This window comes from Giraffa tippelskirchi, chromosome 3 (genome assembly GCF_054371585.1).
Source record: "Giraffa tippelskirchi isolate mGirTip1 chromosome 3, T2T-mGirTip1v1.2.pri, whole genome shotgun sequence".
In the NCBI taxonomy this organism is placed as follows: domain Eukaryota; kingdom Metazoa; phylum Chordata; class Mammalia; order Artiodactyla; family Giraffidae; genus Giraffa; species Giraffa tippelskirchi.
Window position 1 is genome coordinate 175441551 of NC_137277.1, and position 144179 is coordinate 175585729.

General features: G+C 41.9%; 1 protein-coding gene and 1 non-coding gene across 4 annotated transcripts; both read left to right on the top strand.

Annotated features, from left to right (window-relative positions):
* Positions 1-22112: 22112 nt before the first annotated feature.
* On the top strand, positions 22113-120544 carry CAB39 (calcium binding protein 39). 3 transcript variants are annotated; one of them, XM_081585591.1, is made up of 9 exons: positions 22113-23125; positions 61442-61597; positions 91716-91880; positions 95670-95788; positions 101729-101897; positions 109613-109672; positions 113440-113505; positions 116974-117117; positions 117965-120544. In XM_081585591.1, the coding sequence occupies exons 2-9, from the start codon at positions 61484-61486 to the stop codon at positions 118151-118153; spliced, it is 1026 nt and encodes a 341-aa protein (XP_081441717.1). In that variant the 5' UTR covers positions 22113-23125; positions 61442-61483; the 3' UTR covers positions 118154-120544. The 3 variants fall into 3 exon arrangements, with proteins under 3 accessions (XP_081441717.1, XP_081441716.1, XP_081441715.1); XM_081585590.1 differs by having other exon boundaries at positions 22113-22497; XM_081585589.1 differs by having other exon boundaries at positions 22113-22493.
* Positions 94671-94743, top strand: TRNAE-UUC (transfer RNA glutamic acid (anticodon UUC)). The gene has a single exon. It is a non-coding gene; the product is annotated as a tRNA-Glu (tRNA).
* Positions 120545-144179: the final 23635 nt, after the last annotated feature.

Below are 144179 nucleotides of genomic sequence, written 5' to 3' on the forward strand. Positions count from 1 at the left end.
TTAATCAGAAGATAGAGACTATTGTTCGGTGCTAAGCTCCCTATTAATTTTTAAAGACATGAAGGAACACTTACATGCTTGGGAGTAGGTCTGGGAAGAATGTCTACACTTACCCCAGATGTAGGACCCAGCTCCTTCCCCCTCCCCCGCCACTCACACCCCACTCCCAAGCAGTTTGTTCAATTTGAATTGTATCGTTTTGTTAAATTTTTGTTAGTGTGTGAACATCTGGGTATTTCTACTTGAATTTAATACTTGATTGTATAGTGTACTTTTGGAAATATTTTTTATGAAAAGATTTCATTACTTAATGGAGCAGGGTAACGTTTAAAGTAAAATCAGGGTTTGATCTGTATTGATCTGGAGAAGTTCCACAGGATGTCAAATGTTTATGGTTTTGCAGGTCCCAATTGTAAGAATCAGGGAAAGACATTAAAACATCAAGATAAATAATGGTACCAAGAAATTTGTGTAAGGAGTGACTCAGGACATTCATTATTTTAGGAAAAGAGAATTATTAATGAATTACTTTAATGGTAGACTTGCTAATTGCTATGTTACCTTTATGGCTGAATAGAGCAAATGTGAAAATTCTCAGTTTCGCTTATAAGTTAGCATGTAATTGTGTGAGTGTGCCCAGTTCTGCTCAAAGAAAGTATAAAGTTGTAGAACAGATTTATGTTTAGAAAATACAGATTACACAAAAATGCAGAATTGAGTTTTGATCATAAGATAGCTTGGCAAAAAACATTATGGCAATTAAAATATGAGCGATGCTTATAAATACTTTCTATGATGTAATTTAACCTTTAACTTAATCAACATGACTTTTGAGATAATTTTTGTTAAAACAGTCAGTGATGGAACTTACATTTGAAATGGTGAGACAGAAATTGGGCTGTTTTCACGTAATTTTCATTAGACACATTCCATAGTGTTTATTTGCTTGGTAATTTTAATACAAGCATGCAATGATTATTGGTGAACTTGAAGGGATTTTATATTTTTTTAGCAACCCATAACCTGGCCTGCCCTCTGACGTGGTTTGTGGTATAATCATCACAAAAGAGGCCTGGACCATTAACACTTGGGATCAACTCAGATCTACAAAGAGATTACAAACACTTTCAATGACGATGTTACATTGTTGATACCTTATATGTTTTGAAAATAATTTTCATCTCTTTTCATTTGAAACTTGTGTACTGTATAGTGGGTCCCTAGCCCTGGTCTGATGTCCAGAAATTTACTTGCATGATCCTGGGAGTGGCTAGTAGCGTGTTCTGTGGAATTGGTATGGCTGGATGCACTGGGGTTTGCAGAAGCCACATCAGAGACACACAGATCCACAGCCTGGAAGAAACCAAGTTTCAGTTTGAAGAATTTGCTCTGGACCATCTCCAGCACACTTTATGTACTATTCCTTAGACACTGTGGCAATACAAATAACATCTTCTGTATCCACCCTAAAATAGCTGGAGATACTGCAGCTCCTTCTTGGGGACCCTGCTGGCAAGTGAAGGCCATGTGCCAAGACCATCAGCTGCAACCTAGGTGCCCTAGCTGGGCCTGTGCCCTGGGGTGCTGTCACCCAGACCATGCCTGGACAGGAGGGATCTTCTTCACACTTCTAGGTCTGAACAATCCTTTCTGGAAGGAGCGGGACTAAACCACAGTAGCTGGCAATTTCCCTGGTCTCTCTTCCACTGCAGCAGAGTCTTGGGGAGGTTGGATTCTAGCCCAGGCTACTGCTTCAATGAGGGCTTGGTGCCTCCCTTCCAGTCCCTGGAAGGCTTGACCCCTGGATTCTTCTGGCAGAGGTCATCGGTCACCCTTCACTATGAGGTCAGAGAAGAAAATGGCAACTCACTCTATAGTTCTTGCCTAGAAAATCCCATGAACAGAGGAGCCGGGCAAGCCACAGTCTATGGGGCCAGAAAGAGTCAGACATGACTGAGTGACTGAGCCCATGCCTGTACTGAGACTTGTCCTACCTGCCAAACTCAACCCATTTTTTTTTTTTTTGGTGGGGTTGGGGGAGGAATTACCTGGACAGAATACAACAGGTTGATAGAACTCTACATCTTTTTGCCTTTCTGACCAGCCCAGCATGCAGTGCCTGGGGTAGGTCAGTGGACTTCCTATGTAAGTGTTATAAGCCACCTCCTGCTATACCTCCCTGACATTTATACACAGTCATGTTCACTCTCACCTATACTCACTCACCTGTATACACTACACACACACACCAGGCAAATGGACAAACCACCCAAGGGAACCATGGCACTTTCCTCAGCTTAACAGATGCTTTTTTCCAGCTATCCCCTGTCAGCCCCCAAGACTGATGTCATTCACCAGGAATCAAGACCCAAATCTCCACCCTAAAACCCAGGACAGCCAGGATCCGGCTCCCTTTCACAGGGAACTGTGATCTTCGTCATGACAAATTACAGGGTGTCAAAAAGCCTCCTGAACCCTGGTCCACATAGCACCGTGGACCACATGGCACAGTATGGACACACAGCACAGGTGAGTCCCTATAGTGGGGTGCCCCATGGCCACTGAGACCATACCCACAAGCTCCTCAGCTGCTGTCTGTAAGCCATGCTGGAAGCCCCATAGCTCCTGGCCCCACCCAGGAGCAACTGGAATAGAATGCAACAGGTTAATTGAAGGGCACCGTTGGTCTCAGATTCACCTGGGTACTTGGACATGGAGCTCCCTCCAGTTCTTGCATCCAGCACTCTCCTAGGTGGGGGTCCTCCAACTGGACTATACCATAAACAGTTTAAACAGCAGTCCCCAACCTTTTTTGGCACCAGGGACCAGTTTTGTGGAAAGTAATTTTTCCACAGACTGGGGTGGGGGATGGTTTTGGGACGATTCAGGAGCATTACATTTACTGTGCACTTTATTTCTATTATTATTGCATCAGTTCCACCTCAGATCATCAGGCATTAGGTCCTGGAGGTTAGGGACCCCTGGTTTCAAGGGTATATTCATCTTTTGAAGGTCTGATCTTCCAACTAGGACAGTCTGGAAGAAACTTACCATGAGTAGTTAATAAATCCTTGACCACTCCCAGCAAGGGCTTGCTGTCTTTGTAAAAATTAAAAACTGGGAACTCTAGCTAAAACACGATATCCCAGAGTCAGGGATGGGGCCACCAAGATAGGGGACATCAGTCTAGAAGGGAAATTAGGATCTAACTAGGTTGCATATACATACAAATCCCACATAAGTACTTTTAGCCATCAAATTCCTACATCTCTTTTTTTCTCACCAGGCCCTCACATGGTATGATGGCCCTAATCAGGGCAGTCACAATAAAAGACTCGCTTCCAATCATTTTCAATTCATGAAGTCAATTTGGAGGAGCCCATCTGTTCATAAAGCTGGACATTCTGAGGATGAACAGTTCAGAGGTGCACCTGTGAGCGAGCAGAGAAGGCCTTCTGCATATGCTTGGACCAGACCCAGTATTTGGTGATACTCTGAGGCCTGAGCCACACCATGTGGATTCTGAGGACTCACACGTGTCGTCCTCCAAGGCCTCCGGTCAGGAGCGAAGCCCTATGTGACAGGTGTTCTGATGTACAGTTATTTCCTGGACCTGGTCTTTAACACCATGTGTGGGCCAGTGTCCCCTCCCCCAGTTTGATTCAAAATATTTAAGGTTGAGTTGACCAGGTTTCTATATTCAAGTAGCCAAACTCTTATACACCAGAAATAATACTCCTCTGGTTACCACAGCTATTAAAAAACTCATTTTTCCATTGCATCTTGTTAACAGAGCTCCTCAAAATAAAAGAAATATTCTCTGGACCCCAAAGTTAGCAAAGGCTCCTCCCAAAATCATAGACCTGACTTTTCCTGCCCTCATCCAAGCCCATCCTAACTCAGCCCACCCATGTCTGCCTGGCTTGGGAGCCTCCCAAACATGTACACAGGGCCGCCATGTTGCTAGGAAACTTTTGCTTTTGTGTCTATTTTCAAAGAATCTAATTCTGTGAGAAATCAACTCCCAGGACACAGATAGCATTAAAAAAGGCTTTAAGGCTTGACAAGATGAACTCAACAGAAACTTACATAGTGGGCCCCAAAGGCTAACCACTGTGGCTTGAAATAACTCAAAGAGACAAGAAAACTCAGTCTTGACTTTCAACGATTGGTGTTTTCAAACAGCTAGCCTAGGCAACCACACAGCTAGATCCTTATCAAAGGAGCCTGAATAACAGGAGCCAGCTGAGGCCACCCTAATTCAAGGAAGATCCTCCATTCTAAATGTCATAGCTGAGCACTCCTAGAGGGTTTCCCAGGTAGCTCAGTGGTAAAGAATCTGCCTGCCAATGCAGGAGATACAAGTTCGATCTCTGGATCAGTAAGATCCCTTCCTGGAGAAGGAAATAGCAATCCATTCCAGACTTCTTGCCCGGAAAATCCAATGGATAGAGGAGCCTGGCGGGCTACAATCCACAGAGTTGCAGAGTTGGACACAACTGAGCGCACGTGTGTGTGCAGGCGCACACACACACACACACACACACACACACACACACACACACACACACACACGTACTCCTAGAACCCCCAGCATGATCAAATACCAGCAACAGGCCAGTGTTGCATTCAGCAGCCCCTGGACAAGGTCCTTACCATTCTGTGGGGACTTCCAGAGTGCAGAGGACAGGAGAGGCTTGCTCTGCCATTATGATTTCTCCAGCATGTTCCCTGGGGAAGAGCCAGAAGACAGCTGTGTACTGCTGCCAGGATGCCAACCCAGAAACATGCAGATGTCTGGTTTCTGGCAGAACATGCTCAGGTCAAGGCAAGGCCCCAAAAGACCCTGAAGGCTCCTTTATTTCGGATGCCAGAGGCCCCTGAAAACTGGACTCTGTAATAGTTTTGGCCTCTTGATTGCTGGTGTTCTATATGAGTTCACCAAGACAACTCACAGGGCCTTCCAGACCAGAGCCCCGGGTCCAGCCATCACAGCCTTAGTGATCAAGGTTGGACTCTAATCCACTGACTAACCAAGTGGCCTCAGTTCGCACCCCAATTCTGGAAGCACAGTTCAGAGCCCCACTGAGTGCCCATCCACCCCTCTGTCCCCTGATTTTGTTAAAACATTAGGTGAGCCAGACGCCAGAGAGGTCCTACCATTGCTATACACAGAGATGATCTTTCAGCCAGAATCCATTCTGCTTTGTAGATACCTAAGACCAACCTAGATAGCATATTAAAAAGCAGAGACATTACTTTGCCAACAAAGGTCCATCTAGTCAAGGCTATGGTTTTTCCAGTAGTCATGTATGGATGTGAGAGTTGGACTGTGAAGAAAGTTGAGTGCCAAAGAATTGGTGCTTTTGAACTGTGGTGTTGGAGAAGACTCTTGAGAGTCCCTTGGATTGCAAGGAGATCCAACCAATCCATCCTAAAGGAGATCCATCATGGGTGTTCGTTGGAAGGACTGATGTTGAAGCTGAAACTCCAATACTTTGGCCACCTCATGCGAAGAGTTGACTCATTGGAAAAGACCCTAATGCTGGGAAGGATTGGGGGCAGGAGGAGAAGGGGACAATAGAGGATGAGATGGTTGGATGGCATCACCAACTCGATGGACATGAATTTGGGTAAACTCCGGGAGTTGGTGATGGACAGGGAGGCCTGGCATGCTGCGATTCATGGGGTCGCAAAGAGTCGGACATGACTGAGCAACTGAACTGATCTGAACTGAACTGAAGAAGTTCTAGTTACTAAACATGCTTAATATGACTTCTAGCTACCTGTCATAGAATCAGCATGACACATTCCCTCATCCTGCCTCTAATGAGCTTTATAGCTTTGTCAATTATGTATTTTTGGCTATTCTGGGTCTTCACTGCTGCACAGGCTTTGATTAGCTGTGGTGACCAGGGGCTACTCTCTAGTTGCTGGGAACAGGCTTCTCATTGCTATGGTTTCTCATGGAGCACAGGCTCTAGGGCGTGTGGGCTTCAGTAGTTGCAGTTCCTAGGCTCTAGAACACAGGCTCAGTAGTTGTGGTGCATGGACCCAGTTGCTTCACGGCATGTGGGATCTTCCCAAACCAGGGATTGAACCCATGTCTCCTACATTGGCAGGCAGATTCTTTGCCACTGGACCACCAGGGAAGCCCTGTCAAACTTTACGACCCAGGACACACTTTGTATGGTAAGGAAAGATTCTCAAGCTTCATAAACTCTCTCCTCAGTCCCAGGCACTGTGCTAGGCCTGGGGACAGCACAGAGACACCCAAGGGCCCTGAGAATTCTCAGAGTCTCCCTGGCTATCATTGGCCCCTGGACCCGGCCTCAGACATGCTTGCTTCAAACAGGGGAAATCATATCTGATATATTAAAAACAAACAGATGCCTCAGGCTGCAAGAGAGACAACTTCCGGATGGAGTTCAGGCTCTTCAGCCTTCTCAATCATGCCCTTTGAAATCCTGAAGGCCACTTTCTGATTCCTGTGCAGTGGCAGAGGTAGTGAATTCTGTCACTGCTGCCATCAAAGACCGCTGAGAATACACACTCTTCCCTGCGGAGCCTTTCCTGGCTGCCCCCACTCCCCACCCGGAAGAGGGATGCGATGGGGTGCGCACGTGCATGCTCAGTCATTCGGTCATGTGTGACTCTATGCTACCTTGTGGACTGTAGCCCAGCAGGCTCCTCTGTCCATGGGATTTTCCAGGTAAGAACACTGGAGTGGGTTGCCATTTCCTACTCTACGGGATCTTCCAAACCCAGGGATCGAACCCACGTCTCCTGCATTAGCAGGCAGAGTCTTTCTTTTTTTTAATATTTTAATTGAGGGATAATTGCTTCACAGAATTTTGTGGTTTTCTGGCATACATCAACAAGAATTAACCATAAGGACACCCATGTCCCCTCCCTCCCGAGCCTCCCTCCCATCTCCCATCCCACCCTTAGTCTGTCACAGAGCCCCTATTTGAGTTCCCTGAGTCATACAGCAGGTTCCCATTGGTGATCTGTTTTACACATGGTATTGCAAATTTCTAAGTACTCTCTCCATACATCTCTCCTTCTCCCTCCTCTCCTCCCACTGTGTCCATAGGTCTGTTCTCTATGTCTGTTTCTCCATTGCTGCCCTGAAAATAAATGCATCAGTGACATCTCTTCAGATTCCATATATATGTATCAGTATACAACATTTATATTTCTCTTTCTGACTTATTTCACTCTGTATAATAGGCTCTAGCTTTGTCCACCTCATTAGAACAGATTCAAAATGCATTCTTTTTCATGGCTGAGTAGTATTCCATTGTATATATGTACCACAGCTTCTTTATCCATTCATCTGTTGATGGATATCTAGGTTGCTTCCATGTTCTAGCTATTATAAATAGTGCTTCAATGAACATTGGGGTACATGTGCCTTTCAGTTTTGATTTACTCAGGGTATATGCCTAGGAGAGGGATTTCTAGGTCATATGGTGGTTTTATTCCTAGCTTTTTAAGGAGTCTGCAAACCATCTTCTATAGTGGCTGTTTCAGTTTACATTCCCACCAGCAATGCAAGAGGGTTCCCTTTTCTCCACACCCTCTCCAGCATTTATTGTTTGTAGACTTTTTGATGATGGCCATTCTGACTGGTGTAAGGTGGTATCTCATTGTAGTTTTGATTTGAATTTCTCTAATATCGAGTGATGTTGAGCATCTTTTCATGTGTTTGTTAGCCATCTGTATGTCTTCTTTGGAGAAATGTCTCTTCAGGTCCCTTTCCCATTTTTTGATTGCGTTGTTTGCTTTTCTGGTATTAAGTTGTATGAGCTGCTTGTACGTTTTGGAAAATAATTCTTTATCAGTTGTTTCCTTTGCTATTATTTTCTCCCATTCTGAGGATTGTCTTTTCACCCTGTTTGTAGTTTCCTTTGCTGTGCAAAAGCTTTTAAGTTTAATCAGGTCCCACTTGCTTACTTTTGTTTTTATTTCCGTTTCTCTAGGAGATAGGTCATAGAAGATCTTGCTTTGATTTATGTCATTGAGTGTTCTGCCTATGTTCTCCTCTAAGAGTTTAATAGTTTCTGGTTTTATATTTAGGTCTTTAATCCATTTTGAGTTTATCTTTGTGTATGGCGTTAGGTAGTGATCTAATTTCATCTTCTGCACGTAGCTCTCCAGTTTTCCCAGCACCACTTATTGAAGAGGCTGTCTTTGCCCCATTGTTTATTCTGGCAGGAAGATTCTTTACCACTGAGCCACCTGGGAAGCCTCACAGGGTTGGTCAGAGGCCTGTATATCTTTTACTTTCTGACCAGTCTTTCCCTGGACTTTTTCTCTTTGGGGCCTCCCTGCCCCTAGTTTTCAGGGAATGTTGTCCCCGGCATTTCTGACTTTTGGACTCACTCTTCCCTTCACACTGGTCACTCTCACAGCTCCCCAGTGAGCAGCACTTCCTGTGGTCCAGCACAGCCTCAGCCTATGCTCTACCCAGCTGAGACCCCAGCTGCCTTGACACTCATCTCCTCTTTCCTTCAAAGGCAATCCTGGGTGTGTTTGTTTCCCGCCAGTTCAGCTCAGAAGCATCTCAGACTGATTCCTTTCTATCCCGCTCGGCATAGGACGTGGGCATTCCCTTCCACAGCTCCACCACCACCTGAGGAATCCAGGGCCATGCCGTCGCTCTCTGTTTACACATGGCCTGAGTTGTCTGGGGGTGGTTGTCCACAGGGCAAAGTCACGGAAGAGGTAAATGGAATCTCAGGGCACAGATGGTTGTCATCCCAGGGGGACAGTCAGGGCTGCCATCAAAGAGAGGTCCTCTCTGGAGCTATGACAAAATTCACCTGAGAATTAAGGAGATGATTTATTCGGGCTACTGTATTAAGGAGAACATTCATTAATGAGAAAAATCTCAAAGAAAAGGAAAGGAACCTGGGGTTTTATAGAGGCAGGTAAACAAGGGAGTCATCTTGGAGTCTTGTGGGAGAAAGGATGGAGTTGAGACTTCCCTTGGAAATTCTGAGAGCAGCGTGGTCCTTCGTGGTTAACTGGTTTGTCATTTCTGAGGCACAAAGCGTAGGAGGAGTTTCTTAACCATCGCTGCTGAAATGGCACAGGGTGCAGATAAAGATCGATACTGTCAGTCCCGCCTTACCTTTCAAGATGACTATCACTTATCACTGAACAACTCAGAGGCAAGCACAAACCTCCTGAGTGGCATGAGGCAGGGCCTAAGAAGGAGTCTCTCCAGGATTCAGGCTGGTGTAGTTCTTATATAACTGGTAGCTCATCTGTTGACTGCTGGGGCAGAGGTCAGTTGTTTTATGGTCCTGGAGATCAGATAGCTTAAAAGAGGGATGCCTAAAATAGAGAAATAATACTTTAAAAGTTGTGTTAAAGAGCCAGGAGTTGAACCTTGAGAATTAACCAGTGGCTCCACAGAGTCAACCTTAGTTCCTTAAAGGTGACAAGTCATTTTTGATTAAATGAACATCTTTCTCAACTATGATATTCCAGGCAAAGCCTTGGGTTCATAACCAGAGTTTCCAATTATGCCTTGTTAATAAGGAAGACAGATTCTTATTGAAGTATGAAAATAATTATACTGCCATGAAATTAAGAATACTCACCAGAGTTTCTCAATTTTGGAACCATTGAGGACGGAGAATATGGTATTTACACAAGGTTTGTTTCTGGTTAGTGAAGTATAGTCTACTGAATTGTTACAAGTTATACATCACTTTGCAGCTTCCCATGTGGCACTAGTGGTAAAGAACCTTCTGCCAATGCAGGAAGATGTAAGAGATGTGGGTTCGATCCCTGGGTTAGGAAGATCCCCTAGAGAAGGAAATGATAACCACTCCCGATTCTTGCCCAGAGAATCTCATGAACAGAGGAGCCTGACGTGTTAGTCATAGTCCATAGGGTCGCAAACAGTTGGACACAACTGAAGTGACTTATTGTAAAGTGACACACATACATGGCCTTAGAGAAAAGAGGATGGAGTTCCTTATATACCCAGAAATCAGAACGTTAAAACAACATCAACAATATTCTAAACAAAACCCACCATCACCCCTCATCCATTCATTCAGTCCCAGGTAACTAACTCACGTTCCACTGAATTTTGGGTTTGTTGTAGTGGTGGTTGTTGTTCAGTCGCCAAGTCGTGTCCAACTCTTTGCGACCCCATGGACTGCAGTACACCAGACTTCCCTGCCCCTCACCATCTCCCAGAGTTTGCCCAAGTTAATGTCCATGGAGTCAGTGATGCCGTTCAACCATCTCATCCTCTGAATTCATCTGTGTCTCAGCTAAAAATTTAGAAATCTTGAATCATCCCAGTAGTATGGTCTCATAGTTGTCTAAATAAGGCCATCAGAAGACTATACCCCAAAATGTCTAGCCCAGTCCTTTTCTACAGGTCTCTAAGACAGCCCTTCTTTGTCAAAGACAAGCGCTGTAGTCTGTAGCTGACTGAAAGTTCTTTCAGGGGAAGCATAAGAGAAATCCCAAAACTATCTTTAGATGACAAAACAAGATGGCTGTGGTTAACCTATTACTGACACAATTCAAAAGTGAAAGATCTACTGGAAGTTCCTAACAGGAATAGTACAGCTGACAAGGAAATTTAGTGATTTCCACGGCATACAAACCAAAACGACAAAGTCAATCCAGAAAACATTGTAGACAAAATACCTGTTAATGTAATGAGTAGCTCTGTTTTCAAAGAAGAGTGAATATTATATCTAATTTATAAAAATGGAGTAACATAATCTTCAAAGGAAAAAATCTTCAGATGTAACATATGGTAATCCTCACATAACAATATTCTGTGAATTTACTGAACACACAGCTATAATACACTAAGAATATATAAACAATATCAAATAGACTCGGTAAATCTGGAATTGGTCCTAAATATCTGCATATTAATATAATTCCATAGTTAAGTGATATGAGTTTCCAGCTGAAAACCACTACTCAAGTAGATGCTAGATTCAAATTAAAGCTATGACCAAGTTACCATTTTAAGAAATAGCTGGAATTACGACTGACAACACCTACTGTGGCGGTCAACAGTCTGCCCTGTATCCATGGATTCTACATCTGTGGATTCCAACAACTGAAAATAGAAAATAGTCTGGAAAAAATATTCCAGAAATTTCCATAAAGCAGAACTTGAACCCACAGCACATTAGCAACTGTTCAAATAGCATTTACTTTGTGTTTGCATAACATTTACAGTATATTAGACAAAGCAATCTAAGGAATACAGTAGGAGGCACATATTTTATATGCAAATACTTTGCCATTTTCTGTGAAAGACTTGAGCATCCACAGATTTGTTATCTGTAGGAGATCCTAAAACCAAGTCCCTGTGAATACAGTCATCCCTGGGATGACTGTACAGCAGCACCAAGAAACAACAGGGCCAGTGAGAGCGTTGACAGTGCTCTAGGAATTTTCCCTAGAGCATATAGTTCCTGAAATCCAAATTTAATTACATTCTACCATATGATTTACCCTGGGACATGCTAAGGAGCATCTCTTCTGATTTAACAACTTTTCCCATGCAATTCATCAGTAGTAACCATCAAATAAACTCATTATTTCTGCCATTTCTCTTTTTACAATGAAAGATCAAATCCTTTGTGTTTTTTCCTTTGGGAAATCTTAAAGACAGTCTAAGATGCAAAAGGAATCATCCTTAGGGTCAATTTGGGGAAAGGCAAAATATCAAACATTGTCAGGAAATTTGAACACCCGAATAAGGTAGGATCATGAGTTTCTGAGAAAGAATGCTTGGCTACTCACTTAAAGTGACAAGAAGGGATTTTAAAAATAAACATAGGCGGTAACGTGATTGTAAAGAATCTTAGCTCTTTCCAAAGTAAGAAAACTTTGTTCTCTTAAATAACCAAGGACATAATAAAGTCAGCAGAAGCCATAGAAGGTTATTCTGGCAAAACACAGAATCTGTTACCTTGGCAAACTACACAGAAGGTAAAGAATAACCTTTTACAACCTCATATTCATGTCCGATAACTGCTCTAACAAATTTAGGAGCTTGAAACAACATAGATATATTATCTTATAGTTCTAGAGATCAGTAGTCCAAAACCCAGTCTCATTGGGTTGAAGTTAAGGTGTCAGCAAAGCTACTTCTTTTTGGAGGCATTGGGAGAGCATTCATTTCCTTTTCCAGAAGCTACAGTCTCTTTTCATTCCTGACTCATGGCCCCTTCCTCCATCTTCAAAGGCAGCCGTGAACTAGCTTTCTATCTCTTTCAGCTTCTGTTGTCGTATCATCTTTTTCTGATTCTGACCTCCTTCCTTCCTCCTATAAGGACACTTTTGATTACATTGAGCCCACTAGATGTCCAGAATAATCTCTCCATCACAAGTCTGAACTCAGATATTCACAGGTTCCAGAGACTGGGCCATGGCCATGTTTAAGGGGTCATTAGTCTGCCAAACCTCTCACGAAGAGAGACTGATCTTTTTCTCATCTTAACAGAGAGAAAACCAAATTTTCATTTTATGTCAGGGTATCTGATACTAAAACTCTTTTTGAAAATCTTATAAGTAAATCCATCAAAACTTAGCCAGCTTTGACAAGTATAATTTCATTTTCTAGAACTTTCTATTACTTTCTATATTCATCAGGTTGTGACCTACTCTTTCCTTTTTCTCATTCTGGAACAACCAGTCCTTTTACTTTAGGACAAAACGACTTTTTTTTTCCTTAGCAAAAGACATCCTGCATACCTCAGCTCCCGGAAACGTTCTCCTGGTTTCACAGAGCCAGGTTCTTCATGGATCTCCATCCTCTTTTCTTTGCTCTTACAAAGAGGGAAATTTCTTCTTTTTCTTCTGCTCCCATGAAGCTTCCTCCATCCTTAGGACCTCCGGACATCTGTGACGCCCTTCTTTTCCTTGTATCTTCAACTTGTTTAACCATTTCTTCCCACAAGCATTTAAACACCTCCAAGTCTCTGCTGGTCTTCCAGAGTTCATCTTGACCAGGCATTCCTCTCCACTTTCCTGTCTTAAAAGTACACTCTGCTTGTATTTTCCCTTTCCAGAGGTGCCATTCACAACTTCAGTACACTGCCATACAAGCACCTCCTCAGCCATCTCTCTGCTGGTATGGCTCTCTCCAAGGTCACCCAGATCCTCCTATTGCCCCAGCCAACCACAACTTCCAAACTTGTATCACTTGGTCTGGCTGTAATGCTAGACTGCTGACTATTCTCTTGTGGCAGTCCCAGAGCCGGTTGGAAAAGAATTTCCAGAGACAGAATATTTCAGAAAGGAGTGAGTTTATTAAGAACAAACAGCAGAGACGAGGTGGGAGCAGTGGGCATGGCGGGCTGATCTCCTGATAGACCAGGGAGAGCTGACGGGATGCTGTTAGGACAGTGGGCCAGCTCAAGGGAGAGCTGACACTGGAGTAGCCGATTTTTGTAGCCTCGAGACAAAGAAAATTCCTGCAGGAAGGACAGCATATGGTGACTGGTTAGGGCGCTATAGGGTAAGTATTCAGGTGGGCGTTTTTGCCTAATTTGGAGTCTGGAAGCTCACCAGTAAGGATCAGGAAGGCTTTTGGCAATGGTCAGCTCTGGAGGTGACCTTGGTTCTGGGTTCCGCATCTGTGGCCTTAGTACAAGGCCTCGCAACTGTGACCTTGGTGTGGAACTCCACATACTCTTTCTCTGGAAGTGTGTCTGCAGGATATATGCTTTCCTGTCATGTGATGGTTAGATGGTGTCCATCTAACTAGATAGCAACTGGTTATCCAACCAGTTGCCTGGTTTTCATCCTGTATTCTTGATTCTCTCCTACCATCTATGTTCTTCAAATCACCAATTACTGCCTTCTAGATACTTTTTATTCTAACTGATTCACTTTTCTCCATGCCGCCTAGATCAGGCCCCATTATCTCTTGCCAGAATGAGAATAATCTCCTACTAGTCTCACTACCTCTAATCTGGCCTTCTCCCCACACACAGTACCAGTAGGCTCAGAGTGATGTCTGTAAACCTAAAGAACGATGTGAATTGGTCACTCCACAGCTTAAAGTTTCAATACTCCCTCTATCCAACCTACCCCCTTTGCCTTCATATTGAAACCAAGTCTCCTTAACACAGATGGTGTGGGTCTTCATTACTGGGACTTTGCTTATTCTCCAATGTTATCTGGTGCCAGTTTGCCTCCACAAGTCCTGGACAACATGAGGGACCTTGAGGATATTCAGGTATTCTACTAAGTGAAATAAGTCAGAGAAAGACAAATGCTATATGTTCTCATTTATATACACAGAATCTGAAAAAGATGAACTCACAGAAATAGATAGTAGAATGATGGCTGCTAGGGGCTGCAGCTGGGGAAAATGAAGAAATGTCCATACCATGTCTAATGTAAATATAATATGTATAATGTGCATATACTATACATATGTCACATGTATAATACACACAGAGATGTACATATCTAATGTACAGCATGGTGGCTATAATTAGCATTACTCTATTATAATGGAAGTTATTAGGAGAGTAGATCTTAAATGTCATCACTGCACAGTTCAGTTCAGTTCAGTCACCAAGTCGTGTCCAACTCTTTGCAACCCCATGGGCTGCAGCACGCCAGGCTTCCCTGTCCATTACCAACTCCTGGAGTTTGCTCAAACTCATGTCCATCAAGTCGGTGGTGCCATCCAACCATCTCATCCTCTGTCATCCCCTTCTCCTCCTGCCTTCAATCTTTTCCAGCATCAGGGTCTTTTCCAATGAATCCACACAAAATCATGTAAGGATTATGTGAGGGGATGAAGATTTGAACTAAACTTATTATGGTAATCCTTCTGCAATGCATATATGGACCTAATCATCATACTGCACACCTAAAACTTACATATGTTGCAAGTCAATAATATTTCAATAAAGCTGGGGAAAAAAGAAATAACAAATAAAAAAAAATTAAATTCCCCTCCCCAAGCACTAAGCTCTATATAGTGAACTACTGGTATGCACTTCCCCAAATTAATCATTCGTTCCTGTGTTGGGCGCTATTCACAAGATCTTCCTTGAGCATTTACCGCCATTTTCAGCTGGCTAAATCTTATTCATGCGTCATGTCTCACTCTCTGTAATTGCTGTTTCTTTGTGTGCCTTTCCTGGACTGCAGGCTGGCTGAAAGCGGGGACCATGCATTGGCCCAATGTCTCCTTCCCACTGTTTGTGCCCAGTAATTATGTGCTCTCAATATGTATTTGTTGAATAAACAAAGTTTCAGTGAGATTCAGAGCAGGTTGGGTGGGTATGAGGGTGTGGGAAAGGTGAATGGGTAGGAGGAGCAGTTCAACAGGAGAGTTACAGAGTTCAAGCTTCAAAGGTAGAAGCTTGGTAACTGCAGAGACCAGGGTGGGGCTAACCAAGTGGTTGCTGAGTGGAGTGAAAGTGAAGGTCACTGGGGCAGAGAACACGAGGAAATCATGACCTAATATATTGGATGAGTGGCACTTACATTGCCCTGGAGAAGTTAGGTACAGGGTGGGGCGGTCGGGAAGCTGTGAGTCAGGCTTCAAAGTCCTTCACTAATGGTGTGATTAAGGTGGGGAGGTGCCTTTATCCGATGGCCCGGCTTCACCAGAGGAGAGGAAGAGAAATGAAAATGATGGAGGAATTACACAGGACCAACACCGACTCCAGCAGAATGTGACCTTGCTGTATGACCCTGAGGTCTGTGGACATGGCTTGAGAGAGTGAGGGGCCTCTGTTGAGATGGCCTCGACGTGAAGAGGTCGAGGAATTTCCCAGAAAGAGATCATGCTTCATATATCATAATTACAGAATATATCATAAAGTGCATATGTAATATATTAAAAGAAAGGGCTTGGAGTCCAGTAGAAGGATTGAGAAGGAATCTTCCCAACTGCAAATTCAAGTGGTCAGATGGTCAACTGGTCAGATGCTGCTGCTCCTTCCACTTTGGCTTCAGAATTTGTTACAAACCCCCTCTCCAAAAATTTCTGCCATCTTGCTGCTACAATTCTTGGCTGTAATGGACTTATCCCACTTTAAGAGATTAATCTGGAATCCTGCTCTGACCCTTAAATCAAAGGAATCAAAACCTTGCATGTGGGATTATCCGCCCCCATGCATTCTTTTATTCTGTGGGAAATTGGGCCCCAATTTGTTTTTGTGGTATGTCAGCACAATAAAGGCCGCCCTTTGGGGGACAGTTAAAAAGAATTCTCTTCTTTTAAAAAAAAAAAGAGCTGTGGGGGTAAAGACCTCATTCAACAAAGTTGCAAAATTAGATAAAACTTGCATTCTGCTCACTGCAGAGGGCCAGGCGCCTCCCATCCACGGCAACTGGAGAGAAGCAGAGACAGCTCCGGGCATCTGCTTGCTCAGGGCTTTTCATCAGCCGATTTCTCCCTGAGCCTAGACAGCTATAGTTTTTCTAATGGTTTCTGATATGTTTGAGATCAATTGCCCTTGGTTGGAATGAACTTTACTTTTAGTGTGCTATTATTTTACTTGCATTCCATACTTTTTATTTCTGTTTTTCATATATACATTCAGTTCAGTTCAGTTCAGTCGCTCAGTTGTGTCCGACTCTTTGCGATCCCATGAACCGCAGCATGCCAGGCCTCCCTGTCCATCACCAACTCCCGGAGTCTACCCAAACCCATGTCCATCGAGTCGGTGATGCTATCCAACCATCTCATCCTCTGTCGACCCCTTCTCCTCCTGCCCCCATCCTTCCAGCATCAGGGTCTTTTCCAATGAGTCAACTCTTCGCGTGAGGTGGCCAAAGTATTGAAGTTTCAGCTTCAACATCAGTCCTTCCAATGAACACCCAGGACTGATCTCCTTTAGGATGGACTGGTTGGATCTTCTTGCAGTCCAAGGGACACTCCATGCTAAATCACTTCAGTTGTGTCTGACTCTCTGCGACTCTCTGGACTGTGTAGCCGGCCAGGCTCCCACATCCATGGGACTCTCCAGGTAGGAATATTGAAATGGGTTGCCATTTCCTCCTCCAGGGGATCTTCCCAACCCCGGGATCAAACCCTAGTCTCTAATGTTTCCTGCATTGGCAGGCAGGTTCTTTACCACTAGCACCATCTGGGAAGCCATATATGTATACACACTAGAAAGATTAGTCTGGGTTTCCTTGTGTGTATGCTGTGTTTACTAAAGTTTTGGTATCAAGATCATAACCAGAATAAGAAGAGTCCTCCCCTACTCCAGGCACAACTGTTAGAAATGCAGAATTCCAGGCCCCACTCTAGACCAATAGAATCAATATCTGCATTTTAACAAGACCCTCTGGTAACTAACATACGTGGACATGAGTGTGAGAAGCTGCCCCAGGCCTTGTCATTTACCGGAAACTGCTGCTTCCATGGGGGCTTCCCAGGTGGCAAAGTGGTAAAGAATCTGCCTGCCAATGCAAGAGACCCAAGAGACATGGGTTCGATCCCTGGGTCGGGAAGATCCCCTGGAGGAGGAAATGGCAACCCATTCTAGTCTTGCCTGGAGAATCCCATAGACAGAGGAGCCTGGCGGGCTACCGTGCAAAGGGTTGCAAAGAGTCGGACATGACTGAGCAACTGAGCACAGCATGGCTTCTTCCATACACTAGTGTAAGCAGCCTGGCTCTCCGCTTTTGCAGTTCACCTGGCCTGCTGTGCTGACCACTCTGTCCTTTCACTCATCACTCCTTAGTTCCTGCCACCACCTTCGCAGGGTCTCTGTCCTTGCATTGCCCCCACCTCCTTCCCCATTTCCTCCCTCCCTCCTATCCAGCCTGGAGGCAGAAGTTAGGCATTATTATCACTTCCTTGCATACACCCTTCCCTTTCTTGCCCCTTTTTCTCCTCATGGAGTCATGCAGCAAAAAAAAAAAAAAAACACCGGAAAGTGAAAGTCGGTCAGTCGTGTCTGGCTCTTTGAGACCCCGTGAACTGTACAGTCCATGGAATTCTCCAGGCCAGAATACAGGAGTGGGTAGCCTTTCTCTTTTCCAGGGTACCTTTCCATTCTTCCCAGGGATCAAACCCAGGTCTCCTGCATTGCAGGGGGATTCTTTACCCGCTGAGCCACATGGGAAGCCCAAAGTAAGCCTGGTTGAATTCAGGTCTCCACCATCCTGTCCTTGCACCTTCCCAGCAAATTGTGGCCCCTGAGAAACAGACTGATCCCACTGACTGGCCCTTTTGTATACGGTCCCTTCTCCCCTCAAATGTCCAACTCCTCCTCCCCCTGCACACTCTGAGGCTCTGAGCTGATGCCCTTGCTGCCTGTTGCCCTGAGAAAACAGAAACCCTCAAGAGAACGTCCACGCATTCTGGCTCCTCTTCTCCCGGGCTGCCTGCCCTCTGTTACTGTGAGTGAACTCTTGCCTTGCCGGTCTTCAAGGTCCGCCCGCTCCCCGCCAGCCCCAGCTGTGTGCTGTAATCTTCTCTTCTTGCTCACTCCTGGACAACTCTCCAGGAAATGCCGCCCCACCCCAGGCATCATCAAATTTTCCCTCGTTATTGAATCATTCCTATCAGCACATAAGCTCTCTCTAACAGTTCCTATCCTCAAAACAAAACAAAATGAAATAAAGCAAATGAACAAAAAAGTCTGTCTCAACTCCACATTCCCTTCTGGTTACCACCTCATTTTTCTGCCCTCCTTTAGAGCGAAGCTTCTTGAAAAAATTGTCTGCACCCATAGGCTCTCATCCTAGAGCCCAATTCTTTCTAGGGATCTTTCCGGGTCTCATTCTTTCTAGAGAATGGGGCTTTCCCACAAACCTCTGCTGAAGCAGCTCTTCCCAAGGCCACTAGTTGCCCCTATGGCTCTGACACTAATGGCCAATCACCAGGACTAACAGTACTTGAACGGCTAGCTACATTCGGAGGCATTCCTCCTCTATCCCAGCATGCAAAGCTCTCCTTGGGCTCTTCCTCCTGTCATGCTGGCTCCTCTCAGCCTCCTTTGCTGGTTCTTGACCTCTGGGGGCCTCGGCTCATCCTTGGCCTTGTCTTTTATTAACACTCTCTGCTTAAATGATCTCATTGAATGCTGAGATTTTACTTACTCTGTTAGTCACTCACTCGTGTCTGACTCTTTGTGACCCCATGGACTGTAGCCCACCAGGCTCCTCTGTCCATGGACTTCTCCAGGCAAGAATACTGGAGTGGGTTGCCATTTCCTTCTCCATACTTTTCTGCTGCTGCTAAGTTGAGGACTCCCTAAATTCTATCTCCAGCTCAGACCTCTCCCCCAAACCCCAGACTTCCACACTGAGCTTCCTACTTGGGTGTCTAACTGACACCTCAAATATGTTGCTGTTCAGTCGCTCAGTCATGTTTGACTCTTTGCAACCCCATGGACTGCAGCATACCAGGTTCCCCTGTCCTTCACTATCTCCCAGAGTTTTCTCAAACTCATGTCCACTGAGTCGATGATGTCATCCAACCATCTCATCCTCAGTCGTCCGTTTCTCCTCCTGCCCTCAGTCTTTCCCAGCATCAGGGTCTTTCCCAGTGAGTCAGCTCTTTGCATCAGGTGGCCAAAGTATTGGAGCTTCAGCATCGGTCCTTCCAATGAATATTCAGGGTTGATTTCCTTTAGGATGGACTGGTTTGATCTCCTTGCTGACCAAGGGACTCTCAAGAGACTTCTCCAGCACCACAGTTCCAAAGCATCAATTCTTTGGCCCTTAGCCTTCTGTATGGTCTAAATGTATTTCCGAGTTCCTCCCTTCATATCTGTTTTGGTTTGAGTCTTGCCAATTTCACCAAATTGTATCTTCCAGTTGCTTGAGAAAACAAAAAGCAAACAAAACTTAGAAATCAGCAAAATCATGTCAGCTCCACCTTTTAAATGTGTCTAGAACAGGACCACTTCATTAGTCTTCCACTGGGCTGAGTCTGTCTTCTTGTCACTCAATTATTGCAAAAGCCTTCCCACTTGTCTCTTGGGTGAAACGCTCAGGCCCTTCAGGCTAGTCTTCACACCACAACCAGAGTAATTCTTTTGAAATGTCAGACCATGTCCTCTCTCTGCTCAAAACACTCCAAATAGCTCCCGCTCTCATTCAGTGTAAAAACCAAAGTCCTCACTTTGACCTATATGGCCTCCTCCTCTTCTCAACTCTCCCCTCTATGCTCAGGGCTCTTGCTTTGGTGGGCTCCAAGGCATCTCCCCCTCAGGGCGTTGGTTTTTGCTGTTCATTTTGCCATTCCATATACATAGCTCATAGCAGGCTCTTTCTTCAAATAGCTACCCTGGGCTTCCCAGGGGGCATCGCGGTAAAGAATCTGCCTGCCAATGCAGGAGGTGCAAGAGACCTGGGTTCTGATCCCTTGGTTGGGAAGAGCCCCTGGAGTAGGAAATGACAACCCACTTCAGTATTCTTGCCTGAAAAATTCCATGAACGGAATTCTCATCCTCTGTCGTTCCCTTCTCCTCCTGCCTTCAATCTTTCGGAGCAGGGAATGTTTTGTTCACTACCCCACCACCTAGAATAGTGCCTGCCACACAGTAGATGCCCCCAAATATCTGCCCGATTACAAATTAAAAGCAAAGCAACAGAAAGAAATGAAGATACACGTGTATGGCTACAGATACAGAGTCTGTTGTCGGAGCTTTGCAATGCATTATCTCGTTAATCCTCATTAGCCTATTATATATTATACTTTTGTGTGACTGTGTGTGAAGATGGAATTTCACTGGCTACAGCCCATGGAGGTTGCAAAGAGTCAGACACGACTGAGCAGGCAGGCATGCACCCTTTGTGGGAGCACTGTAAATAACAATACCCTGCACTCTCTCCCCTCCTTAGCCTGTGTGGTTTTCTCCACAGCACTGAAAGCTATCTGAAGTAATATATTCAATAAATCAATCAATCACATGCACGCTTTACAGGACACCCTATATTCTCTATGGGTGGTGGGTGGTTTAGTCACTAAGTCGGGTCAGACTCTTTGCCACCCCATGGACTGTAGCCGGCCAGCCTCCTCTGTCCGTGGGATTTTCCAGGCAAGAATACTGGAGAGGGTAACCATTTCCTTCTACAGGGGATCTTCCCGACCCAAGGATCTAATCCGGGTCTCCTGCACTGCAGGCAGATTCTTTACCGATTGACCTATCAGGGAGATCCGAAGTCATATATATGTTGGTTTATTTATTGTTTGTCTTCAGTTCAATTCAGTCACTCACTCGTGTCTGACTCTTTGCGACCCCCATAGACTGCAGCACGCCAGCCCTCCCTGTCCATCACCAACTCCGGGAGTTTACTCAAACTCATGTCTATTGAGTCAGTGATGCCATCCAACCATCTCATCCTCTGTCATTCCCTTCTCCTCCCGCCTTCAATCTTTCGGAGCAGGGAATGTTTTGTTCACTACCCCACCACCTAGAATAGTGCCTGCCACACAGTAGATGCCCCCAAATATCTGCTCGATTACAAATTAAAAGCAAAGCAACAGAAAGAAATGAAGATACACGTGTATGGCTACAGATACAGAGTCTGTTGTCGGAGCTTTGCAATGCATTATCTCGTTAATCCTCATTAGCCTATTATATATTTATTATACTTTTGTGTGACTGTGTGTGAAGGAACGTAGAAATAAGGACAGGAAATAGCCCATAAGGACTAAATGGTGGAGTGGAGGCTGAAATCCAGGCTGTTCGATCACTTTCTACGGTCTTTCTCGGAGGATGCTGAAAATGAGGGTTCTCTCTCCCTCGGAAGTATAAAGGAGTCTACACAAGTGGGCGCCCGACCTTTTAACAGAAATAAAGCTCTGTTAAGAGTTCGGGAAGTGGTCGGAGAAAGTGGACGTAGGATTCCTCCGGGAAGAAGTGGTTGCACAGAAGAGATGGGGTTGAGCACCAACGACTAAGTGGCAGGTGAAAGGGGAGGAACCCTGGTCCTCGGCTTCCGCTTTTGTCTGCGCCCCTTCCCGCTTCGGCTCTGCGAGGACTCCTACACGCCCCGGCCCTGAGTCCTCCCGTCCGCCTGGGGGCGCCCGAGGCCAAAGGCGTGGGGCGTGGAGCGGGGGGCGGGGCGTTGCGGCGCCGCCCGACGTCGTGCCCTCCGCGGCTGCGCAGTTCGCACGTCAAAGCCGGGCTCGGGCCGGGAACGGGGGTTTCGGGGAGCGGCGCGGCCTGGGGAGCGTCTGAAGCTCCGGGAGTCGGGCGAAGGCGAAGGCAGCAGCGGGCCCCGCCGCAAAGTCGCAGCCCGAACGAGTGAGCGAGAGCAGCAGCAGCAGTGCGGCGGCCGCCGCGGGAGCCTCTGGGCCGCCGTCCTCCCGCGCAGCCGCCGCCGCCGCAGGATCCTGTCGCCGGGAGCAGGAGCGGGCGGAAGACAACGGAGGGGCCGAGCGCCCGAGCCGCGCCGCGGGGACCGAGCGAGCAGCCCGAGGCGGCGGTGGCCGCCGAAGACGGGGACGGCGACGACGCGGAGGCGGAGAGGGAGCCGCCCGGCCCAGCCCCGTGAGTGACCCGCCGGTCCGACCCCGCTTGCGGCGCGGACGCCAAGCCTGGCTTCCGCCTCCCTGTGGCCCCGGCCCCGAGGTTGCCTCCATTTTCTCCGGTTGGCGGTGGCGGGTCCTGGCCCCCCACCCCCAACCCGGCCCAGTAGTCGGCGGGAGCGGCCCGGCCTGCCCGCTCTCCGCCCGGCCCGGGCCTCTCGCGGGAGCCTTCCCCGTTCACCGTCCCTCCCCTCAGCCTCGTCCTAGCCGGCGCGGCGCCCAGGGGCTTGCGGCCCGGGGCTCCGGGCACCCCGTGCGCCCCTGCCCGCCCTCCGCGGTTCTCTGGCGGGGCTGTAGGCGCCCGGGGTTGGGGGGGAGGGCGTCCGGGACCCGGGCCGAGCCAACTGTCACTCCCACCGCACCAGGGCTCGGGGCCGCCGCGTTCCTCGTCCCCTGGTAAACTTCCCTGTGACTCGGAGGCGGGCGAGCATCTCTACAGTCTTCCTGTCGGGAACACCGCCTAACCGATTTCTGGTTAGGGAATGGTGCGGCCGCAGCGTTCCCCCGGGTTCGGTTGGACCAACCTGCGCGCTGACCCTGCTTGCAGGCGCCACCCTCGCCCTCCGGTCGGTCGGCGCCGGAGGGATTCAAAAGGTGAACCCGGGCCCCGGGGTCCCTCTCCTCCCCACCCTCCCCCCGACCCCCGAGGAGGGACCTTAGACGCTCTTGGTGCGGGAGATAAGTCGCGATACCGGGAAGGAGGCGATAAGTCCTGTGAAGGACCTACAAAATGCTAAAAAAGGTACCCGGGAAAGACCGGGACCGATCGATCACACCCTTCCGCCCAGTAGAAATCTGGAAGGCTTCCTGGGCGAGGCGGTACACAGCCGATCTTGAAGGCCCTGTGGGGATTTGGGAGAGAGGAGGGTTTGCAGAAGAGAACAGTGTGTGGAGGGACAGCAAAGCTAGAGGAGGACAAAGGTAAAAATGTACAGTTTAGGAATAGTAGATAATGCAGTTGGTTGCGTAAGGCCACTGTGAGGAGTGGCGGTGGGGGTTGGGGGTCGCCACAGTCGTTTGGGGTCCACATCCTGGAATACTGTAGAGGAGCTGTTTGAGTGGCATTCTAAGGAAAACTTAGAGCTCCTTTCTCTGTGACTCATGGGCCTAGAAATGGAAGCTGGGGAATATTAAAGCCGTTCCTGTGAAAGAAAGGAGAGAAGGAGGCCCGGTAAAGAGTTGACATTCTGTGCCTTGCATATAATGCACTTTGAGATAGATTTTGACAGCTTTCTGGATGTTCAGATAAATCCATGTCCAGGCTAGGCCAAAGTACCTTTTGCAAAAAACTTCATTAGATGTCAGACTTATGAGAAGTAATGGAAAGGTGTGTATAAAATGAGATGTTTCTGTTGGTGCGGTTCACTAAAATACATCAGAACTTCTCGCACTGTGTATTAGATGCCTACATTTTGGGACTGCTGAGCTGAACGTAACTCAGTTCTTTGAGATGGTGTTTGCGTAAGGCGATATAAATGGATGTTTTAAAAAATCAGATTGTTACTAATAAAAAGTTGGACATAGAAACTTTTTGTAGAAAGGTAAACATTTCTTTATTAGTTTTTTAGTTATGAAAATATTTATAGGAGAACTAGAAGTGAAAGTCTTTGGCTTTATTTTGTTCCCTTTTTCCAGATAACTAGCAAATAAAGCCCCTGTATTTGAAGTCTAAGAAGTCTATGGAAGCAGCTTAGAACCGGTGTTGGTTTTGTGAGCACTTATTTGTTGTTTGCTTATATGACAAGTGAATGTCAATTTTTTTCAGTTAAAAAGACAGACTTGTAAAATGCAGGAAATATAAAATTTTAAAAAACTATCTTCTGTAGCTTAGATTTTGTTCTTGTTAACATTTTTGCATGTTTCCTTTTTATTCTTTTTTCTATTTTTTTTTTACATAATGAAATAAACTATATATATATACAGATATATATATGTGTAGTTTTTATTAGGCTTTTCCTTTTTGTCATTGAATATCTTCATATAAAAATATTTTTACCCAGATGTAATGGAAATCTTAAGTGTATTAGTTTTTTCTGTCAGGATTGCCTTATTTACTTCAGATAAAATGCAATAGTCATGCTTAGTAATTATTGCTGAGACAGAACTTTTTGCAAAGCCTTCTTATTTGAAGACTTTGTTAACTTTTCTGTAAGATTTGGATCCTATTGCTTATTGAATAAAGAAAGGTTTTATCATTTGGAATGTGTGCTGTCATCAGGTACAGAAGAGATCACATATTTCTGTTTTATGAGTGGATGTAATTTTAAAAAGGCACTATAAAAAGAGTACTTTCATAGCTGGTATAATATTTCCCATACACTGTGATGTTCCTCCCCCACCCACCACATCCCACCTACCCCTACCCCTGAAAAAGTCTTTATACTAAGGCCATCCATATAGGTTAACTACCTTTTGATCATGACATCACAAAGATTCAGGCTAGACGTATTTCATTTTTCTGCTGGTATTTCTTTGTGAAATACAGAATTTGTCGTGAAATAATTTGCTGCTGTAACAAAAGGGACTTTTTAAAATTTCATGGCAGATCACTGTAGTTCATTGGCAGGTTGTTATTTAAACTCATTTTTCCCTTGTGCTTTACAATCTCTATTAGTAAGGTTTCTGTTTCTCATGGCATTTAAAGTGGGATATTGAGTTAGATTGTGTAAGTTTTCATAAGGTTAATATAAAAGAATAGCTGAGAAAGCCCAGTTTAACTATGGGGCTTTGTTTTATAATATGGTTTTACTTGTTTTATGTATGTATGCATTTATTTATTTTTTGGCACACTCTATGGCATGTGGGATCTTAGTTCCCAGGCCAGGGATCGAACCTGTGTCCCCTGGCACAGTCTTAATCACTGGACCGTCAGGGAAGTCTGAATGTGGTTTTATTTGAATCTTTATGTTGTAAATGTGTATACCACATGGCATCCTTTATTACTTTTGAATATTTATTAAAGTATTTTTCTTCAGATAAACTTCTTTAGGGGTGTGTGTGTGTGTGTGTGTGTGTGTGTGTGTGCGCGCGTGTGTTAGTCGCTCAGTCATACCCGACTCTGTGACCCCACAGACTGAGCCCACCAGGCTCCTCTGTCCATGGGATTCTCCAGGCAAGAATACTATAGTGGGTTGCCATTCCCTTCTCCATCTTTGGGTTATAGATTTCCATAGTAACTGCCATAGTATACCAGGAGCCTTTCATCCAGGAGAAGTTGATCATTCACAGTTGTACCATCTGCCATAAAAATACAGACACAAACCCAAATCCCCCCACTTTGCCAAGGAAAATTAAAATCCAGTATAGGGCAGGACTTCACATCAGGTAGTGTCTTCTGGTTACCTTTCCAGTGGTATCTCTCTCTTAAAAATCAGTTTCCCTCCTTTCCATGGCTCCTTCTACTTAGAAATTTGATTATATGGGTGTTGTCTGGTGTTAATAGAAATAGGCATCTTATAGGTGGATTAGTACAGATAATGGCAAAATGTTGGTAAAACTTTATGTGATGAAATTGTGGGAAAGATGATCAAATCTTTGAACCTCTGGATTAGATTGCTCGTGATTTCTTTTGTTATTATTGAGGTTATAAAGATCTTGTATTTGTGTGAATGCACATCAAAGCAGGTAGCCTAAATATTGCATAACAATTTAGTCATCAGTCTATATTTTTTATTGAAAAGAAGACTGGTTTTGGAGCCATCCTTAATTTAAAAAGGAATTTAAATTCCTTTTTCATTCGTATTTGAGTTCTTACTTTGTGTGTCTCACCACTCAAATGACTATCCAACTGGACCCTAATCACTACCTTTATCAGTCCATAGTATGAGGGCAGAGCAAAGTGAGGCAAATGTCTATCCCACCAGTATTTATAGAGTAGATCTGTCTGGAAGTAAACGCTAAATATTCTTCTGTTTCTCAGGCCTTCCAAAGATTCTGAAAAGTTATTGTAAGGCTGGGCGGCAGATGATAGATTGTGGTGATGAAAACGGCTTATTGCAGTCAGCATTTTGGGGAGGAGGGGGTGTGTGTGCATGCACATGTGTGCATATGTAAGTGTGTGTGTGTTGTCCTTCGATGTACCATTTCTACTCTGTTGAGCTTCCTGGCCCTACTGTGCTTTTAATTTTTCTCTTGAGATAGGGTGAGGGGATGGCAGAATTGCGGTTTTTAGCAACTGTGATGTCAGGTTGGCAGAGGAAGGAAGAGTGGCATACAGAGAATTGCAGGAAACCAGTCAGGTGTGAAGTAGCTCCAAAGGAGAGAGGTCAAGCCTGCCCTGGTCATTTATGTTGGGCAGTGGCCGGCACATACCTGTTTTCATAACCCTTCGTACATTGTGTCTAATTTGAGATTTTGATGCTCTGAATACAGCATTTACGTTGTAGGTTGTATGTGCTTCTTTTTATGTATATGTGCATTTTCCTGTGTGCAGTCACAAAGGCAGAAAAATCTGGTTAACCAATATTTAGTGGCAGTCTGGTTTTATGCGATAATTATTCCTTAGGAGCATTATCCAGCAGATAAATTTTTGATGACCAAGGAAGTATGATAATGTTAAAGCAGCATCCCAACATTGATTATTTTGATAAAATGTTTGTCTGAGAAACAAAATACACATTTTGTAGCTTGATCTTAATTAAGTTGCTGCTTATTACTTTGTTTAATGATCTGTAGCTTGTCTTTTACAGGGTACTGGTAACGTGTTAGTCACTGTTCTCTCCCTCCACAGTAGATTATTTATCAGCTGTATTTAGGCACAAGGAGGAAATAGCATGAACAGATTTCCATTTACATGTCTATAGTTTAAGACCCACTCTGGGATTTATAGGATTCTGAGAGCCAGTATTACTAGTAGTTAAAAGCACTGATGCAGCCAGACTCCTGCATTGTTGAACCCTCACTCCCTCCTATGGGCTCTGTAAGTTTTGGCGAATTCCTTCACTTTTCTGTAGTTTAGAGTCCTTGGATAGGTATAGACATGGAGTCCTCAACCTCCAGGTTATGGGCCAGTACTTCTGTCGGGTCAGGAGTGGCATTAGATTAGAAATAAAGTGCACAATAAATGTAATGCACTTGGATCATCTCGAAACTGACCCCCTGCTTCCCAGTCCCTGGAAAAATTGTCTTCCCTGAAACTGGTCCCTGTTGCCAACAAGGTTGGGACCGCTGCTATAGACCATCTGAGAAGACTGTAGTGGGGGGTTAAATGAGTTACTCTGTCTAGAGTGCTTAGAACAGGGCCTGGCACACACCAAGTTTTGAGCTAGTGTTTGAACCCAGATCCCCCTCACTTCAAAATGTGGGCACCCAGAAACAGAGTGACTCTCTCCTATGAAATAGTTTTGTTTCCTCCTTAGGGTCTTGGCTTCTTGCTGATTGTTTTTGATTTAGTACTTGAGAATGAAGGTTTGTATGTGTACCCTAATGTGGTGATGGTGCTGACGCTAGGCTGTTCCTAGTAGAAGAAACGTGAGAGCTTTAGGAACCCTGTAGTCGGAATGGTTCTTTCCACACCATGGCTGGAGCAGCAGGTGGCTGACTTTGAGCTGTAACTGGCAGAGCTTTCTCAAAGTAGAGTCACTTGCTCAGCGTTGTGCTGCTTGTTAGTTGCAGGGCTGATGTAGAACCTGATTCTCTGCTCTTTATCCAGTTTGCTTGAAAGTTAGTTTTATACTTTATGTAGTAGTGTCTCTTTGAACTTTTTCACCAACATCTGCAAAGATTGTATTCATATGTTAAATGCTTTATGGCACATAGTCCTTCTTTTAAAGGTGTTTAATATACTAATGTTTATGATGTAGCTAGCAAGTTTTTTCTTAGGGGGAGCTAGTTGTTAAGAATATGAAGTTGAAATAGAATCAAGTAGTATTATGTATTATCTCCCAGCTTCATTATAGACGGCAGCCAAAGTGAGGGTATGTCCAAGCTCACACAGACATTGCACAGTTGAGCTAGGATTTGCACCCAGATCTGCCTCACTTCGAAGTGTGTGCTCCCCAAAACACAGCATTTGTTGTTGTTAGGTTGCTAAGTCGTGTCCAACTCTTTTGCAACCCTGTTGTGGACTGTAGCCTGCCAGGCTCCTCTGTCCATGAGACACACTGTGACTCTCTCATATGAAATAGTTTTATTTCCCTCCATAAGGTCTTAGTTTCTTGCTGACTTTTTTGATTTAGTACTTTTTTTTAAAATTAGTTTATTTATCTATTTTTTAACTTTACAATATTGTATTTGTTTTGCCATACATTGACATGAATCCACCATGGGTGTACATGTGTTCCCCTTCTAGAACTCCCCTCCCACCTCCCTCCCCATCCCATCCCTCTGGGTCATCCCGGTGCACCAGCCCCGAGCGCCCTATATCATGCATCGAACCTGGACTGGCAATTTGTTTCACATATGATAATTTGTATGCGTCAGTGCCATTCTCCCATATCATCCCGCCCTTGCCCTCTCCCATAAAGTCCATAATACTGTTCTATTTATCTGTGTCTCTTTTGATGTCTCGCATACAGGGTTATCTTTACCGATTGACTAAATACCATATATATGTGTTTGTATACTGTATTGGTGTTTTTCTTTCTGGCTTACTTCACTCTGTATAAAAGGCTCCAGTTTCATCCACCTCATTAGAACTGATTCATATGTATTCTTTTTAATGGCTGAGTAATATTCCACTGTGTATATGTACCACAGCTTCCTTATCCATTCGTCTGCTGATGGGCATCTAGGCTGCTTCCATGTCCTGGCTATTATAAACAGTGCTGTCATGAACATTGGGGTACACGTGTCTCTTTCAAGTCTGGTTTCCTCGGTGTGTATGCCCAGCAGAAAGTTTGTAAATAGACCCTAATGGGGGCATTAATAGATTTCTAGGCAGCAACCATATATTGTAACACAGAATGAGATGTTGTATTCTAAATGCTTTAGTTTATATAACTAAAGCATTTAGAATAAGTCATAATTTGATGAATGGTTTATAGGTTTATTTGGCCAGTAAGTAGTGTTTATTTTCCATGTTAGTCTTACGGAGAAGATGGGAGACCTTGTGTTATAGTGGGCAAAGTAGAAACCTGGCAGATTGAGAGGTTTCTGGGCTGGGTCCTGACTTGTTCGCTAATCATGTCACTCTGGGTGAGTCTTTCCACCTCTCCAGGCTTCAGTCATCCCATTATTATACTCGGGACCAGACTGAAAAGCCCTTTCAGTCTCTTTTGCTCTTATTTGCAGTGCTCCTGTGTGTAAGCCTTCTGTAGGCTTTTTCCCCCTCTCCTGGGCACCTCCCCTTTTGCCTGTGGTCTTGAAGTCGAGTTTCTTTACATGAGCTCTGAGGCCATGCTTTTCTTCTGCTGGTTGCGTTCTGATGCTTCATGTTGTTTCACAGTACAGTAGTTCTCTGCTTCAGGTAGTAGTGTATCAAAATCTTATTTTTTCCCCAGATTTTCTTTTTTTGTACTTATGAATAAATGGTTGGGAACTAATATTTGTTACTAAGCTTAGTAAGTTAATGATAAACAAATCTTCAAGCCTCATATCTAGTTTCATTTGTCAGCTCTTAAGCACTGTATGTTGTAAAGTTCTGTGAGCTGTTTATTTTGGGGATAGGGAAACTATTAACTGAAGGCAGTGTGAGTGGAAAAGAAAGGGCCAATAATGTAGAAACCAATTGGAAGATGTGAAGAACATGCCTAAGATATGAATCGTGTTCTTTGATTGTGTTGGTACTAATCCTCCACCTGTGAAAGGGTGGTAGGCTGGCTTAGATAAGATTGTTTCCAGCCCAGAGTTCTGTCACTGATAAGAGATGAGAGCAGTATTCACCACCCCTGAACATTTTTAGCTCCTCAGACATCTTCATGATGAATGCGTTTGTTCCTCAAGCAGTGTTTACTGCCCATGATGCTGGTCCTGTTCTGTATGCCAGTCTCAGAGTTTCCATGTAAATAGCTCTTCCCCTCTTTGATGGCATATTAAGAGCTGGTTTATGACTCTGGATTCTCCAACAGGGAGACAGAAACTCAGGTCACAGAAATGATCCTTGCAGATCATTTGCGTGCGTGCTTGCCAAGTTGCTTCAGTCGTATTGGACTCTTTGCAACCCTATGGACCATATCCCGCCAGGCTCCTTTGTCCATGGGATTCCCCAGGCAAGAATACTGGAGTGGGTTGCCGTGCCCTCCTCCAGAGGATCTTCCCAACCCAGGGACCAAACCCGTGTCTCTTACATCCCCTGCACTGGCAGGCAGATTCTTTACCACTAGTGCCACCTGGGAAGCCCTACAGATTGTTTGGCTGTTTCTTTGCAGTATGGTTTTATTCTCTATTCTGCCTGTGTGTGTGTGAGACACACATTTCTCCTGAGTATGTAGGTTTTTGTATCAATAGATTTCCTATGTAAATTTTGTACCGTAGATTGTAATATAGTTAAGTTGCTGGTTTTCTTTTAACCTTTTTGCATATCTCTTTTTCCCTCTTCCCCCATATCCTGTTTTCAGGGTATGATACATTGTTTCTGTTAAGTATTTATTAAATGATTCAGTTATATAGTATTCTGATAAAACTACTCAGCAGATATGAAATACTTAACCAAAGCACATTTTTCTGTGTATTTTATTTCTCTCTGCTATCTTTATACTTATTTGAATGAATTTTCTTGCTGTAAAGCTGAAGCTTATTAGGATCTCCTTTGTCCTGATAAGTTCACATAAAGCAGTATTTCCTAAATTGTGTTTTGCAGAACACTAGTCTTAGGAGAGATTAGTAGTTGATGGGAGAGATTCCAGAGAAATTTTAAGTTTAGGAAAACACTGGATTAAAAACAGTTAATCAGTTTTTATTTTTTGATGATGGTTGTGTTACTGTGTTTCTGCAGAGCTTTTCAGAGTTTTAATAATGTGCATTATGACTGTCCAGGAGGGGCTGCAGTGTGCAATATTTCACCATTTATCAAGTGCATTTGGTCACAGGAACATCTCCTTTCCCCAGGAAGTGACCACAGACACCTTGAAGGAGGGGTCTATTAGAGCATGATATGGAGAACTCTCTTATTTTCATACTTATTAGTATGGAATTCAAAGCATTTGCTTTTTAATTGAAATGATTACTTACAGCAAGTTGGAATTCAACTAAGATTGGAATAATTTATTTTCAATTTTGTTTGAAAGAATGAACACCTTAGATCTGAGTGACTTTTCAAGTCTTTTTTTTCTTTTTTTTAACTTCAGCCCATAGTGAGAAATTACATTTTTGATCAGTGACCCAGCACATATATAAACACAGTCAAAACTGAAAAAGAAGTTTCATGAAATAATACTTAGGCCTTCCTATGTACAATGAGTGCATTCTGATACTTTTTATTCTGTTCTGTTTTTAAATGTATGTTAATTAGGTCCTAAAATAATTCTCCATTCAGTTTGAGAAACACTGTGAGATTACATGAATTTATAAACTCTTAAGATGTTAGGGTGAGAAGATACTGTCAAGATTGTTTTGTGAGTGGGAAAACTCACAGAGAGGAAGGGCTCTGGCCTTAGAATTCCTTGATTTAGATTCTGGTTGTTTTCTTGGGCAGGGTGTTCAGTGCCCATTCTGCCTCAGCTCTCTCATCGGTAAAATAGCGAGAGTAGAACCTATGCATGGAGTAATCCTGAGGATTCGGTAAGAAATGCTTTGCATAACGTGTCTTATAGACTCTAGGTGCCCCAAACCTCGTAGTTTTTATGATAACTGAAGTTCTAAAACTCCTTCCGCTGCACTGTACACACTTTCGAAAATATTTTAGGACTTTGAAAGTGTTAAAGTGGCCTTCAAGTGAACCTGAACTCTTTTTTGATGTGTAGCTGGATATATCATTTGTTCTGATGTTAGCCCTTTGGAATACTAAGCTTTAAAATAGCCATAAAGTGAAAGTTGCTTAGTTATGCCCCAACTCTTGGCAGCCCAACTCTTGGTAGCCCACCAGGCTCCTCTGTCCATGGAATTCTCCAGGCAAGAATACTGGAGTTGGTAGCCATTCCCTTCTCCATGGATCTTCCTGACCCAAGGATTGAACCAAGATCTCCTGCATTGCAGGTGGATTCTTTACCATCTGAGCCACCAGAGAAGCTATTAGGACCCACTTAAAGTTGATTTGCCGCATAATTGCTTCATGCCATATTCTTGTATTTTTTAAACTATTTGTAACAATATCTTAAGTTTAGAATGATCTTTCTTTATAGCATGTAATTAAATACAAATAAGTACATATCTATATCAGTGATTAATATTCTTATAGTTGTAGTTCACTGAAAGAAGGACAAGGTAAAGTTTGCTGTTTCTTGTTATATCTTTTTTTCTGCAGTTTTTAAAATCCCCCTCTCAACATTTTATAATGCTATTGGGGGTTTAATTTTTGTGTCCTAACCTAAGAAAAGGAATATTTAGAGGGTATTAACAGTGGCAGAGGCCAAATCAGTTGTAGACTACTCTCCATTGTCCTGAACTTAGCTGGCTACTGCAGACATTTTTGTCACTTACTGAGGCATTTTCATTGTCTGTCCCTGATTATATCTTCTCTTTTTGTTTCTTTAATTGTCCATTTGTCCTCAGTTTGACCTGAAGTTGCTGAAATGAGAGGTTCTAATGAACATCATTGAGGCAGACCAATTCAATATTAAAGAGGCATTGTGTGCTTACGTAAGCAAAAGGAGTGAGGTAAAAAGAATAAATAAATATACTAACATGGCTCATGTATGTTACCTGCTGGTATAAAGTTTAAGACCTCTTTATATATCTACCTCATTTAATCCAATAATCTATTTTCATTCTCTTGTTTTCAGTTGAGAAAGAGAAGCTAAGTAATTGGCCTGAAATCATACACCAAGAAGGCGGCCCTAGATGTGAAACCCTGGTTGCAGAGGGCACGCTCATGTCCCACCATACTCTGTTGTTTTCACCACAAGGTGTTGAAATGTTGACTCATCCTGGAACATAGGGAATTTCTGTTTCAGAGACAGATGACATCAAGGTTTTTCGGTCAGCACATGTGATCTCCTAGGATGCTGAGAGGACTTTCACATTATCGAGTAGCTCTTGGTGGTCTTTGAGGAGCTGTGAAGAGAGGGAGCTGTGTAGGAAGAGGAGGGGAAGCTCACGTACTGTTCTTCCAAAAAAGGAAGAGGTGGAATCCACCACTCATAGGCACTAAACTCAGTGTTGATTGCTGGACAGATTCCAGAAAGGGGTGCAGCCTAACAAAGTGCTGATTTCCAGAGGCTACTGTCCATTTATTAACTGTTTCTTTTCCTCCTAGGATTCTGTTAAGTTCTTGGATAATAAGCATGTAGCCAAAGTACGGATCTGCAATGGTTCATAGTTTCATTCATATTTGAGATTGACTGAAAAAATGTTAAATCATACAATTTAAGTTGAAATATCTTTTAGGACTTAGAAATCATTTTGATGTCTTTACAAGATCATTTTACTTATATTCATTGTATTAGAATATAGCTTTATAATAATATGCTTTTCCTAAGCTGCATCTGACAAGTCAACTCAGAAACAGAAGCCCTGTGCCTTGCCTTCTCAAGTAGGCGAGAAGGAACTAGAACTTGTCCCATCTTCCTGTATGTGCACACAGCAAAGTAAATATTGGTACTTCCTAGTTTCATGTTGTTAAAATCATTCATCCCTGTTCCCTGAGATTGGTTGTAACCATTTGTTTACTCAAGAGTTAGTTGTCTTGCTCCTGAAGATGGTCTAGTGCGTGAGTGGAATTAGGTTAATGGGAAGAGGACTGGGCAATAGCAGAGTGCACTCTACCCTCGTGAAAGCTAAAAACTTACTGGGAGGGAGGTGAAGGTGACAAATGTTAGCTTTTTTCTCTTTTATCTTAATGAAAGCTCCCACACTTTTAAAATGAAATATAGTGAGGAATGAGTATGCTTATCCTAGGATATCATAGGTGTTGGAAAGGGCACAAGTATCTTTTGCAGATGCTTCTTAAGAAGAGGAAGGAATAAGGAATAGGGAAGAGGAACAAGACATAGCAGTACATCCAGAAGGAAGTGACCAGAGAGAGAGTCAGTGGCTCTAAATTTGTATGTCATGTGCAACTTTGAAAGAGCTGATGATGAAAGTGGAACTGGTTGGTCTTGGGGATTGTTTTGAGCTGGAACACTTGAATAGTGTGTTAATTATAAAGTAGTAAATGTATATTAAAGGCCATGGCCTCCCAACCAAAAAAGGGAGGGGAGCTTCAGACCTCTATGATATAGAAATCATAAGTTCTTTAAAAAATCTTGAAATACTTATCAATAATCTATCTTGATTATTCTAGATCTAGAAAAATACCAGAAGATGTAAAATTCATTTTTAAAAGACAGCATGAACTCTTAAAAACATAATAAAAGAACAACAACCTGATAAGACATCACAAAAGAAGAAAACTGTTTCAATTTCACATATCAAAATAGCCATGAAAATTCTCAATAAAACACCAGCAAATTTAATTAAGCAGGAAATTCTCTTAATTAAAGAAGACAAAGGACATGTAATGCTTGGTATTTACTGTATGCCCTTGTTCTAATATATTATCTCAGTTCACAGTCCTCAAAACTACCAATGGCATTTTTCACAGAACTAGAAAAAAATTTCACAATTCACATGGAAACACAAAAGACCCCAAATAGCCAAAGCAGTCTTGAGAAAGAAGAGTGGAGCTGGAGGAATCAACCTTCCTGACTTCAGATTATACTACAAAGCTACAGTCATCAAGACAGTATGGTACTGGGACAAAAACAGAAATATAGACCAATGGAACAAGATAGAAAGCCCAGAAGTAAACCCATGCATCTATGAGTACCTTATTTTTGACAAAGGAGGCAAGAATATACAATGGGGCAAAAACAACCTCTTCAATAAATGGTGCTGGGAAAACTGGACAGCTACAAGTAAGAGAATGAAATTAGAACACTTACTGGCACCATACACAATGATAAACTCAAAATGGATTAAAGACCTAAATGTAAGACCAGAAACTATAAAACTCTTAGAGGGAAACATAGGCAGAACACTCAATGACATAAATCAAAGCAAGATCCTCTATGACCCACCTCCTAGAGTAATAGAAATAAAAACAAAAGTAAACAAGTGGGACCTGATTAAACTTAAAAGATTTTGCACAGCAAAGGAAGCTATATGCAAGGTGAAAAGGCAACCCTCAGAATAGGAGAAAATAATAGCAAATGAAAAACTGATAAAGGATTAATTTCCAAAATATACAGGCAACTCATACAACTCAATACCAGAAAAACAAACAACCCAATCAAAAAGTGGGAAAAAGACCTAAACAGACGTTTCTCCAAAGAAGACATACAGATGGCTAACAAACACATGAAAAGATGTTCAACATCACTCATTATTAGAGAAATGCAAATCAAAACTACAGTGAGGTAACACCTTATACCAATCAGAATGGCCATCATCAAAAAGTCTACAAACAATAAATGCTGGAGAGGGTGTGGAGCAAAGGGAACACTCGTGCACTGTTGGTGGGAATGTAAATTGATACAGCTACTGTGGAAGAAGGTATGGAGAGTCCTTAAAAAACGAGGAATAAAACTACCATATGACCCAGCAATTCCACTCCTAGGCATATACCTTGAGGAAATCAAAACTGAAAAAGACACATGTATCCCATTGTTCTTTGCAGCACACTGTTTACAATAGCTAGAACGTGGAAGCAACCTAGATGTCCATCAGTAGATGAATGGATAAAGAAGTTGTGGCACATAGACATAATGGAATATTACTCAGCCATAGAAAGGAACACATTTGAGTCAGTTCTAATGAGGTGGATGAACTAGAGCCTATTATACAAAGTGAAGTAAGTCAGAAAGAGAAAGATAACTATCATAGTCTAACACATATATGTGGAATCTAGAAAAATGGTACTGAAGAATTTATTTACAGGGCAGCAGGGGAGAAACAGACATAGAGAATAGACTTATGGACATGGAGAGAAGGGAGGAGAGGGTGAGATATATGGAATGAGTAACATGGAAACTACACACACAAAAAAGACAAAGGACATGTAATGCTTGGTATTTACTGTATGCCCTTGTTCTAATATATTATCTCAGTTCACAGTCCTCAAAACAACTCAAAAATGAGGTTGTTATTATTATCCTCATTTTACAAGGGACAGAATTTAGGCCAAGAAGTTAAATAATCTGTCCCTGGATAAATTGCCAATAAGTCACAGAGCCTAGTTTTTGAACCCTTGCAGTCTGGTACTAGCATACATTGAACATGCTGTATCATATTAATATAGCCAAGATAACAATGTTAATTCAACAGTTCTTGTTGATTATGAACTCTTTAAAAGCTGGTAGGAGATAAAAGAATATCTTAAACCAACAGCAAACAACCTACTAACTGGAAAACACTAGTAGAATTCCCCTTGAAATCAGAAAATGAAACAAGCCTGCCCTACACCTTTAGCATTATCCTGGCCAATGCAAGATACATCAAATAAAAGGTACAACAGTTTGAAAAAAATGGTGCAGCTGTATTTGTAGATGTTGCAGTCTTAAACCTAGGAAAACCAACAGAATCAATTGAAAGACTAAAACTAAGAGTTCAATAAGGTAGCCGTATACCACATAAAAACACTTAAAAGTTGGTAGCATTTTTCTTGCTAGCAATATCCAGTTCTAAAAATACTGGGAGAACAATCTCATTATAGCAACCAAAAATCAGATTTGTAAGTTGAGGGGATTGCTAAGAAACGTTTGGGATCTCTGAAGAAAACTAGTATAAATTTGAGTGAAAAAAAGTCTTAAAGGTGGAGAGTTACCATGTTCTTGAATGTGAATACTGAATGTTATGAAGAAAGAAATCTCCCAAATTAAGTTAGTGTATCTTGGCCAGAGAGTATAGCCAGATTTTTAAGAAGTCATCTTAGGGAGTTTAGTGAAAGATATAAATAAATGTACCTGCTACATAAGTGAAATCATACATCAGTGGGAAGGAGGAAGGATTATTTAGCAAAAGAGTTTTAGATAATTGGTTATCTGTTATTTGGGAAAATCAATTTTAATAACTAAGCTACCCCTTTATGAAAATAAACCTGATGGGAGAATGAATTAAAAAACATAAATTAGGAAGGACATTTATATGAGTATTTATCAGACCTTTGAATGAGAAGCAGGCTTATTTCCATTGCTATCAAGTGATCGAAAGGGGAAAAAAAACTAAGGTTAAATATGTGAAAAAACATTGCATGATGATAGAAGGTTAATCTTTACTTCAGTATAGTAAAAGCTCATGCAGACTGATAACTGCCATTTATTAGTAAGCCCTCCCTATGTTTTAAATGCAACCCTGGGTGTTTTATTCATGTTAAAAATTTAATAGTCATCCTAGCATTTGTAAATAATCAAGACTCAGTAGGTAAATGTTTTGCCCAAGAGTTTTTGTGTATACTTCTACTAAATGGTGGAACTTGGATTTGAACTTGGGTCTGATAAGAGCTTATGCTGTCAACTCTTAAAAGATGTTGTTTTTTTCAAACAGGTTGCTAGGCCTTGCTCTCAGTGGAGAGTGCTTTACCCTTGCTAGATCAGGGTAAATGTTGTCTGGTCATAGGGGAGGCAGGTTAGTAGGGGTAACCAAATAACCTGGTTTGCCAGGAAAAGTCCAGGTTTGTGACTGTTGTCCTCACATTCATTGTGTCACCATTTATTCCCCGCAACTTCCTGGTTTAGATGATAAATTATGTCATCTAACATTCAGCAGCTACAAAACTAGCTGTTCTTTGACCACCACCTCCCCTTCCTCCCCATCCCCTACCCCCATTTTTGACGCTTAAGGAGCAAGGTTGTCTCTCAGATCTCAAGATGTCTCCTCCTAAAGTAGCTTGATTTTTGAGGCATTAATTGTGGAGTCATGGCGGCTGTCTGATCCTTCTTTGGAACTGAAAGGGTTTTCTGTACATTGGAACCAAAAGACTTTTTTGTCTGGGAACTATGATGTTCTAACTCTAAAATGTTCTGCTTTTCCTCAAGTCAGACACTTGAAAGGAGAGGTTCTAAATGTAAACATCTTATTTTTGCCCACATTCCCTCTTTGACTCCTTGTTCACTCACATATGCAGCTTCTCAGGAACTATTGAAGAAAGAAGTTGTGGAGTTCCAGTTTTTAAATGGTTGTTGTTTGATGCCAGGCAGCTTTGAAAGAGACTTAAAAAATATTTTTTTTTAAGTTACAGTTGATTTACAGTGTTGTGTTAGTTTCTGATATACAGTAAAGTGATTACTTTTTCAGTTTCTTTTCCCATATAGGTTATTACAGGATGTTGAGTTGAGTTTCTTGTGCTAAACAGTAGGTCTGTTTTGATTATCTGTTTTATATGTAGAAGTGTGTATATATTAATCCCAAACTCCTGATTTATCCCCCCTCCACCTTTCTTCTTTAGCAACCGTAAGTTCGTTTTCTATGTCTGTGAGTCTGTTTCTGTTTCGTAAGTAAGTTCATTTGTGTCGTATTTTAGATTCCACATGGAAGTGATGTCATGATATTTGTCTTTCTCTTTCTGACTTACTTCATTTAGTATAATAATATCTGTAAAGCCTCATAGATAATAGGGGCTTGAAAAATCCGTTGAATAAACTTGGAAGTATTTTTTAATTTATCCTTACTGAATGACCAGGACTGAATAGGAGTTGCATGCTGGCGTCAGGGCTCTTTGAGAGATGGAGGAGCTGGGACAACCATCTCTCACTTTAGAGAGGAGGCCTGGGCCATGGGTTATTCACAGAAATTATTTGACTCTGAAGAAAAATGATCAGTTCAGTTCAATCGCTCAGTTGTGTCCGACTCTGCGACCCCATGGACTGCAGCACACCAGGCATCCCTGTCCATCACCAGCGCCCGGAGCTTGCTCAAACTCACGTCCATCGAGTTGGTGATGCCATCCAACCATCTCATCCTCTGTCATCTCCTTGTCCTCCTGTCGTCAGTCTTTCCCAGCACTGGGGTCTTTTCCAGTGAGTCAGTTCTTTGTGTCAGGTAGCCAAACTATTGGAGTTTCAGCTTCAGCATTAGTTCTTCCAGTGAACACTCAGGACTGATATTCTGAAAATCAATGAAAAATGATGGAAGCACTTTATTTCGTTGTACACTGTGCATGTTAATTGCTTCGGCACACTTTCCCTGTTTGACTTAATCTAGTCATCTCTCCCTAGATGGGATGTTCCCTCAGCAGTGTTACCTGTTTCTACCTGAGCAAGAAAACTGACACAGTAGATCTTGCGGTTTTTAACAAATTTATCATGGTGGTAAGGTTAAAAGCCACACCCTTATGTTAAAACTAGCTAGTTATGTTTTTTCTTGTTCCTTGCCTTCCATTTTAGGGAAATGGAAAAAAAAAAAAGAATATGTTTCCTTCTCTTCTCCTTTCTGTCCCATGCTCTTCCTCACTCCAAAGAATTAGATAAGGAAAGGAAAAATAAGGAAAGACAAAATGATTCTTGGGGCAACCTTAGGACACAAATAAATATATGCCTTTTACACTAGCTGGTTGGGGACCACACATTTGGCTTTGAGTTAAGAAGCCAGAACACAGAAGAAAAGATCAGTTGCAAGGCTGTGTTCATGAGATAAAAGATATCAGCCACTTAGGAGAAGCATAATTTTTCCAGGAATTGAGACCCTGTGGTTGCTGTATTAATGCAGGCACTGGGTCCTTGGTACACTTCTCTCTGTTCTCTACAGTGTCTATAAAAGTACCCTGTTCAAGTTTAAGGCATCTTAGTACAAGACATAGGAATAATGTTAGAATGGAGTGCAGTTTAATTAAACCACCACTTTTCTGATGCTCTTTAGCTATGGAAATGACCCTCTACAGTCACTCATGCCATTGAACTTTTTATGAAAATCGAGTGCCAGAGAGTCCAAGGTTATAGTTTTCTGCTTTAACAATGAGCTGAGGGGACCAGCAGCACTAGTCATCTGCCTTGGTAAATTGAAGACCTTAACCAGGACTTGATTTCGAATCTACTTGTTTAAGTTGACTTGGAAGCCAGGTGATTATTTTCCTCAGAAAATAGTTCTGTGTCCACCATACAGATATGTTTAATGAACAATGTTTTATGTCGTGAATTTTTAAAAAATTTGTCGTGAATTTTTAAAAAATTTGTCAGATTTCTGACACAGAAGCCCAACATTAAAAAAAAAAAAACGATAAGAGTGAGGTATTTGGGTTAGAGAGGAGATGGACCCTCACCTGCTGTAGACCTTAGGGCAAGGTTTAAAAGTCACTGTCAGATTTATGGTGAACAGCATTTTAGTTTGGAAAAACTTCAAAGCCTGGATCGCCAGACTCCCACTTTTATGGAACAAACTCACCCAGTGTGCCGCCTATCCCTAGAATACCTGTAAAAAGCCTGATTTAACATTAACTCATTCACTTCCTGTTTAAACCACTGTGATTCTGATAGGTTGACAATATGGTTAGCAATAACCCAGGCATTTGGGAAATCAAGTTAAAAACCATGAAGGTAGATTTTTGAGGCCTAGTAATCATATTCACTTTAGTTGGTAGCATTGTTCTGCTGAGAATCCCATGTTCAAAATTGTTGTAGAGGGAAGTAAGTTTTTAATATAAGTAAGTACATGTATCCATTGTAGCTTTTCCGGAATGTTTGAGGCCTCTACCTAAAACTCAACTTTCATACTCCCTTGGATATAAAATGTCTCTGTTGCACATTTTCAGTATAGCTTTCAGATTAAAAAGCAAGTTTTCCATTGTGACTACACTGTGATGTCAACACTCACCTGAAAAGAACCACTCCATAAAGTGTGGAATGTTCTTTGAGCAATAAAAGGAACCATGTGGTTATTCTGTAAACAGCACTTAAGTTTACAGTGAGTTCTGTAAACACACTGCCTTCTGCCTTCCTTTTCATTTGACAGAATGAACTTGATGAAATTACAAAAAGTAATTTTTGTTTCCTTATTGGAGCTCAGATTGTTTCATAAAGCTCTCTGATCAATTGTAATACATTTTCTTTTATCCAAATTTATTATGTCTACAAAATGCAGCTCAAGAAGCATCTCCTCTGTTGAGGTGTGAGACCTTCAGCACACAACGCCCTGTCCATCCTCTGCACTTGCCTCTCATCTCCTCTGTTATTTGGGTTTTGCCATGCAGGGTCTGGTGGCATGAATTAGTCTTCCATAGATTGCACTCTTCCTGTGTGTGCCTCGTCTCCCTAGCTGTATTCTAAGTCCTGAAAGAACTCCTAGTGAGTGTGTACCACCAGATGTGGCATGACCACATCTTTTGGTCCACGAGTTTTGGCTATAGGATTGGGAACTTTTTCCCTCCAAAAACACGAGCAAGAGTTTTTATATACGATCATGCCAGTCAGTTGAGAAGTGAATTCAGTCACTTCCTCAGAAATAAAATGTTTTCAGCCTCATTATTTCATCTAGAGTTTTTCTTTCAATCTGAGATCAAACCTCCATATACCAGTTAGTGTGTTGATTTGGAAAGGTAGAAGAATTCTCAGAGAAATCACCTTTGGGTAATGTGTTCTAAATGATCCTCTAAAGGGCCGTGCAGTTCTGTGACTCTAAATATTTCTGCTGGAAAAAGTCTTATTTACACTGAATACCACCATACGGTGGCCTTTGAGCCATTTAAAAAGGAAACAAACCGAATCTCCAACTATGGTGCTTCAGCTCAGGCTGGTTTTGTGGCATGTTTGTGCTTTTGTGGGCATTTAGCCAGAACAGAAATAGCAATGCTGGACCTTGAAGGAGAGTGATTTTCCAGGTTTACATCTGATCTTCTAGAAATAATTTTTAAGGTTATAAACTTTAAAAAGGATTTTTTTCCCCCAAATACAGTCCTTCATTGGAATAACTGAAAGGGGGAAAAAAATCATTTCAACACTCTCAGGTGTAACATTTTAGAACCACAGTATTTGCTTACTTTTTCTATCTAAATTCCTGACTGAAAAAAATAATTTTCTAAAAGGATTTTATTTTTCATATTTGAATCTTGTTTCAAATTTTCCTCACTTATTTACTGTTTGAGTTTTGAAATACACATTCTTTTTAAGGAATTACCATCTTTTTAAAAGAGCAGGATTGGCTGTTTGCTTTTCTTATTTACCAAGCATGGGCCAGACCGCGATGTTTGCTCATGATCATATGGACGATGCTTCCACAACCTTGTGGCAAAGTGAGTAGTAAATTTAACCAGAGGAAAAATGGATTTATAATTTTATCTTTGAAGATTGATGGCTTCATATTTTTAAATGTGGACACTGATTAACCTTTCATATTATTAAGTTCAGGGCTGGTTTGTCAAGAAATAGTTGAAGTTCATGTTTTCTGAAACTAATTCTTAAACTGATAATGTGACTTAATTCCTTAGAATATCTGTGAATGAATCAGTGTTGTTTTACTGTTCAGTCGCTAAGTTGTGTCCCACTGTTTGAGACCCCATGATGAATTCAGCATTGTGGATACAATAGCTTCCATTAATAAGTGAGCTACTCAGGTTGATTATAAATCTGTTTTACAAACTGCAGGTCCCATTCTATCAGTTGGTTATGAAATCAACTTAATGGGCTATGACTAGCATTTTCAAAGAGAAGGGAGCAGGGGACTAGGATAGAATAAAACAGAATGGAGAAGGTTACTGTAGCGTACATAGTGAGCGTAAGTGCTTTTCAGTGATACTTTGTGTGTGTGTGTATGTGATGAAGTGAAAGTCACTCAGTTGTGTCCGACTCTTTATGACCCCATGGACTCTACAGTCCATGGAATTCTCCAGGACAGAATACTGGAGTGGGTACTGGAGTGGCCTTTCCCTTCTCCAGGGGATCTTCCCAACCCAGCGATCGAACCCAGGTCTCCCACATTGCAGACGGATTCTTTATCAGCTGAGCCAACAAGGGAAGCCCAAGAATACTGGGAGTCAGTAGCCTATTCCTTCTGCACCCAGGAGAAATCGTCTCGACCTAGGAATCGAACCGGGGTCTCCTGCATTGCAGGTGGATTCTTTACCAACTGAGCTATCAAGGAAGCCCCGTGTATGTGATACTTATTTTTTAATGTATGAGCACATGTTGTTGTTGCGCAGTTGCTAAGTCGTGTCCGACTCTTTGTGGCCACACAGACTACAGCATGCCATGCTTCACTGTCTCCTGGAGTTTGCTCAGATTCATTTCCTTTGAGTTTTGGTGATGCTGGGGAAACAGTGGCTGACTTTATTTTTTTGACCTCCAAAATCACTGCAGATGGTGATTTCGGCCATGAAATTAAAAGACGCTTACTCCTTGGAAGGAAACTTATGACCAACCTAGACAGCATATTAAAAAGCAGAGACATGACTTTGTCAACAAAGGCCCGACTGGTCAAGGCTATGGCTTTTCCATTGGTCATATATGGATGTGAGAGTTAGATGGTGAAGAAAGCTGAGCGCCGAAGAATTGATGCTTTTGAAGTGTGGTGTTGGAGAACACTCTTGCGAGTCCCTTGGACTGCAAGGAGATCCAACCAGTCCATCCTAAAGGAGATCAGTCCTTGGTGTTCATTGGAAGGACTGATGTTGAAGCTCAAACTCCAATACTTTGGCCACCTCATGCGAAGAGCTGACTCACTTGAAAAGACCCTGATGCTGGGAAAGATTGAGGGTGGGAGGAGAAGGGAACGACAGAGGATGGGATGGTTGGATGGCATCACCGACTCAATGGACATGGGTTTGGGTGGACTCAAGGAGTTGGTGATGGACAGGGAGGCCTGGCGTGCTGCGGTTCATTGAGTCACAAAGCGACTGAGCGACTGAGCTGAACTGGTTACCAACAATACTAAAGGTAATGCAGACTGAATGTGAATATTATGGCCCCCCCCTTTTTTTTTGATTGGACTAAGTGGCTTTTTTAGCGAGAGCCAAGATTACAGAGGATTTAAGAGTTGGCATTGGGGTCTTCCTTCTTACCAAAGGTGGGTTTGACATTGACTAAGCACCAGTTGTACATCATATGCCTCTTGGCCCAGTCTTTTTTTTTCTCTTGTTTGGCCACCTTGGAAGTCTGACCTCGTACTTTCCTAGCATGGGCCAGGGAACAGTTCACAGGCTAGCATGGTGATGACAATTTATATATTGTTAATAATATTTCTGATTAGACTTTTCAAAGTACTTTGTGTTCTTTCTACATGACATCAGAAAATATTCTCAAGTCATGGAACTATACTTTTGAAAATATATCATATTTAAATGTTTATTTAACATCATCCTTATTTAACATGGGGCTTCCCTGGTGGCTCAGAGGGTAAAAGCGTCTGCCTGCAATGCGGGAGACCCGGGTTCGATCCCTGGGTCAGGAAGATCCCCTGGAGAAGGAAATGGCAACCCACTCCAGTACTCGCCTGGAAAACCCCATGGACGGAGAAGCCTGATAGGCTACAGTCCATGGGGTTGCAAAGAGTTGGTCACGACTGAGCGACTTAACTTCTTCACTTATTTAACTTGGGCTCCCCAGGTGGCTCTGTGGTAAAGAATCTGCCTGCCAAGCAGAAGACCTGGGTTGGGAAGATCCCCTGGAGAAGGGACCGACTAGCCATTCCAGTATTTTGGCTTGGAGAATTCCATGGATTGTATAGTCCATGGGGTCGCAAAGAGTCGGACAGGACTGAGCAACTTTCACTTCTTTATTTTACATATATTTTAGTATAATCACCATTTATAAAGAATACATTCTGCACACACACACCCCATAATGTAAATAGGTGGCTAGTGGAGAAAGGTCATGAGTTCATGTTATAGTGGATTTCTTGGTTAATTTTTCCCCTCAATTCAGCAGTGCTAGTGTGCAAGTTGCCTCACTGTCAAACTGATTAAAATAGTGAGGTTTGTTAAGTTAGATTCTGCTAGAATTTCAAAGAAGGATGCTGCTGTTTAATTGTAAATAGTGTCTGCATCATATTCAATATGCAGTTTCAAGCCTGATAGGATATCCAGAATTTGTAAAGAAAAAGATTATAGATAAAGCTATAAGAAAGTGAAAACTTTGTACGTTGACAAAAAGTCGAAATGCAAACAGCAAATTAGGAGGATGTATTTGTAAAAAAGATACAGCCAAAGGGATAATGGGATTCCCTTGTGGCTCAGATGGTAAAGAGTCTGCCTGCAATGTGGGAACCGGGGTTCAATCCCTGGGTGGGGGAAGATCCCCTGGAGAGGGAAATGGCAACCCACTCCAGTATTCTTGCCTGGAAAATCCTATGGATGGAGGAGCCTGGCAGGCTACAGTCCATGGGGTCGCAAAGAGTCAGACACGACTGAGTGACTTCACCTACACAGGTATCCTTTAAATCAGGAAGAAAAAGACTCCAAATCCAGTATAATAATAAGCATTAGAGATGTACAGTTTTGCTAAGGAAGTCCAGATGGATAATAGATATGAAAATGTGTTTATTGTCATCAGTGATCAGGAATTTAAATCAAAGGAGTCAAATTGGTGGTTGGGTGGGTAGAGAAGGAGGTCAAGAAAATAGTGTTTTTATTCTGACAGATTGGCAAAAATCACAAGGATTAGTAGAGCTGGTGTTGGTTGGCTGGTGAGGAAATCACTGCCTTCATGCACTGTTGATGACAGTGTAAACTGGCATAAGCTTTTGGTACAGGTTATAATCTTGGTGTTTTGACCCCCCAAGCACTCAGAATCTCCTTGGCTTCTTTTATTCTGGTATCTGGTATACAGAACATTGTGTGGTCTTTCTGCAGCCAGAACAGCCTTTTACTTAGTCATTCTTTATAGAAAATTGCTTCTTAAGGTGGGAAGGTCAGGAGTCATTTCTTTGGTTTTTATAAAGCTGAACTGACATACACACGGTGACTCTCCTGAGTGAGATAGATCTGGCTAGCAGAGAGAAAGACAAGGAGTTTCTTTACTCTCACTCATTTTATATGACTTGCAGGAAAGAATAAAGCTGGGCACGCCAGTTGGGCACAGAAGAGAAATACAGTAACACATTAGAAATAAGACCCAAAGCCTATGACCTAGTATTTTTGCTGAAATAGTTACAAAACAGCCTGTCCTTTGGAGAAATACTGCAATGACCCCTGCTGACTCAGAAGAGAGCTGTTTTGGTCCAACAGTTTCAGCTCTGAAGAAAGTATATGTTTACTTTTATAATGAATTTAAAAGACATTGTTAAAGGTATATTTTGTGTGGAATTATTGATATAAAATATTATAAGTTTTGCGAAGCTGTGCTCATACAGAACTTAGAAAATATAAGGACGCAGATCGAACATGTATAAGTGCAGTCTCATTCATGGCACTTATTTTAGTGAGCAAACTACCTTTCATTTATCAACAAAAGATGTTTGAAAACTGTTATCGGGCCAGTATTCAACTGAAGCAAAAAGCAGATATATAAAGAGCAAACTTTTCTGCAGAAGTAAGATTCAAGTTAGGTGTGTATGCATGTATGTGTATTTTTAATGTAATTTAAAGTTACAAGAAAGAAGTCAGAGAGCTCTGAAACATGATATGGTCTTAGCTCTTAAGAATTATTTAGCTAATTACAGTTTGGCTAAAATACTTCCAACCATATGTTTAAGTGAATTCTAGAACTGTTTAAGTGATTGTTCATCCATGCCCCACCTTATTCCAGAGAGGATTTAAGGCAGCTTGAACTATTCTGTTGTACTTAATTATCATAATTTTAGTCTTGAAAATCCATAGTGACTGTGTGGTACACTGAGATTACCACAGTAAAACTTGACGCTAGTCATATGGTTCTCTCAAAAAGTGTTTGAGGTTTAACTATGAGGTTCCTGTTGTAAAATTAATACACGGGTTTTTTTTTTTTTGGTGGTGCTTTAAAAAACCCTTGTAAAATTACTTTTCTCTGAAAATTGCTTTGTTTGAAGCAAAGCTCTCTCCTATAAGATGTCTCTTGATTTGTTGTTCAAATAATGAATGTTATCATTAGAGCATATTTCATAAACATTCATAATTTGACACTCCTATTTAGTGTGAGTATAAGAAACTTTCAAGGATTAACAAAAAGCCTATCTTAGAACACAAAAGTGAAATTATTTCTGAATAGCACATTTACTAAGTCTATTTCATTAAGTTCTTGATCTGTAATTCATTCATAACAAAAGCCGTGAATTTGAAATAGGAATTTTTTCTAGAAACTTAAACTTGTAGGAATACTATTAAAGATTGATTTAGCTGTAGTGATTATTTGCTACTTTTGATTACCCCCCCAAAAAATTGAATTAATGGTTCATATGACGTATACAGTTGAGGTCATGGAGAATGTTCCACCAAGAATAGTCTACCCTAACCTATACCTCTAAATTCTAAAAATGTGAAAGAGATTGAAAGTCCCCAACAATCTCTCTTTTAAAAAATATTAAATGTATGCCTAACAGAGTTTTGTTTTAGTTAGTCTGAACTTAATCAACTCATCACTGCGACATTATGTCATGATTTGTATTCTCTAAATCCAAGGTCTGTGAATACTTTCTATCCATGAAACTACCCCTTCCTGCTTTCCCCAATTCCTGTGGTAAATACTTCCTATACTTCCACAAGCTGGAGAAACTCCTGGTCACTCAGACCTATACCCATATTTGGAACTAGACTTGATTAGAACTAAAAAGTAGTTCCCTATGCAATGCATTCCTGATATTTAATAGAAAAGAAGTTTGGGTTGTCAATGATGAGCAATAAAAATCCTTTCTAAAGCATATGGAACAGAGGTATGGGCCAATTTTTGTTTTTTTGATATTTTGCTGGATTTTTTTGAGGGAGGGAGGGGACAGTCAAAGGTATCTTTTTCACATTTAACTCATAATAGTTTTAGAAATTGATTTTTGTTTATTTGATCAGAATTTAAAAATCAGTATTTTTTTGAAAGGCATTATTAGTGAACGCTTATTTCTGGTTACTTTTTCATGATTAAGTCATACTTCTATGTTGTACATTTTTGTAATAGTTGATCTGTGTATAAGATGACAGAACAAATAAATACAAGAGAATTTGAAGGTAAGAGACTTACCTTGAATTCTGATGGACATACTCACCATGGGATCTCAGGGCTGGTCTTTTATATGAGATGTACTCGTTGGGAAAGACCCTCATGCTGGGAAAGATTGAAGGCAAGGGAGAAAAGCTCAGCAGACGATGAGATGGTTGAGTAGCAAGCGTCACTGACTCAATGGACATCAATTTGAGCAAACTCCAGGAGATCCTGAAGGACAGGGAAGTCTTGACATGCTGCAGTCCATGGGGTCGCAAAGAGTTGGGCACTTTGGTGACTGAACGACCACAACGATGTACAGGATGTATTTACCATAGGAACTGGGAAAAGTGGGAAGGGGTAGTTTCATGGATAGAAGGTGTTCATAGACCTTGAATTTAGAGAATACACATCACAATATAATGTCCAAGTGGTCAGTTGGTTAAGTTCATTCTAATTTAACATTAATAAAAAAAAATCAAGGCAAAAAAGTTGTGAAGATCCCAAGCAGGATGGTTCTACAAATCATGCCTCAATCTTGGGAACCCAGATCCACCTTTTCAGTATTCCATCTTGGTTAATTACATGTGTACATTACACTTTAGTCAGAATTGTGCCATGTTGCTCTTCATGGCACAAACAACATATAAGTGGCAGCACATACAAATTAGAAAAGGTAAGCAAGCAGGTGTGGGTCCGACTTTGTACATAGCAACATCTAGATTATAAGGTGCTTTCCTGGATTTTGTGCTCACCCTCCAAGAATCTCCACAACCAGCCAGGTGTTGACCCCCGGCCCTGTTCTGCCTGGGTTTCAGATTAAAACTTTCTAGGTAACTCCTGCTTGCTTATATATCAGTCCTTTCTATGGCCTTTTATTTTCAGAACTGGTTTTTTGATTCCAGTCAAATGTGTATCTGGAGTCTTATGCAAAGCAGCATGCCAAATGTCACTAGCGTGCAACAGGCTGGCTAGTATTCAGTCCTGCCACATTCATTTTGGGGCTTCCTGACTTGTTGAGGGTGATACATATGTTAATTTTAAAAGCACACTATAATTAACATTTTGAAACCTCAGGAGTGTGAGGAGGAAGATTACTTTTACTGTGGGGGCCTTCGTGGAGGAGCTGTTATTTAAAAGTGAAGTTAGAGATGGGCAGGATTTGGGACAAGTGGAGACGGGGGAGCATTCCCAAAGAGGGGCTACTCATGCTGGCATTGCTGCAATTGTCTTATGAATTTCAGGGAGAGGCACCGTAAGTCAGCTGTTGAAGGCATTGCCTGCGCACCTATCTTTGGTAGATTTTTTTTTTCTTTTCATGTGCCATCAACAGGTACATTTATTTATTGAATTGTAGTGGACAGAATGACAACACATATACATTGGAACTGTTAAGTAAGAGCTGTGAGTCCATAGAGGAGAAGGGGTTGTTTTTATGGCAGAAACATGGTTGAAGGTGATCATTTTGCATTTGCATATAAATGTAACTTCGACAATTTAGGCAAATAAAGGGGAAAAAAGCAAAGCACAATAGACATATCAATTATAGGAAACATCACAATTCTTCAGAATAAAAAATTTTCCCAATTTCTAATTTTTAAAAATTACGAAATGTTCAAGTATATATAGATACTCTAGTGTAGTGAAGTTCTAGCCCCAACAGCAGTTGTTAATATTTTGCTAGCCTTGTTTCATTTATTCCCTCCACCTTACTCTTAAGGAAGAGTGTACTGTAGTATTTTAAATCAAATCCCAAATCACCCATATTTCAGTACATATGTCTAATTGATAAGGATATTTTTATATACTATATTATAATACATGACAAAATTAGCAGTAATTTGTTAATTATCCTACCTAGTATATAATTTTCCTGATTTGCCCATATATCTTTTGTATAGTTGGTTTATTTGAATCAGGTGCCACAGAAGATCCATGCATTTGACCGTGTCTAGTGAGTTTCTTGAAACATTTGCCACTGCCTTTCCTGTCTCCCATCTGCTAATGCTTTTTGATTTGCTGCAGAAACCCAAATTTGTCTTGTTGAGTGACCCTTGTTCTGAGTTTGACTTAGTGCTTCCTTATTATGTGGTTTCGGAGAAGGCAATGGCACCCCACTCCAGTACTCTTGCCTGGAAAATCCCATGGACGGAGGAGCCTGGTAGGCTACAGTCCATGGGGTCGCTAAGAGTCGGACACGACTGAGCGACTTCACTTTCACTTTTCCCTTTCATGCACTGGAGAAAGAAATGGCAACCCACTCCAGTATTCTTGCCTGGAGAATCCTAGGGACGGCGGAGCCTGGTGAGCTGCCGTCTATGGGGTCGCACAGAGTCGGACACGACTGAAGCGACTTAGCATAGCATAGCATAGCATTATGTGGTTTAACTTCTTCCTTCATCCCCTGTGTTTCCTGTAGACTGATAGTTCTAGGAACTTGCTTAGATTCAGTTGATTTTTTAAGTGAGGAAAAGGAGGTAAATATTTTTATAGATAGAGCTTTGTACTTCTTGTTCATCCTACCATGAGTCACGTTGATGTTTGATTTTCCTAGTCACATTGATGTCTGATTTTCTTATTTTAAAAACACTGATAGATCATTGTTCCAAGTTATCAGCTCCAGTGTATCTGCTATGAAGTTCTCCATCATCCTTTCACCTATGATTTTAATGGCCATTGATAATTGTTTCCTATATCCCATATTTCATCAGAATTGCACAATGTTAATTTTCTATTTTTCTTTCTACATTTATTAACTATGTGAATCTTCCATAAAGAAGATTCTTGCCCTTTCAACTATTTGGTTACCCTCAAATGCACGCTATACAGAAAAGACAGGATAAAAGTGCCATTCTCTTTCTTTTATTTACCAATTTTGGTAAAATTGGGGGTGTTGAGTTGTTCTCACAGACTTTAATGTGACCAATGAATTTTCTTTTTTGGTATTATAATTTTCATGAGTTTTAATGTTTTATATTAACTATGGTATAGTTTACTTATACTACTGTCAAATACATAATTTATATATTATATATGCAAATTTTAATTTTCACGTCAGTTTCATTGCAGTAATTTTTCTTTTTTATGCCCAAATTGTATTATCTTAGGCTTGTGGGAGGGCTTCTCAGCTGGTGCAGTGGTAAAGAATCTGCCTGCCACTGCAGGAGATGCAAGAGATGCAGGTTCAGTATCTAGGTTGGGAAGATCCCCTGGAATAGGAAATGGCAACCCACTCCAGTCTTCTTGTTTGGAAAATCCCATGGACAGAGGAACCTGGCAGGCTACAGTCCATGCAGTTACAGAGTCAGACACAACTGAGTGCACGTGCATGCACACGCACACACACACATGCACACGTGTGCCTGTGGGAGCCTTTCACATTGGCTCCTGTGTCTTTTTTGGCATGACATCATCCATCTTTGCTTTCTGAGGTAACATGTCCCATTCTCGTCTTATATATTTTCCAGCTCCTTCATGGGGCCCTGGTTTCTTTACCTGGGAATGAGCTTATACTAATTTTTTAAATAGCACTTCTATAATCAGGGAAAAAAACAGTATCACATGTACATTATAAATATTTGTCCTTAAGAAAAACTTAACATACAGTACACATTCTCAGTGCCCATTGTTAACCTTTTTTTCCTCTTAGTCAACATATGTGTTTGCATATATAGAACACACAGGTTTATTTTATATACATATATATGTACATATGGTACATATAAATATGTGTATGCACTTTGCTATCTAAAGTGTTTTCAGTTAAAAGGGATTGTGGGCATTTTTTTCAGGTCAGTAGAAATCTTCAGAGCGTTGATTTTTTTTTTTTTAATTGTATTTATTTATGGCTATGCTGGGTCTTTATTGCTTTTCTCTTAATTGTGGCGAGCAGCGGGGCCCCTCTCTAGTTGCGGTGCATGGGCTTCTCATGGTGGCTTCTCTTGTTGCGGAGCACGGGCTTTAGGGCGTATGGGCTTCAGTAGTCATGCAGCTTTGGGGCTCTGAGCACAGACTCAGTAGTTGTGGTGCATGGGCTCAGTTGCTCTGCAGCACGTGGGATCCCCCCGGATCAAGGATCTAACCTGTGTCTCCTATATCGGCAGTTGGATTCTTTACCACTGAGCCCACAAGCCCCAGAGCATTGATTTTTAAATAACTTCACGGTGCTTAGTTACATTTCCTGGGACTTTTTCTCTTTTTCAACTGTCTTAAGTAATGATTCATCTGCCATCTTGGTACATAAATCTTAGAGAAACAGGTTTACCAGAGAACCATTTTTAAGCCTACTGATACACAATGGACATATTCATTATCATACGAAAGACACTGGATAAGCTGGTAGATGGTGCATTCAGAGTTGGAGTCCTTAGAAGTCTTACCTCTTTCACTTTACTAAGTATTAATAGCTTCATGGTGTTTGAACAAATTATTCAATATTTTTGTGCCTTAGTTTACTCATCTTATTTAGAACAGGAAAAAAAAATAACTTCTCTTAGGACTGAAGCATCAAAAAGTGTTTCTGCTCTTTCCTTGAGAATCAAAAGAAATAGTTTGGTCCTTCTACATATTTTCTACAGGTATGTTCCAGGGTTCAGGTATAAAACAGTGAATGAGTGGAATCAGCAGAGCACTTTTTCTGGGACTTATTTTTATCTGCTCTTGCTGCTCCCATATCTATTAATATATCTCAGGTAATGGTGACAAGTACTGGAAGAGCAATGAAGCAGGGTAAGGAGATGAGATTAGGAGAGAGGTCCTCTGCTGGAAGCCTTGGTTAGGCCCTGTGGGGTAAAGGCACTGTGGGCAAAATGAGGGAGAGAGCCATGGTGATCTGCATGAAGAGCTCTCCGTGAACAATATGGAACATGTTCTTGGGCCTGGCCAGGAGTGCCAAGCCAGACATTGTGGCTGAAGCCTAGAGTGTAAGAGATGAGAGAGAAGAGTAAATCACAAAGGAGCCTCGCAGGCTGCAGTCAGGAGTGTGGATTTTATTCTCAGTGAAATGGGAGGTTATTCTGGGAAGGATTAAACAGAGACGTGACAGGCCTTTGTGGACTGTGAAGTGTTGTACTATAGGAGAGAATCCTATATTATTTTAAATACTGCTACTGTTACCACCATGATAACCACCTGGTTTACTCTCTAAGCTGTAAAAAAATGTGAGTTTGATTCCTGCATAGTATCCAGTGTTGCACGTCATTGGCCCCTGAAAGTCTGATCAAGATATTAGGTTGGCTAAAAAGTTCGTTCAGGTTTCCCTGTCGCTGTTATTTAAAAACCCTAACAACGTTATTGGCCAATGCAATGTATTAATTGCAAAGAACACTTCACAAGTCTTCTTGTGTGCTCTTGAACACTTAATGTTGGTTTTACACATCTGATGATGAGCTATGTGTATGGCAGCTTTTTTAATTAACCAGAGGTTCAGCTGCTTCTTTAAGCTACTCATGGCTTATTTTAATGAAGCTGCTGAGTCATTGCATCTTACTTGCAGCTTAGAAGAGCATATAGCCTATCCTTTCAAAAACGAAATCAGAACTTTTAGATGCAGTTTTAAAAAGGAGAAGATCACTCATTTTGCATTGCTGTATAGTCTGTGTGGATACCTTTTTTTTTAACCCATTTTGGCTCTGGAAATTGTAGCCATGAATCAGATGTTAGAAGGAAAAAAACCCCACAGAACTATCTTTTTCTACTATTTATTCAAATTTTACCACGTGCGGATGCTCTTCTAAGAACTTGTCATTTAGTTGCTCAGTTGTGTCCTGCTTTTTGCAACCTATGGACTGAAGCATGCCAGGCTTCCCTGTCCTTCACCATCTCCCAGAGTTTGCTCAAACTCGTGTCCATTAAGTCAGTGACGCTATCCAACCATCTAGTCCTCTGTCGTCCCCTTCTCCTCCCACCTTCAATCTTGCCAGCATCAGGATCTTTTCCAGTGAGTCAGTTCTTCACATCATGTGGCCAAAGTATTGGAGTTTCAGCTTCAGCATCAATCCTTCCAATGAATATTCAAGGTTGGTTTCCTTTAGGATTGACTGGTTTGATCTTGCAGCCCAAGGGACTTCCAAGAGTCTTCTCCAGCACCACAGTGTGAAAGCATCCATTCTTCGGCGCTCAACCTTCTTTATGGTCCACCTCTCACACCCATCCATGACTACTGAAAAAACCATAGCTTTGACTATACAGACCTTTGTCAGCAAAGTGATGACTTTGCTTTCTAATATGCTGTCTAGGTTTGTCATAGCTTCTCTTCCAAGGAGCAAGCATCTTTGAATTTCATGGCAGGAGTCACACAATCCATAGTGTTCTTGGAGCCTAAGAAAATAAAGTCTGTCACTGTTTCCATTGTTTCCCGATCTATTTGCCATGAAGTGATGGGACCAGATGCCATGATCTGCGTTTTTTGAATATTGAGTTTTAAGCCAGCCTTTTCACTCTCCTCTTTCACCTTCATCAAGAGACTCTTTAGTTACTCTTTGCTTTCTGCCATTAGGTTGGTGTCATCTGTGTATCTGAGGTTATTGACATTTCTCCCAGCAGTCTTGATTCTAGCTTGTGATTCATCCAGCCCAGCATTTCTCATGATGTATGTACTCTGCATATAAGTTAAATAAGCAGGGTGTCAGTATACAGCCTTGACATACTCTTTTCCCAGTTTTCAACCAGTCCATTGTTCCACATCTGGTTCTAACTGTTGCTTCTTGACCTGCATACAGGTTTCTCAGGAGGCAGGTAAGGTGGTCTGGTATTCCCATGTCTTTGAGAATTTTCCAGTTTGTTGTGATCCATATAGTCAAAGGCTTTAGCGTAGTCAATGAAGCAGAAGTAGGTGTTTTTCTAGAATTTTCTTGCTTTTTCTATGATCCAACAGATGTTGGCAGTTTGATCCCTGTGCCTTTTCTAAATCCAGCTTAAACATCTGGAAGTTCTTGGTTCACATGCTGTTGAAGCCTAGCTTGGAGAATTTTGAGCATTACTTTGCTAGCGTGTAAAATGAATGCAATTGTGTGGTCGTTTGAACATTCTTTGGCATTGCCTTTCTTTGGGATTGGAATGAAACTGACCTTTTCCAGTCCTGTGGCCACTGCTAAATTTTCCAAATCTGCTGGCATATTGAGTGCAGCACTTTTAACAGCATAGTTTTTTAAAGCTAGACATTTTAACAGTCAGTGGTAGACATAGGTGTCGACTTCATTTATTCTGACTCCCAGTCTAGCCCTCTTCTCCCTACTTCACGGATATAATCCGAAGCTGGCTGAGGGCTATGCTTTTGTGAACAGTGGCACAAAAAGGAATCCCCTCCTCCTTTTTAAAGTGATTTCAGTGGATCAGTAAGTGTCCCAATCATCCTGACAACGAGATTTTCCAGGACATCTCCTAGGGGTGATATTGGCCCCTTTGACAACTACATCCCTTTGTGGAGAGTAGTGAGAGTCTCCACTTGGTGTCTGTAGGGGTAGAGAGATTTAGAAAATTGAATTTACTTAAGTTGTGAACTTTAATAACTTCCTGATTATATGAAAGAGTTAACAAATGAAAAGAGTCTGCTCTGACAACCAAAGTTTTGTGATTGGGTGAACAATGGATCCATTCACTGTGAAGGGGAATTGAGAAGAATAAGAAGAACTTGGGGGTGAGATTTGAGTTGCCTGGAGGGCGTCTGTAGCGAGCAGCAGTTAGAAATGTAGGCTGATTGGTTGGAGCTGGAGATAGATTTCAGGTTGTTGAAAACGGTGGGTAGATGAGATCACTCAGAGAATATAGGGTAAGAAGACACCAAGATAGAACCTTGAAGGACATCAACATTGGAATAAATATGAGTCATTGAATTAAAGGTGGAAAGAAAGGGCATTTGGTAAGACAGGAAGACAAACGTGTGCAAGCTAAGAGGTGTGAAGTGCTAAATGTTCATGCAAATTCCTTTCTTGCGGATTTAGCGTGTTATTTTATAAATATTAATTTTAGTATAAAGGCATGCTAAATTATTCCCCACCCCTGTCCTCCCAGTTTTCATGTTAAATTTCCCCTCTGAGTTGTCTTTGGGATTTAGGCATGTCCCGCTAATTAACCATCAGGAACAAGCTTACCTTCAGTTTGAGAGACGCAGGGATGGGTCTCCACAGCCCTCTGTAATGCTGACAGTGGCTGGCTTTCTCCCAGTGGCATTAGTAATTTTGACTTAGCCCAAGGAATCCTATTGAGATTTATTAGGAACCAGTTTGTGGTGTTTTTTTTTTGAAGAGACAGGGGAAAGAGTATTTGAAAACTAAATGAATTTTTTCAACTACAGTATGTATTTTTGTCCATTTCCTTCATGAACTCCAGTTATGTCTAAAACATAGCTTAGGCAAAACATAGTTTAAGAAAAACTTTGAACATATGCAATAGTTGAGAAACAGTGAAAACACATAAATCCATCTAGATATTAAAGTTTTTTTGTTTTTTTTTTTACCATATTTGCAAGTGTGGTACTCTGGCTTAGAGGTAGTTGACATATTTAGGGAACCGAAAGGACCTCAGTGTGGCTGGACCCCTGTAATGAGAGGCTAGAGGGCTGTGTGAGCTGGAGGTGGGTAAAGCCATGGTAGACAGTTTGGATTTTACCAAAAAGGCAATGAAAAGTTATTGAAGGGCCTTACTCAGGGAACTCTTGCTGTTATTGTTCCCTAGAATTTTCTCAAATCCTTATGGTAAAAGAAGAAAGGGGGAAGTGAGAGCCAGACAGGTGAGGGATGTCTTATAACCATCTTGAAGTGAAGTGAAGTAAAAGTAGCTCAGTTGTGTCTGACTCTTTGTGACCCCATGGACTATACAGTTCAGGAATTCTCCAGGCCAGAATATTGGAGTGGGTAGCCATTCCCTTCTCCAGGGGATCTTCCCAACCCAGGGATCAAATCTGGGTCTCCTGCATTGCAGGCAGATTCTTTACTAGCTGAGCCACAAGGGAAGCCCTTTAACCATTGCTACTGCAATACTTCCAGCCTGGGTTTCTCCATACTCTTGGAGACATGTGCCTGGGTGTTGCACATCCTTCACGGACACAGAAGCCTGTGAATAGTTCAGCTTAATGGTGGACCAGGCCCCTTTGAAAGCACCATCTCCACTCCTGGGAGGAAGCAGAGTGGGCTGGAGAGTTGATTCTCAGTGCTGCATTTGCTATCATTTGGGCATTGTTGGAAGGTCATGAGTTCTGTGAAGGAATTAACCTCTGTTGCTTGTAAGGACTGGGCTTCCCTGGTGGCTTAGAAGGTAAAGAATCTGCCTGCAGTGTGGGAGACCTGGGTTCGATCCCTGGGTTGGAAAGATCCCCTGGAGAAGGAACTGGCAACCCACTCCAGTATTTCTGCCTTGAGAATCCTATAGACAGGGGAGCCTGGAGGGCTAAAGTCCATGGGGTTGCAGAGTCAGACACGACTGAGCGAACAGCGCAGACACATACACCACAGACACACAAGCAAACTGAAGCCTCGTGTTCAACTCAAACTCAGTTTGTATTTGGTTCCAAATCTTCAGGTGGATTTCAGATAGTTGTTTACTGCTAAAATGAATTAAAGTGATTCATGAAGTCTAGTTTAGTCATCTGTATTTCTTTTAGCTGTGTGTGTGTGCATGCACATGTGTGTACTATTAAATATTTTAGAAACATTAGTTTTCTTATGTACAGATCATGGTCAAAGTTTGCTGGTTCTGTTGGTTCTATCTGACTTGGTGGATTAGTAAGATTAATAAATTGGCAGCCTTACTTTTCTGTCATTCAGCCTTCCATGGAAATGTATTATTAGTAGTACTTTTTTTATATTAAGGATAGTTTTATATATCCACTGATTTCTTTAAATTTAGTTTTATGTTTACCAGAATTAAACGTGTCAAACTGAAAGAGGCAAATAGTTATAGAAAGGGTTTGTAAGAAAAATAACAATCCCCCACACTTTTCCTGCTCTGTAGCAGTACAGCCTCTTTTGATCAATTGTTTTGGAATCTTTCTCCACATCTTTAATGAACATACTAATACTTACATGACACATCCATGATTTCACCATATTACTTACAATGTTGCCTCAATAGCTGCTTTTATTCTCTTCACTCATTGTAAAGTCAGTAACACAATAAATATGTACTTAGTAACTATTCATGTTAAGCTAACATGTTTATTAAGACTTTTTATTTCTCAAAGTATTTCTCTTAGCCTTTTAGCAATGTTCTAGGCACATGTATTGTCTGCCTGCTCAGTCATGACTTAGAAGCCATTCACGAATTTTAAACTTCTTTACATTTTCAATTAATTGTTTAAAAAGTTGGATCACGAGTGACATACAGTAGTATAAGGATAATTAAGCTTAATACAAAGCAAATTTAGCCATAAGAAATAGATTCTAATGCAGAAGTTTTAAGGGGTACTTTCCTTGTTTTTGATCTCCCAAATCTTGGTTGTATTAAATAAGAATTGGTTAATTTGAGGGTGTAAATGAAAGAAATAAAAAGATTTTTATTATTTCACTTAGGCTTTAAATAACTGATAAAGTTTTTATTTATAAATTTTATAATGTTATTTAAATAGTTCTTATTTATTCTTTTACTTAATAATTATACTTAACTGTATTTTTAAAACAATAAATCAAAAGACTATTTAAAGTGTGTGTATGAGAGATGGGGAGGAAGGGCAGAGAGAAAATATAAGCATGTCCTGAAGAGCTTCAGCACTGGGACTGGATTAGAGCCTGCTGAGGAATGTCCGCCACTTGTTACTGACTGTATTCCTCTAAGTATGGTTTATTAGTTTATATGTTCGGCAGAATCTTGGCTGCCTGGTGTGTTACATGCTTCCCCCACAAAAGCAATTTGTATATGTATTCTCTTCTGCAGCTGTGTTTTTTGCTCTGAGACCAGTATTTTGTGTGTAGTAGCTGGAAAGTCACTTCTTCCACCACTGAGCCAGAGCTGAAAATAATCTCTGTTGCATAGCATCGTAGTATTTCCTGCAAAATAACCATTAAACATTCCCAGCCTTTACCCAGCATAGAGTTGTATTATTGCTGCTATTATTTGTGGAATACAAATAGGAAGGTTATATATTCATAGGATTTATTGTGAGTGTGAATTCACTATTCATAGAGAAGCAGTCTGCATTGCTCTCTACCCTTCTTCAAAATAAATAAAAGAAAAAAGCAATGGAAAGGAATGATCCAGAATTTGGGTCCCATCTTGCCAGGTAATCAAAGAGAAAATGTAACAGCCACCTGGGAGTAACTCACCTGTAGTTGATCCAAACTTCTTGTTGTAGAAAAGATATTTATAAGTAAATTTATGCATCTTTGAATTTTGAGAACCTGTGTTTGAGGGCATTTCCCTTTGATTAATGAAGATGTGGTTTTAATGTGATCGAAAGAAAATTTACAAGCTGACAGAGGTGAACTATGTAGGTGATTGATTCGGGTACAGAGATTGATCAAAACGGATCATATCAAACCATGTCAAGAAATAACATACCTGTTCATGATTTGTCGGCTTCTTGTTAGAATTCATTTACATGTTCTTTCCCCCTAAATGTTTATTTGTAAACAGACATGGAGCTCTCTGTATCTCAAACTTTAGAGACGAAACATTCCAACACTTTTCCAGTGAAGTCTTAGGTGAAGATCAAAGGAAGTGTTACGATGCTGTGCAGCAGAGAGATTTTATGTTGGTGGGAAAAAATAGAGTAGGGTTGGGGTGTCTGAGACCCACCTCTACCCGGGCAGTGGGTGCCAGGGGCAGTTAACTGTAAGAGTTTGGAACTCCCAGACTGAAAGTCACTGATCTAAGTGATCTTTAAGGTTCTTCTCAAAAGTGTTAATCTTTTGGTATCTTATATGAGGTTGTTTAAGGAGGGTGGGTGTAACTTCTTTTAGTTTATTTAGTGAGAGAAATTGTAACTTACGACATGTTCCCAAGTTACTTCCATCCTTTATCTTGTTAACTGTGTTTCTTCTTGGTGACCTCTTTGAGTAGTGATGGCCCCCTTTTGCCTGATATCATGCAAACGTTGTCTTCTGCTTCCCACAAAAAATTAAGAACTTCCAGAAGTTCATTGTCCCTAGAATCTATCGAGTGAGTTCTTTCATACAGAATAGCCACATCCAGGCAGAAAGAGTACACTTTGAAACCGTCACTTAAAAGAATTTGCGGATCTGACGAGGAGATGTGCCCAAGGCTCTCTCCAAGGTTCCCTCCAGCCCTGAGCTGTCAGGCCTGACTGAGGAGGATGGGTGTGCCTGCAGGACGCTTAGCAGCAAGCAGCATGAACTTGGAAAAAGCGCATCTGGTGAGACGTAGAGAGTGGGCCTGTTGCCAGTGTTTTTTCGCTAAGCCCCTTACTAACTTTTTACCTCAGTTTCCTCAACTGTAAGATAGAGGTGTCTATTAATTGGAGGTATCGTGTGGTGATTAAGGACGCTTTGGATCAACCTCAGCCTGAGCTGGTTTTACCTTTTAGTACCTTGAGCCAGTTTCTTTAAGTCATTCAGCTTTACCTGTAAATGGAAGTAATATAATGTCCTCGGAGAATTCTTTGAAGAGATCCCATAGATGATGGATTCCGTTGCTTAGTAGGGGCCCTGGCAGCACTAGCAGGCCACCAGCATCAGCACCATCGTGTTCCTCTTCAGATGGGTGGTTAGGAGAGCAGGGGATTCAAAAGGTGTTTTGAAAAGTACAAAGTGGTTTGTAATTCTACGGTCATTTCTAATATATTTGTGGATTTCCTAGGACTGATTTTGAAACTGATGTGAAATAACTTGCTCAAGCGCTGGATTTCTTCTCAGGTTAGGATTTGGAAGCTGTGTCCTCTGTCCGCCTCCCTTTTCCTCACCGGTACCCTGTGCTGTGTCCCCAGGTAGAGCAGGCGGAGCGCAGTGAGGCGCCTGTCGCTGCCGCCATGCCGTTCCCGTTCGGGAAGTCTCACAAGTCCCCTGCAGACATCGTGAAGAACCTGAAGGAGAGCATGGCTGTGCTGGAGAAGCAAGACATTTCTGACAAAAAGGCAGAAAAGGTATGTCTTTGGCTTCATTTCATATTTTTAATCTTTGGATTAGGAGCAAATGTAAAACAAATTATGAGGTGATTTCTAAAAAGCAGTAAATTCAGTTTGCGTTTATTTAGGGTTTTTAAAATATAATCCAATTAAGTAGCGCTTGCTGGTGCTATTTAAATTCCACATGTCTTCTCCTGTTGTGCCGTCTAACACATATCTAACTTTTTTCTCAAGTTTTTCATTTGAGGTTTCCAATTTTATTTTAACTTTTGGGGTTTTTGTTGTTGATGTGGTTTATCTGATTTCTAAAATCAGTGTTTCCACCGGTAGTCTGCCATGGGAGTTACCTCTCCTGATTTTGTGTTTCCTGTATCCCTGACAAGTATCTTCTATCCAGTCATCACAGTCCAAAACATGACTTTCATCCCAGTCTGTCCCCCAACCCCCCCAACCCCCGAGAAGCATCATCTTTCAAGAAATAGCATGAACCTCTACTGCTTCCTGAGAGGGTTAGGAATTGATCCCAACTTCCATTCCTACTTGACAAAAATTCTCATGACCTTATGGATCCTAGCAGTAGCCTCCTTAGGGCTCTCTCTGAAATATCTCCCCTCCTTTAACCCTTCAGTTCAGCCTTCTCGCATAGTACATGATGAAACCCTTTGTGACCTGGCCTCTACGGCTCTAGGTGAATTTTAACTCCTTTCTTCCTTACTCTGTGTGCTCTACCAATCTCAGCTTCTCTCTGTTTATGGAAAGCAGTTAATAGCAAACAGTCAGCTGTACTGTCTTTGTCTTGTTTCACTGCCCCCGGACTGGTTTCCCTTAACCCTCATTCATTTTTCAGAACCAACCTCTTCATCTGGTTTTCCCAAATGGCTTTCCAGAATACTCCCTCTCCTGATCCTTACCTCCTAAAACAAATATCCATCATTTGGCCACCTCCTTTGGAAATAGCCGGACTGCTGCTATCTTCAACATGGTTTTATTTGCGTCATATTTTTGTCTTCCTTACTAGACTTTGAGCTTTTTGACCCATGTGTCATTTCTGGCCCACCTTTGCCCTCCGTGGTACCTGTCTCCCCATGGGCTGAACGCCTGATGATTCATTGCATGAGTGCTTGAGTGGAACATTTTCCATCCTATCTTTTATTTTAGGAAGTTGTTTTCTGTTTTGAGTTGACAGTTAAAATTGCATCATTTCTACCATCTCTTTAAGTTTGAGATTCTGGGTTTACCTGTATTCTTATAAAGAAAAGAATATCACAGTCATGGGATTAAGTTTGTAATTATAGGCTATTTAGTTATATAACTTCCTATCATTGGAAGCAGTGTACAGTTAGTGAAGTTTGGTATAATTCAGCTTTTCTTTAGATCTTCCATAGAAAGTCTGTAGACAATTTCTTGTATACCTTAGTAAGATACGTAGATAACTGTTAATAATATGATGAAGTGAACTTCTTTTAAAGATGGCTGTTATGTTATTTTGGTTGAAGTATATAAAGAAAATCTGGCCTCATACAGATACATAATTGGGAAAGAGGAGTATTGTAATAGCCTTTCAGATTTTTGAAGTTTCTGATATCACACCAATATTCACCAGTTGATAGTTTCTTGGTTGTAATAGACTCAGAATGTATAAATGAACTTCTCATACTCTCTACCTTGAAGAGGTCCTGTTTGTTGGTTGTTTCTCTTAAGGTGACAGGTTCACTTTATTTTTGAAAAAATATCTGCCAAGGATACAAGCCTGAATAATTTGTCAGTTTTTCTTTCAAGGAAAAGTGATGTTGCATGAAGAAAACTGCTTGTTCAGCTCATAGCCCAAGCATTATCATTCAAATACTTTTCTTCAAGACAAGCAGCCATACTTCTGGAAGGGGCAGAAGGTGCTTTGTGTGTACTTCCCATTCAGTTCAGTTCAGTTCAGTCTCTCAGTCATGTCCGACTCCTCTGAACTGCAGCACGCCAGGCCTCCCTGTCCAGCACCAACTCCCGGAGTCCACCCAAACTCATGTCCATTGAGTTGGTGATGCCATCCAACCATCTCATCCTCTGTCATCCCCTTCTCTTGCCCTCAATCTTTCCCAGCATCATGGTCTTTTCCAGTGAGTCAGTTCTTCACATCAGGTGGCCAGAGTATTGGAGTTTCAGCTTCAGCATCATTCCTTCCAATGAACACCAAGGACTGATCTCCTTTAGGATGGACTGGTTGGATCTCCTTGCAGTCCAAGGGACTCTCGAGTCTTCTCCAACACCACAGTTCAAAGCACTCAGCTTTCTTTAGAGTCCAACTCTCACATCCATACATGACTACTGGAAAAACCATAGCCTTGACTAGACAGACTTTTGTTGGCAAAGTAATGTCTCTGCTTTTTAATATGCTGTCTAGGTTGGTCATAAGTTTCCTTTCAAGGAGTAAGTGTCTTTTAATTTCATGGCTGCAATCACCATCTGCAGTGATTTTGGAGCCCAAAAAATAAAGTCAGCCACTATTTCCACTGTTTCCCCATCTATTTGCCATGAAGTGATGGGACCGGATGCCATGATCTTAGTTTTCTGAATGTCGAGCTTTAAGCCAATCACATCAAATGTTCCCTCTTGCGCATACTCAGAGGTCAAAATTTAATGAATTATTTTTCTGCTTCCTCATGCTACTCTTAAGTGAAACAGTTTTTTAAACTGAGTGCGTGAGAATGAAAAAACTACAATGATAGCTTTCATAACTTGGGCAAGAGGTCAGCACCATCAGTGCAAATGGCAGCACTGGAAAAAGGCAAATTATGTATTTACATTGATATGAAAACAGTTTTGACCTCATTGACCCCTTGAAAGGGTCTCAGGGAACCTTTTTCGGTAACACAAAGGTTGAAAATTCCTGCTCTAAACCTAAGCAAGAATAGACCTCCTGCTATTAGGATAAACAAAGCAAAGAGAATTAGTTGAACTTTTGAAAAATAAGTTTTGTTTCAAAGAAAGGGGACAACTCTGAAGACCAGTTGATACAAATTATTCTGGAGTAGATTGGGAATAGAGAGGAAGACCCTGAACTTTGTGATTTCACTTTCTTGTCAAGATTCAGGAGACAGCGCTAATACAAGTGGTAAAAATGGAACTGAGACCTGAAAACAATGGAAAGATAAAATATTACCACTAAATTAAACACCCTGAAAAATGACTTTGATATCATATTTAAAACTGAGAACTTGAAGGTTAGGGTGCTTTGTATGGTTTAGAAATTAAAAATACATCTATTTCAAATAAAGAAGGGAAATTACAGTGTTGACATATTTGTATATCTTTACAAAACACAGGGGAATCAGTGTGAAAATGAGAGCTCACTAGGGCAGCTAAATACAAAATTCATAGCTTCGCTAAGTATCAGTCAAAATGATCTAGAAATTATAATTTTTTAAAAAGTATTTTATTTGTAGTAACAACAAATAAATAGGGAATCTGGGAATACTTTTATCAGGAGGTATGCAGAACCTGTCCATGTCATTGGACGGAATATAGTTAAGATATCTTAACAATTTTTAAGCTTAAAGCAGTTCCACTCAGATCACAGCAGGATCTTTTTGTACCTTGACAAAAAATGATTATGAAGTTCTGGAAGAATAAATAGCTGTAAAGTTGTGCTGGAATTTAGGGAATATGAATTCTACTTTGTTTTGAAGCAAAGCACACATTTCATACATCCACTCTCAGGCATCCCGATCATGGTTAATGAGACACCATCCTTCTTGTTGTTCAGGCCAAAAGACTTGAGTCATCCATGACTCCTTTCATACTTCCTAAATCCAATTCATGAGCAAATTCATCCACTTTATTGGGGCGGGGAGTGTTAAAAAGCCAAAATCTAATGACCCCTTCACCCCATTTCTCTGGTTCCCACTAAGTTCCCGGTCTAAGCTGTTGTAATCTTTGCTCTGCATTGCTGCAGTGTTCTTCTAACTGGTCCCCCACAACCATAATGATTCTTTCAAAGCATGCGTCAAATAATATTTCCCTTAGAGTAAAAGTCAAAATCCTTACTCGAGCTGAACTAAGTTCTACAGGTCAAATCCTGCCTAGGCCTGTTTTTGTAAGGCCATGAGATAAGAATGGTTTTTACATTTCTAAAGGATTGGTTTTAAAAGCAAAGAAGAATATGCAACAGAGACTTTATGTGGCCTGTAAAGCTTAAGATATTTCCTGTTTGGTGTTTTTACCTAAAAATAAATGCCCATCCTTGCCCTGGTCAGTCAGGCCCGTCCCTTCTCCTAGTACTCCCCCCAACGCTGGCTTGCTTTTCCTCATGCATTCCAGTCCACCCCTGCCTCGTGGCTTTTGCATTGGGCTGTTCCCTTTGCCTGGAATGTTCTTCCCCCAACTCTCTGCTTGGTTTGCTCCCTTGTTGCCTTCTAGTCTTTGCTTAAATATTGTTTTCGCCCAACCCCCTATTTAAAGTGCAGCCTAGTCCCCAGCATTCCTGTTTACCCCATCTTGCTGTTTTCTGTGTATCACTTAACATCTTTAATATACTTGATGATTTTTTTAAAATTAGTTCTTCCCTCTGTTAGAACATAAGCCTTCCAAAGACAGCTCCATAATTATTTTTTATTTATTGAAAATGGAATTCAGAGTTAACATGAAACACTGTCAGCTTGTATCTCTTCTAAACTCTTAGTGTCTGCTGAATAGGATAAAACATGTATTACTGAGAATGTTGTAATAATTTGTATGTTGAGTTTATGACCAATAAGAGAGTATCCCAACCAGGTATCTTCTGAATTTTATGATGGTGGCCAAGTATCACATTCCTTACTGTACTGCCCCCCACACAAATAGTGAGATAAATGACCCTTCTCAAGAGGTCTACCTGTTAGTGCTAGTATCTTCTATATTGTTTTGTGTTTATTAATTATCTTCCTGTGTAGTTCAGGATTCTCAATGGACACTTTCCATGAGTGGATGAATAATTATACCCAGTGGATCTAATTAATGGATAACCAAGCACCTAGGCAGGGTTTTGGTGACCTGTTGCAGGATCCTGTCCCCAACTGTAAACTTTTGATAACATTTATTATCACTGAGGAAGGGCTTAATTAACAGAGCTTGTGAATGACAGAAATTGGAGGAGGATAGAAGACTCTGTAGGTGAGTAAATCAGGCACCAAAGAAGGGTTAATCAGCTGGGAGAAGGCGGCAGGAGGAAGGATGTGATTGTGACTGAAGAAGCGCAGCACAGCACAGGTGTCACCGTGTCAGCGTCTGCCAGGCAGATGGGACCGAAGCAGAGGGTGAAATACGATCGCTACAGCTGTTTGACTAAACCGAGAGAAGGCAGAAAAAGAGGAAAGAACGGCATTGAAGAACGGGTAGAACAAATGGAAAACAAATAGCAAGATACTAGACTCAAAGGTGCCGTATCAATAATCACATTTAATATAAACGTCTGAATACTCCAGTTACAAGGCAGTGCTTGTCAGATTGGATATGAAAGTCCTAACTGGATAAATTTAGAGATTATCATATTAAGGGAAGTATGTCAAAAAGAGAAAGAGAAATACCATATGACATCACTTCTATGTGGAATTTTTTAAAAATTATATAAATGAACTTATTTACAAAATAGGAATAGACTCACAGACGTAGAAAACAAACTTGTGGTCTCTAGAGAGTATAGCAGGGATAAATTGGGAGTTTGGGATTAACATACACATTACTATATATAAAATAGATAAACAACAAAGACCTGCTGTACAGCATAGGAAACTATATTCAATATCTTGTAATAACCTAAAATGGAAAACAATCTGAAAAAGAATGTTACATATATAACTGAAATCACTTTATTCTATAACTGAAATCACTTTGCTTTACACCTGAAACTAGCATAACCATTATAAACTAACTATACTTCAGTTTTTAAAAATGGTTATAAAGAGGAAAAGTCCTAACTGTATGTGCCTATGAGAAATGCACTTTGAGGACAAGTAAAAGGATGGAGAAAGATATACCATGTTAACACTTGTCAAAAGAAAACTGAAATAGCTTTATTAATATCAGACAAAAGTAGATTTCAGAGAAAAGAATAGTATCAGGGATAGTTATTTCATGATAAAATAGGGGTCAGTTAATCCAAGGGACGTTACAACCTTAAATGTTTATGCACCTAATAACAGCTTTAAAAAAAGCAAAAACTGATAAAACTATGAGGTGAAACAGTTAAATCCACAATTAAAATTGGAGATTTTGATATCCCAATCTCAGTGATTGATAAAAGAAGTCTTTTAGGCACACCACTAGATCAGCGGGACAGAATAGAGAATCCAGAAATAAAACCTACATGTGTGTGGAAATTTTTTGCCAAAGATGAAAATGTAGTTCTGTGGAGCAAGGATAGTAGTTTTAATAATTGGTGCTGAAACAATCTGATAGCCACATGTGCAAAAAATATGTTGGACTCATGCCTCATGTCATATACAAAAATTAATTCAAAATGGATCACACAACTGAATGTAAAACCTAAAATTTTAAAGCACCTGGGAAACAGGAGAAAAATTTTCATAACCTTTGGATAGGCAAAGAATTCTTAGATGTGATACTAAAAGCATAGTCTATAAAAGAAAAAAATAATAAATTGGAATTCTTCAGCGCTAGAACCTTCGAGTCTTATAAAGACACTGTTAAAAGAATGAAAAGACAAACCACAGACTGAGAAAATCTTTGCAAAGCATATATTTGATGAAAGATTGCATCAAGAATACTTAAAGAACTCTCAAAACTTTATAAGAAAACAATAAAAAAAAAAATGGATTCCGTATACACTTCACCAAAGATGATATACAGATTCCAGATAAACACTTGCAAAGATGTTCATCATAGGAAATTGCAAAGTAAAGCTATGATTAGATAACCACTACACACCTATCACAATGGCAGGTATTGAAAATACCAGCTATATCAAATGTTAGTGGTTATGGCGAGCAATTAAAACTGCTGGTAGGAATGTAAGATAATATAGCTACTTTGGAAAACAGTTTGTCAGTTTCTGGAAAAGCTGAACTTAGATCTAGCGATTTCACTCCCATGTATTTACCTGGGAGAGTGAGAAACGTATGTCCATACAAAGACTCATACATAAATGTTCATAGCAACTTTATTTGGAAGAGTCCAAAACAGGAAGTGGCCCAGGTGTGTGAATAAACCGGTTGTGACACATCCATAGAATGGAATACTAGTCAGCAATAAAAAGGAACAAACTCCTGCTGTATGCAGCAGGATGAATGAATCTCAAAATAATGTGTTGAGTGAAGGAAGTCAGGCTATAAAGAATACATAGTGTATGATTTTGTTTATATTACAGAACTGTGAATAGCCGCAATGACAGAAGGTAGATGAGTGGTGGGCGGGTTAGAGTGGGGTTGGTGGAATGAGGGGATTGTAGCAGGATCATGGTAGTGATGGATATGTTCGCTTGTCTTAGAGGTGTGTACCTAAGTCCAGAGTTATCAGCTTGTACACTTTAAATATGTGTGTTTTGTTGTGTGTTGACTGTAACTCAATTAGAAGGGAAAAGGACTCTCCATGTAGCAACTGAGGTATAGGTGACTTAGAACCATAGATGTTTACCCTTAGAAGGAATAGACCATGTAATAAAACACCCAGAGAGACTATTGAAAGCCTAGGTTGCAATAATAGAGAAACACCAGCCTCAGAGCGACCATCTTCTGCTCTGTGTAGACAAGTCCATACTGAGTTTGTGGAGAAGCTCGAGTGTTGAGAGGGGACTGACCAGGTTAGCACCGAAATTCAGAGTCCTGCCATGAGAAACAGTTGAAGGAACTGGAGATGTAGAGAGAGAATCAAATTTGAGTCCTAGTGCTCTTAGTAAAGTGTTTTTAGGGGATCATTTTATGTTAGAGAAGCTTCCAGACTGACAAAAGATAGACTTAAGACCCGTGAGTGGAGATAAAACAAGGAGTCCAGTTTCATCTCGATATTCGGGAAAATAAGTGGAAGTTAGCTTCCACGGGAGATAGCAAGTTTCCTGTCTCAGGGTTTGTGTTGGTGTGGGTTCGGTGATAACTTAGGTCTTGTAGAAGGAATTCAAGCTTTGTATGATTGACACATCATTACATTGATACAACACCATTACTTTGCAAGGTGCCTTTGTAGAAAATAGGCCTCCATTTTATTTTGAGGTAAAATAGTATCCTCCATCTTATTTCAAGGTAAAATAGTTATTATTCTCATGATCCATGTGAAGAAAGCTTGTTTCCAAGGACATTCATTATAGTAGAATCAGAGGTGGTATTCACTCCTAGCTCTGCTAAACCTGTGGTAAAATTTTGTCTTTATCTCCTTTGTTCTTGATATCCATGGGCATTTTCTCATTCATTTCTTGTGACCTTATAAACAAAATGATAAATACAACATTTGAGTGTTTCTTTCTTTATAGTATGTTGATATTTTTCCTTATTCTGTATGGTACACAGTTGCCATATTAAGAATTGTCTGTAATAGAAATCGGAGAAGGCAATGGCACCCCACTCCAGTACTCTTGCCTGGAAAATCCCATGGACGGAGGAGCCTGGTGGGCTGCCGTCTGTGGGGTCGCACAGAGTCGGACACGACTGACGCGACTTAGCAGCAGCAGCAGCAGTAATAGAAATAGATTACTCCCTTAGGAAGTGGGTCATACCTCTTAAAGAGAATTTGAAAACTACTTTCCTTTAGAAAAAAGTGGTTTATCTTACCATCTTTATTTTTAGGTAACGGGAGCATGGGAGTCGGGTGGAATGGAATTTGTTCTCTCATTGCTCACAGCCACATAGATCTGGTATACATAGTGACTGTTTACACACTCTTTGCCACTGCATGCTATATAAAGAAGGTATAGCTGCCTTGCTCAGCTTATACTTGGTTCCCTTCATCACTGTGAATGCATGTGTTCACAGAATTGAATAGCTATATTCACTCATTTCATGAGAGGACTAAGTTTGCTGGCATATTTAAGAGGGGGGAAGGGAGTAGTCTTTTCATAGCATAGCCATTTAACAGTGACTCATGGTTACTAAACTTGTTTAGAGTAATCTTTGACACCAGAAGTTTATTAATAGGCTTTTCTTAGCCCATGATCTTTCAGTTTACTATAGGCAGATATTTTCTTTAGGAGAGGGCACATATATGTATAGGATTTTTTTTTTCATTTAGAAATTAATATGGTAATAAAATTGGTCTTATTTTTGAGTATTTAGTGCCAGCAATGTTCCTCAGTTAACTTTTGGATTCCATCTCCTATCTTTTATCTTAATTTACTTTAAGAACTTCCATTCTTAAATGAGGTCATCTGATATCGCTTTTTGAGAATGAGTTGATATATGAGGCAATAAATATAGGCTGTAAATATTTAGAGGACTCTTGTTTAAAATTACTCTTTTGCATAAGAGTAGGTATAAAGAAACACAAAAAATGTATAATACAAAATAATAAATGATATGAGCCCCCTCCTCCTCAAAAAAATCTGGTTTCTTGAGGAATTTCTCAATAATGACAATTAGTTGCATGTAAATTAGAATAAACTTGATTGTATAAACCAGTAGTGAACAGAAGAATGGAAAATTCTGCTTAATCAGTTCAGTTCAGTGGCTCAGTCGTGTCCGACTCTTTGCGACCCCATGAATCGCAGCACACCAGGCCTCCCTGTCCATCACCATTTCCCGGAGTTTACCCAAACTCATGTCCATCAAGTTGGTGATGCCATCCAGCCATCTCATCCTCTGTTGTCCCCTTCTCCTGCCCCCAATCCTTCCCAGCATCAGGGTCTTTTCCAGTGAGTCAACTCTTTGCATGAGGTGGCCAAAGTATTGGAATTTCAGCTTCAACGTCAGTATCTCCAATGAACACCCAGGACGGATCTCCTTTAGGATGGACTGATTGGATCTCCTTGCAGTCCAAGGGACTCTCAAGAGTCTTCTCCAACCACAGTTCAAAAGCATCAATTCTTTGGCGCTCAGCTTTCTTTATAGTCCAACTCTCACATCCATACATGATTTTTGGAAAAACCATAGCCTTGACTAGACGGACTTTGTTGGCAAAGTAATGTCTCTGCTTATTAATATGCGGTCTAGGTTGCTCATAAGTTTCCTTCCAAGGAGTAAGCGTCTTTTAATTTCATGGCTGCAGTCACCATCTGAAGTGATTTTGAAGGCCCAAAAAATAAAGTCAGCCACTGTTTCCACTGTTTCCCCATCTATTTGCCATGAAGTGATGGGACCAGATGCCATGATCTTACTTTTCTGAATGTTGAGCTTTAAGCCAACTTTTTCACTTTCCTCTCTTTCATCGAGAGGCTTTTTAGTTCTTCTTCACTTTCTGCCATAAAAGTGGTGTCATCTGCATATCTGAGGTTATTGATATTTCTCCCGGCAATCTTGATTCCAGCTTGTGTTTCTTCCAGCCCACCGTTTCTCATGATGTACTCCGCATATAAGTTAAATAAGCAGGGTGACAGTATACAGCCTTGACGTACTCCTTTTCCTATTTGGAACCAGTCTGTTGTTCCATGTCCAGTTCTAACTGTTGCTTCCTGATCTGCATACAGGTTTCTCAAGAGGCAGGTCAGGTAGTCTGGTATTCCCATCTCTTTCAGAATTTTCCACAGTTTATTGTGATCCACACAGTCAAAGGCTTTGGCATAGTCAATAAAGCAGAAATAGATGTTTTTCTGGAACTCTCTTGCTTTTTCGATGATCCAGCAAATATTGGCAATTTGATCTCTGGTTCCTCTGCCTTTCCTAAAACCAGCTTGAATATCTGGAAGTTCACGGTTCACGTATTACTGATGCCTGGCTTGGAGAATTTTGAGCATTACTTTACTAGCGTGTGAGATGAGTGCAATTGTGCGGTAGTTTGAGCATTCTTTGGCATTGCCTTTCTTTGGGATTGGAATGAAAACTGACCTTTTCCAGTCCTGTGGCCACTGCTGAGTTTTCCAGATTTGCTGGCATATTGAGTGCAGCACTTTCACAGCATCATCTTTCAGGATTTGAAATAGCTCAACTGGAATTCCATCACCTCCACTAGCTTTGTTCGTAGTGATGCTTTCTAAGGCCCACTTGACTTCACATTCCAGGATGTCTGGCTCTAGGTGAGTGATCACACCATCGTGATTATCTGGGTCGTGAAGATCTTTTTTGTACAATTCTTCTGTGTATTCTTGCCACCTCTTCTTAATATCTTCTGCTTCTGTTAGGTCCATACCATTTCTGTCCTTTATCGAGCCCATCTTTGCATGACATGTTCCCTTAGTAGCTCTAATTTTCTTGAAGAGATCGCTAGTCTTTCCCATTCTGTTGTTTTCCTCTATTTCTTTGCATTGATTGCTGAGGAAGGCTTTCTTATCTCTCCTTGCTATTCTTTGGAACTTTGCATTCAGATGGGAATTTTTCCTTTTCTCCTTCGCTTTTGGCTTCTCTTCGTTTCACAGCTATTTGTAAGACCTCCTGAGACAGCCATTTTGCTTTTTTGCATTTCTTTTTCTTGGGGATGGTCTTGATCCCTTTCTCCTGTACAATGTCACGAACCTCCGTCCATAATTCATCAGGCACTCTATCAGATCTAGTCCCTTAAATCTATTTCTCACTTCCACTGTATAATCATAAGGGATTTGATTTAGGTCATACCTGAATGGTGTAGTGGTTTACCCTACTTGCTTCAATTTAAGTCTGAATTTGGCAATAAGGAGTTCATAATCTGATCCATAGTCGGCTCCTGGTCTTGTTTTTGCTGACTGTATAGAGCTTCTCCATCTTTGGCTGCAAAGAATATAATCAGTCTGATTTTGGTGTTGACCATCTGGTGATGTCCATGTGTAGAGTCTTCTCTTGTGTTGTTGGAAGAGGGTGTTTGCTATGACCAGTGCGTTCTCTTGGCAAAACTCTGTTAGCCTTTGCCCTGCTTCATTCTGTACTCCAAGGCCAAATTTGCCTGTTACTCCAGGTGTTTCTTGACTTCCTACTTTTGCATTCCAGTCCTCTGTGACGAAAAGGACATCTCTTTTGGCTGTTAGTTCTAAAAGGTCTTGTAGGTTTTCATAGAACAGTTCAGCTTCTTCAGCGTTACTGGTTGGGGCATAGGTTTGGATTACCGTGATATTGAATGGTTTGCGTTGGAAACGAACAGAGATCATTCTGTCGTTTTGAGATTGCATCCAAGTACTGCATTTCAGACTCTTTTGTTGACCATGATGGCTACTCCATTTCTTCTAAGGGATTCTTGCCCACAGTAGTAGATATAATGGTCATCTGAGTCAAATTCACCCATTCTAGTCCATCTTAGTTCGCTGATTCCTAGAATGTCGATGTTCACTCTTGCCATCTCCTGTTTGACCACTTCCAATTTACCTTGATTCATGGACCTAACATTCCAGGTTCCTATGCAATATTGCTCTTTACAGCATCGGACCTTGCTTCTATCATCAGTCACATCCACAACTGGGTATTGTTTTTGCTTTGGCTCCATCCCTTCCTATTTTCTGTAGTTATTTCTCCACTGATCTCCAGTAGCATATTGGGCACCTGCCGACCTGGGAAGCTCCTCTTTCAATATCCTATTATTTTGCCTTTTCATACTGTTCATGGTGTTCTCAAGGCAAGAATATTGAAGTGGTTTGCCATTCTCTTCTCCAGCGGACCACATTCTGTCAGACCTCTCCACCCTGACCTCTCAGTCTTGGGTTGCACCACACGGCATGGCTTAGTTTCATTGAGTTAGACAAGGCTGTGGTCCGTGTGATCAGATTGGCTCGTTTTCTGTGATTATGGTCTCAGTGTGTCTGCCCTCTGATACCCTCTCACAACACCTACCGTCTTACTTGGATTTCTCTTACCTTGGACGTGGGGTAGTAGATCACTTCAAAATTTTTTCTAAAAAGGCGACTTTATTAATGCCGATTCCCATCTGATTATGTTACCTTGTGTGGAATTCTGTGCTCACAGTAATTATCAGGACAGGTTTTTTTTTGTTGTTTGCTTTCCAAAGATGAGAATAGAAGTAATTACTGTCATCACTTCCATTGTCACCTTTTGCAAAAGATTCCCAACTTGATTGAATCCATAGACATTTTAGTGCCCTTCCATATATGGGCACATGGATCAAATTTTGTCTTTGTTCTTAAGGAATTTATAATCTAGTAGAAGGGCTTCCCTGATTGCTCAGATGGTAAAGAGTCTACCTGCAGTGCAGGAGACCTGGGTTTGATCCCTGGGCCCGGAAGATGCCCTGGAGAAGGGAATGGCACCCACTGTAGTATTCTTGCCTGGAGAATCCCATGGACAGAGGAGCGTGGTGGGCTACAGTCCACAGGGTCACAAAGAGTCGGACACGACTGAGTGACTAACACACATGTGGAGGAAATCAGTTCAGTTCAGTTCAGTCCCTCAGTCGTGTCCAACTCTTTGCGACCCCGTGAATCGCAGCACGCCAGGCCTCCCTGTCCATCACCAACTCCCAGAGTTTACCCAAACTCATGTCCATAGAGTCAGTGATGCCATCCAGCCATCTCATCCTCTGTTGTCCCCTTCTCCTCCTGCCCCCAATCCTTCCCAACATCAGGTTTTTTTCCAGTGAGTCAACTCTTCACATGAGATGGCCAAAGTATTGGAGTTTCAGCTTCAACATCAGTCCTTCCAGTGAACACCCAGGGCTGATCTCCTTTAGGATGGACTGGTTGGATCTCCTTGCAGTCCAAGGGACTCTCAGGAGTCTTCTCCAGCACCACAGTTCAAAAGCATAAATTCTTCGGTGCTCAGCTTTCTTTATAGTCCAACTCTCACATCCATACATGATTGCTGGAAAAACCGTAGCCTTGAATAGACGGACCTTTGTTGACAAAGTAATGTCTCTGCTTTTTAATATGCTATCTAGATTGGTCATAAGTTTCCTTCCAAGGAGTAAGCGTCTTTTAATTTCATGGCTGCAATCACCATCTGCAGTGATTTTGGAGCCCCAAAAAATAAAGTCTGACACTGTTTCCACTGTTTCCCTGTCTATTTCCCATGAAATGATGGGACCAGATGCCATGATCTTACTTTTCTGAATGTTGAGCTTTAAGCCAACTTTTTCACTCTCCTCTTTCACTTTCATCAAGAGGCTTTTTAGTTCTTCTTCACTTCCTGCCATAAGGGTGGTGTCATCTGCGTATCTGAGGTTATTGATATTTCTCCCTTCTATCTTGATTCCACCTTGTGCTTCTTCCAGCCCAACATTTCTCATGATGTACTCCACATATAAGTTAAATAAGCGGGGTGACAATACACAGCCTTGATGTACTCCTTTCCCTATTTGGGATCAGTCTGTTGTTCCATGTCCAGTAGACATGTCAAATAATATAATACAGTATAGAAATACTTGGAGGTATGAGTAAAATTCTGTGGGAACCCAGAGAATAAAGCAGTTACTGCCTCTGTCAGAGACAGGTACCGAGATAGCGTGCAGTGACATTTGAACTGGTTTAAAGGTGTTTGGCAAGTTGAGAGTGAAAGGGAACGGAATGTGAAACATTTTAAAGTATGGTATGTCCAGAAAACAGTGACAAGTTTAGAGTGATTTTGTGGGAGTGATTAGAGGAGAATGTGGTAGATTGAAAAGGGCCTTATGTACAACCTAAAGATAGACTGAGGGAGCTGAAGAATCTATTGTTGTTTTTCTGCTTTGTTTTAAATCTAAATAATTTTTAATTCACAGAAATTTGCCAAAAAGTATACAGGAAGATTCCATGTACCTTATACTCAGTTTCCCCCAGTGATAAAGTCTTACTTAACTATATACAAAGTCAAGACAAGGAAATTGACATCAATACAGTCCACAGGCCTCATTCACCTTTTCCCAGTTTTATAATTTTGTGAGTGTATGTGTCTCTGCAGTTTCATCACATGTGTAACCACTACCACAACCAAGGTACCGAACTTCTCAATTACCACAAGCCCCCTCTTGCTATTCCTTTATAGCCATCTCCTCTCCCCTATCCATAACCCTTGCTGGCAATCACTGATCTGTTCTTGCAGCCTATAATTTTGTTATTTCAAGAATGCCTTATAAATAGAATCATATAGTATGTAACCTTTTGAGACTGGCTTTTTTTCTCCCCACCCAGCTTTATTTCCCATGAGATCTGTGCAAGTGGTTATTAATATCACTAACTCCTTTTGATTGCTGAGTGGTATTTCGTTCCATGAATATACCATAGTGTGTACATAGAGTGAATGTTTAAGTAGAATGTTTCCAGCTGGGGCTCTTACAAATAAAGCTACTGTGAATATTTTCATAAACAGATTTTGTGTGAACATAAATTTTCTTTCCTCTAGAATAGATGTCCACGAGTACAGTTCTTGGCTCATATGGTAAGAGCAGGTTTAATTTTATAAGAAACCACCAGCCTCTTTCCCACTACATTCCACTGGTAATGTTTCACAGTCATAGATGGGATGACATTGGAAGTGTTGGACTGCTGGACTTAATGGCAGAAGATTAACTTGGTAAGAGGACTCTGATGACAAGGAAGTCTTAAGAGTAAAGAGGAGAGGTAAGATGTAAGACTAAATTTCTGAGGGAGAATTGAAAGGATTTGATGAGTATCCAGAAGGGAATGACAGAGGATGAGATGGTTGGATGGCATCACCAACTCACTGGACATGAGTTTGAGCAAAGTTGGGGAGATAGTGAAGGACAGGGAAGCCTGGTGTGCTGAGGTCATGGAGTTGCAAAGAATTGGACACAACTGAACGACAACAACAATGTAATTAACTATATAGATTCACATATCCTTTGGCCTATCCTTCTACCCACCAGATATTTTTCAGAGCGTGAGTCATTAAACTGTGTCCCAGGTTAGCCCAGTACTGGTTTTGTAAATAAAGTTTTATTGGAACTCAGCCATACCCATTCGTTGACACATGGTCTATGGCTGCTTTCCTGCTGCAAGGGCAGAGTTGAACAGTTGTGACAAAGACCATGTGACCCACAGAAAGACAGCTACATCCTTATCGAAAGAAACTTGATAAGATACTTTTGATGAGGTAGATTATAACAAGGTGCTTATTTTAGTTAGAAATTGGAGGTAGGGGTGAGGTACAGGAAAAGTGTGTTTGTTTTGCTTTTTTTAAAGGTTTTTATTTAACCATTAAAAAATTGAGGTATAGTTAATTTACGATGTTATGTTAGTTTCAGGTGTATAGCAAAGTGATTCAGTTACGTATATATGTGTGTGTGTGTATATATATTCATATGTATTTTTTCAGATTCTTTTCCTTTATAGGTTATTACAAGATCTTGAATATAGTTACCTGTGGTATACAGTAGGTCCTTGTTGTTCACTTTATATATAGTGGTGTATATATGTTCATCTCAACTCCTGCTAATTTATCCCTCCCCGCTCCTTTCCCTGGAGAAGACAATCGCAACCCACTCCAGTACTCTTGCCTGGAAAATCCCACGGATGGAGGAGCCTGGTGGGCTGCAGTCCATGGGGTCACTAGGAGTCAGACACAACTGATTGACTTCACTTTCACTTTTCACTTTCATCCATTGGAGAAGGAAATGGCAACCCACTCCAGTATTCTCGCCTGGAGAATCCCAGGGATGGGGGAGCCTGGTGGGCTGCTGTCTCTGGGGTCGCACAGAGTCGGACACAACTGAAGCGACTTAGCAGCAGCAGCTCCTTTCCCATTTGGTAACCGTAAGTTTGTGTTCTATGTCTGTAAGTCTATTTCTGTTTTGTAAATAAGTTGATTTATATTATTTTTTCGTATTCCCCATTGAAGTGATATCATGTATTTGTCTTTCTTTGTCTGACTGACTTTACTTAGTGTGATCATCTGTAGGCCCATCCATGTTGCTGCAGATGGCATCATTTCATTCTTTTTTTTATGGCTGAGTAATAATAATATTTTTGTTTTGCTTGTTAACTTAAATGTTCCACAAACATGCAAAGGGTGCTCTGAAGAAGCCAGTTGGCCATGGTTTCCTATGCTCTTTCTACCTTTATCCACTTTTTCAGTTTCACCCTATCCTTATTTGTCTTTTGGGTCTCTATACAAGATCTTTATTTTGAGAAATGATGGCAGCAGGATTAGGAAGTATGTTATCAGTGCCCCGAAAAACATTTAAAAACCACGGGTTTGATGACCTCTGACATCTCTTTCAACATTTAAGATATTGTGATTCCATACTGAGGCATCCCTTCGAACTTAACATATTCAACTCAGAATTCATCTTCTCTGTTCCAGAATTGGTCTCTCTTCCTGACTGCCTAGCTTAAGAAATGTTGTCTTTCTGGCTCAAAACCTTAGAGCATCAGATTCTTTTCTTTACTTCAGTATGTGCCCAAGTTCTGTTCATTTGAAATCATTTGGTGAGGAGAGAAGAGGCTGAAATTTGTAACCTCTCCCTCTTTGCCTTTTTGTAAGCACTCTGTAGGTAATGTGGGAGTGGGGGTGTTTGGGTACATATGTGTGTGCAAGAGGTCTGTGCTTCCTTCATTAAGCCTAATAGTTTTATTAATTGATTTCTGCATCTATATGAAATACTATATTCTAGTATGTGTTCATTCCAAAAATTAAGGAAGTTCACCAGAGCATAAAAGGAAAACTAAAGCTCATCCTCAGTCCACTCCTGCATGCAGTGACTGTTAACGTAGTAGGGCAGCCTCTTGGATTCTCATTCACATTCTCAGTCTCTCTCTCTTTTGGGGCAGGTGAGTTACTCAACACGACATCATGTTATTTTAGGTCCTGGATTGTTCATTTTAAATCTTTGCATGTCAATATACATCTACTTAATTGTTTTCAAAGCTTGCCATAATCGTCCATTTTATGGCTACATCACTATTTAACTAGTTCAGTTCAGGGTTTTTGTTTTTTTTGCTGCATCTTGCAGCACACGTGGGATCTAAGTTCCCTGATGGAACTCATGTGCCCTGCAGGGAAGTACAGAATCGTGACCCCTGGGCCGCCAGGGAATTCCCAGAGATAACTTTTACTTCTGATCTTTCACTGTAGTAAATGACCCTGCTTGTGCTTACATTTCTGTGTAATTATCTGTTTCCCCAGGGTAAATTCCCTAGATGTATAATGAGTGACTCAAAGGGATTGCACCTTTTAAAGCTTTTTGTTTTTTTGTTATATTTCACTAAATTGCCCTCCAATAAAGTTGTACCAGTTTATTTTTCCACTACCAATATATCTTCCAGAAGTCTTTGTTTCTGATAGGAAGGGGAAAATATTTTATCATTTTCAATTCAGTCCAGTCGCTCCGTCGTGTCTGACTCTTTGCAACCCCATGGACTGCAGCACGCCAGGCTTCCCTGTCCATCACCAACTCCCGGAGTTTACTCAAACTCATGTCCATTGAGTCAGTGATGCCATCCAACCATCTTATTCTTTGTCATCCCCTTCTCCTCCTGCCTTCAATCTTTCCCAGCATCAAGGTCTTTTCAAATGAGTCAGTTCTTTGCAGTTTATCATTTTAAGCTAATATTATATTAGCTTATATTATAAAGTAGTATATCTTCTTTAAGATATCTATTTGTCAAGAATATCTTCTTGGCTTTTAATTTCTGAATTAGCTATATCTGTACTTCAACATTTTACTCTTGCTGTGCTTAAGTGTGCTATGAATTAGTAAGTTAGGCTTAACAAGTAACTTTTATCTGTTAAAACTTGGGGCAAAGGGGAGAGCATACCTAGTCTTGTACTCCACCACATAAACCCTGTATCTCCATCTGTGAGTAGACACCTTGTCACCTTTCACCTCCTACCATGCATGAGGCCACTTTGGAGTCTTCTGAATAGTTGGGCTTTGTTGGGACCAGAAGAGGTGTGGGTGATAAGGACTATGAGCACTGCAGGGACGTGGTCTGCAAGCACTAGTGGGAGAGTGAGGAATACCTCTGATGTGAAAATGTTTCTTGCATCACAGCTTTGTATCTGAGTGGTTGCCACTGATCATAGTAAAATGGTACAGGGATAGGTACTGTGGGAGCATGGGGTTCAGGGCAAGAGATTTAATACGACCCCTGAAGTTTTGGAAGTCTTGAAATAGGCCACTAATGTTAGGCTTGCTAGTTGCTTTTTTTCCACCTCTTTGTATTTTTTAATGAGAAAGCAGGCAGCAGGGAACTCTCACAGCCTTAGTTCTAAATGAGAAAGTTATTATGGGCACAACCCTTAAAAATTGCAAGTATTTACTTGTCTCCTCACCCTGGTAGGTAAAGAAGTATGGTTCTGATACTGTTACTAGTGAGATGAATAGTTGGTGTGAACTTTAGAGTATTGGTTGCTGCTTAAGTAGGTCCTGTACCTTACATTGTTTGATGTAAAAATATTTTTTAAGATACTGATTAGAAATAAAGTTGTCTCCAACTGGTTATTTGTGGAAGTCAATGAGGCTTCATGGCATGGGATTAATATGCCTGCCCCCAACCCACCCTACCCAGGCCTTGCCTCTGAGAAGCTCTGCCAAGCTTTAGACTTTTTCCTCTGTGCCTCTGCTTAACAGAGGTGTCCCCGAACTCCCACTATATGGCTGCTTAGTAGAATCACACAGGGTAAACCACTTCTCTGAAGCTGCAAGAAAACAACCAGGAACTTAAAGTTCTGTCTCTCTCACCTAGACAAGTCACTGTGAGTTGAGTGAGGCACAATCTACATTTTCCAGTCAAGTGAGTGGGCTTATCATGGGAGTAGGGGTGGAGGGCAGTTCTCTCACATGTTTTTCTTCATGACCAGGTATTTATAAAGCAGTTGGCCACTGTTAGTAGTCTATACCCATGAAGCATATTAATACTCTGAGGCTCACTGGCCACATAAGTGTAGCATCTGTGTCTCAGAACACCATATTTTACTGACAAAATGTCCCAGACGGTTAGTTCAGTGTTAACAAAATCATGGAAATCAGACTGTGTGTCAGTCACTGTCTCATTCACGTTGGAGGGAGGAGGGTAAGCAGGCCCTTTCTGAAGCCCTTGAGTGTTAGGGGAATGAGAGGTGCGGAGGAGAGGATAGAGCAGTACAAGGCAGCGAGGAGACAAGGTGGCAACTGCTGCAGCAGGAGGAGAAGGGCGGGAGCCGGGACAGACTCTGGAGGGGAGTAGGGTGGGCATCCAGGCCACTCGAGCAGAGACAAAGCCTTCAGGACAAGAGGGCAAGAGTAGAAGAAAACTGGGAGAACCTTTATTTGGTTCTTAAGATTTGACATCTTAAGAAAGGGAATGGTTCCCAGCAGGCATCTGGCCCCGCAGCCTTGCATGAGGCCACGCAACTGACAGAGTTGCAGGGGGGGAGCCTTGAGGCAAGGCCAGCCTTGTTTGTGTAGGGCCCTTTTCTCTGGCACCCATACTAAGAACTAAGTAGGAGGTCTGCCCCTAACCTGTGAAGTAAAAGCAAAATAACCAGATTGTTTGAATTTTAAAACTGATAAAACGAGTACTGCAAAAGAGTACCCTTCACCAAATGTTAACATTTTATGTAGCTGCAGTACAATGATCACTTAAATCAGGAAGCTAACATTGATATGCTATACTACTACTAACTAATCCACAGACCTTTTTCAGATTTTCACTGTTGTCCTGATAATGTGTTTTTTCTGGGTGAGAATCCCATTCAGGATCACATACTGCATTTAGCTGTAACATCTCCTTAGTCTCCTTTAATCAGGTACAGTTTCTCAGTCTTTGACTTTTATGACCTTGGCACTTTTGAAAAATACTGGCCGGTTATTTTGTAGACTGTCCCTTAATTTGGGTTTGGCTGATATTTCCTCATGAGTCAGTGTAGGTGATGCCTTTTTTGGCAAGAAAAAAACAGAAGTGATGCCATGCCCTTTCCAGTGTGTCCTTTCAGGAGGCACACGAGGTCAGTAGTCTCAGTGCTGTTCACAGGTGACCACATGGTTAAAGGGCATCTCCATGTAGAAAGACTGTTTTTGTTACTAGTAAGTCTCTTAGGGTAGTGAGCATCTTTGTTTAAAAGTCCCCCAAGTGATTCTGGCGTATCTCCAGGGTTGAAACAAAGAATCGAAGAATCAGAGTGGATTGAGGAAGTGGAAGATGTTTTCAAGTCTTGTCTCAGTATGGGGGAAGTGAAGCTAGCTGTTCAGATATGGACCAGAGAAAGAGAGCTAAGGTCTCTGGAGGAAAGTGAAACAGTTTTGGAATATTTGCTGCTGGGAGTGGCTAGTTGAGAAATCCATCTAGTTTGAAGGAATGTTTCTGGCTGAGTGAAGGCAATTGAACAGCATGAATTTTCGTGAACCAGGTGTACACAGATTCCATCACCCTGCGGCTAAAGCAGAGAAACTTTTCAGTAAAGAACATCCAACGTTGTTTAGGGAAGCAAGAGAACTGGAACTGTGAGCACTGGCAGCCCCGAAACTTGCAGGCTTTGCAGGACAGGTATAACATGACCATTAAGGAGCCCAGGGGATGAGGTGTCATGGTGATCTCAGCAGCTTGACAAGGGTACAGTTGTGAGGAGCTGTAAGTGTGAATAGCTTACTTAGTAGGTGTGAGGGGACAAGCTGGGAGGTGGCAGATAAGGCGGATGTGGTCAGAGAGGCAGAGAACATGTGGGCAGAATGCAGGCTGGCTAGACAGCGGGCACTGGGCAGGGTCCGTAATGTCAACGCTGATGAAGGGAACCAAGAGAAATCTAAATTGTTGCTGCATCGCCTTTTCTGGTGAAACACTTCATAAGCTTTTCAGATCATGTTTAGTGTAATATATGGTCATTTTTATTTCTTTTTTAAGCTTTTTTTAAAAAATCAACTTATAATTTATCTATGTAATGGGGAACAGAAATTACACAAATGGTTGAAATATGCATAAAATTAGAAGTCATCAATTGAGATATGAACTTGATTATTCTCGTATATCAGGCCTGTTAATAAACAATAAAGTTAATGAATTTTAGGGAATTCCCTGGTGGTCCAGTGATCAGGACTCAGTGCTTTCACTGCTGAGGACGCAGATTGGATTGCTGGTTGGGAGCGAGGCCAGACAAATAAAACTTTAAAAGTTGATGATTTTTAGTTTTTCTTTTATTTCATGCTGCTCATTATCCTATGTGGATGGTGACTAACCATGGAAGTACTCAGGTTTGGAAGTCTATTGTCCCCAGTGCCATTCTCTACTTCGGAGTAGTTTGAGTCAACCTTTTATCTGTTAAGCCCTATTCTAGTCTTCAGCTTTTTATTTGGCAGTTTTCAAGGTATGATTGGTAGACCTGTTTACATATGTTGAGCTATATACTTAGTTATTTGTTAGAAATCTTAAAAATTTAGGGAGGGGGTGTCGTGTGGGGAGGAGTGAAAAAGAGAAACAGAAGCAGAAATAAGATAAAGCAATTGTTACAAATATAGTGAATACTTTGATCTGTTTCTCTCATTCCCTTAGTTATTTTTCTCTTTAAAAAATTAAAATGTGAATTGTAAACCATTCAAACATATCTGAAATACAGCAGGTGCAAAGTGAGAGTATTCTTACCTCCCCCCTAGGCAGACGGTACTCAGTCTGGTGTGTATACTACTTTCTTGGAGGAAACAGGGAGCCGGGTTCCTTGCTCACCACTGTCACTCTGCCGGGTAGGTTCCCTTCACTTTAATTGGTGAGATGCTGCAAAGTGTCCTTCCTTCAGGTCCCTGTATCTGCACTTCTTTTTAAGAGGAATTTCTTGATTTTTATGGTGTGAGAACAGCACATTTCCCTACATCCAGTGTCCACCTGCATTTTATATCCAGCAATCACGTTTGCTCATGTTCAGACACTAGTCAGGTGTGTATGGGGCCTCTGCAAGCATGGGGGAGGAGGGGGTAGGAGGAAGCTGTCGTGAACTGGAAATCACAGGGGAGAGCAGAGTTGCATGCAGCTGTGAGAGACACTGAAGAAGCGGCAGGAGGATGGAGGACGGAGTTGACTCAGAAAGACTTCTCTGAGGAGCTGACCAGAGCCAAGCAGTGAAGGGAGAGGGGGAGTTGGCCAGCAGGTGGGGCACCATGTGAGCACGAAGAACATTGTGGGCTCAGGACACCACATGCACAGGGACCCTGAAAGGGGCACAGTGTGACCAGAGCTCTGGATAGTGGGATAGTGGGGAGTGTGGATATCCAGAGTGTGGATAGTGGGGAGGAATTGTAGTGCAGGGTCAGGTCAGAGGGGACACGTCCACCATACAGGGTTTTATGGGCCACGTCAAAAGGGAATTTTCTGCAGCCTAAGAGCAATAGGTAATTGAAGTATTTTAAACACAACAATTTAAGCGTTGTAAGATAAAGCGTTTTAAGATTTAGTCAGAAATTGTCATCATTTTGTGTTGTGAAAAGATCATTCTGGTTGTGATGTGGAGAACAGACTGTAGGGAATTCAAGTCAGTAGGCTACTTAGTAGTCCAGACAGGAGTTATTGGGACTCCAACTTGAATGGTGATGTGGGGTCTAAATGGATGGATTTTAGAGATTTTGTGATAAATGAGATGTTGAGGCAGGGTACTGAAGAGGGAAGAGTCAAGGATGAATCTTAAATTTCTCACATGTTATAAGAATATCATAGTGGTGTCTCACTCCCTGAAATAGGGAACAAGGGAAGAACACCAGGCTTTGGGGCAAGACTGTGAGCTCTGTTTTAGATGCGTTAGATCTGAGGTGCTTTGAGACATCCAAGTAGAGGCGCTTTGAGTAGTAGACACTGAGTAAACTGCTTAATACACTAGGAAGAGAACTAAATTAAAGATAGGAATCTGAGGCATCGCATTTAGGTGTTAATTAAAGTTGTGGGTGTGGATGAGGTCACTTTAGGAGAGATGATAGAGTGAGAAGAAGAGGGCCTTGTACTCTGCTTGGAGATAGTCCCAGTGTTTAAATGACCCACTCAAGAAGGTTGAGCCAGAAAGGAGACAGAAAGAACAACCAGGGAGACAGGAAGACAAAAAAAGAGGATGTTGGTAAGTCACAGAGTCCAGGGAGGAGCAGTTTTAAAAGAAGGGTGTAATCAACAGCTTCAAATGCTGCCAAGAGCTCACGTGTAATGAAGACTAAAAATTGTATTTAATGGCAGGCAGGTCCTTGGTGGCTGTCTAAAAGCTGTGAAGTACTGGCTATAGAAGCCACGTGGGATTGGGCTGAAGAGTGAATAGGAAAGAGATAAAGAGATGTGGACTGTTAACAGACACAAGGAGATGTTCTGAAACATTTGATTATGGATGGGCAGTAGCTGGGGGGCGGGGGCTTATGGGGTCAGAGGAGAACTTCTTTAATTTTGTTAATGGGAATCTAGATCATATTTAAAGTTGAGTTTGGGAGAATCGAGTAAGAGGGGAGTTGACTACATGAGCCAATAAAATAACAGACAGGATGGATGAGATCCAGACAGGATGAATGAGATCCTGAGAAGGGAGAAAGTGAGTGGAATTCAGAAGCCAGGAAGGTTAGTATAGGTAGATGAGTCTAATGGTTAGCAGAGGAGACAATTGGATGGTGTTTTCCTCCCCCTCGTGATTCGGTGATAGTGTCGTCTGCTGAAAGGGAAGAAGCAGGTTTTATGTGTGAATCCAAGGGCGTTTCATCATAGAAGCATCTGTTTCCTTGCTTCTCTCTTCTATTTTTTAAGAACAGCTTTGTTCAGATATAACTTGCATATCACACAGTTCACCCATCTAAAGTATACAGTTCAGTAGTTCTTAGTTTATTCACAGGTAATATGCAACCACAAACAACCACAGTCAATTTTAGAAATTTCATCACCTCAAAAAGAAACCCCATACCTTTAACTATTCACCCCCCTTCCCCCAACTTAGTGAATACTTTATTTTTGCTATTGGAAAACAGAGAGTACAGTCTAAATTCAGATTTAAAATCATATCATAGTTTCAAAGCAGAGTATAAACTGAGACATATGAAGGGTTATTAAGAGCCTCAAAACTTTGATCTAGTCAGGGAAGCAGAGAAGGCTAAGCTCTACTCCTTAGAGTCACTCAATAAATTCAGCAGACAATATACTCAAAAAATCTAAGTGTCAGATTATTCCCTGTCAAAGAGAATCATCTTAAGAATAAAGATTAATGAAGTGAAATTGAAAAGGCAACACATGTAATTAGATTATAAGAGAACATTTACTGTTGAGAAATGATTTTTATCTCCTGGCCCAGAAAAAGTACATTCTAGTTACTTAAAAAATTTATATATGGGATAATGAACTGGTGTCAGAAATCTAAGACATTATTAGCAGGGTAGGGTAGTAACAGCAGACTGGAAAATGTAAAGATCCTGGTTAATGTTGATACTGAATAAGGATTCATAATGGGATTATTAGGAAGATACTGCATTTAGAAAAGAAAGCAGTAAGTAGTCAGTAAAAATCAGCATAGAGTTAAGTAAAGAGATAATGCCAGATAACTTTATTTCCTTATATTCAGGAAATGTGGAGGAAAAGTATATTCTTATTTTGTCAAAGTATTTAACAAAAAGCCTTTTGAATATGATTTGGAAATAAATATATATATGATAAGTGGCTGAGCAGCCATGCCCAGAGATGATTAGTAGATCATTACTGAAAGAAGGATGATAATTCAAAGGCATACTGTTACTCTCCATTCAGTTACTTCCGTTTTCAGCATTTTGGTTAACGATAAGGCCATGGGATCATCGAAAAAGCAAGCGAGTTCCAGGAAAACATCTATTTCTACTTTACTGACTATGCCAAAGCCTTTGACTGTGTGGACCACAGTAAACTGTGGAAAATTCTGAAAGAGATGGAAATACCAGACCACCTGACCTGCCTCTTGAGAAACCTGTATGCAGGTCAGGAAGCAACAGTTAGAACTGGACATGGAACAACAGACTGGTTCCAAATAGGTAAAGGAGTACGTCTAGGCTGTATATTGTCACCCTGCTTATTTAACTTGTATGCAGAGTACATCATGAGAAACGCTGGGCTAGAGGAAACACAAGCTGGAATCAAGATTGCCGGGAGAAATATCAATAACCTCAGATAGGCCGATGACACCACCCTTATGGCAGAAAGTGAAGAAGAACTGTTGATGAAAGTGAGAGAGGAGAGTGAAAAAGTTGGCTTAAAGCTCAACATTCAGGAAACTAAGATTATGGCATCTGGTCCCATCACTTCATGGCAAATAGACAGGGAAACAGTGGCTGACTTTATTTTGGGGGGCTCCAAAATCACTGCAGATGGTGATTTCAGCCATGAAATTAAAAGACACTTACTCCTTGGAAGGAAAGTTATGACCAACCTAGACAGCATATTAAAAAGCAGAGACATTACTTTTTCAACAAAGGTCTGTCTAGTCAAGGCTATGGTTTTTCCAGTGGTCATGTATGGATGTGAGAGTTGGACTGTAAAGAAAGCTGAGCGCCAAAGAGTTGATGCTTCTGAACTGTGGTGTTGGAGAAGACCCTTGAGAGTCCCTTGGACTGCAAGGAGATCCAACCAGTCCATCCTAAAGGAGATCAGTCCTTGGTGTTCATTGGAAGGACTGATGTTGAAGCTGAAACTCCAATCCTTTGGCCACCTGATGCGAAGAGCTGACTCATTTGAAAAGACCCTGATGCTGGGAAAGATTGAAGGCAAGAGGAGAAGGGGATGACAGAGGATGAGATGGTTGGGTGGCATCACCAACTCAATGGACATGGGTTTGGGCGAACTCCGGGAATTGGTGATGGACAGGGAGGCCTGGCATGCTGCTATTCATGGGGTCGCAAAGAGTCAGACACGACTGAGCAACTGAACTGAAGGCCATGGGAGGCACGCCCACCTATCAGATTTTCAAGTGATACAAATATGAGAGCAATAGCTGACATTTTAGATGTCTTTCATAGCCTGGAACACAGTGTTGACTGATGGGCTGTTAATGAGATTAAATTAAATAGTGAGAAGAGTTAAAGCTATCATTGCAGTGTTATTCAAAGAACCAGCTTTGAATGAATAATTGCAAAAATTCTTAAAAGGAGCCCTGAGCTATATTACATTTGCCACATTTGCAGGGAAGTGGTGGTCTGGTATCTTCTCCATCATTCCATCAGGATGGAGTTGGAGCATTAGTCCTGCCTTTCTTAGAAGGATAGTTAAAGAAGTTAAGAGGAGGTTTTTCTGGAGATTCTCTGTTTAGGAGAGACAGGCAAGCTGTTCTCAGTGAGTAATCTTCATGTGGAAGAGAAGTTCAGGTACTGCCATAGTTGTCTTGCAGACCCAGGACCAGCAGACATTATAGTGAGGCAGTGTTTGTCTCAACTATAAAATTTTCTAACGGCTTTCTGTTTCGAAAGTCTGCTATTACTGCATTTCTAGATGCTGGAAACACTTAAGGTGAGGCAATGTGATCATTTGGTAAGAAGATTAGAAGGTTGTAAAAGAGAGTACCATGGACATAGATGATTCTTTAGGTACCATGAAGTGCTGATGCCCTCTGAATCTGTGCTAAGTAATCTCCCTGAAGTATATTTCTGGTCATAAATATTTATTTAGCTTTTTTATAGCCTTTATGTTTTTCACATAACTTGAATATTCTACTTTGTTGGCTTATTAGCTATGACTGTTTGGTTTTCTTCACTGTGTGTGTTTTTTTTGGTGTCTTTTTTAGGACTTACAGTGTATGCTTTTTTAACTTGTGGTTTGTCTTCAAGAAATACTATACTGCTTCATGTACCTCTTTGAGCTGTTGTTACCACATATTCTTGTTCTATATATATATCATAACCCCAGAATACAATTGTGTTACTGTTGTGTTCATCGCTCAGTCCTGTCCAACTGTTTGTGACCCCTTGGACTAGAGCCCACCAGACTCCTCTGTCCATGGAATTCTCCAGGCAAGAATACTGGAGTGGGTAGCCATTCCCTTTTTTAGGGGAACTTCCTGACCCAGGGATTGAACCCGGGTCCCCTGCATTGCAGGGAGATTCTTTACTGTCTGAGCCACCAGGGAAGGCCCTTACATATGTCGTAAACCCAGAATACAATTGTTTATACTTTAAATAAATGATACTGTAAGCATCATTTTTTAAGTTATCTGTTAAAGAATTTTTTAATAATGGAAAAATCTTTTAAATTTATCCACATCTCTATTTGCAGTGCTCTTTATTCTTTTCTGTATATACAGATTCTCATCTTGAATCTCCAACACTTCCTATAATGAAGGACTGCTGGTGACAAAATCTGTCATCTTTTCTATGTCTTAAAAACTCATTTTACCTTTATTTTTGGATAATATTTTTAGTAGGTATAGAATTCTGCAGTGACAGTTTAGTAACTTTAATGATGTTCCTCTGCTGTCTTTTGACTTGCATCATTTTTGTCAAGTCTTTGTCAGTTTTTGATTCTTTATCCGTAATGTTTTTCCCCCTCTGGTTGCTTTTAAGATTTTTTCTTCACTGAATTTAAGCAATTTATTGTTTTCTCTGTTTCTTGTGCTTAGGAATTTTTTCTTTTTTTAACTTCTTGGCTCCATGGGATTATAGTTTTCATCAAATTGGGAAAATTTTCAGCCTTTGTGTGTTCACATGTTTTGTCTGTCCCTCCCCCTCCTTTGGGGGCTATAGCTGCACATGTATTGGGTAGGCCAAAAAGTTCATTTGGGTGTTCCTGTAACTTCTTACAGAAAAATCTGAACAAACTTTTGGCCAACCCAATGTTAGACTGCCTGCAGTCATCCTGTAGCTCACTAGTGTGCTTTTTTCCTCCCTCTCTTTGTGTTTCATTTTGGATAGCTTTTATTGCTCTGTCTTCGTATTTACTAACCGTTTCTTCCTCAATGTGTAATCTGCTGTTAATCCCATCTAGTGTAATTTTTATTTCAGAAATTGTAGTTTTTAAGTGTTTGATTTTGGTCTTTTTTTTTTTTTTAACACCTTCTGTATCTTTACTTAACATGCTTATTTTTTTCCTGAACATACTGTCTGTAGTTCTAGTAACTTTTAATGTCCTTGTTTAATTTCTACCATCTGAGTCACTTTGCAGAGCTGTTACTATTGACTGTTTTTTCTCCCCATTATTGGTTGTATTTTCTAGTTTTGATTCTTTGCAGGCTGGCTTTTAAGTTTTGTTGGAGAGCAGAGTTTAGTCCCGGGCTAATTTTTTATAACAGCAGAGACAAAACCCTTGGGGAGCTCTGCTTGATGCCTGTGAACATGAGGTTTTTCCATCACTTTGATGGGAGCCTTGCATGAGCTCCATGGCTCTGTTCCCTGGCCTTGGGTACTTCCCTCACAGGCATGTGTTTACCATTGCTCAGCTGGAGAAGAAGGCAAGCCTATTGCAGGTCTCTTAATACTCTTCAGTGGAGCTCTCCTCTCTGGTCTCTGCCCTGAAAAAGGACCAAGGTTCCTTGTCCTCCACAGATTCCCAGCTCTGTCTCCTCATGTGGAGCTTGTCCTCCCTGTGTTGTGGTCTAGTGGTGAGCTAGGGAAGTCATGAGGGTCACTTCATTTGTTTCCCTTCTCTCAGGGATTGCTCTCCTGTGCTGCCTGAAGTTCAGTGTTTAAAATTAATTATGTGATAGATTTTCTCCCTTTTTTTAATCTTTTTCATGAGGACAAGTAAATCTGACCCTTGTTTTGATCTTGGCCAGTAGTAGAAGCTTTTTAGCGACTTGTGATATATTGCTGACGTTTTAGCTTTGCATTCAGAGCCTCTTTCAGCTTCATTTCTTCAACCACTCCCTCTTTTGTTGCTCCCTCCACACCTGTTGTCTGCCTGCCCCTCATCCCCAGTTCATGCCATTCCTTCCCCTCAGACTGCTTCTCCCCAGCCAGTCCTTGCTTGTCAGTGTCTCTCCATTCTCAGGGTCAGCTCAGCTGCCTCTTCCACGTGGTTTCCCTCCCATTTGAGCAGAACTGAACCCATTCTCCCTGTTCTCTTTCTACTCTAACAGCCTTGTTTTCAGTGTTGAGGTTTACAGGTTGTGAAGCTGCTGGCCTTCCCTGTTGTGCACACATGTGCAGCGTTTTACTGACGAGGGCAGGGATGGGGCCTACCCACCTTTTTTGTCCCTTCTGTGGGTATGTAATATATAGAGAAGGTATTGAGCAAATGTAGGTGTGTTATTTATATTTATTAAAATGAGTTATTATTCTCCTCTTCCCCCAAAATCAGGCTACAGAAGAAGTTTCCAAGAATCTGGTTGCCATGAAAGAAATTCTGTATGGCACAAACGAGAAGGAGCCGCAGACAGAGGCGGTGGCACAGCTCGCTCAAGAACTGTATAACAGTGGGCTCCTCAGCACCCTGGTAGCTGATTTGCAGCTCATTGACTTTGAGGTAAGAAGTCAGTTTTTTATTTTTCAAAAACACTAACTATTCATAGTCCTTTTCCTATGCTCTCTCCTCTGAAGTGTTTTAAGATTCTTGTTGAACTCTTGGTTCGGGGGTATTGACCGGTAAGCATGCCCCAGCTGCCTGCCTAATACGGGGCTAGGTCAGGAACTCAAGCGTATCTCAGACTTAGGCCATGCCTTTCCCCCTTCTTTGACAACATTGTATATGAAGTTTTTAAGGTATTTGCTATACCCTCTCATTCAGGTATATTTATTAAATAGCTGCTGTTTTACATAATTCACTGGTCCTTGGCTCTCAAAGAATAAAGAATCTAAAGAAGACCATAGAATGTTAGAATTTTTGAGCTAGATAAGATCTTGCATGCGTGCTAAGTTGCTTTAGTTGTGTCCAACTCTTTGCTAGCCTGTGGACCGTGCCCCTCCAGGCTCCTCTGTCCATGGGGTTCTCTAGGCAAGAATACTGGAATGGGTTGCCATGCCCTCTTCCAGGGATCCTCCCTACCCAGGGATCAAGTCTGGATCTCTTACATCTCCTGCCTTGGCAGGTGGGTTCTTTATCACTAGCGCCACCCGGGAATCCCCAGATAAGATCTTAGAGAACATCTAGTTTTTTTGTTTATTTGTTTCTTTAACCTGCTGAAAACTCATTACAGTAGAGATTATGTATGTTTTGTTTGCATGGCACTGCTTTTAAATATTTAAATTAGGATACCATTAAAACAGCAGGAGATTTTATACACAATTTGGAATTTCTGGCTTCCCTTGAAAAATCTGGCAGCATGGGGCCTGTAGTACTGCATGGCCCCTCAGCCTGTGACATGGGCATCCATACTTGGGTATGCCCCAGATGGTGCAGCTTGCTTTTCTGCTGCAGGCCTGCTGCACTCGTTTGCATTTCCTGCTCATCCCTGGTCAGCACTTGATATTGTTGCCTAAGTTTATACAGCCAAATCAGGCCATGCTAGATATTTAGTGTATTTATTAGTGAGAAGAATGGCCCTTGATAACAGTCTTGAGTAAACTCGTCCGAGAAGCATATAGTGAAGGGCTCTGGCATGGTCATGAGCAGTCCCCTCTTTGATGTTCTCTTATGGGTGTGCTTTGTTTAAACCCCAATATTTGTCATCCTGAGGGGTTGGATGTCTGTGCCAGTTCAGTTCAGTCACTCAGTCGTGTCCAACTCTTTGTGACCCCGTGGACTGCAGGACACCAGGCCTCCCTGTCCATCACTGACTCCCAGAGTTTACTTAAACTCACGTCCATGATGCCATCCAACCATCTCGTCCTCTGTCGTCCCATTCTCCTCCCGCCTTCAGTCTTTCCCAGCATCAGGGTCTTTTCAAATGAGTCAGCTCTTCGCATCAGGTGGCCAAAGTATTGGAGTTTCAGCTTCAACATCAGTCCTTCCAATGAACACCAAGGACTGATCTCCTTTAGGATGGACTGGTTGGATCTCCTTGCAGTCCAAGGGGCTCTCAAGAGTCTCCTCCAACACCGCAGTTCAGAAGCATCAGTTCTTCGGCACTCAGCTTTCTTTATAGTCCAACTCTCACATCCATACATGACTACTGGAAAAACCATAGCTTTGACTAGATGGACCTTTGTCTTTTTAGGTACTTGAAAAACCAGGGGAGAAAATGACAGACATCTGTAGCCAGGTTCAGGCTTCCCAGGTGGCACTAGTGGTAAAGAACCTATCTGCCAATTCAGGAGACATGAGAGGCGTGGGTTTGATCCCTGCATCAGAAAGATCCCCTGGAGGAGGGCATGGCAACCTACTCCAGTATTCTTGCCTGGAGAATCCCATGGACAGACGAGACTGGTGGGCTACAGTCCATAGGGTTGCAAAGAGTCAGACTCGACTGAAGTGACTTAGCATGCCCACATAGCCATGTTCAGTTTTGGAGAAGGTTGAAGAAAGTGTGGTTTGTAGTACATTGAATGTACTATCAGTAGATAATTAAAAGGTAACAAAATTTATTTCTATCTCTAAGAACAGACAGAGGAACTTCCCTGGTTGTTCAGTGGTTAAGGCTTTGCCTTCCAATGCAGGGGCTGTGGGTTCGATCCCTGGTTAGGGAGCTAAGATCTCTCACATGCCTAGCAGCCAAAAAACCAAAACATAAAACAGAAGCAATAATGTAACAAACCCAAAGTTTCTTTAATGGACCACATCAGAAAACCCTTTACCAAAAAAAAAAGAATAGAACTATGATATTTTCATTTATGTAGCTGATTTCATATATTTTTCATAGAGTGTCAAATTCCAGCAACGATTTTTATTTCCACTGCCAAGGTGGGGATGCATTGAGACCATCCAGTTCCTCCTCCTTTGTCTGCCCATCCTACTCCCCAGCCGGGACCCTGATCTTAATATTCATTTGGGACTTTAGAGACATAAATTTTAAAGAAATGTGTGCCCTTGAGACTGGTTTTCAAGATTGCCGTTACTCCCCCTAACCTAGTACAGGCCCCAGGGTGATCTCGATGCTGGAAAGCTTTCATGTTGCCCTCACTCCCCTGCAGACTTGTCAGCCTTGTAACAAGTGGCCGTTCTGAAACTCACTTCTTCATTTGTTACTTCCTTGTGCAACTTTCTGATCAAGACAGTTTTACTATATGAAGTTAACAACCACCTATTTTTTTTAGCAAAGTACAGTGGTGGAACTCTGATCTCTGAACTATTGAGTCATATGATACTTAGTACCTTAACTGTTAATCTACATAAACTTTTTCCCAAGTAGACCTTGTTTAATAGAAGGAGATGGGTAATTCCCTGGTGGTCCAGTAGTTAGGACTCTGCACTTTCACTACAAAGGGCCCAGGTTCAATCCCTGGTCAGGGAGGTAAGATCCTGTAAACCACAAGCTGTGCTGCCCCTCACCCCCCCCCCAAAAAATAGGAGGATATGTCTACATGCCATTAAAGCTCAACTTCTTACAGAATTCTTTCATTTTTATTATAATAGCAGAATACAATTTCTCCTCCTTCCATCACTGTTAAAAGGAAGCTGCATGTATTGTTTACAATACGAGCATCCTATTTGAAGCTGCTTGCTCCCTTTGGATGGGAATCAGATCCCTGAACAATGTAAGCATATAGCAAGGTTTTGTTTTTCATACCTGAGTCAGCATCATTCTGAGAATTAGAAATCACTGAAATTATGTGTAGTTGAGATTTCACTTTGTCAGCACATTACTCATGTCAAAAATATTTCACTACTAGAACTTGGAATTAAAAAGGAAAAAATAAAATTCATTGTCTATGAATGTTTTAAAGTCAGATACTCAGTCATAATTATAAATACGCAGACCCATGATTTGAGTTTATTTGGGAGAGTGGATATGTTTTGGGTATTTAATCAGTACGTTGATTTGAGTTTATCTGGGAATGTGGATGGTCATTGGGTATTTAGTCAGTACCTTGATTTGAGTTTTGTTTGGGAGCGTGGGGGGCATTGGGTGTTTAGTCAGTACCTTGATTTGAGTTTATCTGGGAGGGTGGATGGGCATTGGGTGTTTAGTCAGTGCCTTGACTTGAGTTTATCTGGGAGCATGGATGGGTGTTGGGTATTTAGTCAGTACCTTGATTTGAGTTTATATGAGAGTGTGGATGAACATTGGGTGTTTAGTCAGTACCTTGATTTGAGTTTATCTGGGAGTGTGGACAGGCATTGGGTGTTTAGTCAGTACCTTGATTTGCGTTCATCTGGGAATGTGGACAGGCATTGGGTATTTAGTTAGGCATTTTGTTATTTTTGTCTCCCTAATAGGGCAAGAAAGACGTGGCTCAAATTTTCAACAATATTCTCAGAAGACAAATTGGTACAAGAACTCCTACTGTTGAATACATCTGCACCCAGCAGAATATTTTGTTCATGTTGTTGAAAGGGTATGTATAATGTAATAAAATTGATATTTTTGACTTGAAAAATAAAAAGGGAAAGATGATTGTGGGCAAAAGCAGGATGGTGAATGTGGGAAAGCATTTTCTCTGTAGTTCAATCAACTCCTTTTCCGGTAGTTCTCGATTACATTTCCCCCCTTAAAATTCAACCTGTGAGCTAAACAGAATTTGAAAATGCCCAGGGGATTTTAAAGTTAGTGAATTATGAGCCTTAAAATCTCAAATAAGTCCTCTGTGGTCTTGTTTCTGTTCTCTAAGATGTAAAAACCTTAATTGTATGAAATATCAGCTAAATAAATCATATATTTAAAGACCTCTTCTTTAGACGTACACGCATGCTGTATGTCAGTAAAGGCTGCCCAGTAAATGGAGCATGGATGCTGTAGCACTTAGCCTTATTCAGTCAGCAACAACAAAGTACATGTTTATGATGTACTTCCCTTTGCTTTCCACCTGTTTGTGTCCACCCACTAACCCACTTTGTTTGGTAATCCACAATGCATCTTCCTGGCATTACTGCTGAACTGAGTAGTCATTTATCTTTGGATAGATGTCAGTTTCCAAAAATCAAAAAACAAGCCTTAAAATTAAAACATTTTTAAAAAAAATTCTCTTCTCCCTCATCACTGATTGGCAAGGTAGCCTCCTGTTGTTTCACACCAGGGTTGTTTGTCAGCTCTGGGTACGTGTGCATTGGCAGCGTTCTGTTAAATTGGTGGGCAAGCGTTTTATTGGCATGACTGTTGGCGTGAATCAGCTTGCTCTCCTACCTCAGCCTTATAGCTTGCCTCACTCTGATTCATATCTCTGTGGTTTAACACTTCCTCCAAGTTCAGACTTGTTTAGACAGAGCATGCGTCAGTGCCTGTGTTGGATGCCAGCATTCCATTTCCTTCTTTCTAGTTCTAACTATCTATGTTGCTTCTTCAAATGTTGCTGTATGGAATTTTTGGCATCCAGTATTTTGTTGTATCAATCCAGAGTTGCCTGTATGAACATGTAGTGAGTAGTCTGAAATTTTGGTGTTCTTGGAGCAGCTTCCGGATGCCTTTGTGTATTTTTAAAGCTGATATTCCTTTTTCCATAGAAAGCAGTGGTTATTAAAATCTGTGAATTAGTTAGCTCTGCCTGTGTTTACTGTCTAGTGGCCAAGGGTATGAGAGGAACATTGCTGAATGTCAGGTAAGACTTTTGAGGCACTATTTAAAGAAAGATTTAAAGCTCTCAACTGAATTGGCCAGAGCAGAAACCTCAGCTTAGGGAAGTGAGGAGAAGCAGCATGGAGAAGCCACTGATGTTGGGACCCTACTCCACCCCTTTTAGTTTTTATTGTGGAAAATATACATAAAACTGGGGAATAATACAGCAAGCCCTTTCCTAGCCATGACAAAACTTCAGCAATTATTAACATTTTGTTGATAATTAACAAATTATTGACATTCCTGTTTCATCTATTTCTTGCCTCCTGTTTTTCCTCCTCACATACAACATCACTTCTGTATCATAATCATAATATCACATAAAAACCTAAGCATAATATAATACCCAGTCAGTGTTCACATTTCCTTGATTTCCACCAAAAATGTCGTTTTTCAGGTTGTTTGAATCAGTCTTCAAGCATAGTCCATAAACTGAATTTGGTTGATAGGACTCTTAACTTGCTTTTAATCTATAATATTTCCTGCCCTCTTCTTTTAATACTATTATTTGATGAAGCAACTGGGCCATTTGTTTTGTGGAAAAATCTCATGTTTGGTATTTGCATGCTGCGGTTTCACATATAACCATTTTCCTCTATCCTCTGTTCTTTTGCATTTGGTTAGATTGAGCCTCAGTTGAGGGGGTGGGAACAAGAATTCTTCATGGATGGGACTGTGTGCTTCTGTTGGGCAGTGCTGGTTGTCCTTCTGGTGATGTTAGATTGATCAATGGATGCAGGTGATGTCAGCCTGTCCATTATGAAGTTCTCCATCAACCCTGAACCTAATGGTTTTACTACCCATTTAGGATCATTCAGTTCAGTTCAGTTGCTCAGTCATGTCTGACTCCTTGCGACCCCATGAACTGCAGCATGCCAGGCCTCCCTGTCCATCACCAACTCCTGGAGTTTACCCAAACTCATGTCCATTGAGTCGGTGATGCCATCCAACCATCTCATCCTCTGTCATTCCCTTCTCCTCTTGCCTTCAATCTTTCCCAGCATCAGGGTCTTTTCAAATGAGTCAGCTCTTTGCATCAGGTGGCCAAAGGATTGGAGTTTCAGCTTCAACATCAGTCCCTCCAATGAACACCAAGGACTGATCTCCTTTAGGATGGACTGGTTGGATCTCCTTGCAGTCCAAGGGACTCTCAAGAGTCTTCTCCAACACCACAGTTCAAAAGCATCAATTCTTTGGCGCTCAGGTTTCTTTATAGTCCAACTCTCACATCCATACATGACCACTGGAAAAACCATAGCCTTGACTAGACAGACCTTTGTTGAAAAAGTAATGTCTCTGCTTTTTAGTATGCTGTCTAGGTTGGTCATAACTTCCCTTCCAAGGAGTAAGCATCTTTTAATTTCATGGCTGCAGTCACCATCAGCAGTGATTTTGGAGCCCAGAAAAATAAAGTCTGACACTGTTTCCACTGTTTCCCCATCTATTTCCCATGAAGTGATGGGACCAGATGCCATGATCTTAGCTTGCTGAATGTTGAGCTTTAAGCCAACTTTTTCACTCTCCCTTTTCACTTTCATCAAGAGTGTCTTTACTTCTTCTTCACTTTCTGCCATAAGGGTGGTGTCATCTGCCTATCTGAGGTTATTGATATTTCTCCTGGCAATCTTGATTCCAGCTTGTGCTTCCTCCAGCCCAGCGTTTCTCATGATGTACTCTGTTGTCTAGATTCAAAATGGTGATTTCCTAGTTCTCTTATTCCTTCTCCATATATCAAATGTTTCATGACTTCTGTAGGAAAGACAGAATACATGCTTGACTTTTTTCTACATTATCATTTTTTAGTATAATCAGTTGATGCCCTAGCCACTTTCTTAAGTGAGCAATGAGTATGTTATTGTTTTAAGCATCATTATGCATTTAAGCATCAAACCTGAAGTTTAGTCAGATTTTAAAATATGTTTGATGTGTCTCAAACCCTTTCGTCATTAAGACCACGTTTTTATGTCCTGATTGCCCCATCTTGGGCTGTTGGGCACTCCTTCAAATTGGCTTCTGTGTCCTCTTGGCAAGATCCCCTTAGTCTTTGATAGCTTCCTTGCTGTCTGGTGTAAGACATCCAGTGCTCATTTTGTATGGGTTTCTTCCTCAGACCTAGAAACAGGCATTTCTTCCAAGGCCCTGTGATTTTTCTGTTTTTCAGAAATTCCCTGGAGGTCCAGTGGTTAGGACTCAGCACTTACTGCTGAGGGCCCAGGTTCAGTCCCTGGTCAGAGAACTAAGATCCTGAAAACCATGCAGCACAGCCAAAAAGGAAAAAAAAAGAAAAAAATTTTTCTGCACTTGTTGATTAATTAGTTCAGACTGTTTCAACACAATGTGATTATCCACTCAGGCTACAAATATTCTGATATTAGACTTTTTGAGGAGTGATGCTGCCAGTATTAGTGTGCCTTTGGAAAAAACTGTGTTACTTGTGTTAGCCTTCATCTGGAGGCAGTCATTTTTTCATTGGCGATTTAAATGTTAATGTGCTTTCCTGCCTAGTGCTAACAGGTTGTACAGCATAACTGTTTGCCTTGTACTTAGTGGTTTATGGTTTAATCATTTAAGGCCAGCTTGACAAACTGCCATCAAAACCTGCCCGACTTGTTGTACCAAATTGTCTTACCCTTGTCTTTCTAGTCTCCTGCCTGTTTCAGAGCAGCAGAGAGGAAACTGTGTGGTCAGCCATTTTGTGAGCAGACATTTTAATCACCTCAGAGCCTGTCACCATTCTAGCTGCCATGCTGCCCGTGAGACAAAGGAACGTGGTTTTGGTGGTGTTGAGGGTGTGTGATGAACGTGTGTACAATCGAAGGATAGTCCTACCGGATAACACTCCTGGAGGGTTTCAGGGGATAAAATGTGGGTTTAGTCAGTAAGGCAAGACTTGGTAACAGAGATGGACTTAGGATTGAGGTTCCAGATAGTTTCAGATTTGCATAGGCAGAAAAAAGAGTAAGAACAGGGACAGGAATGAACCCAGTGACTGACAACAGTAAGGAGAGGATCGGAAGGTTTTATAGCATAGTGGGAGATGGTGTTGTACCAGAGGCGTTGCTGTGATGTGGGGAAGCCCAGATGTTTGTCTATTTAATTAGCAAGAAGAATCATTTTAAGCTAAAAGGCTACTGATACACTAGTGTGTCGGATAGATTTGTTAAGACAGAGTTTGAACAAAGATACTGGTTAGGGGCACTCAGGTGACCAGGCATGACTTCATGCAGCACTGGATACAAGAAAATGAAACTGAAATATTGCAGAGGAGTATTAGAAAGGAGTGATGACATTGAAGATGGGAAGATTGGGAGTAGACAAAGAGGGGAATGTTCAGAACTATGCTGTTCAATACCGTTCTTACTAACAGCATGTAATTATTTATTTAAATTTAAATGACCTTTAAAATTCAGTCCCTCAGTCATAGTAGATGCCAAGTGCTCTGTAGATGGCAAAGATAGAGAACATTTCCATTATCAAAGAAAGTTCTGTAAGATCTGTTTTAGACCCAGATATCTGAAGCAAAATAGGGATGCTGTATTAGACATATCAAGTTTATGGAATTGTCCAAAAGCAACAGAAAATACCTCACTACAGTTCAGGGTGGATCTGGGATGGGGCAGTTTAGGAGCCATGGTGGGAACTGTGAGATGTTAGGGTCAGAGCAATGGAAGAAAAACTTCAGCCAGGCAAGAAATAAGAACAGAGGAGGTAGAAAGGAGAACCAGAAGTCTTACTTTCATTTTTTAAAGAAAGAGATGCAAAAGTCTGCATTGTCCAGAAATTAAAAGCAGAATTTGTGTTAGAAGATCATTTGTTTTAGCCAAGAGGTCTTTGGATTCAATGGCAGGAAACTAAAGGCGGCTGTGAGTGGGGAAGGAGATTCAGCCTGAGTGTGCAAGTGTGAGAGGAAGTGGAATGACAGGGTGATGTGTGTGAGCAGATGGCAGACAGAGTCCAGTCCGAGAGGTTTGGTGCACATCAGAATGGAGAAGCCTGCTATGTTGAGAGGAGAACGAGGTTCTCTTTCTGATCATGGGGAAGGAATAGGCGAGTGACCTTGAGATGGAGTAGAGGAAGTCTGTGTGGAGAGCTGAGAAGGGGTACATGGAGTCCCTGTGTCCACTGTGAGAGCCCTCAGGCCCCATGACAAGGCACTCGGTGACATCCTCAAGACCAGGCTTTCGGCTCTAGCGTTTATGTGTTGCCAACAGTCTTAGAAGCTCTGGCATTTATGTGTTGCCAGCAGTCTTGGAAGTACTATTTTGAGTATTGAAACAATGAAGTGTAAATGCTATATAATTTGATAGACCCATTTAGATACTATGAATTTAGGAAACATATGTTTCCTATTGTTTTTCGATTCACTGGTTTATCTGAAGTGTTGAGGGCATCTCAGGTGAACTAAACCCTCTATGGAGGTGTGACCCTGAATACCTCCCTTCAAGTCTTTTAACTGAAGGAATGAGCTTTTACCCACATACTCACCATCAAGGCTGTTACTTTTCTTTGTGTTGAGGCAGTCACCACCCACTGACATATGTGTGCCCTAGAGACTAACCCCTCTGAGCACATATTCTCCGCTGAGAGAGATGCATCTTGTAACCTTCTCTGCCAGTTAGTTAGGACATGTCTGAAACTTCCTGTTCTAAAAATTAGAACTGTTGGGAATTTCAAAAGACCAGTAATGGGGGAAAAAAGCAGTCATATTTGTCTTTTCTTTTTGCAGGTATGAATCTCCAGAAATAGCCCTAAATTGTGGAATTATGTTAAGAGAATGCATCAGACATGAACCACTTGCAAAAATCATTTTGTGGTCGGAACAGTTTTATGATTTCTTCAGATATGTCGAAATGTCAACATTTGACATAGCTTCAGATGCATTTGCCACATTCAAGGTAACAGAAACTATAGAATTCTAAATATATGTACAAGTGAGATTAACAGGTGTGCTGTTCTTTCCTAAACTTTCTGTACCCTCCAAATCGACACACGGCTGCCCTCTAGTGGGAAGACAGAAGATGTATTTTATGTGTGTGTGTGTGACTCAGGTATGTGCAGTAGAGTCACAGCTTTAAAAAGAGTCACAGTTGGAAAAGTTAAGACTCTCAAGTCTGTCTAAAAGGCATAAGTCCTGTATGGTCAAAGGTACACTTTTCTGTTAAATTCCCCATCAAATACAGTATATAGATATACAGTGTATGTGAAAATCAGATTTGTCTCCTTTGTTGGAACATAGTGCAGCAGTTTCTTTGGTTAAGCATCAGACAGAGTAGTTGGCTTCCATTCATGGCCATGTCAGTTTGGAATACACATATCTTTAAATACTAGAACCACCTTTGGGACAGATTGCCCTGTTGTGGACAGGCCCGAGGGCACAGTGAGATGCTTTCTCCTGTCTCATGCTCAGGCCAGAGCTGTTTATTAAACACAGGGTGCAAGGGGTGCAGAATCACCAACAGTGTCCCTCTCTCCCCTGCCTGCCTTACCCCCCCTTTGTGTGTTTGTATAAATTAAAGACACATGATATGGCATCAGTGTACAGCATGCACATTTTGTTTTGAATTGCAAGGTTCTGTGCTGTTTAAGGTATGTGAATAAAGCACTAATGTGTATTAGTGCTTTTTACAGTGAGAGCAAGCCTTTATATGCTGTTGTTGTTGTTGTTCAGTCGCTAAGTCGTGTCCAACTCTTTGTGACCCGATGAACTGCAGCACACCAGGCTTCCCGCCCTTCTGTATCTCCCGAGTTTGCACAAACTCATGTCCATCGAGTCAGTGATGTCATCTAACCATCTCATCCTCTGTGTTATATGTTAACATTCTCTTATATAAAATGTCTGACCTCATAAGTGAGTATTTAGAACTGCAATTTCAATATATTCAGAATTTAATATCCTAACATAGACTACTGTGCTTACAAACTATAGACACTATTACAGTGAGAAGTGGCCACTATTATTGTGAAGGTTCAGTTTTATGTGTAAAGACCCATTTAGACGATGAGCATGTGCCTTGGTCTTTGAATAAAACGTGTTCCTCCAGTCGAATGAACACCCTTAAAATAGGGCAGAAGCATGGGAGCCTGAGGTTTCACATTGAATGAGAATAAGGTAATAATGTGAAAGGTGCCTAGGGATTATTAAAGATGTCAGAAACCTTAGATATGACCTCAGATATTTATATGTTAATGTACAAAGCAAGGGCTTCCCAGTTGGTTTACTGGTAAAGAATCCACCTGCCAATGCAGGAGACGCCTGTTCAATCCCTGGGTCAGGAAGATCCCCTGGAGAAAGAAATGGCACTCCAGTATTCTTGCCTATAAAACCCCATGGACAGAGGAGACTGGCAGGCTACAGACCATGGGATTGCAAAAAGTCAGACACAGTTGAGCGACTGAGCACACACACATGTACAAAGCAAAATGAATTTGAGATTATAACATGGAGTGGTAAGCATGATATCTTAGGTGTCACTGCACGTGGTGGGTTGGGACATACTGATGGGAGGGGACACCCCATTCGGAAGCAGCAGACCTGTTACGAGGGCGGTGTAGCAGCACCAGGTGTCAGGAAGAGATGCTTCTGTGTGGGAAGAAAGCCGGAAGCCTGAGAACAGGATCCTGGGAGGAGGAGGGCGAGGGCAGAGGAGAAGAGCAGCAGTAGGCTGGGAGAGGTCAGCTAGACCACCTGACCGAGAAGACGCGAGGGACATGCTCCTAGCACAGACGGCACAGCTGAGGTGAGAGACACGCTAACTCTGCCAGAATGTGAGTCCCAGCCTCTGACGTCTGATTGGCCTTGCTGATAATTCCATCTCAGTTAGGATTACCTCTTTTAATGAAATTATCACCAAGAAGAAAAATGGTAGTGATGGAATCACTGTGGGTAAAGCCACCCTGCTGGGTCCTGGTCGCCAGAGACGGAGAGACTGAGCAGAGTCAGCCGGGTGTTCTCTACCTGAAGAAGGGAAACTTTAAAAACCTGTTAGGATTCTAAGGGGTGAGCTCTAGAGGAGAGGGCTCTAGAGCAGTGAGGAATGGGCTAGGCTTCTGTGTCTCAGCTACTCCTGATAGAAGGGGGAGAGCCCGCCAAGAAGCAAAAGAAAGTAGGGCCCAGAACTAAGACGGTGTTTCAGGAGAGGCACAGGCCTGTGAAACAGCCTGAAGCTCCCTCCCTACCCTTCCTTAAGAAGTCTAGTCAGAGCAGGGAGGAAGACGGGCAGGGCTGGTCTGCCCTCCACGCCAGAGGTGCTGATAAGGAAAGAAGGATGCTCCTCTTCCAATTTGCTGGTGGTCTCTTGGCAGAGGACACTTTTATAATGGAAAAAATAGATCCTTGGTTCATGCTCTCCTTTGAGAATGGCCAGAGCTACCTTCCCAGAAAATGCACTCCACACACAAAAACTTTGAAACAAATGCAGCTCATCCGTAACCCTGGATGAGGAGGAACAGGTGCTGGGTCTTTAAGAGAAATTAAAACTACCTGCTCGAAATATGTCTACAGTTCAGAGCTTGAATAAATGGGATACTGAGACAGTAAATCAGTGGCCAAATATTTGTTCGTGATTTTTTTTCTTTTAAGAGGAATTAAGGAGATGGGGAGGGATATCAGAAGGCCAACAAATATATTTCCCATTTTCCAGAGTAAAAGAAGGTAGACTCCCCAGAGAGGCTGGTGGAGCTTGGAGCTTGATATTATACCTGTGTAAGGTTCTAGAAAGTGTTACTGCTAAAGAGATGATTTCTGAGCATTTTGGAAAGGAAACCGTGTACCCACAGCCAGCATGGATTCACTAAGAGTAAGTTCAGTCATACTAATCTCATAGACACGTGTAGATCACGGGGTGAAGGGCGTGGCTGCCTGGATTCAGTTCCCTGCTCTGAGACTGATTTAACCTGTCTTTCCATCTGTCAGAATATAGGTGACAATACGAGTATGTCTAGGTTATTGTGTCCTCACATAGTCTACGCACAGAGAACGGTAGCTATTAGAATTATTCCTTTATCTATTAGATGTTGAATGATTGAATTAAAAGATGCTTACTCCTTGGAAGGAAGGTTATGACCAACCTAGATAGCATATTTAAAAGCAGAGACATTACTTTGCCAACAAAGGTCCGTCTAGTCAAGGCTATGGTTTTTCCAGTGGTCATGTATGGATGTGAGAGTTGGATGGTGAAGAAAGCTGAGCGCTGAAGAATTGATGCTTTTGAGCTGTGGTCTTGGAAAAGACTCTTGAGAGTCCCTTGGACTGCAAGAAGATCCAACCAGTCCATCCTAAAGGAGATCAGTCCTTGGTGTTCATTGGAAGGACTGATGTTGAAGCTGAAACTCCAATACTTTGGCCGCCTCATGCGAAGAGTTGACTCATTGGAAAAGACCCTGATGCTGGGAAGGATTGGGGGCAGGAGGAGAAGGGGATGACAGAGGATGAGATTGTTGGATGGCATTACTGACTCGATGGACTTGGGTTTGGGTAAACGCTGAGAGTTGGTGATGGACAGGGAGGCCTGGCGTGCTGCAATTCACGGGGTCGCAGAGTCGGACACGACTGAGCAACTGAACTGAACTGAATAGGAGGTAATACTAAATGTAGTCATTACACAGTATAATAATTACTAAAATGTAGGTAACTTCATATCATATTCAAACTACCCTGTGAAGGAGGTATTGTTATTATCTTCTTTACACATGAGGAAATGGAAACCTAGAAGAATGTTGGATGAAGTTGGACAATAAATGGGGAAGCCAGAATTTGAACCCAGGCAGTCTGACTGGAGAGCTGACCCTGAGTAAACAAAATTCTGTATAAGTCCAGTAAAATTAAACAGTATGATAATGCTGCCCCAAAGCTACCTGTGACTACATAGCGTGTGACCTGAGGAGCTGCTGATGGTCTCGTCCCACTATAAGCTTATACGGTAACAACAGCACACATGTGTTCCAGGCGCTGTACTTTTAAGAGGCACATAGACAAATAGATGACTTTCAGAAGATAGTAGATGGTGAGGGGGACTCAGAACCTGTCATTTGAGGTGTGGTTAAAGGAACTGGACATATTTAGCCTGGAGAAGAGACGACTCGGTAGGGACTTGCCACGAGAGCGCTGCTTGTATTTAAAGTGGGTCCTCAAGGAAATGGATTCCACCTAGTTCTGTGACTCTTGGCGGTTTTCTGGAAGTAGCCTGGGGTTAGGTTTCAGCTCTAGCACAGGAGGAACTTTCTAACTTTTGGAGCTCCAAAAGTGAACCACACAGTTGGAAGAATTGAGTCTCTTGTCTTCAGACATAGACAGTCACGAAGTACAACATTGGGCCAGATGGCTTGCCGAAGCTCTGTGAAAACGAGCCCCCTGGGTTAGCAGCATTTCTTCAGGGATTCCAGGGCCATCTTTGTCACATGACGTTTGGGACCCAAAACTCACATAACTTGTAGGAATCTTTTTAATTCACTCCACCCTGAAAGTTGGCTGCTTCATCTGCTGGACTTGGGAGATGACCCCTGACCTGTCTCTGGGTCATGCCAGTGCTTGGCCATATGGGAATTTAGATAGGTTGGGAAGTCAGACCTCATGTTCTTTGTGTCCCCTGCTGGCTGACCCAGCCACTCTGCTGATCTGGGACCACGTGCGCCCTGTCAGCTTTCCCAGTCGCTCACCAGATTTCGACTACATGACCACTTCCCTTTGTTTTCTAGTCTATCGGTTTCTGTGCCCTCCCCACCTCATCCCCACACACAGCCCACAGCCTGGTTTGAGCTCGCCAAGCTCTTGGCTCTAGTCCCGAGGGTGGGGTTTTTTCCCATCTCTCAGGAGAGACGCTCTGCCCAATTCCCCACCTCCTCTTTTCCCAGCTTAGTATCAGCTTTTTTCCTCTGTGCCAGCTCTCAAGAATTACTCCTTCCCTGCTAGTGTTTTACTGTCTGCTCCAGGCCCTGGCCTGGCCTTTCTTGGGAAGGACTTCCCTCCCCCGATGCACTGGGGTCAGGCTCCTGCTTGAGCAGTCTCAGCAACCCCTTTCCAGTCTCTCCTCCCCCAAGGCCCCAGAGATGTGATCCCTAGGTTGGCGGTGGTTTCCTGAGCCTCCTGGTCTGTCTAAACCAAATGGTAACAGGTAGAATCACTGATGAGGGGGTACTAGACGGTCCCCCTTGCTGTGTGTCACCCAACTGTGAGCCTCTTGCTCCTCCTGGAAATACAGCTTTCAGGATGAACAGTCACCTCACTCAGACCAAACAAAAGAACACTTGCACAGCATGTTTAGGATCTTTGCTTTTCAGAGAAATACTTCCTCCCTCCCTGTACCTGAGAATCCAATCCCAGCTGAGAGCCTTTGCCTCTGAGACACCTCCTTTGTCTTTGGTCAGATGGTGACGGAGCGGTGAGCACTTGGTTCCTAGCCCTGTACTTGCTCAGAGTGGCCTCCAGAAAGACTTAGCTACAGAGTAGATGAGATACTCAGTCTTGCATGGATCCAGACACAGCAGTCTTTAAATTTGCTTATTCGTTGTTCATTCCACAAGTCTCTTGACTGCTTGCTCATGTTGGGCGCTGTTCTTTAGGTTCTGGGGATCAGCAGTGATCTTTTTCGTTTGTTTGTTTTCAGGAGGGTTTTTTTTTTTTTTTTTTTTTTGCCATTATGCGAGGCTTACAGGATCTTAGCTCCTGGACCAGGGATCAAACCAGGGCCCCCTGCAGTGGAAACATGAAGTCCTAGCCACTTGACCACCAGGGAACTCCTGATTTAGCAGTGATCTGCCCAGACAAACCCCTGCCCTTGAGGTCCTAACTCAGGGGAGAGCTGTCGTAGACCACATGTTATAGACATAGCACATTACATTGAGAGTAGCACGTTAGAGGCAGGACACTGTTTAACAAGCATTCTTGATATATTCCCTTAAAGTTCTCATGTTCCTCTCTCCTTCACATATGACCCTATGGGACAATATATTAAGATAATATAAACTCTTCTAGCCCCACCATCTCCTCCTTCCCCATATTTCTTCCCAGATTCTCGAAGTTACTCATACTCCAGGTTTTCTCATTTTGCCTGCTTAATCCCCAAGGGACACTTGGGGAGAATCAGGTAGATCTTCCATGGGCATAGGATGCATACCCTATCCAGCAGTTTGAACACCTGTAAATCTTTGGGGTAAGGTTAGAAGCCTAAAAATGTTCTTCAAAGATTGCTTAATGTGATATGTTCCCAAACATGTTCCTGGATTCTGTTGCTTCATTCATTTATTTATTAAATATTAAGCTCTTACTATGTGCTGGTTACTGCATAGGTGCTGGGAATTCAGAGATCAGTAAAAATAGACATGACCTTGTGTTTATAGAATTTATAGCCTACCCTGAGAGAGATGTTAAGAACATAATCGCACAGATATCAGGTCATAACTGTGACCATGCTTTGGTGCTGGTGACCAGTCAGGAAGGGTACCCCAGGGAGGCGATGTGTGTATCAAGGTCTAAAGGTAGGAAGTAACTGGGCCAGGGGCAAGCCCATGCAGAGAAGGACTTTCAGCACAGGATGCTAATGAGCAGTCATCTCCCTGCAAAACCCCTTGAGACCTAAGGGGTTCCCATGAGGGAACCAAAGCTGCAGCCCTTTCCTCATTTGTTGACCACGGAACATTCCTTAGGGCGTTTCTCAGGACATACTTCGGGAAACGCTAGTCATTGTAACCTAAACAGCAGAAAAAACAAGTGAAGGAAAGTTGGTTCAGAGAAAGGAGATTATTGACGCTGACCTCTCGGGTCAGCAGCTCTAAAGGAATTATTCTCCTGAGTTCACTGAAGATGAATGGGCTGTTCTGCTGTCACCTGTTTCCATTCTCTTCCCACCTGGTGAGTCCACGGCTAGTTCATTGCTGACTTCTAGGTCCTTGAAGGTAGGGACCACCTCTTTTTGTCTTTGTAGCCCCAGCACCTGGAACTTTATCTGGCACATAGGAGATGTTTTCTGAATGAATGACCCTTGAGTGATTTCCAGGGGCATTCATGGGGTCAGCCGTAACCTCTATTACACAGGGATGCAGAATTGGACTCTACTGTTCATAACTTCTGGTTCTATATGTTGACAGCATGAGTCTGCTTACTTTGGAGCTAATGTTTATGATGGGGCTTTTAAAAGAGATCCTACCTCTAAAAAAAGATAGCATTCAAGATGAAACTGAATGTAACTGAGTTAAGGAGGAAAAAAGTGAAACCTCCAGTACTTTTTCTAATAAAAGACATTTCTTCTTTCTCTACCAGGAGCAGTATGCTGTTTGGCATTTTATCACAACCGTTTACTTTTATTTCATTTCAGTTCTTGATTCCCTTTCTTTGAGTTTTTATGTCCATTGCCTTATAAATTTGCTTTTTTAATTTTTCCATCTAAGAGCTATTAGACCTGTGACAACCATAATTATTACTCTTTAACAATTTCAGATTATTGATGATTTTATTTATTTATAGAATCAACATTTTCAATACAATTCATGCTCAAATATTTTTAAGTATTTTTGACAACAGTTTTTATCAGGTAAAATAGCGTGGAATTTTAAGATTCTCTTTTCTAAAAGAACTTGAATGCCAAACAACTGTAAAAAGTTTGTTTTCTTTTTCTAGGATTTACTTACAAGACATAAATTGCTCAGTGCGGAATTTTTGGAACAACATTATGATAGAGTAAGTATGTGAAACTCTATTTTTAAATAGCACACTGTAAGTTTTGTTACCAGAAATGAAAGCTTTCGATTAGATTTTATACCAGAAGATTTATTTTGGAAATAAGTTTTTAATTGGTGCTGTAATCATTTCTCTACAAAAACCGAGGTAGAGAGTTACTTGGTCAGAAGCAGAATTTTCTTTCTGATGACACACTCCCCTTTGCATCTTTTCTTGCTTTAGAAGAGGAAAATAAAGCACTTTGCTGCTGAATGATAATACACGGTTAAGATAAAGAGAAAATTACTATGTGGCTTCTTTTCTTCCCCATACTTCCCATCCGTCGCTCACTTCCCAGCTGCTTACAAATAGAGAGACAGGGGCTCCGCGGCAGTGGGTGAGCAGAGCCCTAGCCTAGAGGACACAGCAGGTGGACAAGCAGTGTCCTGACCTAGAGGACACAGCTGCCAAATGTGTCCCCACTCTGCTGCTGGCTCCTGTGGCCAAGGCCGAGGCCCTTAACTCTGGAGACTCAGGAGTCAGTCCTTATTTGTAAAGTAGGACATTGGTTAGTTCAGCCATAAGGCCCCCTCCAGCTAGAGTTGATGTTAGACTTCCTGGTGATAGAACCCACAGAGGTTTGTGAACAGGTCTGGGCGCTCTGATGACCTGGCTGCCCTCGATCATTATGACAGCAGAGTCACTCCTTCTCTCCCACGTGTGTCAGCTCTGCTCCCCACGATGCCCACGAGCACTTCCTTGTGCCGCACTAGTTTTAATTCGGCGCTGTCCAAAACCAGATGGGTGCTCCTGGAGAAGTTACCATGATTACAGTCCATTTAAAATTTCTTTCTCTCCTCTAAAATTTGGCTTAGTTTTTCATTCTTCCACTAGTTATTTGAATTTTTAAAATCCTAAGTTTTGTTAATACTTCATTATTCACTGTTCCAGCTAGCTTTTCTTTTCAGGGGTGTGGGAGGGTGGTTTGGCTACATCACAGCTTGTGGGATCCTAGTTCCCCGACCAAGGACTCAATCTGTGCCCTCGACAGTGAAAGTGTGGAGTCCCAGCCACGGGTCCACCAGGAAATTCCCTGTGCTGTTCAGCTAAATTAGAATATTCTTGGAGGCAGAGCTTATGCTTTCTAGTTCTTCCATGTTCCTTTTCCCGTCTTTCCCTCCCACTAGCAGTAACATCATAACACGGTGCAGAGTCCATAGTAATTACCTCAGAAATAGCCTCATCGATGGCTTAAGCATCAGTGGTCATTTGTTTTTACTTTTCCCCGTGTGCACTGGGATGTAGGGGTGTTTTTTCCATGTGTTTGCTGATTTTAGTTGGAAGCACAGTCATTTTCTCAGCGCCTTTTGCAGTAGTTAGAAGCGTGGGCTTCAGCACCACACTGCGTGGAGTTCGGCTTCAAGTCCCAGCTTCACTGTGTGCTTCCCTGACCCTCTGTACCTTTAGGATCCTCAGCTCTAAGAGAAGGCTCATAACAGCACCTTCTTCTTACTACTAGGTTGCTGTGAGGATTAGGTAAGAATATGTGTGTCGAGTCCAAGGCACAGTGCCTGGAACACAGTAGGCATTTAATAAGCATTAACATTGTTTTTATTAAAACATGATCTCAAAGGTTTTTATAATTAAGCATACAAGTGTCTTAATTTAAAACCTACCAACGATATTTCCAAGAAATTTACTGTAGGCAGTGATGTCACTTTAATTTTGCAATAAAATATTTTCCTATGTGTTATTAATGGGTGACATTGGTGATCAGGATTTTAGAAAATGTATGTACAGCAGCTAACAACTATATATATAAATATAAATATATATATATGTATGTACGTATACAGTGCAGTCAGATCTGAGAGAGGAGAAGGAAAGGGTAGATACAAGCAATTTAAATTAAGCCAAATGTGGAGTTATTACACAAAAATACATGCTCTAAAGTCTGTACACTTTGGTTCTGCGCTTTCTAATAATCAAAACATAGAGGGAAGCAAAACCATTAAAAGATCACAGTGTCTGTGAAGCTTGTTCAAAAGAAACAGCCTTTTCTAGCATTGGGGCCTGAAGCAAATTTCTCCCATTGGTGCTCTTAGACGGAGTTGAGTTGCAGCATCATGGAGTTGACTCCATCCCTGAGGGTGACTCTGCAGTAAAGAAAATGCTGAACTGAAGTGCGGCTCATGGAGAGCAAATCTCTGAGGAGCCCAGACAATGCTAGTCCTTCGTCTGTCCTAGTCCTTTACTGCTGACCCGGGGCTGAGATCTAACCAGGCAGTTCTCCTTGAGAATAATCTGCAACCAAGCTTACCCTAAAAATTACGCAGCAGAAAATCTTAACTTGCATGTTCTGTCAAGAACTTGAGGTGTTCTTGTGTTACTGATCAAAGGCGGATCCGACTGTTTCAATCATGGCTTGATGATCATTTGAGGAGAAGGAAGGGGTAACAGCCACCTCTGAAGAGAGAAGTCTAACTCCCTTGCATACTACACAGAGGGCAATCCCACCTCTGCCTAGAGATAAAAGAATGGATGCAGGGGCGGTTCTGGGTTAGTGCTAAAACCTCTTCTCTAAGGGGCCAGCCAGAGAGCAAATATTTGAGGCTTCATGGCCGCGCAGTCTTGGTCAACTTTCCTGTCAGTTCTACCGCAAAGGCAGCCATAAACAGTTCATAAACGAGTGTATTTACAATACACGAATGAGCATGGCTATATTCCAGTAAAACTTGTATAAAAAACAGACAATGGATTGGATGTAGCCCATGAGCTAGAGTTTGCCAACCCCTGCTCTAAACCACAGATGAATGGCTGATGAGGACCCATCATAAAGCAAAGGCAGAAGTAGTCTGAGTGTGGACAGAATACACAGCAGGCATTCTCAGCCACCCACCACAGCCAGGGACAAGTCTCAGTAATGCACTGACAGCCCGCAGCGTCACACTAGTAATGCAACATTTTGCAACTTGAGAAGCCTGTCCGTAGTTCAAACAAACAAAAAGCAAACTGGCCCACTCGTCTAACTTTTGGGAATGGGGGCCCTGCCCCCCCTGTGTCCCTCCTTTCTGTCCCCACCTCCCCACCATCCTCTGCCTCTGCTCCTTACCCGTCCAGGGACACAGTTCTTGTCAGCAAGCCCCAGTTTGTAAATCTAGTGGATCCTCATCAGCTCTTCAGTCTGTATCATTTTGCATTTTCCAGGTCTTCAGTCTTGTTCTGTTCTTCTGTTTTCATCCCCAAGATTATCTCTTCTCCTCCCCATTTCTAAACAAAATCTCATTATTCAAGTTGAGCTCAAGTCCTACCGTTTGTGGGACACCTACCTAACAGTGCTGAATTTCTCTCTCTTCTATTCTTAATATTTTCTTGCTTTGGAAGAACAGATAACTTTCCTCTTTGTGGTTGTGCTTTGGACTAGTTGAGTTGTAAAAAAAAAAAAAAAGTGAATTTTCTAATTCAACACCAGGAAATGAGAACAGTGAGAAAACAGTGGGGTGCGGGGTGGGGAAGGGGTTTAAGTTGTGTGCATATGAAGTTTGGGTGACAGAAGAGATATAAGCTCTGTGCACACTTCTCTGGAGCTGCGAGGGAGCCAGCCCTGGAGCCTTTTTCATGGCAGTAACCAGCAGATATCACCTGAGGATGAGTGTGAAACGGACGGGAGGAGCAGAGCTTGGGCAGAGATTGGCCTCTGTGCCATTAGAAGTGTGTGCTCAAGCTTTTCAATTTTATCTACTGCTCTTAAAAAAAAAACCTCTGATGTGTGTTTTCTTGTCTTTTAGTTCTTCAGTGAATATGAGAAGTTACTTCATTCAGAAAATTATGTGACAAAAAGACAGTCACTCAAGGTATGACAGATCATCTGAGTCGTTCATTTCAATCCACCCGTTTGAAACGTCTATGGGTCCCAGACCTTTGCAGGAAACATGCATGTGTCCCTGGTCGAGATTTTTGTGGAAAGGAGCAGGGCTCAGCAGTGGTTCACCTGGGGCACTCGCCCCAGCTCACCTTCTTGTGTGTTAGAGACAGCAAAATAGAATATGCAGAATTTTGAAGAGGACCTAACCTCCAAGTGATGAAGTTCTTTAGGTTTTGGAGCCTTATTTTTAAAACTTAGAATCGTTATCACCGAGTTGAAGTCACCACAGGTGGTGTGCTCCTGGGATCCTGCCCAGAGGGTCCCTGGCTTGCTGTGGGAGGGGAGGGGCGGCTGCCAGCGGTGACGGGGGAACCAGACGGCTTTGGCTGCTTTGTGTCAAAATAGGATGTGGACAGTTCCATTTGAAATTTAAATAAAGATTTAAAACTCTAGAACAGGGGTTGGCAAGCGACAGCCCATGAGCCACATTCAGTGCACTGCCTGTTTTTGTAAATAAAATTCTGTTGGAACTCAGATGCGCTTGTTCGTTTATGTATTGTCTGTGGCTGTTTTGGCTACAACAGCAGATTTGAGTGGTTGCCTCAGACACTATGGCTAGCAAAGACTTTAGTATTTCCTGTCTTGCTCTTTATAGATCGTTTGTTAACCCCTCCTCTAGAAAATTCTTACTGCAGTTAATAAATGTATACTCATGTATACCTTTCCTTCTGTTAGTAAGTGGTCCTGACAGGAGTTACAGATGGAATCACGAAGGATTTAGGGGTGGAAATTTGCAATTCCATTTGTGCTTTTTGCCAGGTCCACTTTAAATTCTGTTCTGCCCAGAGCGCTTCTCCTCAGAGATATCTGAATTCATTTTAATCAAGACACTCCATTCCACCTGCTGCGGCTCCCATGGGGATATCACTGTTTAACACCTTGTCCTTCTGTGGAAATTGACTAAAGGACATCAGGAATATTCCCAAAAGATTGCTTTCCCCTGACTAGCTACTTCCTTCAATTTCCTTAAGGCCATAAGAAGTGTGTCCCCGCTACAGTGCTCCATCAGGTGGGACCTGGCTCCCAGGCATCCTTTGGTCCCGTGTCAGGGACCCTTAACCTGTTCTCCGTTTGCAGGTGTGCTGGCTGGCAGTCGCCGGTGGCTGTGAAGCTGATAGGGACAGTCTGTCCGTGTTCGGGGTGGATGTAGTATACCTGGCAGCTGTTTAATGCATTGTTCCTCCCTGTGTGTCAGTGTAAGCTGGTGCAGGCTCCCCTGAGAGCCTCACGGAGAAGCAGCCCTCTGCCAGGAACCTCTTTATATCCAAGGGCCTCTTCCCTCCGTTGGATGCACTCTGTTTTCTGAGGCCAAGGAGCCTAGAGAGGTTTGCTTCAGATACTAGCTTCCAGGACTGATACCTCCAGCCGCGGGGGGGTGTTTTTTTTTCTTAGTTGGCAAATGAGAAGACTTGGACCAAATGCTGAATTCTTGGGCTGCTTAGATAGGAGAAAGGCTTTCAAGACCTTCTAACACTCCAGAATTACCAACATGAAAGGAAGATTATGACTGCCACTTGTGAGGCCTTAGTAATGGATATGAAGCCAGTCTTTCGTGCCTGTAGTTTCTCATGAACACATGGAGAAATTTTGAGGACCAGTGGTACTCTAAACATGTATTTTAATTTGTACTCCCTTTTTTTGCAGCCACATTGGCATTTATATATCCTTGTATTTATTTAAATCTGAATTCCCTGTACCAGATTTCAGGGGGTTTTCTGGCCATGCTGTGTGGCTTATGGAATCTTAGTACCCCAACCAAGGATTGAACCCTGGCCCTAAGCAGTGAGAGTGTGGAGTCCTAACCACTGGACTACCAGGGTTTTATTTTTAATGAAACTCGCCTGACATTTTTTAATTTTTACATCCAAAGAAATTTTTTAAATTACTGGTTACCCTCCCCTACATAATCAAACTGAAATGAGCCATTTTTCAGTATCTCTTTGGTTTGTGTGACAGAAAATGAACACTGAGTAAATCTGTACACACTTAATGCTAACTTCTGAGCCTCTGAAAGAGTAAATACTGGGCTTCTTACTTTGAAGGTTGTAGATTTTGTGATTCAGATTGGTGTGAAACCTGTCTGAGCTTTTGAATTCTTCCTCTAAATTCTTTATAAATCCTAAACAGATTTGTTTTCCTGCACATCAGGTTATTTTTTATTACTATGATATGTTATTTATCTAGAGATCAGTTATCTGGAAACTTTAGGTATGTAGAACATAGCCAGGAACCCAGAAAGGAATTAACAAAAGCAAGTAAACCATGGCAAAGAAGCTCTATCCATGCGTTTTCCTTCCCTTCGACCTCATTCCATGTCTCTTATTAGATTCAGGTCCACTGTGCTTGGCATGTATTCATGCTGTTATTTCGCACTGCACTATCATAAGATACAGGGTACCATCATCCACTCCCATCGTACAGATGACGAAACTGAAGCACAGAGAAGTTAAATAGTATGCTCAAGGATATAGCGCTCACAAGGAGCAAGATGTCAGGATTTGAGCCCAGGCAGGCTGGTGCCAGGAGCCAGGCTGGACACCACTCTGTTGTGCCTCTGGGCCCCTGTCCGCCATGCAGGTCATACCACCTGCACACTAGTCGTTGACTGGAAGTTGGCACAGTGACAACATGAAGAGGTGACCGCTAGTTTCAGAAAAAGAAATCTAGAACAAGCAGGTTTGATTTTAAAATTAAGAGCTGATGTGTTATAATCAACTCCATAGATCTCAGTAAGCACAGACTTAACTGAAGCGACAGATTTTTTTTTTTAACCTTAATTAACGTCATTAGTGATATTGTGGTGTCACTAAGAGAAGCTTAGAGTATCTTCAGGATACCTTGCTTAAGAAGGACCAGAAAAGTACTTGTCTTTATAAAGCTTTCTGAATCAGATAAGATAAAATGATGTTTGGTGTGTCTAGGGGTAAGTATATGGAAAGCTGTGTACATGAACCCCTTTGTCCTGTAAAGTTCAGATAAATAAAAAATAGTAAAATTATTTTTAAGTTTAGCTAAAGTTTATAGTTATCCAGTAACTTCTGACCACTTTCTTTGGTGGTTTCTTTTTACTGAGATAACACAAATGCATATTTAAAGAACAGGTTCTGATAAGTCTCAGATTCTGAGCCAGATGTGACTTGAATGTGGTCGTCTTCAGGGAGCAGTGTCAGACCCACCATAGGGTTAAACCCCAGAAGAAAAAGGAGGTGTCCAAGTAGCAAACAGGAAGCACTCATTAGCTTTCAGGTCATAATTCAGTTCGTCCATCTTTTGAGTGCCTATTAATAGTTGGTGCTTAATAATATGATTATTTAATGAACTGTTTTTAAAACTTTGGTTTTACTTCAAGTCTTAAATGATAATGATGGAATAAATGGATAAATTGTTTGTCCCTCAGCTTCTCGGTGAACTGCTACTAGACAGACACAACTTCACAATTATGACAAAATACATCAGTAAACCTGAGAACCTCAAATTAATGATGAACCTTCTACGAGACAAAAGCCGTAACATCCAGTTTGAGGCCTTCCACGTTTTTAAGGTAGAGTACTAAAACCATAAACACTAGTTGTTCATCCCATTTTATTTGCAAGTTACTTGTTTTATTAGCTTCATTTTGATAATGAGTGACACAGTTCCATTCAGCCCATTTTCACAGTTGTGTGGTACAACATTTAAACAAAAATAGACCCAGAAACAAGGCATTTGTATTTGGGAATAAGAAAAGTTGATTTGTGGAGGAGTGTCACTTATCTTTGGCATCAGTTCAGTTCAGTCACTCAGTGATGTCAGGCTCTTTGCAACCCCATGGACTGCAGCACACCAGGCTTCCCTGTCCATCACCAACTCCCAGAGCTTGCTCAAACTCATGTTTGTCTAGTCAGTGACGCCATCCAGCCATCGGATCCTGTCGTCTCCTCCTTCTCCTGCCTTCAGTCTTTGCCAGCGTCAGGGTCTTTTCCAATGCGTCAGTTCCTCGCATCAGGTGGTCTTTGGCATGGAAGATTACTAATTCCGAAGTAAAGGGTAATGCATTTCTTAATGCTTTCCGTGGAGATTTTTGTTCTTAAAATCCATTCTGACCTCCTGTGCCCAGAACTAACTTCTGCCCATTTGATTCTAAAATCAAAGTCTGTATTTAATACCAACTACAGAGTTTCAGAGCATGAGTGAACACGTCAGTCCTTTTTGTGCTTAAACATGCACTTCTTCCCTCCTTTTTTAATTGTAAAAATAAGGTCTTCCAAAGCAGACACCCCTGAATGAGTAATCCTGACTTCAGCCCGTGCCCCAGGGGAGCAGTGGGTGTGGCCGCACGCGCTCTGCTGTCTGCAGCATCTCCGTGGCGCGACCTGTCCTGGAGCTGATGTTGATCTCTCCCTCTGCAGGTGTTCGTAGCCAACCCCAACAAGACGCAGCCCATCCTCGACATCCTCCTCAAGAACCAAGCCAAGCTCATAGAGTTCCTCAGCAAGTTCCAGAATGACAGGACCGAGGATGAGCAGTTCAATGACGAGAAGACGTATTTAGTCAAACAGATCAGGGATTTGAAGAGACCAGCTCAGCAAGAAGCCTGATTTCCAATAAACATCGAAAATATTAAATCCAAGTTCAGCGTCTGCTGTTAGCTATTCAGCATCAGGCACTGTTATTGATTCATGAGGAACATTACTGCTAATCTGCTGTTAAGTGAACGGTTTTCATTTTACCTTTTTTGATTTTTTTTTTTTTGTTTTTTTTAGTCCAAGTTGGAGAACGTAGCTGCTGCTTTCTTGCACACTAGAGCACACGTGGACTTTTTCTTGATCTTTGTGTCATTTCAGAATTTAAAGACTCCGTTTGCTGTAGAAGTTCTGAACATGGCTAGGTTCCTGAAGGCAAATGCATAGGTGATAGTGTGTGTTAGGGGAAGAGGGCATTGATCTGATCAGAGTAAACCTGCCTGTTTGCGTTTATCTTTGTTAAAGATCTGAGCTCGGATTCTGGGTAAGATTGTATGCCTTCACTCATGGAAGATCGTGCAGAGCTTTATTTGAAATCCTAGGGGAACTGTATCCGAGATGGGAGCTCCTTGAGCGGATAAAGTTGACACACAAATAAATTGATAATGAAACTTAGCAACTTCTCAACAGTGTGAAGCTTCATAAGGTCATAAGGAAAATGTATATATGCTTTTCACAGCTTTCTAGAATTTTTTGACATTTGATTTTCTTGAGACTTGTAAACCTGGATACGTTGAAGGGTATTTGTTAATTTTACTTTTTGAAGGTATTTTAAAACAGTAGAGCTAGCAACGACACCTCGCATTTCATTTCAACAGTGCTTACAGGTTTCTTTTGTATATAATTCTTAGAATGCTCATTTCTTTTAAATGATTTAATTTGTACAGCAGAGGAATGTTATTGTATTAGTATGTAACTATTACCTAATATTGAGTTTTTGCAAAAAATGAATGCTCATGTGTAATTGAAATACTTCAGATCACCTGAAAATGCTGATTTAACATTTAAGTATCACAGCATTAAAAGAAAACGAAGTAAACCAGTCCTTTGTATTCAGTTATCTAATGGGGTGCCATCAATAGACTACAATACAGACCTGGAACTCAGCTACACTTTTTCCTGCATAATATTGGCCTTATTCATTTAAAACCAGTCAAGAGTTCTCCACATCTATGAATGATACCGATTATGCTAAATTAACGCTGATTCTTTGTGTGTGGGGAGACCTCTTTAGAGCACCTTTTCTTTCTTAGAGTAAGTAATCCAGTACAATAGTTGTGAAACTGAATAATTAAAACTTTGGCTTCTCTTAGGAAAAGAAGAGTTCCTAGTCACAGGTGTCCTACGGGGAAATTTATTTTTTTTAACGTCCTGTTCCTTAATGCTGCAAATTATCAGTATTTATAAAGTAACTGATTTTGCACCACTTTTTTGTTACTGTGACCACGGCAGAACGTTTCCTAGAATATATCTACGTAAAGTTATTAGAATGGTATCTGTTCATCTTAGTGACATGAAGATCACAACTAACAACTTACAAATCAGAGTTTGCCAGTTCGAATTCAGCATGGCTGTAGCTGATTAAGAAATTTATATAATTATTCTTTGCTAGCCTCTCTTACTAATTGAATTACTTATCAGCCAGTAAAATGAGACTCCCAGTTGATATTTCAGCAGGCTTTAAAATCTCCTTCCAGGAGCACCATTTAGGAGAAGAGCCCCAGAAAATACAGACGTATTTATTCTGTTTAATTGAAATGGTCGTCTACATTTATAATTGGGTTTTTCTGAGCCTGTCTTTACCAAAATCTGTGTAAAATTATCCATGTTTTTTCTGTTGAAACTAAAGAAAGCAGTCCAAACTTCCTGAAATGAAACTATCCAAGACGTTTAGGAAGGCAAAGTTGGCTGTCATGCATCGTTCTGATTCGTGTGGTCCAGTGCAGGGTGTCTGTTTTCAGGGAGCAAGCATTCATTACACCACATGGAAGAAAGGTTTCCTTGCCAGGCTGGTTCTTAGAACTTGAAACAGCAGCTTCCACTTTGGTGACGCTGTTGTAGCACTAGAGCCTTTGTGTGGAAGACCGGGGTGCAGCGTGTCAAAACACGGATGTGTTACTCTTGCATTAGAATCGGGGGATAGTTAAGACTTTTGGTTTTTTGTTGTTTTTAAACAAAAATGTGAAAACACTCAAAGTTAAAAAACTGCATTTGAAATTCTAATCATTTAATATATTCATGTTACCAAAACTATTATACTGAAAGTGGGTTTTTTTGTGTTATAAAGGTTTAATTTTACATAAGTCAGTTACTCAATGTGATTTTTAACCCTTAAAAAAAAAGGTGGAGATGTATACAGTTGTTAACAATGCCTTGGAAGCATTTCCTTTCTCTTGAGGAAAAGTAAATTTCTTAATATCTGGCTGGCCCTGTAATTTAAATTAAAATAAAATTTTGGAGAAACAACATTGTCAGTTGTTTACATGATGTCTTTAGATAATTGCGTTTGTGTCACTGTTAACAACCCGGTCAGGAGACACACTAGCACAAACTGTGTCACAAACTGTAGCTGGGAACAGTTAATACACAAGCCTCTTAAGTCTTTTTTCCCCATTTGAGGTTCTGTTTTTGGTGTCCAAAGTGTCGTTTTCACTTGGGTCATATATAGTTCCCTGGCCCTTCCTTTCACGGTTAAGTATTAAGCCTTTTACTCACCTCACTTCTCAGACTGTAGATCCTCTCTCTGGTTCTGTGACCCTTCATCATCAATACACTAAGATAAAACTGAGCACTCGGCAGGACTACTTAGAAGTAACCAGAGTGAAATCACAAAGAAGCTGTAAGGGTTCAGCGGCCCCCTCAGGAGGTCGGTCCTCCGGGCCACCGGCTGCCACGTGGCGCCCAGCCCCGCCCTCAAGGGTTCCCATAACCCTCGTCAGCAGATTGGGTTTCTAGTCTCCCACACACGCTCTTCACCAAAAACGCCTCTCTGAAATCTGAATAATGACGTTCTGATCGTTACAATCTCTTGTAGGAGGTAGTTGAGCCCCACAGGTCTACCTTGCTTCTCCAAAGATGATGTTGGGACCAGACAACACTGCCCGTCCTCCAGAGGGTGAGCAGGGAGCCGCAGCAGGAGCATCCACACCGAGGCCTGAACTCGGGCCTCCTCCCGCAGCCCCCGCCCCCGCGTCCACAGCTGAAGTCACCCGGCCGCCTTCCTTGTGTGAGGATCGAGCAGACTGGCTATAAAGGCTCACACAACGCTCGCCGGTTCTTGGAAGCCAGAGCCGTTGGAGGCATGAGTCACCACAGTGCACACCTCTAAGAGGCCCCAAGGCCAGCACCGGCCACTCCTGTGTTCTCCCCACACGTCCCGTGACCCTCCTCCCAGCGGAGAGCTGAAGCCATGAAGGACTAGCTGAGACTCCCCGCCACAGCCTCCACGTTCTCCCTGCTGGTCCTGGAACCGAGCCTCAAATAGGCCACCCTGGAGCCACCTGCATGTGCCTCCTTGCCTCCTGATGAGCAGCGACATCACTCTCTAGCGGGGTGTTCTGGGCTTGGGTCCCAATAAAAGCTACGGTTTTCCCAGTAGTCATACACATGTGAGAGTTAGACCATAAAGAAGGCTGAGCACTGAAGAATTGGTGCCTTCGAACTGTGGTGCTAGAGAAGACTCTTGGGAGTCCCTTGGACTGCAAGGAGATCAAACCAGTCAATCCTAAAGGAAATCAGTCCTGAATGTTCATTGGAAGGACTGATGCTGAAGCTGAAGCTCCAGTACTTTGGCCACCTGATGTGAAGAGCTGACTCACTGGAAAAGACCCTGATGTTCGGAAAGATTGAAGGCAGGAAGAGAAGGGGATAACAGAGGATGAGATGGTTGGATAGCATCAACAATTCAATGGACATGAATTGAGCAAACTCCAGGAGATAGCAAAGGACAGAGGAGCCTGGCATGCTGCAGTCCACCGGGTCACAGAATTTGACACAACTTAGTGACGGAACAACAATAAAAGACTGGCATTTGAATCTTGGTCCCAAGTTGCACTGCCAAGGAAACCCCACCTAAGACATGCTTGCTGTGTTCCTTCTAACCCGGGGGCAGGAGCTGCCAGGCCTGCGGACAGCTGGGTGTGGGGCCTCCCTCAAAGGAGCCCTGGGACAGCAGAGCAGCGCTGCCCAGTCTCTGGAGCTCCCTTTGTGATTTCCTCTCCTGCACAGAGAGACCGTGGCCAGCACAGTGAGGCCGGTCAGGACCAGAGCTGCTGCTGCTGCTGCCTGAGGAGACAGCTGGACAGGGTGCGCCCACAGCTCCAAATTGTTCTTCACGGCCGTCACAGCTCCTAGCAAAACTGGAAAACTCCCAATTCCCTCATCCTCTCTTTTGCTCTCTTCCAAAAAATTTTTTCTTGAAAAGTATAGTATTAATATAACCTTACAAAATGATTGCATGAGTAGGAATTGGGGCTGAGTTAGGAAGTGTCCAGGTCTCAATTAGAATTGGGATGGGGCTTAGTGAGGAAGGGGCTAGGGTAGCGTCAACTCTGGGTTCCCAGTTGCTGGCAGTCTGAGAGGTGCTCTTGCCTATCTGGCCTCCAGCTTTTCCTGCAGGCGCCTCTTTAAAGGTCCGCCAGGTGGCAGTAGAGCTCTTTATTTCAGCAGCTGTTCTCGGGTGGTGCTAGTGGTAAAGAACCCACCTGCCAATGCAGGAGACATAAGAGACACAGGTTCAATTCCTGGGTCGGGAAGTTTCCCTGGAGGAAGACATGGCAACCCACTCGAGTATTCTTGCCCAGAGAATCCCCGTGGACAGAGGAGCCTGGTCAGCTACAATCCATAGGGTCGCAAAGAATCGGACACGACTGAAGTGACTTAGCACACACAAGCCTAGGGAATGGGGCATCCAGAGAGCAAATCCAGCCTCACAAATGTGCAGGGACCCAGAGACCCTGTGGCAGTTGTAAGCCAGGTGGTCCCGGGCTTCCTCAGTGCTGTTTTGAACAAAAAGGATGAGGTAGCCAAGAGAGGGTATTAAAAGAAAAAAAAAGAGGGTGGAACAGATTGTGATAAAAATGCAAAGTGTAATAAAGATAGTAAACTGTGAAAGGCAGAATTTACATGGTGAGTATATGGTTGTGTTTTTTAAGAAACTTTACTTTTTAGAAACATTTTTACAGAAAAAAAATGCAAAGATAGGACAGAGAGTTTCATTATATCCCACATCTGGTTTCTCCTAGTATTAACAAATTAGTATGGGACATTTGTCACAATGAACAGATACTTAAGTGTTGTTATTAACTAAAGTTCCATAGGTGGCTCAGTGGGTAAAGAATCCACCAGCCAATGCAGGAGACGCAAGTTAGATCCCTGGGTTGGGAAGAGACCCTGGAGGAGGGCATGGCAATCCACTCCAGTATTCTTGCCTGGGAAATCCCATGGACAGAGGAGCCTGGCTGGCTACAGTCCATAGCATCGCAAAGAGTTGGACATGACTGAAGCAACTCAGCACACACATCAAGCAGATATCCTTCGTTTTCTCCTAATGTCCTTTTTTCTATGCCAGGATCCCATCCAGGATCTGACGTGACATTTAATCATCAAGTTTCTAGAGGCTCCTCTTGGCCGTGAGGAGTCTCAGACTTTCTTTGTTTTTGACAGTTTTGAGGAGTACTGGTCAGGCATTTCATAGACTCTCCCATAGGTGGCATTTGTCTGATGTTTTCCTTATGATTCGAATGAGATTGTGGGTTCAGGGGAGGAAGACCACACAAGTAAAATGCCATCCTCATCCCATCTATCAAGAACACATACTATCACCAGGACCTATTCCTTCTGATAAAGGTGAAAAAGGAGAGTGAAAAAGCTGACTTAAAACTCGACATTCAAAAAACTAAGATCATGGCATTCAGTCCCATCACTTTATGGTAAATAGATTGGGAAACAACAGAAACAGTGAAAGACTTTCTTTTCTTGGGCTCCAAAATCACTGCAGACGGTTACTGCAGCTGTGCAATTAAAAGACACTTGCTTTTGCTCCTTGGGAAAAAAGCTATGACAAGCATAGTGTATTAAAAAGCAGAGACATTACTTAGCTGACAAAGGTCTGTATAGTCAAAGCTATGGTTTTTCCAGTAGTCAGGCATGGATGTGAGAGTTGGACCCTAAAGAAAGCTGAGCACCAAAGAATCGATGCTTTCAAACTGGGGTGTTGGAGAAGACTCTTTAGAGTCCCTTGGACTGCAAGGAGTTCAAACCAGTCAATCCTAAAGGAAATTAGTCCTGAATATTCATTGGAAGGACTGATGCTAAAGCTGAAGCTCCAATACTTTGGCCACCTGATGCAAAGACCCTGATGATGGGAAAGATAGAAGGCAGGAGGAGAAAGGGACAACAGAGGACGAGATGATTGGATGGCATCACCAACTCAATGGATGTGAGTTTGAACAAGCTCCGGGAGATGGTGAAGGACAGGGAGGCCTGGTGTGCTGCAGTCCATGGGGTCGCAAAGAGTTGGACATGACTGAGCAACTGAACAGCAACGACATTCCTGTTGATGTTGATCTCCTAGCTGAGGAAGTGTTGTCAGGTTGCCCCTCTGTAAAGCTGCTCTTTCGTCTTCCCTCTGTCAATTCTGTCCTCTTAGGAAGGAATCACTATGAGCAAGGGGTGGGCGTTAGGCTCCATCCCCTTAAGAGCAAATGTCTACATATGTATCTTGGAATTTTCCTGCATGGGAGCTTTGACTCTCCTCCCCCATTATATCGTTTTCCCCTGTAAAATCTTTTCAGTTTTCTTCTTGAAACTTTTCTTCATCAAATGGTGGAAACAAAATAACTCATCCCCAAAATGGCTGAGAGTAGGGTGGGGTGAGGTGTACAACCAGCATGTGTGGCCAAATGCAAGGGGAAAGGAGCTCCGGTTTTCAAGATGTGAGGGGACGGAGCAGCATATGCAGTATCTTTGCTGCTGCACGTGGGTGTCCAACAGCAACCTCAGATGTCCCAGGTCCAAACGAACTCAAGTAGGCTCCCCAGCCTCCAGGCTTAAAACTCTGGCTGCTTACGTCAACAATCAACCTTGATTCCTTGCCTTGTCTCCCACCTCCTCCCATCCAGTCGACAGCAAATCCTGTTTGTTCTGCCTCAGAATGCTTTGGTTTCAAGGTCTCAAGTCAATTGTCCTTGGAACAATGATAACAAGCCTTCTAAAATTCTAAGAAAGCTTTTTTCCCTTCTTAGGAATTAGAAATTCAATTGTATAATGATGCAACACAGAATAAGTATAGATTTATTTTTGTGGTAACTAGGTAAACATTTGCTAACCATCTCCATCTAAGTCTTCCTAAAGCACCCCTGTCAACAGATTCTTTCAAGGTTCTTTGTTAACTGCCAACAATCCTCATTAATATTGACAGTAATTACCAAGCGTTTTACAAGGGCTAACTCAATCCTCACAACCCTCAGATGGATAAACCCTCTAGTATCCTGATTTAACAGAAGAGGAAACAGAGACACAAAGAGGTTAAGTCACTCAGCCAAGGCCACACAGCAGCTGGTAGCAGAGCCAGAAGTGGACTCGGCAGGCAGCATCTCTTTTCTTCAGCCCTATCACTTCACATCCTCCTCCAAGTGCCTGACTTCTTCCAAAGTTATCAAGAGCAGATGATTGAGTCCCAGTGAGCGGTGGCAAAGGGGATCTCAGAATCTCACCCACATCCACTGTTGACATTAAACACCCAGGAGGAGAGACCATTTGTCTGGTATCCTCCTCACAGGTTCCTGGAACCAGGAGGCAAGGATAAGAGCAGCTTCTCAAACTGCTATGACCATGCCACCAGGGGATGCTAAAGTCTTGACTAAAAACTGAGGCTCATCCAGTCTCTCTGGGACAGCGCCCTAATTTCTGCTTTTCTAACACAAGCACCCAGGGTGCTACAGCCCCAGGACCACACCAGGAGGAGCAGGAAAGGGCCGGTGACAGCCACAGTTGCCAAGAACCAAGGTGTAGGTGACCCAGCTCCTGGGGTTGGCCAGGGTAAGAGCAGAGAGGAGGTCTGCCCCGGCAAGCGAGTAAGGAAAAGTTCTGGCAAGCGCTGGGATTTGAGATGGATGGTCTGCTCCAGGGTGAGGGCAGGCAGGGGACCAGAAGTGGCGGGGATGTGGGTCTCGGAGCTCACTGAGCTGTGGTCAGCAGAGAGGCCTGTGGGGCCAGAGGACTGAGTGGCCTGAACCCAGCACCCAGAGTGGGGTCTGCACGGCCACCCAGAGAGGACACAGTTCTGGGCTGGGCTGTAGACTCCTGCAGGGCGCCGCAGGGCCCTATGCGTCCCTCCCGTGGCATCGTGGTGTCGTGGTTTCTTTTTATGCATCTTCCCCCTGCCCTCCGACCGGGGGTTTCTCAGCATCAGCAGTAGGAGTTGTCATACCTTTATGTCCCCAGCCCTCACTCAAGGTTCAGCTGAGAGCTCCAGCACACCAAGATGGCACACTTCCGGGGGGACGCCGCTCAGCTTCCGATGGCCGCCAGGTGGTCTGTTGAATTCCAGCAGACGGCAGTAAAGCGCCTCGGGGGAAGGAGCGCCTTTCTCTTTAAGCGGAGCGAAACATCACCAGGGCTTGACTTTGTTCTGTCCACACCATAGTAGGTAAAGCCACTCCGCCCAGGAGCGCAGCACCTGGCTCTAAGGATGGTGGGCAGGAGGAAAAGGTCCTGGAGCTTTGGGGCCTTCCTGACTCGACCCAGGCCTGGACACCCCACGCAGATGGCTTGTGAGTGACAAGAAGACACCCTTATTTGATCCAGCCATGCGCATCCAAACACCACCTTAAGGAAAGGCCCCTGTAGCAGGGGTTCAGCCACTGAACATGAGGGCAGTGGGAGGGCAGGGTGGGCAAAGGGAAGGGACAGGAAGGTCTCTGTCCCCAAGGGTGCCCACCAAGGGGCTGCTCCCTGACGAGAGGAGTGTCACAGAGGCCAGTGTGACTGGAACTCCATTCTTCCTCATGCAGAAAGTTGAAAGGTCTTAGTCCTTTCAGGCTGCTATAACAAAATACTATAGAACGAGTGGCTTACAAACAACAGACATGTATTTCTCACAGTTCGGAAGGCTAGAAGTCTGAAGTCAGGGTGCCAGTCCTGTCAGTTCTGGTGAGGGCCCTCATACAGGTTGCAGATGGCCACCCTCTCCTTGTGGCCCCACGTGGCAGAAAGAGGGGGAGGGAGCTCTCTGGGGGGTCTCTCTTATCAGTATTAGAGCAGGAATCCCATTGGTGAACACTCCACCCTTGTCACTAATCACCTCCCAAACCTCCCACCACCTAATACCATCACATTTGACGTATGAATTCTGCAGGAACACAGACATACCATCCTGCACTTGTGAAAGGCAGAGATTTAGTAACTGTCTCAAAGGATCTGTCAATTTAAATATTACTGTATTTTGAACATGTGAAAGACAAAAAGTCAAATTCATACAGGAGTTTCAGTGAAATTGCATTTCCTGTTTCTTTCATCTTCTTATCTGTGTGTGGGGGTGGGGGGTGGTGGAATAAGACCTTTCTCTTAGACTTTCTGTGATAATGAAACAAGTCCGTATTTATGAGGACCTAGGAGCATGCCCAGTATATCATAGGCCCTCAATAAGTGCTTGCTGGGAAAAAACATCAAGTGTCACATTTTTGGCAGTGTCCTTCAGAATAATACTGCCTTACCTTGATTCATCACACCGGGTGATGGATAAAAACAAGCTCACTTCAGTGTCATTTGTTGTTCTAGGAACTTCCCAGCACCTGCCCTGCCCAAGGCCACTGTGATTTGTAGTCATCACTATAGCTGTTGGTTGCTGAGCACTGCTGGCCTGCCAGTCTTGGGGTGGAGGCTGTAGGTGCATCAGCTCATTTAATCCTCACAGCAGCCCTAGGGCTGAAAGACTGAGGGCTCAAGACTGAAATAACAGTAAAACTAAGTGGTTGACAGCTTTCACTCTACAGTTCAGTACACCCAGTGGAAGCTCCAAGCTTGACCTCGGCTTCCAGCCTAGGTTTAGCAGGTCACAGAAGACTTTATTCCTGTGGTAAGAAGAAGGAAAACAAACAAAATGAAGTAATATGTTTCTATGAAGCTAGCAAAAAGTGGTGGACACAGGGAACCTTGATGAACTAAACTCCTGAGAGGACTGAGGCTTTGGTAGATGAACGGGAAACTGAGGCAGCTTCCATAACCTGATCCGGGGAAGAGGAATCCTGCCATTGATGGAGAGACTTTGCCAAAGTGAGGGGAAATCAACCAGACCCTGGAAAACAGTGGGTTTGTGGTACAGATTGGAGTCTGGGAAAGTAAAACACAAGGTCTGATCACTTGGCCCAGAAACTTCCTCCTCTGAGTTTTGCTAAGAAAACAGCAATAGGGAGGAGGGCGGTAAATAGAAGGAAACAGCACAATCCCAAACATTCTTATGGTGATTGGATTCTGGGGCTCTGCCAGAGCTGAACCCAGTGATGCACCAAAAATATCTGAAATTGAAGCCAAATGCCTACCACTTCAAAAGATAAAATCAAATTTGGTGGGCCAGGATACAGGGTGTTAGGCTAACCACAGAGAACATGGTTGAATTAAAACTGCAGCCCAGTCAACGCTCATCCTGTTCTAGGAGGAATCTGAACACCCCCGCACCAGGTGGTAGAAAGTGCTTACAGTCAACATGAGTGTGTTTATGACAATATTATTCTACACATGCAAGAATCTCAATGATCACCAAGTAAGACAAACACAAAGAGATTCACATAATAGGGCCTCAAGTATGTTGAAACCACCAAGAGAAAATCTTAAAAACAACAAGAGGAAAACAACTCATCAGTAAAGGCAAGCAACAGCGTAATGTGGCTGACTTCTCTCATCTGAAAGGATGGAAGCAGGGGCAGTGGAATGACACAGTCAGAATGCTGAAGAAAAAACTGTCAACCAGGAATTCTGTATCCAGTAAAATATCTCCTCAAAAATGAAGTAAAATAAAGACAATTTCAGATAAAGACTGAGAGACTTTATTGCTAACAGACCTGCCTTACAAGAAATACAGAGAAAGTCCTCTAGGGGGAAAGGAAATGACTCTTAAATCCATGGGGAGAAGTAAAGAGAAACAGAAAGGGTAAATATGTAGGTTTATATAACAGATAAACATATTTTTCTCTTGTTTCTTCTCTTAACTTCCCAAAGGCATAAGTTTGCATAAAGTAATAAGTATGACACTTTAGTGTTGTGCTTATAACATAGATACATATGGATAGGCAGATGATAGGTGATAGATAGATAGAATGATTTGTTATCTATGATAATAATAGCACAGAGGAGAGGGAGATGGAATCAGATTAGACTGGAACAAATTTTCTGTGTTTTACCAGAATTGAGTTAGTATCAATCTGAAGTAAATTGTGGTAAAATGCATATTGTAATGCTTAATGCAATGACTGTGGGAGGAAAAGAACATTTAAAAATCAACAAAAGAATTGAAAGGATATACTAAAAATATGTATTTAACACAAAAGAAGGCAGTAATGAGGAACAGAGGGGGGAAAGGCCTACAGAAAACAAATAGCTAAATGGCAAATATAAATCCAGGCATATTAATAATTATACTAAATGTGAATGGTCTGAACATCCCAATCAAAAGGCAGATATTGTCTGACTCAGTGAAAAAGCAATATCCAACTAGATTCTACTTACAAAATATACATCTTAGATTCAAAGACATGAATAGATTAGAAGTAAAACGATGGAGAAAGATAAACCATGCAAACAGTTAACATAAATTTGTGTCACCAAGAAATTTCCAAGAATTTGAATCCCCAAAGAATCTTCCAAAGAAAAGTAAAAACATATGCCCATAAAAAACCGTAGACCTGAATGTTCACAGAAGTATCATTCATAATGATAAAAACCTTGAAACAATCCAAAAGGCCAAAAACTAATGGATATATAAACAAAACTTAATAGACTCATATGATGAAATACTATTCAGCAGTTAAGAAGTAGTGATATAAGCTACAATATGATGAACTGGAAAAACATTATGCGAATGGAAAGAACCCAGACAAAATCATTATATGATTCAATTCCTGGTTGAATCATTATATGATTCCATTTACATGCCATGTCCCAAATTTATGATACAGAAAGCAGATCAGAAAGTGTTTAAGGGTGAGGATGGGAGCAAGAATGAATTGCAAATGGGTGTGAAGGCACATTTTAAAGTGATCGAAATGTTCTAACATTAGATTGTGAAGATAGTTGCTCAGTTCTACAGATTTACTAAAAAAAAATTGAATTGAAAAAAGTCATACATTTAACAACCAGAAGAAGTCATATGACAGGATATTTTGCTTCTGTTCATCTGCTTTAATGTTTGGAAACACTTTAAAATACAAATAAAAGTTGTATTTTTTTCTATTGCCTAAATGTAATCCATTGAAAAATAAAGTAATAATTGATAATGTACTTTTTCTAGTACAAAATGGTAAAATATTGTTGTAATGCAGAAATAAAGAAGAATAATTTGTATTATAAAAAAAATTAATTAAGGTGAAATAAAGATATTTCCAGAAAAATTACAGCTGAGGGAATTCATAGCCTTCAAACTCGCTGTACAAGAGATGCTAAAGGGAGTTCATTAGGCTGAGGAGAAATGATACTAGATGGAAAGACAGAGCTAATAGGAAGGAATGAAGAGTGCCAGAAATGCAAATACATGGGTAAACATAGAAGACTATTTTCTCCTTTCCTAATTCCTTTAAAAGGCAGTTGACTTTTTTAAAGCAAAAATTATAATATACTGTGTAGTTTATAACATATATAGAAGCATGATATGATCCAGGTGAAAGACAAAAGAGGAGTAATTATACTATTATACTGTTACGAGTTTGTTGTGTTATACAGATGTGTCCTAATTAAAATACACTGTAAGAATATATGGGCTTCCCTTGTGACTCAGGTGGTAGAATCTGCCTGCCTTACAGGAGACCTAGGTTTGATCCCTGGGTTGGGAAAATCCCCTGGAGAAGGGAAAGGCTACCTACTCCTATATTCTGGCCTGGAGAAGTCCATGGACTGTATAGAATATATGCTTTATTTAATCTATGAAGCTACCACTAAAAATTTCAAAAAAATGAAAATTAAGAAAGTACAGCAGCAAAATGAATAAAAGAGATAAAATAAAATACTACAACATACCTGATTCATTCAAAAGATGACAAAACAAGAGAAACCGGGAACAAAGATCAGAGAGAATAAACAGAAAACAAAAAGCAAGATAATGGACTGACACTCAACCATATCAATACTTACATTAAATGTATTAATATGCTGCATAAAATTAATAATTAATTGCCAGGCTTCAGGGAAAAGCAAGACCTAACGACATGGTGTTTATAATAGGTGCACTCTAAATATAAAGATGCAGATAAGCTAAAAGTGAAAGGATAAAAAAAAATATGATGCAAGCACTAATTATAAGAAAGCTGATGTGACTATATGAACATCAATAAAGCAGACTTTGAGACAAGAAGTATTACCAGGGATAAAGAAGGAAATTTCTTAATAATGAATAGGTCCATTCATCAAGACGACATAACAATCTCAAAATGTGTCTGTACCTTGGACTTCCCTGGCAGTCCAAGGGTTGAGAATCCACCTGCCAATGTGGAGCACATGGATTTGACCCTGATCCGGGAAGATCCCACTTGTCACAAAGCGACTAAGCCCGAGAGCCACAGCGACTGAAGCCTGCATACCTAGAACCCGTGCTGCATAAGAGAAGCCACCGCACTAAGTCAACGCACCGCAGCTAGAGAGGAGCCCCCACTTGCCCCAACTAGATTAGACTCAGAGCAGCCAAAAATAAATAAATAAATAAAATTTTAAAATACATAAATATGTCCATGCCTAATTAAAGAGTTTTAAAATACATGTGACAAAAATTGACAGAACTAAGTGGGAGATAGTTAAATCCACAATTATGAGATATGCAACTCCCCTGTGGTAAGATTGCCTCCAAGGACGGCCACCACCATTTCCTCCATCTTCCAACCACATGCCATGTATTCTTACACAGGATGGAGCTGTTTTCTGGCTCCTCTTGTCCGGACTGCCCTTGTGACTTGGTTTGGCCAACTGAATTTAGCAAGAGTCACACGATGCCAGTTCCAGCCCGAGTCCTTAAGGGGCATGGATTCTCTTTCCCTCTCTTGGCCTAGACTATGGGCTACTGAGAGACCACACAGAGACAGGGAGACCACATGGAGGAGAGCTGTTGCATCTTAGCCCACTACCAGCGCCAAGACTCCAGACATGAGAGTGTTCCAGGGGGTGGCAAAGGTACAAACGACATTGGCTGACCCCTCAGCAAGAACCACCCCGTGGATCCACAGAACAGTGGGGAACGATGAGTTGTTTTAAGCCATGACGTTTTGGGGTAGTTTGTTATGCAGCAATCCGTCATTGAAACACACGCTTCTCAGGATTTGGTGGAACCAGTAGACAAAAGCCAGTGAAGACTGCAGTTTTGCTGCTCAAGGACAGTGTCCTCTGGGTGCCCACTTCCCCACCCCCACCCTTCACTGCAGCTGCCCAACCCAAGGGAGGGGTCATGGGAAGTCCTCAGGGAGGACCAGTGACTCTGAGAGATGGAAACAAGAGACAACGAAGAGCAAGATGTCCTATTGGCTGAGATCCTGGAGCCCTTACTGCAGCCATTCTTCCTGGGCAAGAATGAAAGACGTGTGAGCTTTGGACAAGGTGTGGGAGGGGTGATGGTGCACCATCACATGCAGCTTTGGTGGGGCTGCTGATTTACTCCTCTGTGAAAACCCTATGGTGGTCAAAAACTGGCTTGATCAGAAAAATTGTCCCAGTCCTGCCAAAGAGGAAGCGTCTACAACTCGCCAGAGTCCCCTGGACTGGGGTTTGTCTTTTTTTTTCCCATGTGTTTTCTGTTGTTCAGTGGATGGTGAAGTGCCATGAGCCATAGAAAACAATAAAAGGATCCAAACTCATCAAACCGTATATATTAAATGTCCATGTCCTTGTGTTGTGTGTGCTGAGTCGTGTCCGACTCTTTGCGACCCCATGGAGACTCATCTGTCCTTGGGATTCTCCAGGCAAGAATACTAGAGTGGGTTGCCATTTCCTCCTCCAGGGGATCTTCCTGACCCAGGGATTGAACCCAGGTCTTGTGTGCATCTCCTGCACTGGCAGGTGAATTCTTGACCACTGAGCCACCAGGGAAGCCCCATTAAATGCCCATAGCTTTTTGTATATATTTGATGTACAAATATACATTTGTATATATTTGATATGCTGCTAAGTCGCTTCAGTCGTGTCCGACTCTGTGCGACCCTGTAGACGGCAGCCCACCAGGCTCCGCCGTCCCTGGGATTCTCCAGGCAAGAATACTGGAGTGGGTTGCCATTTCCTTCTCCAGTGCATGAAAGGGAAAAGTGAAAGTGAAGTCGCTCAGTCGTGTCCGACTCTTAGCGACCCCATGGACTGTAGCCTACCAGGCTCCTCCATCCATGGGATTTTCCAGGCAAGAGTACTGGAGTGGGGTGCCATTGCCTTCTCCGTATATTTGATATACAAGTATATATTTGATAATATTCTTCAATAAAGCTGTGAAGAAGGGGGAGGAAGAAGGGAAGGAGTAGAAGAAATGGGTAACTACACCTGCTCCTACCCCATATCCTGGTTTCGGAAGTCTACCATCTTCCTGGAAATGATGACCTCAGGAAGAGACATAAATGGCCGTTGAAAGAGTAGTTGACGTCTCAGAGGCAGATGAAAGACACCTGGCTCTTCAAGAAGGTACAGGCCAACCTGAGCAAGGAAGGCATGATTTTCAACTTTTACCTGCATTGAGATGTTTGATGAGGAAGAAGCCCTGAGGGGCTATGGCTAGGGGCTGGGGGGAGATCAGTGGCAAGAGGTTTGGGCCATGGCAGCCTTGAAGGACCTAGCAACCAGCTAAGCCCTATGCACCTCAGCAGACACACAGCTAGCCCTGAGACACATGAGCAAACGCAGCCAAGATCAGCAGGGCCACTCAGCCCATCTCAGCATCAGCCAGCCTCCAGTAGACCCTGAGACCCATAAGAGAATGAGTCAGAGGCCTGCAGATCGGTCAACCTCCAGCTGACCCGAAGATGCAGGAGTGAGCCCAACTGAGGTCAGCAGAGCTGTCAGCAAAGTTCAGCCCGAATTAGTCAACCCCAGCCAACCTGCAAACTCATTATCAACATCAAGCTGCTCATCAAGCTAGACAAGGCCCGGGTGACTTGGGCAATGCATTTGGAGCAAAGATGGTTTTTTCAACAGATGGTGCTGAAACAACTAGACAATCACAGGCAAAAGGAAAGGAGGGAGGGATAAAGCAGGGAGGGAAGGATAGAGGGAGAAAGAAACATCAAAACACAGATATTTCACTCTTTGCAAAAATTAACTCAAAATAGATCATAGACTTAAATGTAAAATACAAAATTACAAAGTTCCTAGAAGACAATATAGAGAAAAATTTAGATGATGACCTTTCATATATAGTATAGTGATAGTATAGTGATGCCCTTTTAGATACCCCATCAAAGGCATAACCCATGAAAGAAATTATTGATAATCTGGACTTTACTAAAATTAAAAGCTTCTGCTCTATAAAAGACAGTATGAAGAGAATGAAAAGACAAGTTACAGACTGCAAGAAAATAATTCCAGAATATATATCTGACAAAGTACTATTATCTAAAATATAAAAAAATACAAAGAACTCTTAAATTCAACAGTAAGAAAGCAAACACCGTGATTTAAAAATGGGTGAAAGACTTTAACAGACACATCATCAAAGAAGACATCCAAATACAAAATAAGCATATGTGAAGATGCCCCACATCATATATCATCAGAGAAGCACAAATTAAAACAACAACATGATACCACTACACAGCTATTCTCATGGCCACGATTTTTAGGGCAGGAACAGTACTCTCTATGATATTATAATGATGGACGCAGGTTATGATACATTCTCTAGACCCAAAGAACTTACAACACCAAGAGTGAACCCCAACATAAACTCTAGACTTGGAGTGATGATGCTGTGTCAGCGTAGGTTTGTCAGATGGAACAAATGTACCGCTCTGATGGGGGATGTGGATCATGGGGAAGGCTATGCACTCTGGGAGGTGGTGAAGGACAGAGAAGCCTGGCGTGCTGCAGTCCATGGAGTCACAAAAAGTTGGATATAACTTAGCGACTATCCAGCAACAAGATGCATGTGTGGAGTCAAGGGGGCATCCTGAAATCTCCATACCTTTCACTCAATTTTGCTATGAATCTAGTCTGCTCTAGAAAATTAACTCAAGAAAGAAACTGGAGGACATGAATATAAAGCTGGAAACTGCCAGTTCTTTACTTGGGCTTGAAACAGAGGCTTTTAGAAAAGGACATACCAAAGAGAAATCTAAATATCCAGACAAGTTGAGCTGATGGCTAGCATTACAAGAAACATTCAGTCTTTATAAGATTCATCAAAACATCCAATATCAAATACCCGCAACTGAAACAGCCTTCAAAATACATCAGGAGAAAAAAAAAAAAAGGGACAGCTTCAAATATACTAAAAGATGATTTAGATGAAAATGATCTTTAGGGATGCCTGAAACTGCTTTCACAAGAAGCCAAAGAAGGGAAAAGGAGAGTTGGAAATGTTAGAAAATTCTGAAGAAAATCAGATCAAGCCTCAAAATTGGCCACATACTACAAAGGAGTAATTGGATGTCATTCTTGGAAAAAGACAACATGGACAGTGGGAGTTTGGAATTGGTTATAAGGAATGCACTAGAAAGCGGAGACCTTCTTAGAAGGTCTTAGGAGGTAGATCAAAAGGACTTTTGAAGAAACTGCTTGATGTTACTCAACTAAAGGGTTATTTTTAAAGCACTATACAAGAAATAGAATGTACACTCAATTCTCTAAGGAAGATGAAACAGTCAGTGTCCCCATATTTAAAGTCTTCAAACTGAGAAAGTTTCACTGAAGTTAGAAAATCACAAAAAGGGAGAGGCAATAGCATCAGGAGAGATTTCAAATCCTTCCTGAATTACAGCAAGAAAAATAAATGAATGTTCGCTAAATATCCGATCTAGAGAGAATTTGCCCTTTAATGTTATAGGAGAATCTTTCCAAAGCAGATGGTAAGATCAGCAGAGCTGGATACCTACAGAGCACAAGCCAAAATTCCATCAGAAAAATTCAAAAGACTCATGGGCTGTCACGGAAGCCAGCTTACTTCCCACGAGAGAAAAAAAGCTCATGATAATGGAGCTGAGAGCTCTCTTGGCTGAAAGAAACTCTGAGAACATAAGAAGAGCTCTTCATACATCAGATGAAAAATACTGAGGAAGAATTTTAATCTTTCAAAGAGTATCCTACGTCCCTGATGTTCCAAATAGACACTTGGCAGGACCACGAGAGGGGGTTGCCAGATGCAGCACAGGATGCCTGTCGTTGTTCAGTTGCTCAGTCGTGTCTGACTCTTTGTGACCCCATCAACTGCAGCACGCCAGGCTTTCCCTGTCCTTCACCATCTCCTGGAGCCTACATGCGTGCTAAGTCGCTTCAATCATGTCTGATTCTTTGCAACCCCATGGACTGTAGCCCTCCAGGCTCCTCTGTCCATGGGAGTCTCCAGGCAAGAATACTGGAGTGGGTTGCCATGCCCTCCTCCAGGGGATCTTCCCAACCCAAGGATGGAATCTGCAGCTCCTGCATTGCAGGCGGATTCTTTACCACTGAGCCACTGGGGAAGCCCCAGTGGATGCCTTGTAACTGACAAATATTATCCCAGCCATGTGATCAAGGTCAACATCAACAGTGATAAGTGATACTGATAATATATATCTTTGCTATAATGTGATGAAAATGGCACTTTACCTCTGTGATCTTCCTCCCCCAAACCCATAACCTCTGTCTAATCATGAGGAAAACCATCAGAAAAATCCTCTTTTAGAGGGACATTCTACAAAATATCTCAAGACTGTCAAATATCATCAAAACCATGGAAAATCTGAGAAATCGTCACTGCCAAGAGGAGCCTAAGGAAATGTGATGACTAAATGTCCTGTTGGATCCTGAGTAAGATCCTGGAAGAAAAAAAGCACATTAAGTAAAAACTAAAGCAATCTGAATAAAGCATGTTTTATTTTTTTAATCGTTAATAATAATGTATCAATATTGATTCATTAATTGTAATAAAAGTACCATACGAATATAAAAGTACCATACAGGAGGGAAATGCAGTATGAGGCACATGAGAACTCTCTCTACTATATTTGCAATTTTTCTATAAGACTGTTCTAAAAAATAAAGTTAATTTTTAAAACAGACAATGAGGATATGAGATATTTGAACAACGTTATAAACCAACAGGAGACTCGGGTTCAATCCCTAGGTCAGGAAGATCCCCTGGGGTAGGAAATGGCAACCCACTCCAGTATTCTTACCTGGAAAATTCCATGGACAGAGGAGCCTGGTGGGTTATAGTCCACGGGGCTGCAAAGAGTCAGACACAACTGAGTGACTGAGCACATAGAACTTTAAATCCCAAACTGCAAAATACACATTTTTTTCAAGTGCACATGGAATGTTTGTCAGTGTCTACTACATGCTGGACCATGAAGAGATTCTCAACAAATTTGAAAGAAAAGGATTGAAATTTTACGAGTATGTTAGGTGATGTTCTTGGAACACACTAGAAAGAAATTAGAAATCAATTACGTAAAGAGCTCTCTCAAATCTCCAAATATTGGGAAACTAAAAAATAATCTTCACAATATTCCATATGTCAAAGAAGAAATAACAAGTGAAATAAATATTTTGATACAAGTGAAAATCAAAGCCTAACACATCAAAATTTATTTACCATTATACTTTGATTCTTTTTTTTTATACTTTGATTCTTTTAAATCTCATTCTAAAGATAACATTCATCTAAGTATATCAGTTTGCAACAGTTGCCATAACAGCTATCAGTTTAAGTATCTTGCTTAAACAACAGACATGTATTTTCTCATAATTCTGGAAGTAGAAGTCCAAGCTCAAGTCAGCAGGGCTGATTTCTCCTTGGCTTCTCTCCCTGTGTCTTCATAGGATCTTCTTTCTGTACATGTTTGTGTCCTAACTGCCTCCTCTTTAAAGATAACAGCTATTTGGGGTTAGGATCTACTCTAGTGGCCTCAGATGAAAAAAGGGGGCTTCCAACATGGCACCAGTGGTAAAGAATCTATGCCTGCCAATGCAAGAGGCATAAGAGACACGGGTTCAATCACTGGGTCAGGAAGATCCCCTGGAGAAAGGCATGGCACCCACTCCAGTGTTCTTGCCTGGGCAATCCCATGGACAGAGAAGTCGGGGGGGCTACAGTCCAGGGGGTCCAAGAGTAGGACAGGACTGAGCGTACATGTGCACGCACACACACACACACACACACACACACACACACACACATACACACAATGGCCTCCTTGTCTCCACCCACTGACATATTCTGAAGTAATAGGGGTTAGAACTTAAACATAGAAATTGGGGAAGTGACAATTTAGCTCACAACACTATGTGTTGTTAATTCCTAGACTTTCTTCTTTGTATTGTCAACGATAATTTCAGGGGAAAAAAATCCTTAAGCACAGTCTGAAAGACAACTCAAGGTCTAAAGCGAGGTGCCTCCCACACCAAAGCTGCCAACATCCACTTTCCCTGAACAAATGTAAACAGCAGAGTCTGCAGACAAATAGGAAATTCACTCTTACCTTGTGGGTGAAGCACAGCTGCATCGTAAAATGTGAATATGAACAAACGGACAAGGCAACAAAGACACATATATTCCACTGTCTTCCTGATTGAATTTCCATTTCTATTAAAAAAAAAACACAGTCTCTGGATTTGACCAGAGGGGTTAATCTTGAGTCCATCCTCTGGAGCTGATTCCTTCCCATCCAACTTCCACTTCCATGACACCTCCTCAGAGAAGCCTGCCCTGACTCCTTCTTCATTCTTATACATCACTGTTTTATTTTCTTTAAAGTATGTAACACTCTTGGGAATAATCACATTTATTTCCTTGTTTATTTTTGGTCTTTCATTAGAACATAAGATGCAAGAGAATGGTAGGGCCCTTGCCTGTCTTAGTTCATGCCTAAATCTCTACAGCCCAGCCCATAACACACCTTTCATCAGCAAGTGGTGAGTAAATGAAAAAAACAGCTGCTACATTTATGAGTCGATCTGGCTTTACAGTGAATTTTTCACGTTCATCTTCCACTGTGCTTCTCTGAGTCAAAAATGTTGAAAATGTTTGCCTTCTTTGGTGAGAGGTGTCTCAAAATTCTAACACGGAAGGAAAATCCAGGGAGGTGATTTGAAGGTGGTATTAAAAATTAGCAGAAGCATCGCCCTGGAGGTGGCCACCAGGGGGCGTCACCGAATCTGCCCAAGCAGGCTGGGTAGGTGCCAAGCTCTACCGGGGCTGGCAGACCCTGGGCATGGCCACTGCCTTTTAAGTTTTCCATCTCCAAATGTGCCTCTCCTTCCCTTCAGGTACCCAACAGCGGGAAGAGGGGCTGGCCTGGGATGATGTCCCCAGGAAGAAGACTGACTGCAAATATATTTCCTTCCCAAAAGCAACTACAGGGACTTACCTGGTGGTCCAGTGGTTAAGACTTCACCTACCAAAGCAGGAGATACGGGTTCAATCCCTGGTGGAGGAGCTAAGATCCCACATGCCTCAAGGCCAGAAAAACCAAAACATAAAACAGAGGCAATATTGTAATGAATTCAATGCATGCTAAGTCACTTCAGTCAAGTCTGACTCTCTGCGACCCCACGGACTGTAGCCCGCCTGGCTCCTCTGTCCATGGGATTCTCCAGGAGACAATACTGGAGTGGGTTGCCGTTTCCTCCTCCAGGGAACAAATTCAATAAAGACTTTTTAAATGGTCCACATCAAAAAAAAAAATCTTTTTAAAAACAACTACCACCAGAATTTCTAGGGATCAGTTTTACGATCTATATAAAAAAAAGTACAAAACTTTCCTAGGGGCCATAAAGCTTAAATGGAGAGACAAACCATATTCCTGGATAGGAATGTAGACTCTCCCCAAAATCAGAGGAAAGCCAATGAAAAAAATCTCAAGAGGGTTTTGCAGACAAGTAGAAAATTCATTCTAAAATGTGTTTTGAAAAGCCAATACTTTCCAATCCTTGAGAACATTAAAAGAAAAAGTAACAACCAATGATTTCAATGTTCTATATATATAACAATGCTAGAAGAAAATGTTGGTGAATACGTAAGTTTAAAGAGAAAGACAGTCTAAGTATCCACGTAAGGAAGAAATCAGAATGGAAAATTTGAGGGATTTATATATCAAAACAGTCTGTGAATGCAATAAAAAAAAGGCAGGTGTTGAAGTGGAAAAATACCAGTGACTTCTGATGGACAGAGCCAATATTCTTAATACACAAAGAGATCTCTGTTTTTTATGACGACAAACACACGAATAAAAAAAATTGGGAAAGGACACCGGCAGAGCCTGCTAGATTAGAGTCTGGATCCCTCTAGGCAGGCTGTGGGCTTTATTCTGAAAGAAGGAGCAGGATTTGGGGCAAAGGCAGGGCTTCGTCGATTTCGTTTATTCAAAGGGCGCCCTCTGGCGATTGAAGGGAGAACATACTTTGCGGGGGCGGAGAAGCTGGGGAGGACCCTGCAACCGTCCGGCGAGCCCCCAGGTGAGATGATGGCATGAACCAAGGTGGGAAAAGCGGTCAGAAAAGCTTAGACTTTGGAGGCACAGCTCAGGGAACTTGCTGGTAGATTCAGTGCGGGGTGTGAGGCAAAAAGAGACACTAGGATGGTCAAGATCTTGCTTCAGCTACTGTAACAGAGTTGTCCTTGCTTAAGTGTGAGCGGGTATGGTAGAGGAATTGCTTTGATGGATGGAATGTAAAAAGTCACAGCTCTTCTGAAGGGCAGGTTGTCAATATGTGTTCAAATATCTTGCCAGAATAGGTCATTTAAGGGCTTCCCAGGTGGCACTAGTGGCAAAGAGCCTACCTGCCTGCCAATGCAGGAGACCTAAGAGATGCAGGTTCCATCCCTGGATCGGGAAGATCCCCTAGAGGAGGGCACAGCCACCCACTCCAGTAATATTGCCTGGAGAATCCCCAGGCAAGGGGATTGGACAGAGGAGCCTGGCGGGCTACAGTCCTTGGGGTCGCAAAGAGTCGGACACGACTGAGCGACTAATCACAGCACAGCACAGGCCATTTAAACCAGCAGACCCACTTGTAGCAACTTATCTTAGGAAAACAGCAAGCCAGGAAGCAAGGAAACACACAGCATATGAATATCTTCATGGCTGCTTTGATTGGAAGAACAAAATTTTGAAATATTCTTCAATCGATCATACATGACACATCAAAAGATAGAATTCTGTGCACTCATTAAAATATATTCTGTATTTGATGATGTGGAAAGGTGTTCAGATCATCTTGCTAACTGAAAGAAGAAGATTAGAAAAAGTACATAATCCCCCCCTTTTTTTTTTTACTAAATAAACTTTGTGAATGTAGATATGCATGTAAAGAAAACCTAGAAGAATATATACCAATTGCATATGGACACTGATAACAGAAGTTACTCTAGGGAAGTGGAATTATGGACAAGACTGATGCTGTGGGTTGGATTGTGCCCCTAAATCCATAGGTTGAAGTCCTAATCTTCAACACCTCAGAACATGACCTTATTTGGAAATAGAACTGTTGTAGATGTAATTAGTTAAGATGAGGTGATGAGTATGAGCCCTAATCCAATATGATGGGTGTCCTTATTAAAGGGGAAATTTGGACACAGACGTATATACAAAAAACTCCATGTGACAATGAAGGCAGAGACTGAGTGATGCTTTTATACACAAAAGAATGCCAAAGATTGCCAGTAAATCAGCAGAGCCCGAGAAGAGGCATGGAAAAGACTGCCCCTCCTAGACCTCAGGAGAAACCAACCATGGTAACACGTTGGTCTCAGACTTCTGGCCTCCAGAACTGAGAGACAAAAAATTACGCTTGTTTAAACCACTCAATTCATGATACTTTGTTATGGCTTCCCTTGTTAAGTAAAACAGCTGACTTTCTATACTGTCTGAAATTTCCCCAGTATGCAAATATTTGCTGCATTCTCAGAAAAACAAAGTATTTCCACTTTAAATAAAAAAAGGCTTTACTTGAAATTATGTCTTACATAATTTGATGGGGTAAAAAACAATGTGATTCAAAATATATTTCAAATGTATATACCTGTTGATGATATTTTAATCTTTCATGCTGAAAATTCAGATAAAATAGTGTTCCTCTTTTTCAAATGATTTAAATAGAACCTGCCTGCTGTCCCCCTGCCATCAGCTGGGGGGGCTACAGAGAGGAAGCAGGAGTGGCAGAGCTGGTGGAGTTTGAACTGGATGCCCTTTGTGAGGAGTAGTGAGGATGCTCACTGCAGCACTGTGAACTGGATGCCCTTTGTGAGGAGTAGTGAGGATGCTCACTGCAGCACTGTTTATAATAGCGAGAAACGAAAAGCAGTCCCAACAACCAACAGCAGAGAGTTATTTGTGTTGTTTATTATCTCAGTTCAGTGTCCAAATCTTTGCGACCCCATGAACCACAGCACGCTGGGCCTCCCTGTCCATCACCAATTCCTGGAGTTTACAGAAACTCATGTCCATTGAGTCGGTGATGCTATCCAACCATCTCATTCTCTGTCGTCCCCTTCTCCTCCTGCCTTCGATCTTTCCCAGCATCTTTTCCAATGAGTCAGTTCTTCACATCAGGTGGCCAAAGTATTGGAGCTTCAGCTTCAACATCAGTCCTTCCAATGAACATACACGACTGATCTCATTTAGGATGGACTGGTTGGATCCCCTTGAAGTCCAAGGGACTCTCAAGAGTCTTCTCCAACACCACAGTTCAAAAGCATCAATTCTTCAGTTCACAGCTTTCTTTATAGTCCAACTGTCACATCCATACATGACTCCTGGAAAAACCACAGCTTTGCCTGTACGGACCTTTGTTAGCAAAGTAATGTCTCTGCTTTTTAATGTGCTGTCTAGGTTGGTCATAACTTTCCTTCCAAGGAGTAAGTGTCTTTTAATTTCATGGCTGCAGTCACCATCTACAGTGATTTTTGAGTCCCCCAAAATAAAGTCTGCCACTGTTTCCCCATCTATTTCCCATGAAGTGATGGGACCAGATGCCATGATCTTAGTTTTCTGAATGTTGAGCTTTAAGCCAACTTTGTCACTCTCCTCTTTCACTTTCATCAAGAGGCTCTTTAGTTCTTCATTTTCTGCCATAGGGGTGGTGTCATCTGCATATCTGAGATTATTGATATTTCTCCTGGCAATCTTGATTCCGGCTTGTGCTTCCTCCAGCCTAGCGTTTCTCATGATGTACTCTGCATAGAAGTTAAATAAGCAGGGTGACAATATACAGCCTTGACGTACTCCTTTTCCTATTTGGAACCAGTCTGTTGTTCCATGTCCAGTTCTAACTGTTGCTTCCTGATCTGCATACAGGTTTCTCAAGAGGCAGGTTAGGTGGTCTGGTATTCCCATCTCTTGAAGAATTTTCCACAGTTTTTTGTGATCCACATAGTCAAAGGCTTTGGCATAGTCAATAAGGCAGAAATAGATGTTTTTTCTGGAACTCTCTTGCCTTTTCGATGATCCAACAGATGTTGGCAATTTGATCTCTGGTTCCTCTGGCTTTTCTAAAACCAGCTTGAACATCTGGAAGTTCACAGTTCATGTATTGTTGAAGCCTGGCTTGGAGAATTTTGAGCATTACTTTCCTAGCGTGTGAAATGAGTGCAATTGTGTGATAGTTTGAGCATTCTTTGGCATTGCCTTTCTTTGGGACTGGAATGAAAACTGACCTTTTCCTGTTCTGTGACCACTGCTGAGTTTTCCAAATTTGCTGGCATATTGAGTGCAGCACTTTCATAGCATCATCTTTT

What these genes read in the sequence shown, in the direction of transcription:
- CAB39 (XM_081585591.1), top strand. Translation starts at nt 61,484, where the DNA reads ATGCCGTTCCCGTTCGGGAAGTCTCACAAGTCCCCTGCAGACATCGTG. An exon ending in TGCAGCTCATTGACTTTGAG is followed by an intron (nt 91,881 to 95,669) that starts GTAAGAAGTCAG and finishes TCTCCCTAATAG; the next exon opens with GGCAAGAAAGACGTGGCTCA. An exon ending in CAAAAAGACAGTCACTCAAG is followed by an intron (nt 113,506 to 116,973) that starts GTATGACAGATC and finishes TTTGTCCCTCAG; the next exon opens with CTTCTCGGTGAACTGCTACT.